At 35.3% G+C, this 122,783-nt stretch overlaps 4 protein-coding genes across 8 annotated transcripts in view; 2 read left to right on the plus strand and 2 right to left on the minus strand.

Moving 5' to 3' along the window:
• Nucleotides 1–4,173, plus strand: part of LOC144351328 (uncharacterized) — a 24,113-nt gene extending 19,940 nt beyond the window's left edge. For 4 of the 5 annotated variants that reach the window (XM_085494960.1, XM_085494958.1, XM_085494959.1 and 1 more), the window contains exon 3: nucleotides 1,281–4,173. In XM_085494960.1, coding sequence (XP_085351086.1) covers nucleotides 1,281–3,080 — 1,800 coding nt within the window. In that variant the 3' untranslated portion in view covers nucleotides 3,081–4,173. Of the gene's footprint in view, nucleotides 1–703; nucleotides 1,186–1,280 lie in introns of those variants that run through there. The other variant, XM_085494962.1, reaches the window with a different exon arrangement.
• Nucleotides 4,174–23,628: 19,455 nt separating this feature from the next.
• On the plus strand, nucleotides 23,629–33,540 carry LOC102810203 (protein LTO1 homolog). Its single transcript, XM_006816160.3, has 5 exons — nucleotides 23,629–23,724; nucleotides 24,739–24,915; nucleotides 32,637–32,751; nucleotides 32,855–32,977; nucleotides 33,404–33,540. The coding sequence occupies exons 1-4, from the start codon at nucleotides 23,642–23,644 to the stop codon at nucleotides 32,918–32,920; spliced, it is 441 nt and encodes a 146-aa protein (XP_006816223.3). The 5' UTR covers nucleotides 23,629–23,641; the 3' UTR covers nucleotides 32,921–32,977; nucleotides 33,404–33,540.
• A 3,334-nt stretch (nucleotides 33,541–36,874) lies between these two features.
• On the minus strand, nucleotides 36,875–98,269 carry LOC102810094 (uncharacterized). Its single transcript, XM_085495244.1, has 8 exons — nucleotides 97,483–98,269; nucleotides 58,296–58,496; nucleotides 48,296–48,481; nucleotides 45,638–46,195; nucleotides 45,360–45,520; nucleotides 44,774–44,921; nucleotides 43,073–43,209; nucleotides 36,875–42,518 (listed from the first exon to the last, which is right to left on the minus strand). The coding sequence occupies exons 1-8, from the start codon at nucleotides 97,532–97,534 to the stop codon at nucleotides 40,398–40,400; spliced, it is 3,564 nt and encodes a 1,187-aa protein (XP_085351370.1). The 5' UTR covers nucleotides 97,535–98,269; the 3' UTR covers nucleotides 36,875–40,397.
• Nucleotides 98,270–108,186: 9,917 nt separating this feature from the next.
• LOC100371057 (creatine kinase S-type, mitochondrial-like) lies at nucleotides 108,187–120,858 on the minus strand. The gene is made up of 7 exons (XM_006816158.3): nucleotides 120,616–120,858; nucleotides 117,336–117,551; nucleotides 115,411–115,595; nucleotides 112,110–112,233; nucleotides 110,499–110,633; nucleotides 110,177–110,302; nucleotides 108,187–108,303 (listed from the first exon to the last, which is right to left on the minus strand). Exons 1-7 carry the CDS (start codon nucleotides 120,775–120,777, stop codon nucleotides 108,187–108,189), a joined length of 1,065 nt encoding a protein of 354 aa, XP_006816221.2. The 5' UTR covers nucleotides 120,778–120,858.
• Nucleotides 120,859–122,783: the final 1,925 nt, after the last annotated feature.

Genomic DNA, 122,783 nt, shown 5'->3' on the forward strand with positions numbered 1-122,783 from the left:
CGGAAGTTCGTTGAAAAGAACGTGAAGAAGGGGATATTGCTGCCATCAGAAAGATAATGTTTTCTATTTTTGAGTGGGGTCGATCACGACTGTGTATGACCTCGAGGTCAGTGTTTCACTAAGGCATTGCAATATTCTTTAATTTTATTATAATAAATTGCCGAGCGTAATTGGCGTAATTTTGCGTTAATATGGGAATTAATCACATGCATATTTTGTTATATACTATTTACAACTGTTGCAAAAAAAAAATAAAGCTGACAGCCATCGCGGACCGATAAATATAATATATATAAAATGTTAGTAGGCAATCGTAGTCCTTAGTTTCGTCAATGGCCCTTCGGTAGTATTTGGATAGATAGTAATTTAGAAACTACTGGTGACGGGCTATTGTCCGAACTAATTATCAATGACTATGATTACTAACAGCCACTTTCTGTAAAATATTCAGAGTTAGTGATGTTTTATTATATTCGTGAGTAACTTGACAAGAAGTATTTTGGAACCGTCCTTCGCAGTCGTTGAAACGTGATCATTTGGACCTTGTCAAACAAATGGACACGGCTAAATCATTAAATCGGTCGAATAAGGCGCTAGAAGTTAACATTTAATAGCATATAAAAATAGTTGATCTCTCAGTGAACAAATGACACAGTTTCACTACACGAAACATGGCCTAACGAGGTAGAGACTTTCGTTTATTCAACCTAACTAGACGAACCTATGCTAGGAGTTTTATGCGCGTTTATTGGTCATTCAGGGCGACTTTTTCAAACCGCCTAGGAACGATGGTCAGTTTATCTCATTTGTGATGCAAATGTATTCAAAACATCATGTAACGCTTCATTGATTTACATGCCGAAACCGCATTGTCCGCAGATGGTTGACATTATTTACGAAGACGACATTTCACGGACGGGTTGATATATAGTTGACCACGATTGTGTTCACTGACCTAAATTCATTCACCGTCGTTTCTCGGTGTTGTTTTCTCACAGACCTCGGAAATAGCATGGACCCCAGGCTAAGACAAACATCGGTACATCGGTCGCTCCAGATGTAACAACTAATACAACTGCAGGTGTTCAAGTGACAAAGTGTCATGGTGGTGGTTTAAAAGAATATCAAATTTGTCACTGCGATCGGATGTAGATCGATTCAACTACTATGGAGGGCTCATGAATAGTGTGTATACACGATAAACTTTACAAAGAATAATTATGTATATACATCCGGGTATTTTCTATTAAATAATTACTCTTGTTTTTTTTCTCCTACAGCCGTACAGTGGTATTCCACTTGACCAGCTTTATAAGAGTCGCTACCATGATCAACTTATGAATGGAGGAGCCATCGCGACCAGTAGTAGTTGGGATACAGAACCACACGCGGCAAGACTGCCAAAGGGAGGACGCGTCATCGGCGACGCGATGAATGGAAGAAGAAAAACACTGGCGGAAAAGGCGTTTGAACACATGGACAAACTGAACTTTCCCAATAAACACTCCAATATGCGAAAAGTCCATGATGCAAACAGGAAAATTATTTCAGATGGAAAGAAAATAAACTCTGATTTTTCAGAAACTCCGGTTAGAAGGGACTCTGTGACAAAGTCTGAAAACTTCCGCGAACGAGCGAGAGGACGAAGAAATTCGTTGACGAGACCTTTAGGTGGCGTGCTTGACATTAAATCGCAATCGTTGAGAGAATCATTGATGATATCGTCGCGAGAGGGCGCTAGGGAGGCTCCGTATCGGCTCCCGAAAAAACAAGATATTACGCGAAATTTGGAAGTTGCTATCGCCCGCTCTAGGAGAAATAAGACTAATGTTGAGGGTAAGAATTTAAGACCTTTGAAAATACCTACTGGACAAAGCAACTGGGACAAATCAGATTCACCAGTTGTACATCTTAAGTACAAACACGACAGCAAGGGTAAAGGATTGAATCTCGGACTCAGATTCAGCGATAAAGTTACGGAAATAAGTCCTGTTCCATTCACTCCGCCTCCGATTAAAATCCCTACGGATAGAGTAGACTCTGCAAGTTCAGGAGTTGGTAGTTATTCGGCCCACAGTACGTCGTACGACGACACGGTGCCATTGTCCCCACCCATTTCCCGGGTGAGTTCGGGATTCGGGACTTACAGGACTGAGGAAAACGAAGATTGTGATCAACACGCGCAAAAGAGCAATGAAGATCGGTTGTCAAGGGAACATACAGCTGATGTCCTGTGGTTTCAGAGACATGGACACACTAAATCAGCGTGGCTGAGAAAAAGGATGCGGGACGAGGCTGCAAAACGTAAGAGGGAGGCAGAGGTGCTTAGACAGCGACAATTAGATAAAATGGTTGACGATGAAGATGAAGAAAATATGGCAAATCCAAATTACGGAATGCATGATGCCCCGCCCACGAAACACGCCCACATGGAAGCATATAGACAGGCGTATATTAAAGCACTGGCCGTTGCCAGGAGTAGAGCGTTACCTCAGGAACCATGGTTACTAGGGACACGGACCAGCCGCTCATTCACTTTTTCGTACTTTGCTCACGTGCCGACATGTTCGTGCGGCCAGTGTCATTTGAAAAACAAAGAGGCCAATCCAGTAAAGAGGGGGCAGGAAATGAAAGCTATTTTTGGAAATGTGAAAATGATGGACTATTTTAAACCTCCTCGTGTAGTTAGATCGAAGAGACGGTTCAACAAAAAGAAGCGAGACGTCGAAAAAACGTTGATGGGCTCACTCACAGAGGAAAGCGAAGCGGCGACAAAAGACGGTCAAGAAAAGAAAAGGCTTATATTACCTCCCATCAACGGTGCTACCAGTGACCAGTGTCACCGTGACAACGAACACGCCGACGATGGAAGTGATGAAGACAACTCCAACAACGTCGATGATCCGAACGGCATTCCTGGAGAGGAAAACGAGGACACGATTTCGGACAAAGAAGATAAGCTATCATCAAGAGGCACGTTAAGTGACGACGAAGAAGGCGTCATGGCCTCTAAGAATGACACTTCTAAAAAGTCCGAAGAGACTTCGGGCTACGATTCAGAGTCGTCAGGAGAAACGTAGCGTTATTGCGCCCTCTATAGTTTAATCCGTCCATGGTGGCTAACGTGTATGAAGTGGTGTATGATAATTGGTTGGAATGGTACACAATTTGACGTCAGAATATAAAACAAAGAAAAGATATAATGACGCACAAAATAATTGTTCCATCTACCCTGAAAATAAACAAGAACATGTGACTTCGCTTACGGATTTGCAAATGTATTTACATTTCCGAAAATGGTTTAACAATATCCTTTCGTTGAGTGCTGTATACTAGACTAGAATGCCATTTTACTTTACAGGACACATTTACAATATGGCGTGTTAATTTGCGGAAGTGACGTGTAACTCGGGGAAGTGAAAACCGTCGGATACCACAAATCACTGAGAATTGTATAGGTTGAAGTGCATATGGTATTTACTCGCAAGGCAAAACATAGTGAATTATCTGTTGCCTTGGTGACTATTTGTTGCATTACTCAGAAAAAAACAGCATTTTTTCATTACTTACAAGTGGGTTGAATAGCGCCCATTTCGTGATATTGGAAATAAATAAATAGAGCAGACTTTACTGTACTACATGTATAATGGAGTCGATAGCGAAAACGGTATTTACTACAGTTATTTTTTTAAAGCAGAGCGGTTCACACGAAAGTCACATGACAAGAAAGATGAATGAGAAAAATTTGGGACGGTTAGGTCCCATTTTCATCATAAAACATGGCATATGACATCTTGTTCCGTTAGTCGTTTCGAGTTGAATTGGAATATCTCACCGTGTGGTCAATGTCATCGTCGAAGGTAAACGTAACCTTGTAATTGCAATTGTATTAAAGTGAAACCGCAACATCTACTCCCCAATTAGTTTCGGTCACGGGGTGTAGTACTTACATCAATATATATTTTGTAGAACCACTTCCGGTGAAATTCCCCCTATGCATTCATATGCAGTCATAGTATAAGTAGTTTCCTAAATTGCAGTGTTTTTCACCCCAGAAGAAATTATTATAAAATGTCAACCGCCGTCACATTTACGTTTAACTGAAAATAAATCGATGTGTACATATTATAAATATCTGCCGTATTTTTTAAATAAATAGATTATATATTGCAAGTCTAGTTCTGTTTTTCAAAGTGTGGTGCATTGCGACAGCTGAATACATTCTGTTACCACGAACGTTACGCCCGAATACTGTATTTTGTCCAAATGGGAACCAAAAAGGGTAAAATTATAGTCCATGCATTTGCATATTTTTACTCGGTACATCGGTCAGTACAAGGATTTCGACGAACTTAGATCCGTGAAGGAAATTTCAGGCTAATATTTATTCTTGAATCTCAGTCATGATATTGACGTGAGGAAACGTTTTGTTATTTTACATCGACGCTCTATTTTATTCACATTGCACCATGCTTGTATCAGGGGTAAATCCTCTTCTCTCGGGGTTCTCCACACTGTCAGGGGGGAAACTCGTCTCGTCTCTCTATCTCGTCCCCTTGAGGTACGGGATCGGGAAAATCACTTTAACTTTACAGTCAAATAAGACACACACAACGAAATACGTTTCAACTCTCGTCTTAGTCGATCTTTTGGAGCACTCTATAAGACACAGCGCCCTGGGGAAAAGTCCCCAAGACTCTCACAAGGCTGAACCAAGACTCGCCCAAGACTGGACTGCCTCAAGGCTCGCCCCTGGACTGGACTCTCGACTGCCCAGGACTGCATTCTCTCTCTACTGCGTCTATCGTGCTGTGTTCCCCAAGACCAACTCAAACTCTCTTTATTCATTTTCAAAACTCTAACCAATTACAAAACAGTAAAAGACTCTAGGGCGTAACCTTCAATCATAAAGCCAATCACACTAAGTACTGAATACGTCATATCTTTTGATTAATCGTTCACTACATTAATAACTACGGATATAAACTGTCAGAATGAGTAGTCTAAAAAGCGGCGGTTATCTGGTAATTAGTTCCAAATCACTGAGCCAAGTTCCGTCCAAAACTTCAAATAGACCTAAACGATGATAGACATAACACAGCAATTCGCTAATAATCAACTAATTAAGTTGGTTAACAGATACGCAAAAACAAATTCATGACACATCCCTTCACCCAAACTGAGATATGCCTCTTGGCATAACACGTTCATAAATCAAAGATACCGTCCTCTACTCATCGTCATACAGGTTAAATACAATACTAAGAAAAGGAATAAATCAAAAAGAGTAAAACACACTAATTAAGTACAATGATTATAAAGTCTATATACAATGGTTATAAAGTCACAAATATCAACGGTTATAAATCAAAAACAAGGGAAAGGCTACCAATCGACTCACTTTTCTCAAAACGGTTCGCTGAGGTAACCCGTCGCTTCACTTTCTCCGTTACTAAGGTTACAAACTCTATATCAAAAGGTCAAAAAAACTAAGGCGTGGCGGTGTAACCAAGCGATCAGCCAATCGCGGCCGTCGACAGCACGATCACGTGATTACCAGGGATGCGTCTCTCGGTTAAAGCATTGCAAAGCGGTAACTAATAAACAATGAATAAAAAGCTATTAATCAAACTCCTGTCATATACGGTTATAAACTTCAACTGAACTCACAAGTCGTTAATCTAAACAAAAGTCATACGGCGTGGAAACAGAATGCAAAGACAAAGCTATCATAACACATTACTTCTCTGGCAATAAAGACGGGGAAAAGACTAAACAATAGAAACTACTAAGTTACATATAATCCTGTCAATCATGAACAAAAGCTTGCGATATCAAACAATACGTATATAAGCGCACCATACTCCCATCTCAAAAAGATATTAAAAAACGTTACAAAGGTGCTCTCCACTCAAAAAGCGTCAGAAGTATTCCGGAAAACAACACGTAAACAAAAACAACTCTTAAAACGTCGATATCTCTGTACATCGACAAATCTCAAAACTCTGAAAAACTCATTGGGGCATTACTTTCCCCATCATAATCCGTACTCATAAACTCATTAAAACTCCATAAAACTCCACAAAACTCAAAACACTGTGTTGCAAATACTCGTCCACTGAAGCGCGCTTAAATCGTTATAAAGGACCTCGAACGTCACTAAATATCATTTCGAAACAAAGATCTGGGCGCTTACATACATACAATTCGACATCACAAAAAAAAACGGTAAAAACAATAGAAAAAACAGCAATACATTACATTACTGAGCAATAGTGTTAGGAATTGTGAAAAGAGTTCAACGTCCTGAGTTACAGTGCCGTTACAGTGTCCAACCAGCGGTTCTCTAAGCAATACACAGATAGCTAAAGTTAAAGTCTATAAGCGTCTCTTCTCTTGTCGCATTATTCCGGGGTCGTTCTTTCATCTTCTTGTCTTTAATGTCGCTCAATTCTTAATTATACAGTCCTATACAATATTCGTCCTTCCAAAGGGGTTCTGAAGTCTTCATCTCTTCAGCGTTGTACATCGGTGCCATACTGGTAAAGGCGTTAGTCGTCAAGCGCAGTTTCCGAGTCGTCTCTGCCATCGCTGCTAGTTCGGTTCACAAGAAAGACACACCTTCGCCATTTCACTTTTTTTCACAGGACGTCAATGTGCGTAAGACGCAATGCCCAGGGTTCTCACACCACGTATCAGGGGTAAATCCTCTTCTCTCGGGGTTCTCCACACTGTCAGGGGGGAAACTCGTCTCGTGTCTCTATCTCGTCCCCTTGAGGTGCGGGATCGGGAAAATCACTTTAACTTTACAGTCAAATAAGACACACACAACGAAATACGTTTCAACTCTCGTCTTAGTCGATCTTTTGGAGCACTCTATAAGACACAGCACCCTGGGGAAAAGTCCCCAAGACTCTCACAAGGCTGAACCAAGACTCGCCCAAGACTGGACTGCCTCAAGGCTCGCCCCTGGACTGGACTCTCGACTGCCCAGGACTGCTCTCTCTCTCTACTGCGTCTATCGTGCTGTGTTCCCCAAGACCAACTCAAACTCTCTTTATTCATTTTCAAAACTCTAACCAATTACAAAACAGTAAAAGACTCTAGGGCGTAACCTTCAATCATAAAGCCAATCACACTAAGTACTGAATACGTCATATCTTTTGATTAATCGTTCACTACATTAATAACTACGGATATAAACTGTCAGAATGAGTAGTCTAAAAAGCGGCGGTTATCTGGTAATTAGTTCCAAATCACTGAGCCAAGTTCCGTCCAAAACTTCAAATAGACCTAAACGATGACAGACATAACACAGCAATTCGCTAATAATCAACTAATTAAGTCGGTTAACAGATACGCAAAAACAAATTCATGACACTTGCTGAAGATTGCAAATGCGTAAATTCGAAGCCTCAATAATGTGTTCCGTGTCCAGCTATGTGAGAAGGTGATTGCTAATAAATTATTTGTCGAATTTCAGGAAACCAATTACGCAAAGTGACTAATCGATCTTTTGAGTGCCCTATCTATATCAGAAATATACTCAAAATATCACATTCCCATTTCAACCGAAAAATTTACTGGAAAGATAGAAGTTATGTAAATTGAGTACGTTGCTTAGCAACACTTTTAGATTGGTGCTTCATTTCGCACAATAAAATGGTTTTAGTGTAGCCATCCATCCTTATATGATGCTGGGGAGGTTAGGTCCATATGGATGGTAGCTACATAGTGCTATGAACACAATGCAAGTGAAACGTAACATTATAGAACGAACTTAGCAATAACTGGGTTTTTGCATATGCTTGTCTTGGGTCAGTTCGACCGTACTAGCAGAAAAGTATCTCATTGTCGTGCTAATATCAAATTTCTTATAATAGAAATTGGAGCTTGAAGCAAATTATTCAAAATATAATACATATTTTTTATTCCGAAAATACAAACAATTGCCAGTCATAATGATATTGTTGAGTTCAATTTTATTATAATTTCACGTTAAACTAAACATTGCATTCGTGGCGTGTTACTTCAGCACACCATGTGTATGTGACAATTCCTGACAATCGGATATGCCTGGATTGACGAGACAAAATGCGAAGTTACAGAGTATATAAAGCAAGTATCCTTGGTAGGATACTTTGCTAAGCACTTATATACAGAAAACACTAGACATTCATTCATTCATTCGACATTTTGTTTCTGACATGTTCAAACCCTTAGTCGTTATTCAAGAATGGTAACCAAACAAATGATGCCAGTCGGTTCCCATGTGACCCCGTATACTGTATTACCCTACACTTCTCTTCTATGTGTGCTATGTGATGATGTCAGTGTTACACCCGATAATGGAATTGGAATGCAGATGCAAATTGTTCCGACTCCCCTAACATTCACTATGACATTCAAGTTGTTACGTCAATTAAATGTCCACCATCACATTACGATGCAGCTACGAACTTTTTTAGGCTACAAACGATTATAGAGAACGCTGTTAAATGTCCGCATGCGACAGTCGTGTAAAACTGAGCTATGTCTTCTTTAGTGGTCTGAGGCTATGTCAGCTATCTAGAGTAAACCACATTATAACCATTTATCTTATTTGTATGTCTGTATAAAGCGATGCACATACGTGACTTAATGCTAAAGACCTTGTTTGGACCACGCGCTGAGATAACCTGGACAATACTGAAATGTACACATAAGCAGCAAACTGTCTGTATAAAGTTCATTACATAATACGAGCATGGCCGCACCGATTAAGCACGTCTACAGTTATACATACATTGATTGTTGTGTACGTGTATGATTATGAATTACCGCTTGGGGGAGTAAACTATTTTGGAGGAGACAGGGGAAATCAGAGAAAAGAACCATACATTTTGCCCACCGTGCCCATGGCAAGATATATGACGTCATCTTAGTGTCATAACAAGTTATAAAGGCATTCAATTGCTCACTTCATTTTCAATTGTTTCTTTTCAGACCTCCCTCGGTTGTGGGCTACCTCTGCTACCATCTGGGATCAACCTGAGGGCAGATTGATAATGCAAAATATCCAATCCATCATCAGTCTGTCTTAATTTCGCTATTAATGGAGTGATACCTACACGTTTATCTAATTCTGAATTAGGTATTCATGCCAAAATATACCAAGAATTCGTTTTGAAAGACTTCCATTCTTTGATTGGTGATTACAGTCACGGTGTAGTTGTTTTTGATGAACATATTCTACAATTTAGGAATCTGGAAAATCATTCAGGTAAATAAACTAGGGGTAGATTTAGAAAAGGAAACAAAGACAATTTACACAATTCCTTTATCGTCCCACAGAGTTTAATGTGCCACACGTTTCGCTTATATATACCACATAGACATTCATAGACATATATCAAATTCGAATAACCTAATAAGCTTGTATATATACATATATATATATATATATATATATATATATATATATATATATCCCCATCACATTATTATATAGTACTTATATTATCTATTGACGCCCTCTTCATCTATATTTTCATACATATTTTGTAATATAAATTTATTTCTTTTCAATAATTAATTTGTATGATTGTAATGGACCGGAAGCCATTATACAATTAATAATAAATCATATATAGTAGACATACTCATGCTGAGGAAAGGATAGATAATATTGCACTAATAGTGGAATCGTACCACGTATTCTGAATCGTGAGGAAACTAAAAAATATCTATAAATAGCTATGTTATAATGTTTTATAATAGAGCATGATTTGTGGAGAAGAGGTCGGCGGGGGGGAGGGGGTATTATATTACCAGAATGCATGAAGCGAACACTTAAGATGGTAGAAGTATTACGAGTACAATAATGTCACGTGTTGATAGCTGCCGAAATGAATAAAAAAATGTATTGCTGTGCAGCATACAGCATAAATATAGACAGTTTCATTCTATAGATACCATAGAAAACTCCATGGAAGATGTCGTGTAAGTTCATACTCAACCTGACGCATGCGCTGTGCAAAACTATTCGCTTCACTGTTAAAAATAGACGTTACGTTATTTAAGGCTGGTAACACATTTCCTGGTAAATTCTGCATCGGTGGGTACAGATTTTGCAATCTTTTCATGCGATTTAAATTTCGAACAGGCTGCTCCGAAACTGTGACTTGTTCAAGTTTTCCATTTAGAATCATATATTACGAAGACAGACATTCGCACCAAAATGTTTCAGTGCAGTTGTTACTACTTGGTGGCCAGGGTCTGCATGTTGCTATGGATTGTGCAATCGATGATTTATTTGAGCGTTGAATCCAAAGGTATGTATTAACATTATTAGTCACACCAGAACATGAAATTTGATCAATAATATTACTTGTGAATGCATAACATATAAACTCGTTAAGAGGAATTAACCTAAATTTGTATTTATATTTAAGTGTTGCCTGTAAGTTAATAGTACCGATAAACACACTCAGATATAACTATAATTTTTCTAAGGTCTATGGCTAAAGCGCGGTGGTCGTCGCGCAGCGCGTGTTCGAATATCATGTGAATAGACAAAGTATTTTACACGCGTTGTATACGTCGCTATGAGTCCCAGTATCGAACAGGACGCGGCACGACGACTGCCGCCCTTTAAATATAATGGCGTAGATAACAGATGAGTTCACTGTGTTTACATGCACACCACCTGATAATATCTAATCACCTTAGGAATGTACATATTTACGTAATGTGTTCACCCGTATTGGCAGGGCAGTATATGTTGATTTACATTGTGCAGGCTAGTAATACACCAGGGGTAAACTTTGTGACACTCATCAATAGAAATCAGCATCGAATTTGCATCTATAACTGGAACCTTGAGTAAAAAAAAAAAGTGTTCTACTGTGAGTAAAATAAAACTAACTATATTACGCAAGTCTCATATGTTCAGTGACGGTAACTTGTTATTTCCTGTTTTTACTTGCCTCCACAGGTGGCTTAGTCATAATAGTACTTTGGAGGTGTTAGCAATTATATGACAGAACGAAATTTTTTGTCGTTCGTTTTGCCGAATATAATGAACATAAACACTAGAACAAACACTAGAATTCTCATAGCACCCAGAATGGTTAACCTCTATTCAGTGGGGGTTTTAAATTGAAAGGTGAAATGTTTTAGTTAAACAGATAAACACTTTCTGATTTGAAATATTCAGCATAGTTGACACGACACGATGGACTAATGGTTGTCAACAATCACTGAGATGTATTGTTGGCCACTTTCTAAAATGATGACTAAACAATAATATTTTTGTGATAAATGTTTAAAATGTGATAAAAATAAAAGTTTCCGTTATATACTCCAAAGAGCGTTTTTTTTTTTGAAATCGCATAATATTTATATTATGCGGAGTTTACCGTTTCCAATTCTCGCAACCTTACCAACCAACGCATAAGTTCAATTTCTCTGTAAATCCATGACAATACGTCCTCGATACCATAGCCTTATTTCCGCTTCACAAGGACTCCGTAAAACTAACCTAGGTGCCGTAAGGAGGTGGCGGTTTTAAGATGTGCCACTACTGCTTGCTTTGTTACTATGGAGATGTATGGAGACCGCTGATAGAACTGAGATATATATATCAATATTTACAGATTGTCAGTCAGGATGGGAGAATTACGGAACATACTGTTATTATTTTAGTAACAGTAAAAAAGAATGGTTAGAGTCGAGGGATTGGTGTTTATCTAAAGATGGAGAACTAGCAAGCATCCACAGTGGAAGTGAAAATGTAAGACACGTTTACTTTAATTTTCATTGTCTTTTGTATTTGTGATTAAAGGGAGGTGGTCGTCGCACTGTGAATGAGCGACATTTATGTTGATAAACATCGATTTTCCCAAAATCCAATTCGCTCTTCTAATGGAAATCACGAGGGTTGATCTGGGTACAAGGTCGCTAATTACCACCGGTGACTCCTTCGATACTTTCACCAAAGAAATTACATTGTCACGCTTACTAACGTCTCAATTTGTACTCGTTGGTTGCACAAAAGTCAAAGTCGCCATCTTTGTTCAAATGAGTTCCATATCTCGCGCATGCGTGGCGCGACGACCATCGCCCTTTAACTCAAATCGTGATTCATCAAATGAGCTAATGCATCAAATAATCCTGTTAGCCTAACTCTCTTATATACTCGAACTTTGTGCATTGCCACGCATGAAATTTGTCACGGATGAAGAAAGTATAAGGCTCTATTAAAAAGTATAATGATTTGTATAATTTGGACCACATCTAGAAACAAAACAAACAAAAAATAGAAATCGCAATGATAGCTTTTTATGCGTAAAATGTGACGTTAAACTGTTCAAAGATGACTATAGCAGATTGTTATCTTTGTGTATCTGTGATAGGTATTTTTGATGGTTAAAAACCTTTCACTTAGGTAACCGGGATTCGGTCGTTTCCACGCTAGGCTAACAAAAGACACACACAAGCTTCGTTCATGTTCCCAAAACGATTCTCTGCCAAGTCCCTGGTTTTCACCCGAGACAGCATTAAATCCATCTTTATTTCTTGTCACCCCTTAACCAATTACAATCAGTATAAGAGACTCCAAGGCCTTGCCTTCCAACAAACAACCAATCACATGAAAGTTTTACACATCATAATCAATTAATTACTCGTCAAGCTGTCTAGAGAAAACATTTCTATACATTGTCAACGCCAACTAATATTGATGGGGTAATAATCTCGCACTAACATTCCACAAAGATACCACCTTATTTAAACTCGCAAACAACATTGGTTTAGAATTACAGCTACTGTCTTGTATCTTAAAAACTGCAGAGTCATAAGATGTTTTTGGTTGATTTCGACCAGCTCGCCATCTGGTCTTGTCATTATCATGGCAACCACTGTCAAACTGACTGAAATATAAATCATGATATATCGTTGAAAAAGTGTGTTCACCCATGGGTATTAGCAACAGAAATATATGAACAAGGACAATCAATCGATTCTGTAATGTAACTATTTCATATTTCTTTTCAGAAAACATGTTTTTGTGAGTGAAAACGACGACTTATCTGCTTACAGTTAATGATGATAGATAGAGCATGTTTCCACAGTGACAGGAACCATATTCTATCTTTGGAACATTTTTTTCTATTATACTGACACTTTGGAAGATAAATGCGCTCGCTCCCATCAATCGACCAGACCTGTTGAAACAGAAGCGCACTTTCAATAAGTTTCTCTCAAAGACGCAACTGTCACTGACAGTCGATTTGATCCCCCGTTTTTGAGTCCATGGTACACTTGCCCTTTTACTGTTCATCCCCAGGTTAATTTTTTTAATTGGGTTTACCGTTCATGAGTTTGATTTCGAAAAGATGATAACAGGATTAGTCGTATCAATGTATTTATGGTATTCATCATAATTTATTCAAACATATAAATATTCATAACAGTTTATGTCTTTTGCCTGTGTCTTTTTAAGATGGTCTGATACTTTTAAGGCCAATCATACAGAGAAATTGCTGTCATACAAAGTATACACTTTAAATGTCTTTTCGCTATATAATGAAAGGAAATATTGTAATCCAATCGAGTGATTCGCAGCTCAAATCTACTTGATGAGTGTTTCTTCATGCATTTCAGAAAATGTCTGCACTTCTTTCATAAAATGTGCGGAGCATCTTTGGCATAGCTCATAAAAAAGGAAGAAACGGGAAAGCACCACGGCTACCGGAAGAGTCAGTCTATCATTTTTCTTCGAGGGCTTCTCTGTGATGTTCATTGAACATCTTAATTGTAATTGCATGCTGAATACTACTATACTACATATTATTTTCCCGCCTATCATATTTCCGGTTTATTTATATGTCACGATAAATTATTATTTACTCAGTGATGTAAAATAATTGTCATTCACAAAACCAATGTTAGCATATAATGTGTTCACTTGATATTTGTGCACAGTCTTGGATAGAAAGTAGAATACAGGACACAACTTGGATTGGTTTTAATGATCTTTACAAGGAGGGCTTATTTCTTTGGAGTGATGGAACTGAGGTTGATTACGAGTAAGTGTCCTGATTCGTTCTACACCATCAGTTAAATTCAAGTCAATCCATCTTTGAAATTCTGGTTCGTCCAATAGTCCATTTTTTAACCAATTCCCAGGTTTCCAGAATAAATCAGCCAACAGGCTAGGATAATTGATTCCAAACAAACATTTGAACTTTAGTTCGTAGATCAATTTACTGTCAGCAAGTTTGCTATATTTATGAATGTTCATTGCGAAGATGCGCATCTCATATCTATCAATATTTCCTTAAAGTAATTGGGATAAAGGTGAACCAAACAATGCCAACGCTGCTGAACACTTTGTTGAAATGTACACTGACGGAGAATGGAATGATATCGTTGATGGGGACAGATATTTTATATGTAAAAGGTTTGATGGTAATAATTGTTTAATATCCGGTTGCTATAGTAACATATATCATATTTAAACTAAGTGAAATATTTATTTATTTGCTTTGTAAATGATTCTTCTTATCAGGATGTCTAAATAAGATATAATTTTATTCATAATTCGATGACGTAACTTGTGTGGTAAAGTCCCTTTTCTCTAGTGATGATTTTTCTAATTTCGCACAATTTGTATTATTACATTTGCTCCGTGAGTAGACCCCGCGACCATCTATCACTTTCCAACAGACACGTCGGCACTCCGGTATGAAGAGGTTACATTTACCTGCATGGCCACTGGCACACCAAAGGCTGTAACGTACCGATGGTATAAAGATGATATCAGACTCAGATCAGATGGAAATAAATACTATATTGATGATGGATTACTTCGTATAAAAGATATTGCACTGTCAGATGACGACGATTATCTGTGCGTCGCTGACAATGGCGTAGGAGAAGATGATGATGCAGTTGCACACCTTGATGTACAGTGTAAGAATTGTATATTTATTTATTTATTTATTTATTTATTTATTTATTTATTTATTTATTTATTTATTTATTTATTTATTTATTTATTTATTTATTTATTTATTATTTATTTATTTATTTATTTATTTATTTATTTATTTATTTATTTATTTATTTATTTATTTATTTATTTATTTATTTATATGTATGCGTTACTGTGTAATACATGCGATTGTTATAATACTGTAAAAACTATTTATTTTTACGGGCATTTGGTTTCACTATTTTAAAATATTGAAAATATTCTCTGGGTTTTACATTGTAAAAAAATTATCAGTAATTTAAAAACAACTTCTACTACTTTCTACGTATCGCCGGAAATAGCGAGATTAAACCCCGGTGAATAAGTGAAGCATTCACAGTAAATACTGCAAAATTCACACGCATAATTTCGTTCAGTAAATCAAACAAATTGTCACTTTGAACGAACTTGAAATTGCGTTAATATATGTCGTTTTAAGTAACATACTCATTACGGGCGGCTTCAAAAAAAGATTCAAGATGTAACAAATATTACCTTCATAAAAAAAATAAAAAAAAAAATAAAATAAAAATAATATACTAAATAACAGCGTCTGTAACTCTAACTTCTGTTAAAGACCCACCTGTGGCTGAAACAGATGGTATAGTGGCAGTTCGTGAAGGGCTGACGACCAATATTTTATGCAAAGTAACTGACGGCAACCCGCTACCTTGCAGTGATTCTGCTCGATGGAAAGGGCCCGAAGACACAGTATCCGATACAGATAACCCATTACAAATACATAATATTCAACGTAACCAAACTGGTATTTATTTATGTGAAGTAACCAATACATATTATAATGGTGACCAAGGTCAAGGGTCATCAGAATCCAATGTCATAGTTGAATGTAAGTTTTAAAGAGACTGCTAAAATCATTTTATCTTTGGAAATTGATTGTCCTCACCAGTACATCCGGGTACAACCACTCACTGGAGGACAGTGTATTAGACATGGTATTATTACGCTTAGGTACTCCATATTTCCAGCTATCACTAGTGATTTACTTTATCGATTCCATTTTTCCGAGCGATTATCCTGGTAATTGTGACCAACAAACTATTTTGCTGCGTATATTTTATGTTTTTTTTATTTTTTTTCATTTTCATAATTGAATATTTTGTTGGTCAAATCAAATATATCACCTATGTGTACTACTGTGAAATACTTTATTTTCCCCGAAGGAATGGTCCAGTGACAATAAAATCCAGCGAATATACCCTTTTCTTATATTTTACATTCAACTCGTCAAAAATCAGCGAAAATAAATTCATTGGCCTTTTAGCGTTGACGCGATGACACACTCGATATCAGGACACGCTGAATACACCTCTTGTAATAACGACTTATTCAAAATGTTCTTTCAAATTGATTCACCATGTTTTCAGGTTTTCGGGTTTTCGAAAAAATCACAGTACTATAGATAATATTTTTGTTTTGTATGCTATTGTGCAGAAGTACTTGGCTAAAAGGGGTGGTAAATTTTATTGTCTCTTCGTGGATTTTTCTAAAGCATTCGACAGGATAAACCATTCACTATTATTATATAAATGATTAACAATCGGTATCCATGGTAACATGTTTTGTATCTTGCGTTCTATGTATAGTAATGTTAAGTCTTGTGTCAAATCTGAATCGAATCTTTCAAGTTCCTTTGAATGCCCGATAGGGGTCAGACAAGGATGGATGTTGAGCCCTATTTTATTTAGTTTCTTTATTGAAGAATTAAATTTGATGTTGGTTAACTCGGGAAATTTGGGGATTCAACTAACACAGGACATTTATAATCTGTTCGCTTTACTTTATGCAGATGATGTAGCCATTTTTAGTGACTCAATTCCAAACCTGCAGAATTTGATTAATATTTTATCGCAATTTTGTAGTAAGTGGTGTATGAAAGTTAATTTACAAAAAACAAAAGTTATGGTTTTCCGCAAAGGCGGTCACGCTTCACGAAACGAGAAGTGGTTCCTTGAGGGATGCGAGTTAGAAGTTGTCTCCTATTATAAGTATTTAGGTCTCGTGCTTTCTTCCAGGAATATTTGGTCTAAAGCAGTTTCTACTTTAGCGGACCAGGCTGGGAAAACGCTTAGGATTCTTTCATCGGTATCTATTAAACTTAATGGGGTTCATTTTGACACTCATTTCAAATTATTTGATTCAATTATATCTCCTATTCTGTGTTACGGATCTGAAATATGGGGATTTCAATACTACGACGACTTCCAATCTTCGTTTCCACACTTAAACGTTGTATTAAGTATTGACTTAGACTCTTAGAACTCCCTCCGACGAGAATTCCCAGGCATGCCTATTCAATGTTGCGTAATCTCAATGACCTAGGTAGAAATAACTGGGTGACGGCAATTAAACACATTTTGTATTCATATGGCTTTGGGTATGTCTGGCTAGCTCAAGAAGTAGGTAGCAAGGACGTTTTTCTTTCTGAATTTGTACTGCGTGTCTCAGACACGCAGAAACAGCTTTGGAAAGCAAATGCGTCCTTGAAACCTAAATTACGTAATTACATTGAGTTCAAGAGTACCTTACAACCGGAGAAATATTTATCTTTAAATTGCAATCTGAAACTCGTCCGCATTTTTGCCTGTTTTCGTTGTGGGGTTTTACCACTTAGAATTGAAGAAGGTAGGCGCGAAGGTTTTTTTGCCCTCAACGGAAAGATTCTGTAAAGTATGTCGTGCTAATTTTGTTGAGGATGAATATCACTTTCTGTTGATTTGCCCAGCCTATAACACTTTAAGACGAGAGTTAATCCCCCAACATTTTTCATTCCAACCAACCATGGATAAATTCCAAAGGCTTGTTCAAGCAACAAATGGTGTTATTCTACGAAATGTTTGTGTGTTTGTGCACAGAGCATTTGAAGTTAGGAAACAATTGTTAACAAATTAATTATTATTTAATTCCATGTGATCATTAACCGAGAATATTATCATATTCTTCTTGTACCCGTTACATTTTAAGCATTGGTTTGATATGTTTGTATATGGGCCGGTGGCCTAGGAAAGCAATAAATACTTATTATTATTATTATTATTATTATTATTATTATTATTACCATGTTTTCAAAATGTAAAATCTAATCAACAACTGAATTCTTTAAAACCGATATATTATGTTATGCATAAGCCAACAAGTTCGCAACCAATCATATGAATCAGATATCTTGTGTGAAAACTTACAGATCCCCCAGATGTATATGTCCCGGATGAGTACTCTGTTATTGTTGGTAATGACGTCATTGTTAACTGCATGGTTGACGCTGTGCCTAACGCAGATATTAAGTGGATATCATTTAACGATCGGGAAAGTGAAGGAAAAACTCTGACTCTACAAAACGTACAAAAGTCACACGACGGTATTTACACATGTCATGCTACGAATACTTTCACGTCAGAACCCATAGGACCAGGAACCGGGGAGAACACTACCCATATCGACGTCCAATGTGAGTATGACCTCCTGATGACCTGTTATTGAATGTAATTCGTGATTTCAGTTTGTATTTGAAAAACAGCATGTTCTTAGTTAAAGCGGGGGGAGTCGTCGCCTGCGCATGCGCAGATGGCCATAGCGTGTCATTGTTTACAAAGAAGCGTCTACCCACGAGCCTTTGCGTTTTTAGCGTGTGTTGTTATCGTCGCATGGGACTCAATTCCCGCGCGTGCGCAAGTGACGAACCTCCTGCTTTAAATTGTGGTGATCGTCGCGTCGCGACGTACACAATGCGTGTAAAATACATTGTTTACTGGTACACTGCGGTGCGACCATCGTCATTTAAATACATATTTTCTGTTAGATGGACCCGAGGTGTCGGTGAAGGATAGGTTTACTGTGGCAGAAGGAGCTGCCGTGTCAATTGAGTGTATAGTTGACGCTAACCCCGCTGCTGACGTAGTGTGGACGAAAGGTGACATCATTATACAAGAAGGTAATCAACTCAATATCCCGGGAATCAGCAGACATCAGTCTGGTGAATATGTCTGTGTTGGTAGAAATACGTTACTTGATGGCGAAGAATACACAGACGAGGCAACCACATGGATTGATATTATGTGTATGTATATATGATATACATGTATATTGACGCGTCTTACAAACTACAGTATTATTATTCACAATATCTCTTCAGAAATTCACGCTTAACATCCTCTCTCATATTCTAATCTGCTCAATGCATTCATACATGTCACGTGTTAGTAGTTTCGTAATACTAGTAAATCTGAAACTGGGATCACTACGACTAAATATTTAAAACTTTGTGCATGAGCTAGGAGTTTGCCATTGTTATAGTGTTTTTTTCAATTATGTACATTCACTGAATGAACATAACACGTTGTAATATTATTTGATATATAACCAGAGGCGGTGGCACGAAATGTTGCATGAGTGAGCGAGATCTGATATCTAGACCCCCTGGAACGATATTTCCTGCATTTTGAGTGGCAAATTTTGCTAGCACAAAAAGTTTCAGCTTGATTTGGGGGGGGGGGGGAGGGGCGCCCCAACATGTTTTTTTCCGGGTGGGCGACCGCCATTCTGCCCCGGTGCCGCCGCCACTGATAGCAGTGTTTTTGCATAGACCTTAAAAATACATTTTCAAGGTTTATGCAAACTTAATAATTGAATTTTGGTGAGATGAAACAAAAATCCAGCTGCCTAAGTGATGTTTGTATCAGCGGAGTGATCCTCTATTCAGTAAATGTCCAACCACTCGTTTTAATGTACTACTAGAATTTGAATCAGTTTCATTGACATTAACAGGGGAGCCTGAGCCTGCCACTGATCTTACCGTTACTGACACAACCGAAACCACAGTGAGTATTTCTTGGACTGCGGGGTTTGATGGCGGAGCCTCTCAGCAGTTTTGTTTAGTGTATTCTGAGTTACCAACGAGTCAAACTCAACGAACACGCTGGACAGCACATACTGAACAAACCATCACAGGACTTTTTATTGCAACAGAATATGCCATTGAAGTGGTGAGTGAGAACTGGATTGGAAATGCAACTTCTGGATCGATAACGGAAACAACATTAGGTAAGCAACGAAAGAACTTATGATGTATACATGGAGTTAAAAAACGGTTGTTTTCATAGTATTTCTGCGTTTTGCCCAAAAAACTATATTATAGGATATATGTATTTGTGTCTTGTATAAACCAACAATCCGAATTATAAAAATAAAAAAAAAAATCAATTATAATTCTTCTACATTTTATAAATGAAATTCAAAATAATTAGTGATTACAAATGATAAGCATTTTTTCCCCATCGTTTTGCCAAATTTGATTTACTGTCTCAACACAAAAGATAAACAAAAACATCAGGGCAAATTTTGTTTACCATAACTGTAATGCAACCATGAGTTAATGACATTTCTTAACTTAAAATTAATCTCGTTCTTAGATACGAAATTTAAATGAACGTGTCAACTGCAAAATGAGATATGTCAGAGATTGTGTAAACACTTCTGATATTAAGGAAAAGTCGGCCTATTTTGTGTTTTGAAGATAACAGTGACTACATCATACAGTTATGTCGGTATTCATGAAGCCTAATTGGTAGATTAATGGCGCCCGTAGTGGAAACTATGATATTATTTATCTAGTTGTCTAATACATCCGAGTACCGTTGAACTGATCGGAATAGACCATTTTCCGTTCACTGCGAGAATCACGCGTTATGCGTGAAATCGAACGTAAAAACAGGACAAACAAAAGTCATAGCGTCGTAGTCGCGTCAAACATCGCGTGGGATTCGACAAACGCGAAAGTATTTCGGGGACATTTCCATGCTCAATAATGTGCTGTCCACATTTGATGATAGGCAATTTTGATTAAGTAAGGGTATTCGGAAGCAATATTCCTCTGTCGAAGATCGGCCGGTCAATGTAAGCTACGAAATAAAGAAATTCTAGTTCAAAATCAAATCGTTCGATTTTTGCGGCAGACGTTCGACGCGCGTCTTTCATGCATCTCGCGAGATCTCGCAATTGTACGGAAAATCACCTATTATTATTATTGCTTACACAGGGAATCCATTATCTATTCTTGTGGTGGTTTTACTCGTATTTATAGTGATTCTTGTCGGTGTCATTCTATTTGGGGCACTTTTCATCTTTAAACAGCGCAAAAGTACTGAATCGGCAAAAGGTAAGTAAACATATGTTTAATCACAGTCCCTCAAGAGGGACTGTGGTTTAATACTTGTCTTGACGTTCCAATTAATACCGATGATGTTTGTTAACGCAGCAATAAAATATATAAAACACACTTCTCATTTACAGATGACACGGAATTAACAAAAAGGTAAGTATTAGTCAAACAACTATCTTAAACTCGATTATATATATAACTGATATTCACTTGATTTCGCATTGCTCTAAGCTCTCCTGGTTCTATGGTTAATAATTCAATATTGTCATCAAAAGTACCATTAATTTAGTAAATGTTGTATTGACGTGCATATATATCTAGAATTAACAGACCCATTGAACAAGATGGAACACCTATCGACTCGTCTAATATATATACCATAGACTCATCTAATCTCTATATGGATCTCGTATTCAATAACTCACTGGCAAGCGACCAAGGTTTGTTCTAGTTCACTTTATTATATTGTATCTGCAGTAAAATGTGGTTCTTACGATGCTTTCAATGTATTTCTGATATTATAAATTGATGACAAGTAATGACAATGCAATGTGCATTTATATTTATTGCAAAATTGTTATTGACCGATTTGTTTATCATAATACTAGTCTACCATATAGAACGAATGGACAATGTGTGTGTTGTTGAATTGTCCTGAAGTTATAGAAACAAAATATAATAATATAATATTCACATTCAATCAGTCATTTTAGTGTGATGTTGTTAGTCACACTGTTAACCCGAGTCAGTTCGACGTGCCTTCGATATATATATATACGGCGGTAATAGAGGAATTAAAACACAACATTAAGCTTCTGATGAGTGGGGTACTTGTACGCTTCCAAACAGTTCTGTAGAGTATCTTATTCACGTAGTTGTGTCTTAATTTCTCTATTACCGTATATATATATATTTAAGTACTTCTCTTTGTGAATGTGTATATCGTGTAATAAACATATTACATATTAATTTCATATCCTGTCTCTCCTAGACTACACAGATCTACGGCCTGCATTGCATCGAAATGAGGTAAATAGAGTGTTCTCAACTATTCACATCAATCGACATATGTGCCTTATAAAATATTCACTTTGTAATATTTTTGTTTGCAGGAAGACACCGGCAGAACTGAAAATATTTACGTCAATTTAGAAATGTTGTAGATGTATTAATCCGCACATCGGACAACTTTTACACGTGGTTTACGTCAGAGTCGGTACCCAAATCGAGACATTTTGTTTGAAAATCTACAGTTGCTATTGAGAAACTAGCAATATATTTATATTGCTAGAATGTGTATTGCTGTACATCAACAAGCTTACTTGTATCTCAGATCAAATTGGCTACAAACGTGATCATGGAACAAAAAACATTCTGTTAATGAGGGCGCACAACACACACAGGTATCTGGTGATAGGCACATATTTTTAATTTCCGATCAACGTTTCTGGTCAGAATAAAGTATCATCAATAAATATCAACAGGAACATACTAATACTCTATATATGTTGTCAATGAAGGCGTACGACACATTTACCTCGTGTGAAGTTATGATTTCGCTTTACAACTTGATAAGAAAAAACGAAAATTTTTAATTATTTTATCCATGAGGGCGCACGCACAACGCAATGCCCTAATATCAAGATATATGTTTTATTATGATGAGCAAATATACAATCAAGATACAATTCGTATGTGTAATTAGCACCCACTGGATGAAATAAAAAAATCTGTAGTCACCTTATTCGCATCTGCTTTGTCGTGCGTGTTTATTCGGTAAAGTGTGTGAACGGTATCATCCACATGTTAGTGCTCTCCACACATTCTATATATTCTATTTTTTGTTAGTTATGTTTAAGTTTTGTTTTGGCCATACTTCATATCAACAGCCTTACTATGATGCATTTATGAGGTGTTTGTATCTTCAGTGTTTACTTCACACTTTGAAAAACTGAATCATCCGACCCCTAAACGTTACGTTACGTAAACAGACAACAGGAAACTTCGAATTTGTAAATACTTTACTCCAGCTGCCATGTCTGTTTTCTATGCTTGACTGCCGATGGATCTATTTTCGGTAGCGAAGCGGGTAAAAATGACAAAGGCAGCTAAAGTATGAATACTGGAAAATTCGAAAACAATGTAAAGCGAATCCGAACGATAACCCGACGTTACCCCGATTTCAAAATGATACATCGGACCAGGTCGTATTTTATGCATCCACCTGTAAAACTTGTTTTCTGGCGACGTCCTTTTCGTCAAGTTTTCGTCAAATGTGTCTATCTTCGGAAACACTCGGCACCGTAAAAGTGTACGTCCGGGATTTCCAAAACTTATAACACTATTTTTGTAATTGCTTTGAACACTGCGATTACTGCACTGAATTGTTTACGCCTTCTATGTCTGTGGATTCTATTGTTTTTATCCCACAATCCTCTCGGATTAAAATGGCTTCCTGTGATACACGAGAGTATGATGATCTCGATGAACTCGACATTGCGTTTGATGGCATTGTTTTGGCGGGAGAACGGTAAGTTGTAGCTATAAACGTTGCCAACACACTTTCAGAATTTGAAAAAAAAAAATAAAACTCGTGTTTTATTTCTGTCATAACACCATTTGTTGACAGTCCCGGAAGTAGCTGTATCTTGAGGGCTCATACCACTATTAGAACAACTCCGCAGACGACAATGTTTTGTTAGCGTTTGATTGAATTTCTCCTGAAAAAAAAAAGGTTACAAAGATCAAATATTGTTTTAATTTGTTGGTAATGGAATTCTGGTTAGAAAAATGGATGTTCGCCAGCTTAATTTCTACAAAATGGATCAAAAACAAAACACACAGGTTTGTCAGTCTTTCTAACCCAATAGTCTCAGAATCGAGAGTTGTCCTGTTGCACAGGTACCGGTGAAAAGACATACACACACATTTTATAACAAAATACACCAACATCATCAAAATAATTTACCATTCAGCTGTTCATGATGAATCGTGTATAGTAAGGCAAACGTGTCCCTGGATGTGCTCGAATAGAAAAAAATCTTTTTTTTTTAGAGGGCTGTGGTTTGACAAGATGCTAATGATGAATATAATAACTATTTATCTGTAAATAAGGTCTTCTCAGAAACCACAAGACGAATAAGACTGGGTACCTGACTTCTGTTCCACTGATTAGCCATTCTTTATTGGTGTCTGGAATTGCTGTTATATTTTGACTTCGCAGTCAGTAAGGGTTACATGTTTTCCCTACACACTGTGTCAGCTGTTAGTTGCCACAGCAATAAAAAAAAAAAAAACAGCAGTTGCAATAAATTTGCTTGGACAATAAGAAAAATATACAAGTCATTCCAGACATAAGATTTAAGAGAGTGAGTACAACAAGCGAGTCATTTGTCAGATATCTATGCTAACATGAGTTGTATTTGCTATGGAGAGCGATAATGTGAAGAAAAAACTATAAAAAAAAATACATTACACAGTAGTTCTACTCTGACATTCTAATGGTCAAGCCTTTTATGTTCCTGTTTCCTGTTGTCTACAACAGCTTCTATGATGAAGGCTACAGTGATGGGTATACAGCCGGAAAACAAAAAGGTTTACAAGAGGGAGAAAATCTAGGAAAAAATAAAGGAAATGAAATTGGTTCTGAAGTTGGATTTTATATGGGATTTATTTCAACATGGAAAAAGTTACTTGAAAAAGAGTCTGATAAGAATCCAAGGTAAAGTCATGATTTGAAATTTACTATATTATGTAGTGGCACTTCATCTATGGGTTTTCTTGCATCAGATTCAGTGTTCATATGTTTAATCAAAAATATTCGTGTATGGTTATGTTATTGTGTGTACGATTTAACAAGAGAAAATTGTACATTGAAAACAATGCACTCAAACGTGTTAAGAAAATGAATATTTTAATGAAGACAGATTATAAAGGTTGTATCAAATGAACCATTAGTGTGAAATCGCATTTTACACATAGATATAATTTACTTATTTTGGGTTGAATCAAATATTATTGGCTGTTAGCCAAGTTAATGGGCAAAATTAGACCCTTGTTACAGGAATATGGCTTGGTATATTTTTGACGCAATATCACAGAATGATTGTCAGAATACAGTTTATTGACATGGATACCATGAAACGGCTGTGTTTTCTTTCCCTTCAATTATCATCATTTGGTAGTTCTAATGTGAATTAAATTCAGTTTCATTGTTTAGCAGTTAAATGTCATTTGTCTGCCATGATTGGCAAGTCGAAATAAAAGTGTCTGCAATTTTATAAATTTAGGTGATTTGTGTCTTTCAAAATTGCAACTAGAAGTCCTGCGTCTAATGATTGAGATGCATCATGGGAGTACTACCATGTTGTGGGTTTTCATTTCCAAATTACCAATATCTTGAGATGCATCATGGGAGTACTGCCATGTTGTAGGCCTTCATTACTGAAGTACCAATATCTTATGATGCATCATGGGAGTACCACAATGTTGTAGGGCTTCATTACTAAATTACCAAAATCTTGAGGTGCATCATGGGAGTACTGTCTTGTTGTTGGGCTTCATTACTAAAGTAGTGATATCTTGAGGTGCATCATGGGAGTACTGCCATGTTGTAGGGCTTTATTACTAAAGTAGTGATATCTTGAGGTGCATCATGGGAGTATTACCATGTTGTAGGGCTTCATTACTAAATTACCAATATCTTGAGATGCATCATGGGAGTACTACCATGTTGTGGGGCTTCATTACTAAAGTACCAATAGCTGGAGGTGCATCATGGGAGTACTGCCATGTTGTAGGCCTTCATTACTGAAGTACCAACATCTTGAGATGCATCATTGGAGTACTGCCATGTTGTAGGCCTTCATTACTGAAGTACCAATACCTTGTGATGCATTATGGGAGTACTGCCATGTTGTAGGGTTTCATTACTAAATTACCAATATCTTGAGATGCATCATGGGAGTACTGCCATATTGTAGGCCTTCATTACTAAAGTACCAATATCTTGAGGTGCATCATGGGAGTACTGTCATGTTGTACGCCTTCATTACTGAAGTACCAATATCTTGAGGTGCATCATGGGAGTACTGCCATGATGTAGGGCTTCATTACTAAATTACCAATATCTTGAGATGCATCATGGGAGTACTGCCATGTTGTAGGATTTCATTACTAAAGTACCAAAAAGCTTGAGGTGCCTCATGGGAGTACTGCCATGTTGTAGGCCTTCTTTACTAAAGTACCAATATCTTGAGGTGCATCATGGGAGTACTGACATGATGTAGGGCTTCATTACTAAATTACCAATATCTTGAGATGCATCATGGGTGTACTGCCATGTTGTAGGGCTTCATTACTAAAGTACCAATAACTCCAGATGCATCATGGGAGTACTGCCATGTTGTAGGCCTTCATTACTGAAGTACCAACATCTTGAGATGCATCATGGGAGTACTGCCATGTTGTAGGATTTCATTACTAAAGTACCAAAAAGCTTGAGGTGCATCATGGGAGTACTGCCATGTTGTAGGCCTTCTTTACTAAAGTACCAATATCTTGAGGTGCATCATGGGAGTACTGACATGATGTAGGGCTTCATTACTAAATTACCAATATCTTGAGATGCATCATGGGTGTACTGCCATGTTGTAGGGCTTCATTACTAAAGTACCAATAATTCCAGATGCATCATGGGAGTACTGCCATGTTGTAGGCCTTCATTACTGAAGTACCAACATCTTGAGATGCATCATGGGAGTACTGCCATGTTGTAGTGCTTCATTACTAAATTAGCAACATCTTGAGATGCATCATTGGAGTACTGCCATGTTGTAGGCCTTCATTACTAAAGTAGTGATATCTTGAGATGCATCATGGGAGTACTGCCATGTTGTAGGCCTTCATTACTAAAGTAGTGATATCTTGAGATGCATCATGGGAGTACTGCCATGTTGTAGGCCTTCATTACTGAAGTACCAATATCTTGAGATGCATCATGGGAGTACTGCCATGTTGTAGGCCTTCATTACTAAATTACCAATATCTTGAGATGCATCATGGGAGTACTGTCATGTTGTAGGCCTTCATTACTAAAGTACCAAAAAGCTTGAGGTGCATCATGGGAGTACTGCCATATTGTAGGGCTTCATTACTAAAGTACCAAAAAGCTTGAGGTGCATAATGGGAGTACTGCCATGTTGTAGGGCTTCATTACTAAATTAGCAAAATCTTGAGATGCATCATGGGAGTACTGCCATGTTGTAGGCCTTCAATACTAAAGTAGTGATATCTTGAGATGCATCATTGGAGTGCTGCCATGTTGTGGGGCTTCATTACTAAAGTACCAAAAAGCTTGAGGTGCATCATGGGAGTACTGCCATGTTGTAGGACTTCATTACTAAATTAGCAATATCTTGAGATGCATCATGGGAGTACTGCCATGTTGTAGGCCTTCAATACTAAAGTAGTGATATCTTGAGATGCATCATAGGAGTACTGCCATGTTGTAGGGTTTCATTACTAAATTACCAATATCTTGAGATGCATCATGGGAGTACTGCCATATTGTAGGCCTTCATTACTAAAGTACCAATATCTTGAGATGCATCATGGAGTACTGCCATGTTGTAGACCTTCATTACTAAAGTACCAATATCTTGAGGTGCATCATGGGAGTACTGCCATGTTGTAGGCCTTCTTTACTAAAGTACCAATATCTTGAGGTGCATCATGCGAGTACTGCCATATTGTAGGGCTTCATTACTAAAGTACCAATATCTTGAGATGCATCATGGGAGTACTGCGATGTTGTAGGTCTTCTTTACTAAAGTACCAATATCTTGAGGTGCATCATGGAAGTACTGCCATATTGTAGGGCTTCATTACTAAAGTACCAATATCTTGAGATGCATCATGGGAGTACTGCCATGTTGTAGGCCTTCATTACTGAAGTACCAATATCTTGAGATTCATCATGGGAGTACTGCCATGTTGTAGGGTTTCATTACTAAATTACCAAAAAGCTTGAGGTGCATCATGGGAGTACTGCTATGTTGTAGGGCTTCATTACTAAAGTAGTGATATCTCGAGGTGCATCATGGGAGTACTGCCATGTTGTAGGCCTTCATTACTAAAGTAGTGATATCTCGAGGTGCATCATGGGAGTACTGCCATGTTGTAGGCCTTCATTACTAAAGTAGTGATATCTTGAGGTGCATCATGGGAGTACTGCCATGTTGTAGTGCTTCATTACTAAATTAGCAACATCTTGAGATGCATCATGGGAGTACTGCCATGTTGTAGGCCTTCATTACTAAAGTAGTGATATCTTGTGATGCATCATGGGAGTACTGCCATGTTGTAGAGCTTCATTACTAAATTAGCAAAATCTTGAGATGCATCATGGGAGTACTGCTATGTTGTAGGCCTTCAATACTAAAGTAGTGATATCTTGAGATGCATCATGGGAGTACTGCCATGTTGTAGTGCTTCATTACTAAATTAGCAACATCTTGAGATGCATCATGGGAGTACTGCCATGTTGTAGGCCTTTAGTACTGAAGTACCAACATCTTGAGATGCATCATTGGAGTACTGCCATGTTGTAGGCCTTCATTACTAAAGTAGTGATATCTTGTGATGCATCATGGGAGTACTGCCATGTTGTAGGGCTTCATTACTAAATTAGCAAAATCTTGAGATGCATCATGGGAGTACTGCTATGTTGTAGGCCTTCAATACTAAAGTAGTGATATCTTGAGATACATCATTGGAGTACTGCCATGTTGTGGGGCTTCATTACTGAAGTACCAATAGCTGGAGGTGCATCATGGGAGTACTGCCATGTTGTAGGCCTTCTTTACTAAAGTACCAATATCCTGAGATGCATCATAGAAGTACTGCCATATTGTAGGGCTTCATTACTAAAGTACCAAAAAGCTTGAGGTGCATCATGGGAGTACTGCGATGTTGTAGGTCTTCTTTACTAAAGTACCAATATCTTGAGGTGCATCATGGAAGTACTGCCATATTGTAGGGCTTCATTACTAAAGTACCAATATCTTGAGATTCATCATGGGAGTACTGCCATGTTGTAGGGTTTCATTACTAAATTACCAAAAAGCTTGAGGTGCATCATGGGTGTACTGCCATGTTGTAGGGCTTCATTACTAAAGTAGTGATATCTCGAGGTGCATCATGGGAGTACTGCCATGTTGTAGGCCTTCATTACTAAAGTACCAATATCTTGAGATTCATCATGGGAGTACTGCCATGTTGTAGGGTTTCATTACTAAATTACCAAAAAGCTTGAGGTGCATCATGGGTGTACTGCCATGTTGTAGGGCTTCATTACTAAAGTAGTGATATCTCGAGGTGCATCATGGGAGTACTGCCATGTTGTAGGCCTTCATTACTAAAGTAGTGATATCTCGAGGTGCATCATGGGAGTACTGCCATGTTGTAGGCCTTCATTACTAAAGTAGTGATATCTTGAGGTGCATCATGGGAGTACTGCCATGTTGTAGTGCTTCATTACTAAATTAGCAACATCTTGAGATGCATCATGGGAGTACTGCCATGTTGTAGGCCTTTAGTACTGAAGTACCAACATCTTGAGATGCATCATTGGAGTACTGCCATGTTGTAGGCCTTCATTACTAAAGTAGTGATATCTTGTGATGCATCATGGGAGTACTGCCATGTTGTAGGGCTTCATTACTAAATTAGCAAAATCTTGAGATGCATCATGGGAGTACTGCTATGTTGTAGGCCTTCAATACTAAAGTAGTGATATCTTGAGATACATCATTGGAGTACTGCCATGTTGTGGGGCTTCATTACTGAAGTACCAATAGCTGGAGGTGCATCATGGGAGTACTGCCATGTTGTAGGCCTTCTTTACTAAAGTACCAATATCCTGAGATGCATCATAGAAGTACTGCCATATTCTAGGGCTTCATTACTAAAGTACCAAAAAGCTTGAGGTGCATCATGGGAGTACTGCGATGTTGTAGGTCTTCTTTACTAAAGTACCAATATCTTGAGGTGCATCATGGAAGTACTGCCATATTGTAGGGCTTCATTACTAAAATACCAATATCTTGAGATTCATCATGGGAGTACTGCCATGTTGTAGGGTTTCATTACTAAATTACCAAAAAGCTTGAGGTGCATCATGGGTGTACTGCCATGTTGTAGGGCTTCATTACTAAAGTAGTGATATCTCGAGGTGCATCATGGGAGTACTGCCATGTTGTAGGCCTTCATTACTAAAGTAGTGATATCTCGAGGTGCATCATGGGAGTACTGCCATGTTGTAGGCCTTCATTACTAAAGTAGTGATATCTTGAGGTGCATCATGTGAGTACTGCCATGTTGTAGTGCTTCATTACTAAATTAGCAACATCTTGAGATGCATCATGGGAGTACTGCCATGTTGTAGGCCTTTAGTACTGAAGTACCAACATCTTGAGATGCATCATTGGAGTACTGCCATGTTGTAGGCCTTCATTACTAAAGTAGTGATATCTTGTGATGCATCATGGGAGTACTGCCATGTTGTAGGGCTTCATTACTAAATTAGCAAAATCTTGAGATGCATCATGGGAGTACTGCTATGTTGTAGGCCTTCAATACTAAAGTAGTGATATCTTGAGATGCATCATGGGAGTACTGCCATGTTGTAGTGCTTCATTACTAAATTAGCAACATCTTGAGATGCATCATGGGAGTACTGCCATGTTGTAGGCCTTTAGTACTGAAGTACCAACATCTTGAGATGCATCATTGGAGTACTGCCATGTTGTAGGCCTTCATTACTAAAGTAGTGATATTTTGTGATGCATCATGGGAGTACTGCCATGTTGTAGGGCTTCATTACTAAATTAGCAAAATCTTGAGATGCATCATGGGAGTACTGCTATGTTGTAGGCCTTCAATACTAAAGTAGTGATATCTTGAGATACATCATTGGAGTACTGCCATGTTGTGGGGCTTCATTACTGAAGTACCAATAGCTGGAGGTGCATCATGGGAGTACTGCCATGTTGTAGGCCTTCTTTACTAAAGTACCAATATCCTGAGATGCATCATAGGAGTACTGCCATATTGTAGGGCTTCATTACTAAAGTACCAAAAAGCTTGAGGTGCATCATGGGAGTATTGCCATGTTGTAGGGCTTCATTACTAAAGTACTAAAAAGCTTGAGGTGCATCATGGAAGTAGTGCCATGTTGTAGGGTTTCATTACTAAATTAGCAATAGCTTGAGATTCATCATGTGAGTACTGCCATGTTGTAGGCCTTCAATACTAAAGTAGTGATATCTTGAGATGCATCATGGGAGTACTGCCATGTTGTGGGGCTTCATTACTAAATTAGCAATATCTTGAGATGCATCATGGGAGTACTGCCATGTTGTAGGCCTTCAATACTAAAGTAGTGATACCTTGAGATGCATCATGGGAGTACTGCCATGTTGTAGGCCTTCATTACTAAAGTACCAAAAAGCTTAAGGTGCATCATGGGAGTACTGCCATGTTGTAGGGCTTCATTACTAAATTAGCAAAATCTTGAGATGCATCATGGGAGTACTGCCATGTTGTAGGCCTTTAATACTAAAGTAGTGATATCTTGAGATGCATCATTGGAGTGCTGCCTTGTTGTGGGGCTTCATTACTAAAGTACCAAAAAGCTTGAGGTGCATCATGGGAGTACTGCCATGTTGTTGGGCTTCATTACTAAATTAGCAATATCTTGAGATGCGTCATGTTAGTACTGCCATGTTGTCGGCCTTCAATGCTAAAGTAGTGATATCTTGAGATGCATCATAGGAGTACTGCCATGTTGTCGGCCTTCAATGCTAAAGTAGTGATATCTTGAGATGCATCATAGGAGTACTGCCATGTTGTAGGCCTTCATTACTAAATTACCAATATCTTGAGATGCATCATGGGAGTACTGTCATGTTGTGGGGCTTCATTACTAAAGTACCAAAAAGCTTGAGGTGCATCATGGGAGTACTACCATGTTGTGGGGCTTCATTACTAAAGTACCAATAGCTGGAGGTGCATCATGGGAGTACTGCCATGTTGTAGGCCTTCATTACTAAAGTACCAATATCTTGAGATGCATCATGGGAGTACTGCCCTGTTGTAGGGCTTCATTACTAAAGTAGTGATATCTTGAGATGCATCATGGGAGTACTGCCATGTTGTAGGCCTTCATTACTAAAGTAGTGATATCTTGTGATGCATCATGGGAGTACTGCCATGTTGTAGGGCTTCATTACTAAAGTACCAATATCTTGAGATGCATCATGGGAGTACTGCCATGTTGTAGGGCTTCATTACTAAAGTACCAATATCTTGAGATGCATCATGGGAGTACTGACATGTTGTAGGGCTTCACCTACATGCTAATATATCACATTTTGTTTTCAGAATATTAAAAGCAGTAGAATCTCTACAGGAAATGCTGCACAAATTTGACGTGCATAATGTTCATGGTGAAAATTTCTTCAGTGATTTGAATAAAATTAGAGCAAAATTTAAACAGGTAAGCTAGGTCAAAGTCTTTATAATTCCCACAAGTCTGGTTTTATATCTATTATTCATAAAGTAAAAATTTATGAGCAACACATATTTATTTCTATTTTTAGGTCTGCTCTTTACTCAATGTAACATTAGAATTTAGCGATGAGAAGAAATCTGTTTTATCATTTTAATGTAAATAATATGCAAATGAACTGTGATGTTGATGTGTGACAAGTAAGGGTTATTGGGTAAGTGAGATAGTTTAATATGGTAAATTTGCTATGAGAACCAATCATAGATTATATCATAGGCAATATCAGTCTATAAGACCAGCTTTGATTGGTCATGCTTACCATGAATGTAGCTGTGAGAACCAATCAGAAATTACCTTATCTGCAACATCAGTCTGTAAGACCAGCTTTGATTGGTCATGCTTATCATAAATGTAGCTCTGAGAACCAATCAGAAATCACCTTATCTGCAACGTCAGTCTGTAAGACCAGCTTCGATTGGTCATGCTTATCATAAATGTAGCTCGGAGAACCAATCAGAAATCACCTTATCTGCAACATCAGTCTGTAAGACCAGCTTTGATTGGTCATTGAAGATAACGAAAGACATTGCTATTTGACAAGAGATAGATTAATGATAACTTTTATTTTCATTATTTTCAGTCGATGTTGACCTTGTACATCTTTGGTGAAACAGTAGTTGTATCATACCATACTCTTTGTGAAAAGAGTCCTAAGCTCTGAAAACAGAGGGTGAACACTTGGTCTGGCACTCCCTTCCAAAAATTATTTAAATGACATTTTTTGTTCACAATGTTAGGTAGGGGAATATTGCCTAATTTTGGAAAATAGTACAATTTTGAATCAAGTTACATAAAGTCAGTTATTAGGCAATCACAATCCTGTGTCAATGGAGAAAAATTACTTCCATGCTGTGTCATACTGATACAATTCTTCTTGAATTCCCAATTATTGACAATGGTATTTTGCCAATGCAATGAGAAAGCTGTTGGCATTATTTTTGACCCCAAAAAAAAAATTAGGGGTTTGCATCTTTTGTAAAGTGACTGTTAAAGAAGTATTTAACATCTTTAAATGTAGTCAACAGCTTATGTCAAATCGTAGTTTACTCAATCAAACCCCAATTATGATATAACATTATAATTATTCAGAAAAGTGAAAATGATGATTAGTTACATAACTTGACACTATAATTGTATAATTTGGGTGTTTCATAAAGGGGGGATAAGTCAAACATGAGCCCCAAAATAGAAATCCCCCCAAAAGTGGGAGAATGGGAGCTTTAGTCAAGCCTGGGTGCCAAGTCTGTGGAGAGTGGAATATGGTATCAGAAGACCTCATTACTAGTAATGTTGGTGTTGGTGATTATATTGTACATGTCAGATTTCTAAACAGTTTTCAGTAGACCATTTTCCATTCACTGCGAGATGCCGTGTTATGTGTGAAATCGAACGTAAAAACAGGATAAACAAAGGTCATAGTAGCATCAAATCGCATCACATGGAATTCAACAACGCAAAAATATTCTTTTGGTATTTCCACACTTAATATTGTGCTGTACATTTTGACATTGAACTATTAAAGGCCCAATTCACTTGCCCCGGGCAAGTGTGAATTGGAGGTGTGGCTATTTTAATGCATGGTGTTAATCACTTGCGTAGCCTATGACGCATCCTGTTTCAGCGGTCCAACGTCACGTGACTTTGATTGACAGTAGTAATTATTCAAGATTAGTCGCGCATCCCTTTCCCCGGTTCATGTTTTTTACTTTTATCCGCCAAAATCTCAGCTCGTACACAATTTATTGTCATAAATATTACACACAGTCACTGCTGTGATATTCATAGTCACATGCATCCACTTTGGCACGACATAATCGACCTGTAAGTTCGAGAAAACACGTTTTTACTGGAGCTTGGCTGGAGCTGTTTACTACAGCGTGACAAGCAAGGAAATAATCCCTATTGTTTAGGAGCGTATTTATAGTATACCTGGGCCTTTAAAACAGTCAAATCATTTGATTTTTGCTGCATATGTTCGATCCATGACTTTCTCACATTACGCGAGATCTCGCAGTGAACCGAAAATCGCCTGTTGCTATGCATTCATCTTTCTGTTCTATATGCACTCGATAAAAAAAATTGTGTCATTTCTGGAAAATGCATTGAATAAAAATTGTCAATAAAAATATTTCTAATTCAAAAACCTGTTGTAACAAGTTTCTCAGTCTCTTTTGATTATACAGAGTTCACTGTAGTCTCTCCTTGATTTGAAAATTATTTTGAATAATGAAAGTGAAATAAACATAGTTAAACAATCTGCACCTTGTCATACAAGCGTCAGAATTTCTGTGACTACCGTTAAATTTGTAATAGAAGCCATACCCATTCTTTTTGAACATTTGAGACCCCAGAATTCACCATTTCTCCTATGTGTGTAGATGCTCTATTACATTGTCCAATTCTAATAGAAGCCGCAGCTTGTAATACAGATTTTACCATACACATGCCTAAAAGTCCTTCGTACTTGGTCATATTCTAGATAAAGTTGATGGCCATCAGTTTGTCAACAAGTGAATCAGAGCTTCACAATTAGAATCTCAAGGAAGGGAGAAGGAAGAAAAACTCCTAGTGCTTAGACAGGTTCCATAGCGTTGGGAAAATCCTTTGAAAGTCTTTGGATTTTTTTAGGTCTGGAAAGTCTTTGAGTTGTCTTTAAATTACAGGAAAAATAAAAAATAAATTGAAAACTCTTTAAATTTCTTCATAGTTATTAATTCATTTTAGAAAGATCCGTTTTCCCCAGGGAACTACCATATCCTCAGAACTTTGATGATGATGATGTTGGCCTGAATTAAGGGTCAAAATGTCTTTGAGAAAAATGTAAGAAAGTTTGGGAAAAGCCTTGGAAATCGTTTGGCTCCTGGTGCTATGGACCCTGTTAGATCATTTTTACTCGTTTTTCTCTATCAATTGTGCATGTTTTTTGTATTTTTCCTATCAAATCATCAAAATTTCTAATTGGTCGACCACATATTCTATATTATATATAGCACAACCATATTTTTTTGTTGGTATATCAACAGCGATAAGTCTTCTATAATACTGCATTCTCATTGTTCAACTGGTATCATATAACATGGCAGTGCTTGAGGGCAAATGCATGAAAATACAAACAAGATAGTGTGTGTGTGTGCGACGCAATATTTCCCACATTTGTATGGATAGCTCAACAAATCCTCAGTATTTTCATCTGAAAATTTACCTATGTGTTTTTGTTTGCATATCATCATGAACTTTTATGCGTAACTGAAAACAAGCATGCATGATATGCTAACCACGCAGTCTATTTCTATCTTTGTCTTTCAATTTTCGTTTCGACAGTCCATTACGCATTATAATTGAAATAAAGGACTTCAAGCTTGGATGGTGATGTTTACTTACGAGTTCGACTAGTCTCGCAAAGTATTGCCCACATCCTTGTCTGAGCGATGTTATGATGCAATAAAGGGCAGTCTTTCATTCGCCAAATTGCCACCAGTTATTAATTTTTAGCCCCAGAACCTGAATTGGTTTTCATAACACCTATAGATTATGGTACAGTCGTGGGGGTGGGGGTGGGGGTGGGGTGCATGACACGATTGGCTTAGATAAGAGAGTAACAAGATTTGACTTTACAGGATCATACATGTTGTACGTTGCGAATCCATGGAGAATGCAGAGGAACTTTGATATTTCAGTCTAGTACTATTGCTTAAAATAACTTCAATAACTTTTACCGATGACAAGTTGGTATGTATTTTGAGAAATCATTGTGCAGTGCAGTTTGAAATGAAACAATTTTGAATGCAATCAAATCACGCGTAGCACTCCAGCTAGGTACTAGTGGCATCAAACTGATTGTTGGTTGAATTTGATTTGCAGTAGACAATTTTACAGCCCGACAGCCTTCAAAATGTTCCACCCAGATTGGATGTCATCCTCTTGTGCCCCCCACCCCAGGAACAATACTATTGTAAACATAAACGCTCTGTATGGTGAACATACATGGTGAACAGTTTTTGTAAAGTGACTTTTACTAAATTCATCGGATGGACACGCAACACAGACAGAATCCAGTTCAATGTATTTCATAACATTTTTATTATTATTATAATAAGCTGGCAAATGCTTAGCAATTGCAAATACTCTCAATAAAATGATATACTTTAAAATAAAAACAGAAAAAAAAATTAGCAAAGATAGCAAGTTTTTTTTTCCAGATCAACGTTTATGAAACATTTAATGGAAATTAAATATACAATTGAAAGCGTAAAAATCATCCAATGACACAAGTATATTTCATATATATAATTAATTTAGCATCAAGGAACATTTCAATTTGCTTGGATTGACTGTATATGCACAAACTAGCTCATTGCCTTGCCGTACACAGCATACCAGCAATAGACACTGTATACTTCAATAGGAAACTCTGTCGTAAACAACTATTCATGTCGAGAATCTTTGGAGCAAATTTTATTCCAGTAAAATATATTGCTTTAATATGGTCAACAACTTGTATGGAATTTTGAAAAGAATTTTTATATCAAAGGTGACAATGATGGCAAATGTGTTAAGAGCCTCAATCAAGGTTTCACACTATCATTAGGTATTTTATATCTCACAAGTGAACCTGGAATGCAACTGTGAGAGTCGGGGGTGGGGGGGGGGGTCAAACAATGATAGTTGCTCTCTCACCTACATAAAAATAAAGACACACAAAATAAAATTCTAAAACTTTTTTTTATCAGGACTATTTTCCATAGATGTGAAAATTATAGTTGTTGGTAATGAGATAGCTGGCTTCATTTCTTAACATTTTAAAGGTGATTTCAAATAGAGCACTTTACAACAGTAATGGCTTTTTATTCTAATTGTACATTTTCCAGGACCATATGCAACAACACTAATACTATTACACTGCCTAGGTACAGGTTAACCCTACGAAATATGAACAAGTCTAAGTCTACACATGGTGTTCAACAAAGATTCTCCTAATTAAATTCATTGAAGCAATTTGGTTCAAATGTAGCTGTTCATAAGGGTTCTTATAGAAATAAGGTTGGATAAAAAATAAGGGTGTAATACAACTTTGTACCAGTACTGATACGATGAACAACACTCTATAGAACTATTAACTGATTGTCAAATTCAATGGAACAAGACACTACAAATCAGCCGAACCACAAACGTAGTATGCGTGAGTTACTATGCACACGAGGACGAACAGACTCCATGCAGTAAGTTCCATGCAGTGCAAGTTAAAGGTTCATGGAAATTTACAAAATATACTTTGTAAACAAAATTGTTTTTAAAACATTAGGTATGTAACAAAAATTCATCATTTCTCGTATGTGTAGATGCTCTAATAGAAGCAGCAACCCCTCTGTTGCATTGTACCATTTTAATAGAAGCCACAGTTTCGAATACAGATTTTACAGTAATCCAAATATTAATCGATTTTAAAAACGGTGCAATTCATTTTTTGGTGCTAATTTCAATTTGGACGAGCAGGTGCTTAACCAAGGTTGAATGAACCAATGTGATGAACACAATATAATGCAAACCAGAATCCCAAAAATTTTTCATTACTGTATAGTTGTAGAAATTCATGTTTGTCAATGCCAAGCAATCCCCTTTCAAAACACTTGAAATATACATTAATCTCTTCACCACCAGACTTTCTCAACCTAATTTTTCTGCACTTTTTTTCTTGTATTCTTTAATATTTTTGGAGCCAACAGACAAAATTTTAGTCAATTTTACTCAAAAAATTTGGCTGTTTGTCTCGATATTTTGAAGGTAAGTGCAGACTATAAACAAAACCATTTTGTGAATTTGTGATGAAAACAAGAAACTGGTGGTAAAAAGATTAAAAGCAAAATACAATATTATACACTTCTTTCTTTTGAAAACAATGATACGTGAAAATACAAAAGAAAATTTAACGAGTACTCTCGAAAATCAAACCCAGACTTAAAATTTCTGTCATTTCCATGGTTACTTTGAACCACAAGAAGAATATATTATTTTGTTTGTGCTAATCAGCATATTAAAACTTAATTACATCTAATATAGCAAGTATTAAATCTACAAGTTTTCATTACATCTACATCTTGTAACCTGTCTAAAGTAAAATAAAACTATAGGTAACTATAGGTACTATATACATAAACAATGGATGGCTTAGCCTTCAAAAGTAATTACCAGGTATTTCAAGTCCAATATTTTTTTTGGACATAAAGATTTTGTCAAATCAACATGATTTTTTTTGTATTTTTTTTTTTTTTTGCACATAATAGCTTTGTACTTTTTTCACCAAAATTCAACTTGCATTTCTAGTTTCTAATGTCGGCACAGTTCCAATCTATATCACACAATATAAAAAGCTGCTGCAATTCAAAATTTACACTTGCATCTATGTTGAAGAGTATTTTTATTACCGATAGGTCATATGTATTCTGTAAACATACTCAATTTGAAAACTGATAGATATTTTTTGTTTCTGCTAACACTCCAAACATATTTTAATATAATAAAATCATTTCATAAATGATTCAACATTAATATTAACATTATTTTGTGTTATTTTTTTCATATTAGCATTACTACTAATAGACACTGTTCACCATGACAACCTTCATTTTGCCTCTGTCTTTAACTTGTACTCTGTATATCATTCAATTAAAAAATAAAAATTAATTTATAATATTACTGCATGCATATTAATTGCAAGCAATCATGGTTGGTCTGTCCAATCAACTGACTATCAGTCTGTTCTCTCACATGTAAAGCAAAGCAGAATACACACTTCTACAGTTACACAATTCAGTCTGTGTAATACATTTCTATTTTTACTAAATATGCAAGCTCAAATTTCTGAAATTTCAAAAATATTTACGTCTTAAAACATGGTCATGAATATAACAGCTATGTTACATGAAAGCTCAAATCCATTTACCAGGGCTTAAAAAAAGATGTGCTTCTGAGAGACCAGTTATTCAAAAACAGAATTAGAAATATTCAGCGATGAAAATACTAAATCCCAAGTTATGACATGTTAATAAACATAAAAACAAATACATCACTGTCACTCATCACATGAGGGCGCTTTTGAAACCTACTGCAATTTTTACATAAGATTATAATTAAGGATTGTGAATTAAATAAGCTCTATCCCATTAATGTAGATCAAAACATAACTTGTAGACCACTAAATATATTATTTTTTTATTTACAATGTCAGCATATTAGGATTTTGTCACCAAACTGACCTTTCGCAAGTTAAGAGAGTTGAGATCATTTCAATAAAACTCAGAAAATCTATTCCCCTTATACTAAAGGGTTAATATTTGACACACAATCTTCACTGAACAGGATCACAACAACCACAAATATATTTTGTGTTAAATAAAATTTGTATATTCAATATTGAGAAGGGAGTCATAAATGAAACTGCTTTCATGTCAACTTTTTTGCACGCAACTCAATTTTCAAACACTTTGGCACTAATCTTAAAAAACTTTACAAACAATTACAAGTTTCCAGAATGCCATATTATTATCACTCATGTTATTGATCACATGACCATACTGTTAAAGACAAGAGACTCTGAATGACACATCATCACTTCTTTCAATGGTATTTGGCGGTGGTTTTACGACTGTTTCCTGGATATCGTTCAGCTGATACTGCCCGTCTGCCATGGTTATCATATGACTACTAGAAATAACTGGAGACTTAATAACGCCGTTGGGTATTTTTTCACAATTTTGTGAATTCACTTTATTTTCGAGAGCTGTGTTGTTGTTTGTACTATTATTCGGTGGTGAGGTCACATTTTGTGCTTGTCCAATAAGAGTGACTTTGTTATTAGGACACTGTACTGAGTTACCATTCTGATGTAAGGAGCTTTCTGATTGGCTACTTCCAATCGGTGGTGTATTCGGTATATGTACTTTGTTGAGATCAGTGCTTGATAAGGATAACGTATTCATGCAATCAATGTCAACACTGACTGCTTTCCTTCTGTCTTTCCCTTTTCCATTCTCCCTGAAATTTATATCACTTTTACTGTCCTCGTGTAATGAAAACCTGCCTGCTAAAAGTTTATAGGGAGTGCCCCGTCTTTTATTTTTCTTGTCCACCTTACTTGGCGAATGTGAACCTTCCAAAGAATTTTGAGATAACTGTGTTACAGCAGTTGGTCGAGGAACAACAGCTGGGGTTTGTTTTCGATCGTCACCATCGGACTGTGTGCTCACCAACTCATATCCATCTTTTCGCAATCGTCCACTCGGCTGATGTTGTTGGACAGCTGCAGTAGCTAACCTCTCTGGCTGTTGAGTGATTTCAACTTTTGTTGATGCCTGTTTAACAACTTTGTTGCTACTGTTTCCCCTGCCTTTTGATGTTCGGTCATTGTGCGCAACTGTCGCCTGGTGGCAGTGTGGGTCACTTGCCTCCATTTTGGCAATTCCTGTTTGGACGCCACTTTTTGAACTACGACCGGGAACATACATAGCCACAAGTTTTTTTTTCATCCCATTCAAGCCAGCACTCAGAGCTAAAGATGTTGGTCGCTTGACACGGTCATCGTGGTAACTCAATGTGGGATTATCTGGGAGTGTTAGTGGAGAATTACTACGTTGTTGGGGGACATTCTCTGCCTGTCTATTAAGTTCTTCAAATTCATTGACATTCAGGGGGTTGATCAAGCGCCCACCAATGTTCATTCCAGGCTGCAGCTGAGCTGGTCGGCTATCGACTGAATGATGGCGTCTTTGCGCAATTAACTGTTCTCGGTGTCGGTTTGTGTCTACCTTAAACTTTCCTTGACTACCAGTACGTGCTCGTGCCTGATTAACTGTCATCTGACCCCAAGGTGGGTTACCATGGTAATTGTGTCCAGTATTCTGTTGTTTGGGTCGTACACTTGTGTGCGAATTAGAAAGGTTATCGGTCATAAGATCTCTTGCCAAGCTAGGTCTCATCTCTGACAACATAAGCGGTCTACTGGGTGATGTGGATGGCTCACTGTGTGCCGAATATTCTAGGCAGGGTCCATAGCCACCGCTAAACTTCAAATCTGTAGTTGCTCCTTGAACGTCTTCATCCGAGTGGTGTAAGTTTTTGGGGTCAACGGACTGAGCACAACTGAATTCACCAAGGTTAATATCAGAGGTCGCTGAAAGACTTGTACTTATGGTATCAGGGGACAGATGATTGCTATGGCGATCCAAGCCTAGACCACTTAACACGTTCTTTTCGGCAGTAGAACTTGTTGATGTTGAGTGATCTGCAAGCAAGGCTCGACGCTGTGACATTGCTCGTTCCACATTGGCATTTCGGTCTAAGAGTGCTTCCTCTCTGTGAACAGTTCTTGGCACTTCTTGCAAATGCTGTGTACGACCCATTGTACGGTCGGTACTTGTGAAGTTACTATTATGATCCATAACATCTGTCATGCTGACAACTCCAACGCCGCCAACAACACCCCGTTGATTCTGATTTGTGTTTCCAGTATGATCAGTCAGTGTTTGCGTTGTACCAGTACCACCAGTGGAGGTAGCGTTCACAGTTGGGCTAACAGAATGATTTTTGTCCCACAAATTCATCAGGTCCATCATCCTTTCTTCAACGCACAGCGCTGTCAATCGGGCCTCAGCGTCCTGATCCCAGCAGTCTTCCATTGTTTCTTTCAGTGAACGAATAGCCTGCAAAAAAAAAAAGGTGTCAATAAAATTATGAAATCAACTTTATAAATGATGTTCTGTAAATATGCAAGTTGACTTCGCTGAAATTCATCACTTAACATTGTAATTAAAAGTTCAACATCTGCAATTATTTAGTATCCTGATGCCACACAAAAAAAAATTGTGTAGAATTAAATTTTGGACTCATTTGCATATATTGAGAGGGCATTATTAGCATGGGTTGTTATCATCTATTGGGACTCAATTTAAGAATTTGTTATATATATAGACAATATACAAAGTTATCGACGTTATGTATATAATTGAACAAGTTGGAATGCATTTAGGATTATAAAGACTACAGTTCTGGTCAGCACATTGTAATTGGCCACTCTTAGTCATATGACCAACAGTGGTACAAGCCTGTTTAATTATGCTGCGCAAATACAAACAGGATATATTTTCATGTATTGTCCATGAAAAATTAGCTCTTTCAAGCAAAGACACAAATAAAGCTAGTCTTGACAAATTAAAATGAAATAAAATTACACCCATCATCTTAAACTAGGACTTACATGATGGTTCTTTTTCCATGCATCTGGAAATGCTGGACGTCTTTTCTCTCGGGATACAAACACTTGTACATCTTCAAATGATGGGTGGCTACCAATTTCAGACATGAAAGGGAGTTCATATTCTGGTACAGGACCACCTAGAAATGCAGGATTTCAGAAGACAAGAATGCATTTATTCTATTTACAGTCACAATATTCAACAAACACAAGTTTTTGCATACTTCCCAGCAATGATACGAACAAAAATGTATATTTTTTCATCCAAAATGTAAAAAATCACAACTGACAAATTCTGCAGCATTGAAATTTTTTTAAGTGATTCTTCAGACAGGGAGTGAGTGACTTGAAATAGTGTTTGTTAGGGTTACAAGAGCTTATTAAGAACTGACGCAACTACAGAATGTTCAGCATGTCAAATGCATAAATGAACAAGCCATGCATGGCACAATCCCAGTTAGATATCAAACTTAAGAGATAAATACAGTTCAAACATAAACATGTCAGAGATATGGATCCAGAAGCTTATGAAATGACTGACATTCAATCATCTTCTATCTGATCGCCAAACGGGTACTTGTCCATATTGAGAGATATGGCTCTGAAACAGCATTAATTAAATTAAAATGGCCACTGGTCAGCCATTTTGAATACATCTGTAAATCTATAACATGATGTAAAATGAATATACTGTGGAATACTTTATTTTCGCTGGAATTAATTTTCGCTGAAAAGGCTTTTGGGGCGTTTTGCTTGGATTTTATTTTCACTGATTTTTCATGAGTTTAATGTGAAATATAGGAAAAAAAGTATATTCGCTGGATTTTATTTTCACGGAATCGTCCCTTCAGCGAAAATAGCGAAAATAAATTCCAAGCGAAAATAAAATATTCTACAGTATTAAATTTGAACATAATCAGTCAAATCATGTAACTTTTCAGTGATTTGTTGTGAATTTACTTGTGACGATTACTAGCAAATTGTAAACTTTGCAGAGAGCAGAATGATTTTGTTGCATCTGTAGTAGATGCCAGCAGTTTTTCGTATACACTTTTCTTCTGAAAATTTGGACAAAAATATCCAACTTTTTTGAGTAAAAACCGAAAATTTACTCAAATTTTGTTTGATGGTTCCAAAATTAGGGTTCATTTCCAGAAATATTGAAGAATATAAGAAAAAAGTGCAGAAAAATTTGGGCGAGAAAATCTAGTGGTGAAAAGGTTAGTGTCACAGTCTCTGTGAAGTGTATTTTGGAATTATTTACATTTTATATAACACAATAGATGACATATGTACTCATAGCAGAAAAGGCATCAAGGGATGACTATAGCACTGTAGGTTAGACCAAACAAAACTTGATTTGATAGAATGTTTAGAAAACTAATCATCACTTTTTTATCACAAAAGTAAGGCAAAGCATGCACAAAGGCAGTATGTTGACTGGTGAATGCTGTTACGGTATTCTAGTGAAAACCTTATTAATTATAATTTTCTGTAACAGCCCTAAATGCCAGATAATATACCATTTCAGGAGATTTGCATGATTCAATTACTACCACGCACCACATAATTGCTAGCAATAGAAAGTGTTTCAATGTGATATGTGATACGATCCAAATAAGTTTCAAACATGTGTTTACAGGTGTCATATTTCTATAGTTTTCGGTTGTGGGTTATGAATGTTGACAAATGTGATTAACTAACCTGGGAAAAGATCATAGCATCTAGTGGCTATTTCCCACAACACAAGTCCCATTGCATACACATCAACTTGTTTCAATGCTACCTCACAATCACGTAAATTGACCGCTCCATCCAGGACCTCGGGTGACATGTACCGTATCGTTCCAACCTGTAAACAGAATCATTCAGTGATTATTATTCATTGCAATCTACACGTCTGCTGGGGAGTTTGATCTGTCACTTAATTTAGTATATTTTTGACATGTTTATAATGTTTTAATTTTTAGCTGTAATCCTGAGCTGGTAACCATATTTATATTCATGGCCAACTTGATGCGTTGGAATGTCATGAAATGAAAACTGAAACGGCTTTCAGCATTGTACACCAATCAAAATGTTAGCTATTTAAATTTCATTGTCACTATGTTAACCATTGTCATGGCATCACTGTAGCCAAGGTAACAATAACTACTAGGATTGAAGCAAAAACTCAAAGTGCTAGACATTAATCACAAATTCCACCTCTCCCACATTTTGGAAATAATATCACAAATACATTATAATGTTGGTGACATAAAACTTTGTGTATGTCGTCATAGTTACTTACATCACTGATAGTAGCCGTATCTTCCTCCCCTGGTCTGGTAAAACGTTGTCCGGATACCTTCATCGCAAATCCAAAATCAGACAAGATGCAAGAACCGTCAGGTTTTACCAAAATATTACGACTGTTGAAATCTCGATGGACAATCGCCGGTTTCCACTCCCCTGAAAACAAAATAAGCGTAAGTACAAACACAAAAAATACTACAATGATAAATCAGTAGCTTTTTGGGGACATTCACTGTTAATATGTATTCAATGTCTATGTCATGCAAGTCTTACCATTTTTCTGTATATCTGTATGCAAATAAGCCAAACCAGCTGCCATAGTTTGACCAAGATAGCACATGGCCATCCAATCAAAGCTTGTATTCCGGAGATAATTTTGTAATGATCCATGTGGCATGTATTGTAAAACAATTAAGTACTCTCGCATGCCGTCACCAACATACTGTTCTTCGGCACCGATCATACGAAGAAGATGATTGTGATCCATGAATGGGAGTGAGTAAATTTCACGTTCGTTCAGGAAGTATTGTCTATAAGGAGCTTGAAAAACTTTAACTGCGACTGGTGATTCATTCAGTGATCCCTTCCAAACGTTACTGAATCGTCCAGTGCCGACTTTGTTCATGAGTTTAAGATTATCCACATCAAACGACGGTGAAGATGACCGGGTATCATCAATGGATCCATTTGACATGTTCATTTTCCGCGACCCAAGACATAGACGATACGCAAGATAAACAACGACAGTAACTATAGCGACAGCACAAACCGATGCCAAGGCAATGATGATTGTTTCCTCTCTATAATTTATTCTTTTGTCTACGATGTAATCTGAAAGAAAGATGATATAATTTCAATTATAAAAAAAAAGCAGGCAAATATGCAACAGCCCCCTCTATGGACAGGTTTCTTATTAAACATCTACATGAATGTGAATGAAAATTGCAACCATCCAGAATATTTGATCCCACTCGTTGTTGTGGAAAACATAATTTTTATCACATTTTGGATGTTTTTTATGAATTTAACTTTGAAGTATTTGTTAATTTTGAAACAAATTGACAATTTTCCACCAATTTTACAGGGTTTGAACAACATTTCCGGGGGGGAAAAAAGATTATATTTACTGGACTATGCAATATTTACTCCAACTCATTGGTGTCAGATATGTGTTGATTTGGTACTGGTACTTTTGTTCTTGGCTGTTCAAGAATACGTCAGACATTTAATAATGATTGAGAACTCTCCAATCAATATCAGATAATTGCAAACTCTCTGATAATTATTATATTTTGAACCAATAGCAGACAGCCAAGGAAAGTTATTAAATAAGAGACTGAGAATTCTCTAATAATTATTGAACTTTGGACTAAAAGCAGATAGCCAAGTAAAGTTATCAAATAGAAGACTATTACCATGGAAACAAACTTGGGTGCCTTCTATAGTTATCAATTCTTTGCCTATTTCAAAATATAAGGAATTTAACCCTGCTTTTAAATTTTTTAAAATTAAACCATTATATTATATGAAAAAACTACTATAGGTATGAAGAATTTATGGCAGATAAATGCAAGCATATTATAGGATATAAATACATTTCCTGAAATACATTAAACCTTTTCACGACCAGATATTCTCGACCAAATTTTTCTGCACTTTTTTTTTAATATTCTTCAATATACGGTATCTGGAAATAAACCCTAATTTTGGAGCCAACAGACAAAATATATTCGGAAATGAACCCTAATTTTGGAGCCAACAGACAAAATTTTAGTCAATTTTCAGTTTTTGCTCAAAACATTTGACTATTTTTATTCCAATGTTCTGAAAGAAAACGCAGACTATAAATTTGACTATTTTGTGTATTTGTAATGAAAAGAGGGAATTGGTGGTGAAAGGGTTAATATCTGATAAATGTAGACCCTGTTATTTGGGCAGACAGGACTTCTATATACAGCTTAAGCACATCAAAATCCACAATGCAGATATAAGAGTTGCTGTGTTTGAATAAAATGTCCGCACACATTTGATACTAGTAATATATATATTTTAGGAAGGAAAACTCTGACTACAAACTAAACACTGAAACGAAATATAACATTGTACTGTGGAGAAGTTATTGAATTAACTGATTGGATTGTTGAAAGCAATGTTTAGATCTCCCATTTTTAAATGACAGTCTATTTGATGTATTTAAAAAAAAAAAAAAATTAACATCAGCCTTTAAACAACATTTTTCCTCAGTATAGCTGGAATACATTATTAGACAAATTTTATTTCGCTTCCGGTAAATTTGAGTTCCTAGAAATCATGATCTGTTGTGATCCCTGTTAAAGGCCACAAGGATAGAATAATATAACAACCGACTTTTAAAATTGTCGAAGATATTGATGACCTGACATAGATCAGAGAATGTTTTGGAGATATTAATAATTTAAAGAAAGCGTCCTTGTATGAGATCCCACTGCTTGACCTTTGTCTATATCTTGTTTCCTGGAAACAAGATACATAATCTATGGATTTCAAAATTGTAAAATATCAATTGATATTGAGAATAGGTAGTAGTACAGATTTATTTTTTGTTTTGTCAAAATCCCCACAAAGTTCTTCATTCCTCGAATTATTTTTATAGAACAATTTATTTTTTTTGTTTTGTCAAAATGCAAAAGCCCCACAAAATTCTAAATTCCTAATATTGGAAATCCTGTTAAATTCACAAAAAAATCTCTGATAGTCATCTTAATTAAAAATATAAATTATTTAAATTTAAATCCAATAAATACACTACATGTATATATAAGAAGATCTATTTTCATTTTGACATCAAAATTACATGGATATCATGTCAAACAATATGACAGTAATCTTAATTTGAAAGTGCACCAATTAGAGATACAATCATCAGTCACATGACAGTCACATGATACTCACCTTGAGTTGGAAGGATACTATCTGGGGATACCGTGGCAGGTACATAAACAGAAGACACATTCATATTGCACAAGTCCCCCTCGCAGCAACAAAATTGTACTGTTTCGTTGCTCACTTTGTTCACCGTTGCAACGCAATCAGATCCGCCAATACATGGTTTAGTTCCGCTTGTGTAAGGCCAACAACCTGAAAAAATAATTTTAGAATTATGATGTGAAAAAAATATCTCTTCCACAATGGAATCTGGTGTGTTGGGGTTACATTTTGAATATTTTATAATGGGGAGTGTTACTAAATCTAATAGCTGACAATTATAAATCTATTTGTGGGTTTCATATGAGATTGGTATTTTGTTGATTACATCACCAATTTGTCGGCTCATTTGACACACGGTCACTGGATACACACATAAATATATACCAAGAGATGACATGACTTATCTCAAACAAAAATACACATGTAAAGTAATGGTATCTAAATCAGGGCATTGGTTGCAACCACATATGCTCAAATTTAGAATACAGGGTCCATAGCACCAAGAGCCAAATGATTTCCAAGAATTTTCCAGACCTTTTCCCAAATTTTCTTGCATTTTTCCAACGACATTATAATCCTTAATTCAGGCCAACATCATCACCAAAGCTTATCAAAGTTCTGAGGATATGGTAGAATGAAAATGAAATAATTTAAAGACTTCTCAAAGATTTTGTTATTTTTTCTGTAATTTAAACACAACTGGAAGACTTTCCATACCTCAAAAAATCCAAAGACTTTCAAAGGATTTTTCCAACGCTATGGACCCTGGAGTAAAACTGAACACTGAATGTAGCAAAGTGTGTGAAAACATAGTATGAACCAATGTGAAATGCACACAAATACCATGGATAATAGCAGATTGTAAGGCATTCTCAAACCAATGGTATGAATATTTACTTAAATTAGTGACAAATAGTTCCATGAGATGCACTTCTATAAATCATAACATAATTATTACTTAGATGATGAAGCATTTAATAAATGTAATTTTTTGTTTATGTACGTTTCTAATAAGAGATCAAAGAAAGCTTAGAAAGAACTCCCATGTGCTGAGAGTATTGGAGACACATTAAATATAATTCGAAATTACTTAGCTGAAAACTAATTATGCAAATCAGAAAATTAATATGACCAGATTTGAGTGTAAAACTAATGAGGTCTGCGCAATGTAACAGAAAATCTATGTCTCCAAGTTTAATTGAAATGTGATTAGAACCAAAAAATTATGAATTATTATGCTTATTAGGGAATTAATATGAACAGATTTTTACCCCAAACTAATTAGGTTTGTACATTGTCCTAGAGCATCTTTGTACTAAGTTTCATTGAAATGGAATAATTAGCACCGTGAAAACTCCAAAATTTCGACCCCTCTAAAAATTTGACCGCCTATTTATTTGCCGGGTTTCGGTGTTTTATTCACCTCCAAATTTTCGACTCCACTAAAAATTGCCGACTCATTCTTATTCGAAAATTGCGACCAGTTTTAGTTTTCCCCCAAACGAAAAAAAAAACGATGTGAGCGTTCAAACGGGACCTTCCTCAAAGGCATGAATCCGGGTTTCTGATTGACTGAGAGATTTTTATTTTATTGGTAACGAAAATATATTCTAAATAAACGAAGTTTCAAATAAAAACGAACACAAAAATCTCGGCATGCTGCGTTTCTGAATTGTTGATTATTACTGTACTCAGTAGTGATTATAATAATGTACACAAAATAAATTTGTTGAATGGTTATGAAATACAAATAAAAGTCAACTTAGTTTCATCGTAAGCGAATGATTCCGATCTCGTATAAACGTTTGATGCTGTAGGATATCCGCCATGTTCTCTTAGGTCAAATAGGTCAAATCGCTAATTAACCAATCAAAAAGCTGGATGATGCGAAAACGGCATGATTTTTTTTAAATAAAAAAATTAGTTGTTTTTAAAAAATAAACTGGTCATCTGAAGAATAATTTAACATTGTTCACAGTGATAACAGCTCATTCTCGAAAGGAAGCTTACCCGCTCACGCTAGTCACGATAAAAATCATACACGTGTACTCTTGAATAGACAGACGTCAATGACTACGGTAAAACTTAGACTCTATTTTAGCCGGCAGGATTGATTGAAATGTCCGAAAAATGACGCCAAAATACACCTTAAAAGTCCCATTTTATTTTCTTAAATCCCATTATATTTTTTAATCCAAGGGCGAATTTACGGCAGAATTTGGTCCCTCAAATCACCGGTACGGTGCTCAAATAAGGGACACGTGAGCTTTGATTCTAACCGGATACATTGCACTGGGTCGGGGAGATCGTTTGCTAAACTTCCATGTATCTTTTGTCCAATGGGTACCTGTACTTCGAACATTCGCAAGTTTTCCTAGGTAGTGCGAGACAGCTTTGTCTTTTGACCTATTAGTTTTGTGCTGACCTCTTCTCCGCGTCTTGATGTTTTGTTTTGCTTGTCATAATACTCACTGATTGATGACTTTGTTTAGATTTTGAGTTACAACTCGGCCACGACCTTTGCTTTTACCGTGAAACATGAGGAAGTTTACGTCAATTGACGGACATTGCATTTTTTAAAAACTAATGAAGCACACTGTCTATCATCCCCATTTTTTTTTGCTGATTTCTATTCTGAAAAATTCGACCGTCCGAAAATGCACCTTAATTTTGACTCTAAAAACACGTCACATTTCTAACACAAATTATTTAAAACCAGTCGAAATTTTGGAGTTTTTACGGTACTTTAGATATCAGTGTGAAAGATTAAAATTGGTTAATTACGCAAATTAGGTAATTAATATGTACAGATTTTAACCCACAATTATTCAGGTCTGTCTATTGTCCTACAGCATCCATGTACATTCATTGATATGTGATGTATAGTACCTGAGATATCAGTGTGAAAGTTGGTTAATTATGCAAATTAGGTGATTAATATGCACAAATATTTACCGGAAACTAATTGGGTTTGCATAATTCTAGATTCATTGAAATATGATGATTAGTACTTTAGATATCAGTAGAAAAGCTGAAAATTAATTATGCAAATTAGGTAATTAATATGCACAATTATTTACCCTAAAACTAATCAGGTCTCTGCATAGTCCTAAAGGATCTATGTACCAAGTTTCATTGAAATGCGATGATTAGTACTTGAGATACATGTGGAAAAGCTGAAAATTAACTAATTATGCAAATTAGGTGATTAATATGCACAAATATTTATCGAAAACAATCAATCTCTGCATAGTCCTTGAGTATGTAAGTACCAAGTTTCATTGAAATGTAATGCTAACTACTTATATCAAATGCTGAAAATTAATTAATTATGCAAATTAGGTAATTAATATGTACTGATATTACCATAAAAACTATCAGGTCTGTGCAGTGTCGTATGACATCTATGTACCAAGTTTCATTGAAATGTGATGATTAGTACTTGAGATATCAGTGGAAAAACCGAAAATTGACTAATCATTATGCAAATTAGGTAATTAGTATCCACGGATTATTACCAAAAACTAATCAAAACCTAGCATTAGTTCAGAGCATCTATGTACCAAGTTTCATCAAAATCCAATGAGTGGTTGTTTAGATATCAGTGGAACAGTCATGGAACCACTAAAAAATAGCTAATTATCATGCAAATTAGGTAATTAATATGCACGGATTTTTACCAAAAATTAATCAAATCTGCGCATATGTTCAGAGCATCTATGTACCAAGTTTCATCAAAATCCAATGAGTGGTTCTTTAGATATCAGTGGAACAGTCATAGAACAGCTAAAAATTAGCTAATTATCATGCAAATTAGGTAATTAACGAGCATGGATTTTTACCAAAACCTAATCAAATCTGCGCATTGGCCCAGAGCATCTATGCACCAAGTTTCATCAAAAACCGATGTATGGTTCTTGAGATAGCAGTGGAACAGTCGGACACACATACACACATACACACATACACACATACACACATACACACATACAGACACACTAACTGCAAAGACTCCCATTTTGTGCTTCGCACATGGGAGTCAAAAATACAGTATATAGCAATTTCACACATGTGTATTTTTTCTACAGCAAGCTTGACAAATTTTACCCACCCCAAACAAACACTACCAGAGATTGTTATTATTTGATATATATACATGTGAACAAACTTAAAACAATTTCCAAAAACAAATTCATGTACCCATAATCCTTCAGTTCACAAAGTAATTAATCACTGTTCAATGTGCAATAAAGAGAAGTACCATAAGGATACATTCATAACGAGTATTAATTTAATGATTAAGCATAAAATAGTGGAGTTTTTGGTTTACATGCCAATTTACAATTGTGTATTTTTCTTTCAGTGAGCCTGACAGATTTTACCCAAAATAAAACAACCATTGATTTCAGCCTGCTGTTATTATGAACAAAATAAACACCTCGCCCCCCACAAAAGGTTTGGAAAATTCATGTACCCACAATCCTTCAGCTCACAGATCCTGGTACAATGTACAATACAGAAAAGTAGTTAAATTCAGGATATACATTTATTACTGGTAGCCATGGTGATACTAAGTACTGCTTCCTGAAATTAGGGAATTGAATACAAATGGGGAGAATACATGTATGAAGCACATCTTGATCAGGATAACTTTCTGAGCAAAATACTTCAAACATGTTTCCATGGAAATGCTGACTTGGTGCTCGCCAACTTGTATTAGAAATTAGCTAAGCCATCAGCTTTTGTCAACATTCGAAAAAATAGATTCATAAACTAAACTTTACTAGATTTCCGCAATGATTTTGATTAAGATCTGTGACCAACGAGAAATTATGTTCATTTGGCTCATAATTAACACAAAAAAATAGTAAAATACATTAAAATGTGACACCAAATTTGGATGGAAAAAAAAACATGCACTAAAGTAATTAATACAAAACTGAGCTAATTAAACAGCTAGTTTGGTACTCAAATGTTTTCTTTACACTTACAAATTGCTATTCACAAAAAATGAGAAATACATGTCGATCACATACAACCTTATAAATTTATGTGTTGCATTTCTAAGTATCTTTGAAATATTCATGAAAATCAGCATCATAAATGAAAAAAAAAATTCCACTTTAGCCAAAATATCAGATTGCATAATGCGTTTTTGAGATGGAAATGCTAGTCATTATTACCAGAGTGGTTTGATATGACACACTATTAACGCACAAAGATTTGCTGTGACATAACTAGTAGTGGTGATTTACTGACATGTTATTGACATAAGATAAAAACCTACGTTGATAAAGTGCTCTTGAAAAACATCTTACTATAGTTACAGAATTTGGAATTTTGTAAAAAGAAATTCAAATTTAATAAACTAAATAAATGTAAAATTGGAGAGAAATGGGAGCCACAACATTTTAGCTTGTGCCTTAAGTCACCTATATAGTCACATATAATTTTTTTTTTCTTGAGGATCGACTCATCCAGCAGTCAACAAGCTGACTCACCTTGATTTGGAGAGATTACATTTTGATTAATTTTTACCACCAGACTCTCTCGCTCAAATTTTTCTGCACTTTTTTTTTCTTGTATACTTCAATATTTATGAAAATGAACCCTAGTTTTGGATCCAATAGACAAAAATTTGAGTCAATTTTCTGTTTTTGGCTATTTTTGTCCCATCTTCTGAATCATATATTTGTACATTTCTGCCCAAATTTTTCTGCACTTTTTTTTTTTCATATTCTTCAATTTTTTTTTAAATGAACCATAATTTTGAAGCCCAACAGACAAAATATTATTAAATTTTCAGTTTTTACTCAGAAAATTTGGCTATTTTTGTCCAAATCTTCAGAAGAAAAGTGCAGACTATAAACAGGACTATTTTGTGAATTTGTGATGAAAAGAGGGAACAGGTGGTGAAAAGACACACTAACACAATCTGATTGTGTTAACATTAACCTGATATTAATTAACTACGTTTAATGTTTTAATGTTAGCTAGGTGTAAAAAGTGAAAAAATTCTGGGGATCTAAAACTGCTAATTTCTTTGAATCCATGTACTGGGAAAATTACAACAAAAATCGTCAATGATTTTTTCATACATCATACATCCATACTATATACGATTTACAGCAGCTTTCACACGTTTACAACACAAAAGTCATGGAGACAACCAACTACTAAAAAAAGACCTCTCTTTCTCTTATTCTGTACTTGATGAAAACATCACGATGACTCACTTCCTGTAACTGCAAATGACAGGGAATTTTTTCAATCTCTGGGACACAATATCAATGATTTTAACAGATTCCCCACCTGCCAGCCTTTTTAAAAAAAATAATATTCATAAATATGAATAATTTCAGGTCAATGCATTTTTGAAAGAAATCATTCATTTACCTCAATCTCTTCTTAGTGGGTGGGGGGGGGGGGGGGGGGCTTGACAAAAAACATAGGAATACATTTCATTCATAATATTCTCATTTCCATGTACTGACATGATAGAATGTTAATATTATAAAACCACATTACAGTTAATTGAGACAACACTAAAGTAACTATGACAACCATGATATTATTTGTGTGTTAAAAAATTTGAATTTTATGTAAGCAAACTGTTTTTATAACACTTGTTTGTATACATCACCAGTTTTTTTATGTGTAAAATATGAAACAACGCTCAATTCCTAGTAATGGAAGTCACCATAGTATCATTGAAATTCAAGGGGAAGTCAAAGCAAACAACATAATGCTTCCTAAAAAAAGAGCTCCACAAATGTAGGAGAATGCAATTTACAGTTTTTTTATATCACTTTTCATTTTCAAGATATTTAACTTTTCATCAGTATTATGTAGTCAGCCATCTTGATTATCCAGCAAAGGATTGTGGGTGAAGTATTGACTTTCAATGAAGTTATGGTTGCTAGGTTGTGGGAGTTGGCTCAGTAGAAATAGTTTCACAGTTTCCATGCGTAATAATTTAGCTCTTTAGCATACAGTGGCTGAGGGGAAGATTGGTAACTAGGTGATCTTGTACAGTATATGCGAGTCAGTTTGGCAATACACACAGTACATATATTAAATGTGCGTTAGTTCGCAATACACATACATGTACATACATTACATATTCTTTTTGATTAACATACACTATCCTACGTATTAACCCTGTCATGTATCCAAAGTTTTTTTTGAACTAAAAACATCAATATCTCAGCTTTCATAATACTTCAGGAACAGTTACAGTAAATAAAGAGTGATAGCAATGAGACAACATTCAAATGATCAATGAATCATCCATCTATAATCATAGTTGTACAAGAGGGGTTTCCCAAGCTGTGTCTTAAGGACATCACGTAATAAGTTATATTATTGACACAAACAATGCAGTCACCTCTCAATATACTGTAAAAAGGGTTAATTATTCACTGGTTTTAATTTTGCTTATTTCGCTGACCTGAAAACGTGCTAAATAAAAACCCAGTGAACATGTAAAATTTAGCATAGAACACATTATCTAAATGACAAAACCATGAAATTAAAACCTACTGAATATGCCTGAAATGCTACATCAGTGAAATTTAAAACCAGTGAAAATTAATCATTTTACAGTAATAGTCCTTAATGTGTCGTTATTAGGGGATATAATGAATCACCCTATCACTGAAAAATGGTTTTTGATCACAGAGACTGCAGCTATTATCAGCATTCTCAATTTTTGATACTCGTATCAAACTAGAGTGTTTTGTATCTCATATCTTGTTTTAAAATGCAAAATAATTAAAGTCAATCAATTGGTTGGTTGGTCCAGAATTAGCAGTCAAATTAGTGGAAATTTCAAAAAATTAACAATTATGGAAGAATGTTAATTACTGTAAAATGCTATACTAATTACTGTATACTTATTAAATTCATTGAAATTTAGATGCTACTGAAAAGAAAGGGAGCAAATGTGGCACTGAGCAAATTGTGTGAAAATGAGACTAAAAGGGAACAGACTGTAAAAACAGACATTTGTAATACTTAATATTTTATAAACTGTTACAATTTACTCTATTAATAGCATACGTGCTAATATGTGCATCACAGCTTGTGTTAATTGTCAAATAAGTCATATTTAACTGATTCAGTATAAAAATATGATTTGGGGCTCATGGGGGCACCAAATCAAATCAAATTTTCAGTACCAAGGGGTACTGCGAATTCTACTGTTTGCAGCATGCACATAATTTATGCAAGTCAACACAGAGTGAGTCATCTAATTGCATCAGTGGTGCGAAGCTAACAACCTTACTACATTCTCTTATATCTGTGAATCTGCCTGAGTCAGCATTGGAGTTCACAACCTTCCTAATATAGGAATCTCAATGGCTTTTTCATTAGCTGTTTGATATCAAATGGAATATATACTGTAAAGGGGTTAATTATTCACTGGGTTTTAATTTTGCTTATTTCGCTGACTGGAAAATTGACATGATCAAAGCACCGAAGTCTCGCGCAGATGAGAAACAAGGTTATAAATGGAATAAAATTTTATTTTATTTCTTCTCTCTGATCAATGATCTCACTTACAATTCTTTGAGAATCACACAAATCTAATGGAAAAAAGAATTAATTTTATGTTGTTTGGCCCAAGCTGTAAAACAACTACTTTAGATAAAATATGGGTTATGGTAACCAGACATTACATCATAACTTAAGTATAATCACCAATGTTGCCATGGTAACTACAACAGCCTAAAGAAATAAATCACTAATTATGTCTAGTTTTATAGGGTTCAATAAAAGGGTAAAACTATTAGGTATTAAGCTGAAATGAAATCATCAACCTGACCGGATTAACCATTTGCATATACTGCATGTTGTAGATGTCTGTTCTTAAAATTAAATTTTAAAGTTAAGTTCTTCTTTTCAAATAAAAGAAATACAGAACAACAGGTAGTATAAAGATGGCCAAAGACCAAATAACCAAGAAGTTAACAACTAGACTTGCATACAGTCTCTTGTTCATTTTTTTGATGTTTTTTCAATTCAAAAAAATATTATGTGAGTGTAGGAATGGCAAAAGCCCAGGTAACCACAGAACAAACAAATGTTCCACCAATCAAGGCCAGGATCAAATTTGGAGTTAAATTTTCATAAACAAACCACACTTGCATTTCTTTATATTTTTTGAGAAATTTTTATGATGGCATGACAGGACTGTGTGGCCATCTCTCTATCAAATGACAATTTAATGCGCTATCCTAGCGTCAACAAGGCTTGGTCGAACACAAGCACCTGCGGACCTTAACCAAGGTTCCCCCAAAGTCGCATTCATTAGTGAATGAATCTCGGCCACTGGAATTGGCCTACCCATTGAGTCTGTGGCACACTCACCCAGGGTAGGGGTCGACTCTTTTGATGTTCAGCCTAAGGTAGGATTTGAACTTGGGTCTATTGATCATGAGGCTGATGCAACAACCAATATGCTACCAGTGCACCTTTTCTGCTTGCACTACAAACTTTTAATGTACATCCAAGGACCATAGTTATATTTCTACTAGTGACTCATAACAGAGCAAGTACAGAAAATGATACAATCTGAAGGCTGTCTACATCAGTGGCACAGAGGTTCGTTTCGCCATTCAAGGCCATCTTGAATAAATGTAAACTTGTATGTATGCATGATCTGCCAATCAAATCCTGTGATGTCATTGAAGTGCTCATTAATCTTAGTAGCAAGGAAACCTTTGCATGGGACATAAGTCTCTAGTTTGTTTCACTGTAACCCAGCTATTACCATTCTATACCCTCGCATAATATTTTATTGAAAAAACAAGAGACTGTATCTAAGTCTACACAACAACTTATGATAAAGTAACAAAGTCTCAAAATTGGCACAATGGCCAATGACCCAATAACCAAGCCAATCAAAGTACAATTTGAATCAATTTCAACATCATGTGACTAAAGCTATCCAATCACTCACCTTGAAGAATGATATTTTTGTTTTCCTGAGAGTGTTCTTTCCAGGCAGTAAAGCAATATGGTGGGTCTTCCGTTTCAGTGCATGTTATCGTAGTATTGGTCACCATGTCTAGAATACCAAAATCTGCATGAATTTCAAGCGTACTATCGTCGTTTTCATTTCTGTAATAAGCACATGTGATTGGTTCCCCAGATACTGCACCTGAAATATCCAGAAAATTATAAATAAATTAATAAATTAATAACAACAAGTAAATCTAAACATAAAGAAATGCACTCAATGATCAACTGACATCATGATATAAACCTGCATACTATGCTAGGGTATGGAAATCATGAAATTTATACATTCAGTGAAAAGTTTGATTGCAGAATAATGTGCCCACTTTAAACAGGACTAATTTTTTTAAGAATCCGGGGTTAAAATGGATTCCCCCACAATCTAGTTGGGTAAACTTGTTGACGTCTGGGAAGGAATAAAAATTTCATGTATGGGTGAAAAATATTGTAACCTCTGATTTTCTCGTTTTCACACTTGCTCTGTTTACAAAAAGTGAAATTCATTTTACAAAATGTACCAAATCACATACATGTATTACTGTAAAATGACTAATTTTCACTGGGTTTAAATTTCGCTGATTTACCATTTAGATAATGTTTTAATTTTATTAATAGCGCATTTTCCAGTCAGCGAAATAAGCAAAATTAAAACCCAGTGAATAATTAACCCCTTTACAGTATTATTAATAGCAAGAGGTTTTTCAAGATCACTCATTCCCTATCAAAGTGTGATTTTCAGTTGCGTCAATAACACGCCAGTGAATTAGCACAACTACATGTAGTTGCGTCACAGCACATCTTTGTGCGTCAACGGCGCGTCATATCTGCTTAGAGACCACACTATTGCGGAAACAGAAACAGGCAAGATTACCAGAATACAACACTATTGTGAGCCATGCAATAACCACAGGGCACAAAAAGAAGGAACGCAAAGTTGTCATGCAACACATGCTAGAATTTCATACAATCAGGGACCGATATATCAAACAAAACACTGCGTAACGACGGTGAATAAATACGTTAGTACTAGAAATGTGCATGTGTCACTCAGTATTTCATGATTAATGGAATCTAAAACCACTACAAACAACAATTAGTATATAAATGATAATCACAAAAAAGATCATTTAAATTTAAAAAAAACACCATTTTGTGAAACGTTTAAATACTGTTACATTATTATAATGTTTACATATACATTTTAAAATTCAGTACAAATTGCAATAATTCATTTTGAGTTAAACGGGCTGAAGTGTCATAAATACGGTCACAAGTTGACCTTTACGATCAACGACATCTGTTCCAGACTCCCAGTAGTGACTGCGAAAAAATTTGATTACTCGCAAACACACATGCTTTGTTGCACAGCGACAGACATAGAGGCGACACTTTGCTAAATATTTATATATATACAGTGACAGCTGAGACCATGATTACCTATAATCTACTAGATTTACGCGTATTCTTAGTACTACAATAGTGGGCTAGGCTAATATTATTTTAAAGATGGGTGTTTGTTTTTTACTCATTACGCATGTTTTACTACAGCAAGAAAAACAAATAAATTTAACGGAAATAAAATGCAAAATGTACATGCAGTTCACATGAGAATAAAAACTTGAAAATATCTAAATTTCATTCAAGTAATAGCACTGGTTATAAAGAATCGCTATGGTATGGTCACTACAGCGTATTTTACATGACGTGACTATGTTGCGCGTAGAGGGGCCCATAATGAACGCAATGTGATGTGATGCAATGAAAGTAGGGTTCATCTGCTTCAATTGAAAGATCTAATGTGATTTGGTGGGATGAACAACTACAGTGTACAGTAATAGGTGAAAAATCAAATGTGATTGGACGTACAGTACAACTATGAGTGAAAGAGAGGAACAATTTACCATTCCAATTGTGAAATCAAATTTAATTTTTTTTTCATTTTCGGCTCCTGTTCATTTGGCGGGTTCACCAAACAAGGGATAATAAATGTCTGGCCTTAGCTTGCTTTTAGAAATATCACATATCAAAATTGTAATCTGCCTTGGATATGTCTCAAAATTGATAAAACTGACCAGCGGAAATAATGAAAACACCAGAAACGGTATAAAAGTAATACGAGTTAAACTAATCACCAGTCAGGCTTAAACAGGACACATTTGCTGCTATTTCAGGGTTCGAAATACTCTGGTGCACACTGCACTATGCACATAGATTATTAGCTAGTGCAAGTAAACTCAAAATATAATGTGCACGCTGTGCATGTAGAAATTAACAAATTTTCTCATTATATTCATTATATTCCTAAATTAAGTTCAACCAACATTGTAAGACAACTAAAAAAATCAATCATCAATCGATAAACCGTAAATTTTATTTAAACATTAAGAGTGGTGCCTTTCACAACAAGTTAGTGCAGGTAAATTTCAAATTCAACATGCACACTGTGCATGCAGGGAAAAAAGTTCTATTTCAATCCCTGTATTTCTGGTGTATTTATTATCCCCGCTGGTCAGTTTTATAAAATTTTACACCATTGAAGTTTTTTATATTTGAATGTAACTTTGGTAAGCATATCTCAGTAACTATAGTAACATGTGTATTAAAATACTATAAAGAATAAGTTGAAATTATTCAAAGTTAAAATTTTTTTTTTTTTTTTAAAGGCAACCAACCAGCTTGGAAGTTAAGTTATGCCGAGACTGTAATGTACCCTCAATATGGTATAATCTCCACAAGTAGACTTCTCCATTACATATATATCATAGATATTTATCTGACACACAGTAGCCAGGCAATTCAAACAACCATTTTTCATGAGGGATTTTCAGTAAGACATATCAACAAATTGGAATTCAAAGCTGGCAAGCGGCCAAAGTAACACAGGCTATTTTATAGGTTTACATTCATCTCTGTCACAACATAAATAGCAGCCAGCCTGCAAGTATTGAATATTTATTTTATTGTTACTGTATTATTAAACTTATATGTCACACATACTGGTATTTTTGTTTATACTTATTCACTGAAACCAATTAAAACAAATCTTCAAAACACACTTAAAATTGAGTCAGAGAAAACAATGACATCACTACTGAAACATTTTGTTGTCATTTTAAGTATTAAAGTAATCTAATGTTCACATACAGAGATGCATCATGGGATGCAATAATGCAAATAGTGCTGCAGTTATTAAAACTACAAGAAATTCCTTCAGATCTCTTCACAAATTTTATGTCAATTTGGCACATAGCGAATTGCTATTGGATTTGAATACAGTCAGGTTATTTTAGATTTGATGACAAGCAGAGTTTGTTGATTAACTTACATCACTGTAAAATCATGAACAAATAAAACAATTGTTATGTTGTGGACTTTTCATATAATGTATAAATTCATCAAAATTACTTTAAATTGACCAAATTAGTGTTCTAATATCAATACATAATAACTTCCTGTTCCCTACTGACAGATTACCTGCATAAATGTCTGATGTGTGAATATCAGTTTGGAAATAAAATGTCACTCAACAACCCAATTTTCTTTTCCTAATACTTCTGAGACTCACTGTATTAAAGTATCAACAGCTTGTATTTTATCTGCATGGAAGTTAACCAGGTCACATGACAGAATCCTAATCAAGTATGTAAATTATTAATACTGTCCGGCAAAATGTAGGTCACTTTCCACAACATGGAACCCTACAAATTGATCTTGTATTTACCAGAGTTTATGAAGTGACTTCATTACTGCTGCTGCTGATGATGATGATGAGTGTTTTTTTGACAAAAATATTGTGAATCACTTACTGGTAAATACATACATAATTAAAGATAGCAAGTTACGTTCTGTGCTATGCCAGCTTAGAACATCATCCCACAACCTTCGGGTTGAATCTGATCGTAAATTAAACATACAGAGGAATATGAGAATCTGTAAATTATGTAATTCAGGGTGTGTTGAGGATAAATACCATTTTTGCCTTGTATGCCCACGTTATGAAATTCTTAGAAAAAAATATTTACCTATATTTCATCAGTCAGATCAGACTGAATGTCTTAGTTAATGCAGTTTGACAATTTATCTGTACTATTTATCAAAATTTATATTCTATGCTTCTAAACATAGAGAAAATCTACTTAACCAGTTGTGACTAGTAGATTCAACAATTATTAAAAGGAATCCCTTTTATCTATTTTTTTCTATTTTTGATTCATTGTACAATAGGCCTGAGGCCATTGTACTGAATTCATAAATACACACATGGGAAACTTTTAGATATGTACACGTACAGACCAGAATCCAATCATTTATTATGCCAGAATGCTGTCTGTAATCTATAGGTAGCAGCTGCTTTATAACTTACTGACTTGCATTCAAAGCAAAATACTGTATTTTCTTCATCAGTATGATAGTGCAGGCAACTACATAAAATACAGAGGTGTTTCTAGGGTCAAAATAAGTAATATTTTCATGATTCAATGTGATACAAATCCTCAATTTGGAAAACGCTCATAACAATGGACATGAGGGAGGAAGGGATTGAGGGAGGGTTATTCTTTGGAAAACACTAACAATGGACATGAGGGAGGAAAGGATTGAGGGAGGGTTATTCTTTGGAAAACGCTCATAACAATGGACATGAGGGAGGAAGGGATTGAGGGAGGGTTATTCTTTGGAAAACGCTAACAATGGACATGAGGGAGGAAAGGATTGAGGGAGGGTTATTCTTTGGAAAACGCTCATAACAATGGACATGAGGGAGGGAGGGATTGAGGGAGGGTTATTCTTTAAGATAAAGCTGTGTAGCTGTGTAGTGTACAGTATCAACAAAATGTTGTGATATAATACAATATTATTCATTTATAATTATCAATAATTTTAACTTCATCTTGGGCACAAAAGTAACAAAAATTAGAACAAAACTAAATAAAAAACAAAAAGTTAATAATAAAATAAGTAGCATAATGCATGAGAATTGATGATTCAACCGTATTAAAGTTGACAAGTTTTCAATGAAAGAATAGCCAAGAATTGACAAGCATTTCTATAGATGTGTTTGGAAGCAAGTTTTGAGAGCAGTTTGATGATTCAAAGGCAATGGTGTAAATCCTGAATGTGAAATGCCATAGGGATTCCCATGATGCATCAGCCTACTTCAGAGCATTGTACTCATCTTATTTGTGTTTTTTAGTTGTACAGACGAGTAGATTTCTGACATCAATAACTCACACACAGCTATACTGAATTCAATAAATACAAAAATTAATTAACTGAGTATTATGACAAAACTTAGAGCACAGGTGCATGCTGGGATAGATACATCTACATGTGCAACTTAAGCCACTGTTTAAAGGCTAAAAGCGTATTTAAATGGATATGCGTGTGGGCGAAACTCCGCGGCAATGGAAGTTCAATCAGTGGAGAGCCTCAACTCGGAAACACAAGAACATGGTGTCAATAACATCCACTCACCACTTGTCTGCAAATGAATACGTGTGTATAGATTTCCTGTCACCACAGTAAAAACACATTGCTGACAATAATAAATCTTAAAACACAAAAGTCAATTTCTACAAAATAACATGGCTTGAACTTCACAGACATCAAAAGCATTTGCCTTGGTGTCTTATGTTCATGAGGTATTAAAGGCCTTTTTTTTCAATTTTGGAATATTGGTACCTTCAACTCCTAACTTCAGGCCCTGGTATAATAACAATTTTGAAATCAAGGCAGAATAATAACAATGTTCAAATCAAGACAGAATAATAATTTTCAAATCAAGACAAAATAATAACAAATATCAAATCAAGACAGAATAATAATTTTCAAATCAAGACAGAATAATAATAATTTTCAAATCAAGACAGAATAATAATAATTTTCAAATCAAGACAGAATAATAATAATTTTCAAATCAAGACAGAATAATAATAATTTTCAAATCAAGACAGAATAATTACAATTTTCAAATCAAGACAGAATAATAATAATTATCAAATCAAGACAGAATAATAATTATCAAATCATGACAGAATAATAATAATTATCAAATCATGACAGAATAATTACAATTTTCAAATCAAGACAGAATAATAATAATTTTCAAATCAAGACAGAATAATTACAATTTTCAAATCAAGACAGAATAATAATAATTTTTAAATCAAGACAGAATAATTACAATTTTCAAATCAAGACACACACACACATGTATAACAAATGAGAAATTATCTTAATTTAGTAAAAAATAAATCAAACAATTAAAGAAAAATATACAAAATGTTGAAAAATTATAAAGATTGAATAATTATAAGAATGACAGACTTTGAAAGTACAATTATTGTAACTGTATATCTTCTAAAACCACTCAAGCAATTCAAACATGTAAACAACTACAAGGCATCAAAGTTGTTCATCTGCTTGCTTTGCCATCTACAGAGATGATTTGTTGTGTCTTCTCTATGCTGTATCTCAACCAACTATGAACAATTACTAATCATATCAGAATACAATTATCTCAAGTGGAAATGTTTTGAAAATTTCAACGACTAATGCAAATTTCTTTTGTAATACTGTAAAAAGACTAATTTTCACTGGGTTTAAATTTCGCTGATTTACCATTTCAGGCATATTCAGTGGGTTTTAAATTCACAGTTTTAATTTAGCGCATTTTCCAGCCAGCGAAATAAGCGATATTAAAACCCAGTGAATAATTAACCCCTTTACAGTATATTATTTAGGTATTTTTATAGTAAAGTAATTCCATGCCTCCCAAGGAAGTTCTCCCAACTACGTTACAAGAATGTGCAAATTAATAACAATTATTATTACCGGTATAATACATTTACTAGGCCTTTATGAATGTCTCCAACAAGAACATAACATTCAGACACAGAGAGATTCCCTGCACATTTATCTTCCTAACAATAATAAACATCAATTCATTTTGACTTAATTTTTTTAATGCATATGTAATTATTTTATAGTTTGTCATTTCTTTAATTGTAAGGTGTTTTGGAAATTACATTTGGCTAAGGGAGGCTAACTAGGATAAATAACATTTTAGAATAGAATAGAATAGAATAGAATACGATTCGATACAATACAATAGGAACATGCTTAAATCATGAAATTCTACAATTTACAATAATCTCTTTTTTTTTTAAACTCTTCTACAATCGGAAATACAGAATAACTGTTTAATAGTAACAATTTGAGTGGGAAGATACTTATAATACTTTTACCCACATACAGGATACAAAATAAAGACCTACCGCGATGTTGAAGAGAAAACACCATCACCATAAGAATCATCAGAACCACTGTCCAGAACACAACCAGGAGATAAAAACGACTTGGAAGCACAGGTTTTGAGGAAGTAGAATGCATTATGAAAACAGGTAGCGTTACTGGCATCTACAATATACTCGTAACTTGAATGAAGAAACACACTTGAAGACAGCCACAAAGTGTCGGAGAATTACAAAGCAATTAACGTAGAAGACATTTTCATCGATTTTTAAACAAATTTTGGTCTTATTAGAATCCAAAAAATGATAAGATGAGATATTAGCAGCAATCCAGCTGGAAACAGATAAGCAATTACGCCATATGGAACAAGGCAGTAAAAGTTGGTGCTCAAATCCGAAATATTACAATCTCATCAAGAATCAACGGCTCGATCTCAGTCATCAGAAGGTGAAACAGCAACTCGTTAATGATCGGTGAGTGGTCAACTGACAGCAACCATGAGTCATATTGAATTAATGAATAAATCACACACTAACAAGTGAATCACTATACTTGCACGATGATTCCGACATTCAACGCACTAACCAATCACGATCTCTTATGCTACTGTAAACCACATCAGGTTTTAATGCTAATCAAATGAGCACTTCAACGCCTGCCCTTTGATGCTTTAGCTATCCCATGATGCAGTTCTCTCCACATGGATAGATTGAAAGCACAAGAATATCAAAGAGGAAATGAATTCCCAGTAAACACAAAAGACATCGTTTCCATTTTGATATGTGGCCTCCGATTTCATCCTTGCTCTATCACCAGGTTTCCGTATTCAATCATTTTTTTCTTTTTCAAACATACAGGAATTAAGTTTCCATTCAGACGAGCTACAAACTACAAAATGTATTTCCAGATTTCTAAGACTTGATTTTTGAAAGTATACCTTGAGGAAATTCCATTATCAAAGGCAGGGGTGGTAGAATTGGTTTTTGGAGGGGAGTTTCAACTACAAGTACAAACAGCATTTCCAAAATAATCTAAATCCTAATTCCTTGTTTAAGTCGTAGTAAAAAAAATAGCACCAAAATCACTGTTCAGTATGCTCAAATTTCATAGAAGTGTAAAGTGTATTTGACATTGCTTTGAAATTTTATAATTTTTCACATACTATTTCGTAATGTTATTTTTCAGTACACACATAAAAGACAAAATATTAAGCAACCTTAAGCAACCAGAGAACATATTACTCGCGTAATTGCCATTACCACGGAAACGAAGTGATGCTGATCTACCTAAATTTTATCTCTCAATTACAGTGAAGATGATGAATTGGACATTACAATTCCCTGTGGCATAGGTTAATTTTTGTCAATTGCTTACCACTAATGGTCCTTGTCTATATATATTTTGAGATATCACATGCAAATATGGAATATAATATAAAAGCATTCTAAAAAGATAGAAGAAAAAGCTCATGAATTGATAATTTCTTGGAAATAAATGCACTAGCTTGAAATATTACATCCTGAAAAAGAGGAATCTTAAGAATCCTATTCAGTAAGAGAATAAAATTTAATGAGAATATTGCATTTATTAAATACATATTGAAATAGATCATTAATTGGGCCATTATTTTTTGAGAAGACAGATGTTTTAAAGAAAAATTAAAATTGTATTTTTAGAGTCAGAGGTTCAATTACTATAGTGGCTTTTGGTAGTAACATTAAATGTCAATGGAGGCAATTTCAAAAATGTAAAAAATTGAAAATTAATTCAGAAAGACGACAAAAAGAAGAAACAAGGTGGATTTAAAACGTCTGATGTCATTTCCTGTCATGTGATCGAAGAATATAAACACGCTGATGGCTGATATAGCTCTGTTGTAAAGATTGTAGTGAGTTAAAAGTTATTCACTAAAATGAAACATATTGTCACGAAAAGAAAAAATCTGTTAGAAGTCCACCCAAGGTGTCTTCATATAAAATATCAAAGCAATTTGTGTTAAAGAAGTCAAAAATAGAATTTTTTTACCAAAAATGACAAAAATGTTCAGTAAAATTAGAGTATTGAAGGTATCAAGAGACAAGATATCAACATGAAATGAACAAATCAGAAAATCAGTAATATGAAGTCGACAGTGGACCTAAATATACATGTACGGTTTCAGCAAAATCAAGCAATCCAACTATGGTTGGTTTTATTATTGGGGGTCTATTGGAACTGAATCTCCAATTGCAACAGGATAATCCCAAACCTGTAATTATTGTATGATCGATCTTTGTTACAATATCACTTGATTCTAACCACTGACGCAAGTCTGTTTACGATAATGGATACATTATGAACAGTACAGGGTGTTATTCTTATATTCTCCATTAACAAATGTGCATAATTTGAGGAAAATTGATCGTCAGGGTCGGAGAAAATCACAAAATTTTGTAGCAGTGAAAATTTCCCCGGCATTATATCGACGAGTCACAGCGACTTCCGTTCAATTTAGTCATTAGCCACGATCAATTCACATCAAATATATAAAGGTTTATTGGTTTCCGAGTAAAATTAACGAAGATACCAGGTATGGTACTTTGATTAGCGCACCGTGACATTATGCAAAACACAAAGTGTAACTACCATTTTGTTTTATAAAAGTGCATTAGGTTAATATAGGTGGAAGTAGGTTACGAGGGAAAAAAGAAAATATTAAACCGTCTTTTTAATTTCCTACTCTCCCCTAACAAGATTCAAAAAATAACTTACTAAATTCTAAAAATCGGCCTTGATCGCCTTTGGCATAAAGTAATTTAGAAGGAATAAAACTACAGTTTTTTGATGCAAATAAAAAATTCGCTCGGTGCCCATGCTTATTTATCAACACTTTGGGAAAACCAAGTCAACTTTTATCTGTTGTCATATTTTTTCTTCACATTTTTATAAAGAATCTTATGAAGACTTTCAGCAAATAGGAAATTATATTCATTTAATCCAAAATTATTGAAAAATTTTATAGAACACAAGACAAAATGATGCATCTCAGCAGAAAAAAATTGGGTTGATATTCATTATATTTTATGTTAAAAAACAGAATTCTGGACAGTATGCAAAAAATAATATTTTTGAGGGAAGAATCAAATCCTTTTAATTGAAACAAATCTGAATATCTTTTAAACACATTCTGAAACAAATAAGAATTGGAAACTACATTTTTTTTTTCAAAATTTTTTTAGATTCTGCATGTATGTACATGGAGTTTGGAAGTTCAGTGTTCAATAGTTGAGCCAATGCAAAGCTAATACAAGATTGTACCTGATTGGCTATCTAAAACTAACACCTACATGTAACAGTCAGACCAATCAGAGAGCAGCTTATTTGTTGACAGGTATTTTCGACGAATCAGATTCAGCCTTGTATATATGCTAGGAGTAAACTGCAATACTCTAGTGCGTGTTCAGTAGATTTATTGAAAGCTTTTAATACTCTGCATACACAGTATAGCACAGGAAATATATTTCTCTCTGTAATATACCATTTATTATAAGTTATTAACCTTAATACATTAACAGCGGAAACATTTTAGATGGTACAGAAAAAAAGTGGTCATAAAAACTGCATCTCAACGATTTCCCTCGCAAAAATATGTGCGTTGTTATCGTTGATCGAGACTCTAGGTGATGACTCCTCCGCTTTGAATTTATTAATCCCTAACACATTGGATATCGCAAATTAATCTCTTTACTAGGGTCAAACTCAGAAAGTTAGCCCATTGAGTTTATTGGATATTCAAAATATTGAATGCTGGTAGGGTAAGTATGACTGAGTGTAGTAAAATTGACTCCATACATTACATGTATGTACAGAATGCAGTGCTATGGGTGATCAACATCCACCTCTACAACGATACATGTACAATCCAAATTATTCCTTACCCTTATCCTGTATTTTTCCCTTATCCTCACATGAACCTATCCCGTTTTTTATTTATTTTGGGTTAGGAAGTAAGAACAGGAACATAATATTATTTATGAAAATAAATTATATCATACATGCACAATTTCAGTTTATGATTTAAAGCAGTTAGGTAAACATATTTATTAAAGGTACTTTTTCCAATTTTATTCAAGTCATATGGTGCCCTCAAATAAAGAATATTTCCTTAAACAGAAAACAACAATTTCTGTTACAAGAGACTCGTAAAATAAAGTAAACTGGACATGTTTAACGAGCATCCATGTATATTTTGAAACAATAATTCTTTACTAACATTGCATTCCCCACGTGCAACAATTGTATTCATAATGTCACCTTCAGTATCGCAAGGACGGCCTACTGGCATATAAATATATTATGATAATGAGAATATGCCTTGGGGAGGGGGTTTACTATGATATATGGTTTACCAATATCTTTAACGTCCTTCAGGCAAAACAGAGTCAGTCACACACTCTGAGTCATCGTAATACTCAGCAAATGGTCCTAGTTTAATGAGCAAGGCGACTTGAGCTATGATTTCCTTTAATGCTGTCTCAATGATTAAAGAAACTAGCAGTCAAAATTGCTTATTTTCAGAACTTTTTTTTCTCATCATATAGACATAGCTCACAAATTATGATTAGAATTTGATATTATTTACTAGCCTTTTAAGTAGTAAATATGGGCACTGAACCTATTATAAAAAAAGGGAAAAAAAAACATTTTTTTTTTTGCATAAAAAGTAGTTCGATGAACATAACATTTTATCTAGATTTTGTAAAAAAACAGGATAAAATAAAGCCGTATGGTAAAAGTCTGGTGATAAGGTTTAATGGCAGCAAACAACCTGAAGAGCAGTATAATAGTGTGTTTTTTTTGAAAAAGATAAAGTGAGAAAGAGACGAGTGGCAAGCCATACATGTACATGTACAGTCATGCTTCAGACTACAGTTACTGCAAATACTGTTTTTTCTGTGTTTGACCAGCATTCACTAAGAAAGTGAATGAGTCATCACAGATTATAGCAAATGTCTGCCACTAGGGGGCAGTGTATAAATTGAACTCTTTGAACTTCATAGACTAATATTCAAAAATATTTTTTCACAATGTGCAAAGTAATAGTACAATTATGTCAATATAGGCAGAGATAAAGAGAAAGTGATTTTTTTTTACTCTATCTATGGTAGTTCTACACTACATTTTGTAAGCAAAGGTTATCTAACTAGAAATTTGAAAACCTAGCGGCTGGCAATTCATTAGTGAGGGAAGAGTAGGAAATCAAACTCGCGGTTTACCACGGTCATTACCGCGGTGGTGGTGGGTGCTCGCCGGTCGACCGCATTTTATGCAAATTTATGCATAGATTCCATGACCCCGGTTTACCGCGGTCAAGTGCGGTAGGCTCGCATGGCAATTTACACCCTATTGTTAAGACTATGAATGGACACAATAGACTGGGAAACTAAAGGTTACTTGCCGCCAAGTTCAAATAATAAAATCGAGTGGTACCAGAAGATTGGAAAAATCGTCTATATTAGTTCGCAGAAGAACACTATTTTATTTTCACGAGTCTTGGTATAACATCGCAAAGCAACCCAGAATAATGTAGACCCCACATAATGTAAAATATTATCACATTATTTTGAATTTACATCATGTATAGTCTCAGGATTTATTTTAAAAGATTAATGTTTCGCATATACCAATATAATCGGGCGAAGTACAAATTCCGAGTGTAAAACACTCGATGAGAGGCCACAGTTTACGTTACCTCGAGACCATGCACTAAGTAGGAAAAGCAACCCGAAGTCGAAGAGGGATACACACTTGGTGCTACAATATATACTACAACAACTGGGTGATCAGCGAAAAAAATAGCGCACTTCTTGGCGAAACTGACTAATCTAATAAACCTTGGCCCAAGTTTAACCCCAAGTCACGCGCTGAACAAGTGGGTTGTTACCTTGGTGACCATTCGCGCTCCGCGCGTTGACCTTTTTATTATACACATCCCATTACGCAAATTTTTACTGGCTCTGCGTTGCCGACGTAAAAATTGTTACCGTTCTGGTTGTGAATATTTCACCATTGCCGACTTGATAATGCGTTGCCTTCGTAATAATTACGCAAACTTATTTTCCATTGTTTACGTACTGGCTGTGAATATTTCAACTTTGCCGACTTGATAATGCGTTGCCTTTGCAATAATTACGCAAACTTATTTTTTATACCCCTGTCGACCCCTCGAGTCACACTGCTGCTATCACACTTTCTATTTCAGTAATTGACGGTCTATAGGTATTAAGTTGTCACCTCCAACTGATTGAGCGGGCAATTAAATACGCGATAATACCAGACTTAGTTTTTCTACTTTAAAACTGACGGCAAAACACAATACAATCGTCCGGAGCCATCGAACTACGCGACTTAGTCGAAACCGCGACTTACTGCCTCAGAGACGGGGCCACTGAATAACCGTTGTTGATAATGATATTCTAAACAAACACGCACACACAAAACATTAAAGCCAGAAAAGTCAAGTCAAGAAACAACATTTCAAATAATAATAATTATGGTTTGACATCTATATCATTTTGAAATAAACTAAATTTCATGTAAATAAAATCCATGCGTTACAATTTACTGTAATTTCAAACTTGGGGCAGCGTACTTTGAACGCAGAGTATTCGATCGCTTTCATTTCCAGTGAAAACAAAACAAAACAACGTCAGGTGCTTTTGAACTACGTGCGGTTGGCACAGTAACGGGCAATGACCTCAGCGGTTCACACGCAATGAAGTTCTAATCAAGCCAGCTAGCTTTATCGTACGGTATCATAAACTCAATAATTATTCATTCAAAATGCCTTTCACACTCACGAGTACCATGGAACACGAACATGTAACAGAAAAATAACGTCTTTTGTTTAAAAAAGATTCTGTCAACCAAGAATACATGCGCAAGGCAAGATTTATGAAACGAAACAGAAAATAATCATGTCATTGTCAGTGCAATGCAGACAGCCTGACCTGTTTTGATTAGTTCGCCCGTTTCTCGTTTGCTGGCCATTTTTTCTGGAGTGTGACACAAATGGTGAACATGATACTGCCAAATCAATCAAGAACCAGGATACGGCTTGGATACGCTGAAACTTTGTAAATCGTCCTCTTTTCAATTGTAAACTTTATTCCAGTGTTACGCTAAATACATGTACTAAATACTAAACAAGCGCGCATATCGTATTCATTTACAGCATCGGATTTTAAAACAATGACTCGTGGAATCACAAAGAAACTGTTAAGTACGTATTTCACACATTACCGAGGACCGCGGTAGAGACCGGTACAGCGGTAGAGACCCCTAATTATAAGCAGTCCGCGGCTCTCCCCGGCGTTCTGCGGTACACCGCGGTAATGACCGCGGTGCACCGCCCGTTTGATTTCCTACTCTTCCCTAGTGACAAAACTGTCAGCAGGTTAGGGGGTCTTGAAGTAAGGACTCCTTAGCCAACTATTTATAACCAGTACAGGTTTGTCACAAAATTTGGGGGATAATGTCAATATTTATAAACTGTTATCCCACTAGCTACACATAGAAAGTAAACAAACAGTTGTCATATGATTCAAATCAATAGCTTCCTGGTAAACAAACTCAAGTACTCAAATCAATTAGTTCAATATGAAGTACCCAAAAAACAAATATTTGAAACCTTTGTGGTAATTACCCATCATGCAATATTCCTTCACAAACTGACATTTTGAGAAAATGTTGCACGCATACTGCTGAATTTATTGTTATTGGGAAAATAGCCGTGTAGCCGTGAACATTACATGCTCAAGACTGGGAGTTCACAGTGACTTTTGTGAAATGGAGCCCCTACATGAACTATTCTGGCTGTAACTGAATATACTAAAAAATAAATATCTATCATGTTTAGGAATATGAAATCAATGAAATATTATTTGCAGTCCAAGGGGGTTAGGAATATGATTTTTTACATCTACAAAGGGGGTTAGGAATATGATTTTTTACATCTACAAAGGGGGTTAGGAATATGATTTTTTACATCTACAAAGGGGGTTAGGAATACGATTTTTTACATCTACAAGGGGATTAAGAATATGATTTTTTACATCTACAAGGGGGTTAGGAATATGATTGTTTTACATCTACTGTAAACGTTTAGCAATGTTCACAATTTGACGAATTAATAATGGCAAAATTTTGCAAAAATCGCTGTGATTATGTAATTTTTACGACCGACTTACAAAATATGTATTTCTTCTCCCATGAAATTAAATTGTTATACAGTAATTACTAATGTCATTTTTATAGTCTTCTTAACGTAATACCCAGAGAAACTTTGTAGTAAGATGGAATATTTCAACAATATATTTGCCGTCCTCTACAGAACGCAACAATCTAACAACACAAATGTGAACGTAATTCAGTGTCAAGCAGGATTTCTGTGAAATTTAATTAATGGTGAACGTTTTGTTTTCAATCAAAAATTTAATCAATGGTAACAATTTTTTTTTTTTTAAATCCTAAATTTGCTCCATTAATACTGAAACACGACAATACTACACATGGAGCAAATGCGGTTATTAAAAGAACACCTGTTATACCCAGAGTACCCTACATGTACTTCAAATCTTTTAACCATGTGGGCAATAGACAACCATAGCCAAAGACCATATATACAGCAAACAAACACATTGACTTAACTACTTTATCCAACACTCCCCTACAGGTCAACGGTCACCTCACAGACAGTCTGGCCATTGTTTTTTAATGGGATATGTTCACAATGCGAGCAGGGACACATATCATATTATTGACTTTCAGGTTTAATTCTGGTGCACTGACCATGAGTCGAATGAATGGGCTTGTATTTCCCAGCCATGACAATGTCTACACTACTAGACATGATGTACAGGACTCATTGACAAGTTAGCTACGGATGTATGGATGTTGTGGCAGAGCTCTCGCTAAGAGCACTAGTTAAGAACACCAACACAATATAAGTTTAACTGACCCTTTTAAAAAAACACGACTTTGTCCACTCCATGCATCAGAGTATGCACACACAATAAATCACAGTACTGCAAGTGTTCTATCAGTTCCACCACAAATTACTGATTTTATTAAAATAAAAAATAGCTTAGATGGTTGAAAAAATATATACTATACCCTCTACATAAGAAATGGAGGCATACACATACAAAAAAAAATCCATTAAAATATGACAGGGGGGCAAAAAGTCTACCCTGGCTGGTGTAAATGACACACCTTGAAGTGATTGCAAAATACATACAAACATACAAATGTAGGATACACCATTTACCATAAAATAAAATACAATTTCAAAATTGCTAAACACTTTTATTATTCAGTCACAATTTCAACAGTATCAATTCAATTTATTAAATGAAAAAAACACAAAAAAAAACACTGCTTACTAATTTGGAAATAAATTCTTTGACAGACTCGTATGTTACAATGTATGTATGGCATGACTGCCATTACTAGACAAGTTGACTTATAACTGAACTTCGACTGCTCACGGATTAATCAATATTTACAACGTCAATGTCAATTAAACTTTTTTTGAGTACCATATTTTTTCACGCCGATATTTTAGTGTAACATTTCACCTGTTTTATGTATTTTTCTATAAATTCATAATTTTACACCAAATGGACTTAAAATTTTTGTAAAAATGTAGAAAATATAACAGCTGTATGCTTTTTATTAGCATATACAAGTTTCCATGGTATTCCTATATTATATCTGTCATTCAATACAAATGTTGAAACTTCTGACACCATCTGGATTTTGACAAACTGTTGTAAAAAGACTGTATGACAGAATGAACTAGAAAGAAACATTTACTCTCCTCTCTTCACAAACTTGGCACACTCTAAACTGCTACACATTCATCACTATTTGATTTTTTAACCTTTTCACCACCAGTTCCCTGTTTTCACCACAAATTCACAAAATAGTCCCGTTTATAGTCTGCATTTTCCTTCAGAAGATTGGGAATTGCGACAAAAACGGCCATATATTTTGAGTAAAAATTGACTCAAAATTTTGTCTGTTAGCTCCAAAATTTGGGTTCATTTCCAGAAATATTGAAGAAGATAAGAAAGAAATGCAGACAAAACAGGGGCAAGAAAGTCTGGTGGTGAAAAGGATTCAGTTGTCTCAAAATAATTTTAGGACATTTTTAATTATCAGACATATTTTCGGTATAAAATAGTATTTTTTCTAGAAACAACGTAGACCTTTTGTCTGAAATGATTGAACAAATTTAAAATTTAGTAAATTTTGAAGAAACAAGTCATTGTCAATGACACGTCCCCATTCCGTTCATATTTGAGTGACATATACATTCAAAGCAGATCATGACCGAAATGCACCTGCATATGTACAACACATTGTGCTAAATCTGAACAAAATCCATCCATGCATGACTGAGATCCGGTTCTGTAATTGTGAAAATACGTGATTTTGATGCATTTTCGGCCTTAAAATGGCCATCATTCCGCTATTGTTAAGCAGATCATGAAACAAAGGCACATATCTATTTGTGACATGATGTACCATGTGTGTGTGAAGTTTGAACTTGATCAATCCAGACATGTCTTGGATACGGATCCACAACTGAATTCTTTAACAAAATGGCCGCCAGTCAGCCATTTCGAACTTGATCCGAAAAAAAAAAAGACGTGCATCAAGGTCCTATTATGTTTAATGTATGTACCAAATTTGAACAAAATCCATCCATGCATAACTGAGATACGGGTCCGGAATGGTGAAAATGTGCGATTTCAATGCATTTTCGGCCTTAAAGCGGCCGCCATTTGGCTATCGTTAATGAGATCATGAAACAAATGCACATACATATTTGTGACATGATGTACCTTGTGTGTGTCAAGTTTGAACTCGATCAATCCAAGCATGTCTCGGATACGGATCCAGAACTGAATTCTTTAAAACAAAATGGCCGCCAGTCGGCTATTTCAAACTTGATCCGAAAAAAAAAAATGACGTGCATCAAGGTCCTATTATGTTTAATGTATGTACCAAATTTGAATGAAATCCGTCCATGCATAACTGAGATCCGGGTCCGGAATGGTGAAAATGTGCGATTTCAATGCATTTTCGGCCTTAAAGCGGCCGCCATTTGGCTATCGTTAATGAGATCATGAAACAAATGCACATACATATTTGTGACATGATGTACCTTGTGTGTGTGAAGTTTGAACTTGATCAATCCAGACATGTCTCGGATACGGATCCAGAACTGAATTCTTTAAAACAAAATGGCCGCCAGTCGGCCATTTCGAACCCGATCCAAAAAAAAAAAATGACGTGCATCAAGGTCCTATTATGTTTAATGTATGTACCAAATTTGAACAAAATCCGTCCATGCATAACTGAGATCCGGGTCCGGAATGGTGAAAATGTGCGATTTTGATGCATTTTCGGCCTTAAAATGGCCGCTATTCGGCTATCGTTAATCGGATCATGAAAAAAATGCATGTGCATATGTCCCATATAATGTGTGATGTATGAGTGAAGTTTGAACTTAATCGGTCCATGCATGTTCGAGATACAGGTGATCACGGACGCACGGACGCACACAGGGCAAAACATAAGTCCCCGTTTTCGGACTGCGTCCGAACGGGGACTAAAAAACCCAGTAAATTTCTGATGAATAAATAGTCCAAACACGCTGCTTGAAAGGGTGTGCAGTATACTGATTAATATGAATCATTAATAAGACCCACATACTCGTAATATAAAAAGCAGATTTTTAATTTTTCATGATAAACTGGTGTCAAAACAAATTAAGATTATCTTAGGTAGAATAATGTGGGTAGTCCAACCAATGATTTTATTACTCCAGAGTTCACAGACATTACAAGACATATAATAATCATAATAAGAAGTACCATAGAATCTGTATTAGAAGCTGCATCCCTTATAGAAGTCTCGCCCATCATTTTTGAATAATTGAGAACCAAAATTTTATCATTTCTCATATGTGTAGATGTTCTAACAGAAGCCGCATCCCCTCTGTTGCATTGTACCATTTTAATAGAAGCCACGGTTTCTAATACAGATTTTACAGTTATGTATATTACCCGGTATAGTGCTTGTGCTCTGAAATAAAGATTTTGATTTAAAGGGTCATTTAAATCAACAACTCTTCTTCATTAGAGCAGGCAGAGTGATCATGCGACCAGATACAATTATAGTTTATACATTTTTACCCACAGGGAACTGCGTGTGTAGTGCTAGTGTTCCTAATACAGATTTTGATTTACAGGCAGTCTGAACCACAGGTAGAGAGATTGCATGTACTGAATGTACCATACAAGATTATAGTTTTATAATCTCTACCTGCAAGATATTGCAAGATATTGGAAAATATTGATTTTTTTTTACAGTTACATGTAGATGTAACAATTACTCATGTATGAAAATAAATATTATAAAATAATCATAACAATTTTGTTTGCAATTTCAACAATTATATTTAAACAGTCTTCCCTATTTGTGATGCAATACATACACTGACAACAATATTCTCCCTGTGTGCAAAATAATGTTTTAAAATCTACCAATTTTCTACCCATTTAAAGCAACACAAGCCAGCTGCAAACGACATGTTAATCAAATTATATACAAGTATTCTTCCTAATCACTCCTACCTCTGAACTTAATGGTCTTTCCCCAAAGGCCTCACACCTTTAGGGGCAAATAAGACTGAATAGACACAGTAGTACACTCATTACAGGAGCTGCCATTTATTAAAACATTGTAGAAGGGGCAGACAAAACTATGATTTAGTAGTCTAGAAGCCACAGGAGACCAAGGACATGGTCTGACCCTTCCACAGATAAGCCAAGTGATATATGTGTGTCATGTTAGCAAAGCATGCTGGGACTGGATGTCAAAATATAAACACCTATTTACACCTAAAACTGTACACACCCAAACACACCTCTACAAACCAAACACACCTCTACAAACCAAACACACCTCTACAAACCAAACACACCTCTACAAACCAAACACACCTCTATAAACTGAACACACCTCTTTAAACCAAACACACCTCTATAAACTAAACACACCTCTAAAAACCAAACACACCTCTATAAACCAAACACACCTCTATAAACCAAACACACCTCTATAAACCAAACACACCTCTATAAACCAAACACACCTCTATAAACCAAACACACCTCTATAAACTAAACACACCTCTAAAAACCAAACACACCTCTATAAACCAAACACACCTCTATAAACCAAACACACCTCTATAAATTGAACACAGCTAATGCCCAATCCAAAGTGGCAAGTATTAGTGAATAAATCTGAGCCAGACGTCCTCACTGAAACTGTAGGTGGGGATGACTTGATCCCTTTTTTGATTCTAGATGAAGTTTAATTCAAGAAATGAAATGTAAAAACTATTAGAATAACGGTGATCAGCAAAGACCACAGTTAAACTTTCTTACTATTTTCGCAATAACAATCAAAATTCTCAGCAAAGTTTTCTAGACTTGTCTATAAGTTCTCTTTTTACATTTTGGACATTTGCCAAGTACAAGAGGTTATGACCGCTGCTTATACATGTGTATGCGCGTATAGTTGAATGCGATACACCGATGATTTCAAATGTTTAGGTTTCGAACACGTTCTGACGGGATAATTGCAAGTATTTTCATTGGTACGTAGACAGGACAACTAAGTGCAATGTTTGTGGTGGCATGTCACCAACTCACACCAAATTTATCATTACAATGAGGAACAAGACAAGTTAAAAGTGTAGACAATGATATGCCATAAATTTGTAGCATATCCCAGCTATTAACAAAGCCTTTTTAAGTGATAACCAACAATCACGTGAGCACAGTAATGTTCCTACTATATATTGATGCCAAATATAGCATATATTTTATTTTTTTTTAATAATTTTCTGTTAATGTTGGACCAGTATTTGCTTTCAGGTTTTCAAAATTGGTTTAAATGATATAGAATATGCAGGTTTATTTTGCCAAAGTTCAGTTTAACATATTAATATTAAAATTAAAATTAAAATAGTATCAGTGGTGGTACTAATATAAATGTGATATTTAATCCCCTTAAAGTACTAAAAATGACCTTTGTGGCCCCAAGAGATGTACATCAGGGTTAAAATGTAAGCATATAGATGAAAAACAGCAACTAGAAAGATGCAAAATTATGTTTTGTTTTTTACAATATTGATCAAATAAAAATTCATTTCTATTTAGTATTTGCACACCATTATCACATGCAAATGCACCATGTTACATATCACTAAGTGTGAAATACTGTGGAATACTTTATTTTCGCTGGAATTAATTTTCGCTGAACAGGCTTTTTGGGCGTTTTGCTTGGAATTTATTTTCACTGATTTTTCATGAGTTTAATGTGGAATATAGGAAAAAAAGTATATTCGCTGGATTTTATTTTCACGGAATCATCCCTTCAGCGAAAATAGCGAAAATAAATTCCAAGCGAAAATAAAGTATTCTACAGTAATGGGGGCAGACTGGAAGAGTGAGCAGTTCGTATTTGTTTGCACTGCGTCGTATATACATTCTTATTTTTATAGACTGTGCAGTAGGTTTTCCCTGCAGCACCTTGCATGCAATTTTTTTTCTCTTGCGTCCAGTTTGCAATTTTTTTTTCTCTTGCGTCCAGTTTGCAATTTTTTTTATGACAAATCTTCCCCATCACTTCAAGTGGTCGATCCCTTACTTGGTACCCATTAATCATTTTGGTACGGTATTACATCAAGTAATATACCGCTGATTACATATAAAATACAAATTATAAAATATAAATTTTTCAATAAAAAAAAAAATAGAAATTTCTCTATTTGGAACTAACATTAGTAATAATAAGTAATATAGAAATATATAGCATATCAGTTTACAAGTAGAATATCAAGATATGCATTAAACTTCATGTGTTTCCTGTTGCTAGGCAAATATGAGGGTTTTTTTAAGTAAAACTAAAAGGCTTACATTTACATTTACTCCAAGTAGGTTCTATATGCCAAGATTCAAATTGAAACACATTATTCTATCCAACGACTTCAAATTATTCCAATTGTAGTCATTTTTTTTTTCTAAATAGATACATGTATTAATGCTTTTTTCTAAATTTTGAAATAAAGAATTTCATAAATTCATTATACGTTATAAAAAAAATTCTTCAATTTTGTTTGCTCAATATCATGTGCTTTGAAAATGAGAAAATTAATATGTCACTGTTGTGGTTGGCTACAGTTTTGATAAAATGGCAGCAATTCTAAATTAAAAGTTGATAACATTTGTGATACTTGTGATGCAGCGAGTGACATGAAGTGCAAATAAATGAAAAAATAACATAAATATGAATCATTCAACTTTAAAATTGGACTCAATTTACAATTCCACAATCAAATGTTAGAATACAGTTGCTAGTCCAACAATGTGCTGTGGTTTTCTTGCAGTTTTCTGTTCTATATAAAGTTTGCACGGTGTTATTGACAAAAGATGCATTGTATATAATAAGAAGCAGCTCTTCTTGCGGGAATATTTAATCAAAGATGTACACATTAAGCACGTAAGTACATTGTCTGACTGAATATTTATTAGAGGTTGATACATTGTAAGAACAACATGTTGGTTGTCAGGGTTTTGAGATGAGCTGCTACGACGCTATTAGTCAGAATGCTGTTCGAATTATGTGCATAGAAAACCATGGAAAAGTGAATTGTCAGCCAGGTGTACATCATGCGATGAAGCATGCATTTACAACAAACGTATTTGTGTTTAGAACTACAGTATTTGCTCTATTATAGAAGCACATCTCTAAATTGAGCACATAAAAACGAACAATTGCATTAATTGTACACTGGATCATTCAAATACGAGTTACTATGACAACAAACACCTGTGTAATTTACATAAGTGCAGGTTTTTTTCTAAACCGAGGAACAGGGGCATAGCGCCCTGATACTCTCGGCTGGTGCCCTCTTACCAAATTGACGATTGAACTCGAAGTCATAAATATATTTCTTGAGCCGCACACTACCGTGCTGCCGTATAACATGAAATCCTTCTCAAATATATTTTTCTCTGTGAAAACATCTATGTGTCGGGACACCAAATACATAAATATTTCAATGGCAATAGATACACCATTAAAACGACGCAGAAACTCTCCGATATGGTGTTTCCAGGTCGATCGCCTGTGTGTGCTACCTCTTGTTCATTTTTTCTAATAAAACCCCTGTAAGTGTATATGCTACTTATAGATATAATATTAACAGTAATTTGCTTTTAAAACATAATTTATTATACGACTATTAGAAAGTATGAGTCATTGATTTCATCTCTACAAACCATTAGGTCACTGCTCAAACATACATACAGCGACATTTAGGTTGAAAATTTTACGGCATGGAATGATGGCTGAATAAAAAAAAAATATTTATCAGATGGTACATGCATACGTTATTTGTACCTGATTTATTATTATATGAACACGGAAACCATACATTAATATTGGAAATACTGCCATTATGAAGGTCATTAATTACCTTTAACAGCACAAACGCACTCAGTGATGGCCACTACATTAATCAACTACAATATATAATCCTGCACTCCAGTGAAATATCACAACCCTACTCAGTGTATCGCACGACATTAATCAAGCATAATCCTTTTATGTTTTATCATCAATTATTCAGAAGTCTACAAATGAATAATGGACGCTTTTTTCCTTAAAAATTTAAAAGCTTTGCATTTTAGAGTTCAGCTCAAGTTTAAATGCAATAGACAGACAGCTACATCAGGTCTCTTAGCAACCCTTTTGATGTCAATGACCTTTTGACACTGATTTTCCCAGTTGACATTAACCATGAAAATAAGATGGAAGATGTCACTATCACTATTTTCAATTCATATAACTTTTTCAATAGCCAATCACAGCTGCATACCAGATGACTTTATGTGTATTTGAAGAAATGTTGTGATTGTACCTACATGTATATTCAACCCAAGAAATTGTTAAAGACATCTATGAAATTAACACTGACATGGTCAAAACACAAAAACTGACGTACATAAAGTAACCTACATGAGTGATTTATCAAAGCCAAGTTAGATTGAAATCAGTCAAGGCATGCATAGAAACATTGATTAATTTTTGGGACATAAATGATCACCAGTCGGCCATTTTGAAACAAATCAGAAAATAAACATGCAATCAGTAACTCATCATTTGTGATGCTCAAATTTGAATGAAATCAGCAATCCACAGAAGCAGTTGATGACATTGTCAAATTTGTGATATTATTGTGATTATTTGACCATTTTGAATCAAATCACAAAACGAAATAATCTATAACAGTAACCAGCCAAGAGTTTGAAAATGAAATCAGCAAATTGTTGATAACATGTCAAAATGGTGATTTTTAATGTATTTTTTTTAAATGAATGCTCAGATAAATAAAAAAACAATTTTATGTGCATATTCCACAATAAAGTGTCTTTGTACCAACTTTAAATTAATGGCTAAGACATGTCCGAGAAAAATAAGACACACGTTTGGGCAAGTCTGCCTTTTGGATTTGACCAACAAGGACTAAAAAAAATGGTCATAATATTATAGTAAAGAAATATATGAGAGGGGTTAGAGTTGTTTCCTGAAACTGTCATCGCAAACTGGGAATTATGAATATTGAATGTCCTACTTACAGTTCTACACAGCCAGGACTTATGACCTCTTTATCTGACCTAGATAACAGCCAGTAACTCTTGGCGCCATGTCTCATCAACTGAATTAAGCTATCCAGTACAAAACTGTGACATATGGTAATAATTTAAACTCAGCTGAATTCACTAGATGTTTTTTTTCCTGCTATGTTCTCTCTCTGCCATTAGTAAATGAATTTTTTTTTCACAATTATCAAAACTCTGAGATGATATAATAAAAATAACTTTCAATTGCTACTTATTGTTCTCACCAAATAATCCAGACAACACACAGTCCATTTTTTTCATCTGCGAGTTACTGCTCTGTAAAACACCTATCCCCACTCTCTTAATAGATTAGACCTCACACCCCTACAAAAAATGGAACATCCCGGACTCTCTCCTTGTTACTGACAGATGACTATTTAATGATCCATATAGAACCCAGACTGGCCAAGAAACAGAAGAATATTATATTACCATTTGATGACTTCAAACTAAGGAAGTCTTTGAAGTTTGAAGGTATACAACACTGATAATAACAAATAAATATAAAAGCCTGATCCAGACAGTGGGTGGGGCAGTCTGGAAACGCAAGGTCACACACCAATCAACCTACATCACCAGACCTTGATCCTGGAGTTCAGGCCATAAATCATATTCAATAGTGTTTTATGGACCATTAAATCTTGCAGAGCAGCATTATATTGGTAACACATTGCTAGGTTTACATGGCAACATCTTACCTAAGCAAACTATTTCTCCTCCCACCGATTAAGAGGAGGTTATCTCTTGTGTGTTAATGGTGGTGTGGTCAAATTATAGTTCCGACTGGGTGCCTGGTTCTTTAGAGCAACCTGGAACAGCAGTCTTTACTGGGAATTTTCAATTAAACGGTCAGGCAATGCCGGAGTTCAATTGCGAGGTTTTATTAGAGCCCAACTCTGCTCAAGTCGGCTTGAGTTGAATATATTTATATGGTAATTTTTGTTGGCTGAAGTCAGTTCTGATAAAATGTAGTTATGTAAGCAAGATACATGGGAACTGTAGATGCAATATATTTTGTACCTTGGCACCTTAATTACACAATGGGGGAGAGGGACTGATGGGAAGGAAGAGGTCAATCAATCAAACACAGAAAATCTCCAAACCTCAAACAAGTCACTGCTATACATTATAACAGCTGTTTGTTTGCATTCTTTATAAATAACCCTATATTTTTCAAAAAATAAGCATATTTGAACAAATTTCCAAACTTGTATGAAAACAGTAGTATAATAAATGTCTGATTAGACACCAAGATATATTATTTCATCCCAAAAATTGATTTTTTTTTCAAACGTCCATTGGAAAACATTGGCTTCTTACAGAGAGAATTTGATCAAATAAGGCGAGTGATGGGGCACAAGACTTGTACATAGCTCTAGGTGGTACAAAATAATACCCATATCAAATTACTGACTGACTGTACATGTGTTCATTTCTATTCAATACTAAATAGTAGACATAGAAATATAGCCATTAAATTACACATTTGAAAAACCCAGGTGACTGGGTTTAGTAATTTACATAATACTCTAACTACTCAAATTTGACATTAGCTAGCTTAAAATTTTGTCATTTAGTAAGTAAATGATTTCCACCTCATGAATATAGAGTGTTCTTTAACTAATGAGTTTTCAATGACAAAATGGCAGCCATTTTAAATTGTATAATGTAAGTTATGATACATACAAATGTTACTGCATTATACCAGTCATCATTGAAATACAGTAAAACATAATCAGTGTTGCTGCTTATAATCAGCTTATATTTCAGACATTTTTTTAAAATTTATAAAAACCAAGAGTTCAGATTGTTTGTTTTTTTAGAATTTATAATAACTTACAGTTCTGACCATTTTTTAGAATTTATAATATCCAACAGTTCAGACCGTTTTTTTAGAATTTATAATAACCAACAGTTGAGACCGTTTTTTAGAATTTATAAAAACCAACAGTTCTGACTCTTTTTTAGAATTTATAATAAACAGTTTGTGAAAAAGCTATTTTAACACAAATTTTTAAATATTATATATTCATGTATCAGTCTGGACAGCAGTCATCTGCATTTATTATTCAACGGTTTTCACAAATATATATAATTCAGTTTGCTATAAGCTTATCTAATTTTCAAAATTAATAACACCTGAACTCTACTATTACCATGACAACCACAATTCATTGCCCAACAAATATGCCAAAAATACCTTTGTACTTTGTGTTTAACCCTTCAATTAACCACCATAGTGTTTCCACTTGAAACATTCCAGTGCTAAATATGGGCTAACTAAAAAAATTTACCAATTTTTGAAATAAAAATGTATTTTGTGAAAAGTAACAAGAGTTAATAAACTTTTTGCGTTCACAGATTTTCAGACTGGGTGAATTTAATCTTTTTGTTATCCCAGGTGTCATGGAAACCATCAAAGAGAACAATATAAAACAGGAAACAGTTTGTGAAAGCCCTATTTTAACACCAAATTTTAAACATTATAAAACCGAAAATCATGAACTTTTTGTATGCTGTCAGAATATTTCATACAAAACATACTCAATACTAAAGTTGACTTCTAGGTCTGAAGTAAATTACTGTTGAAATCTAAATCACCATCAAACATTTACCAGTAGTAGAAGATAGGATAATAAATGAAGGAAATGTTTAAAATAACTGCCCTTCGACACATTTATGTACTAGATGAAATAAACACAGGTACTGTTTCATACCAAGCCAGCAACTAACACTACTTGGTACCTTTCCCCAAATAGCATTTATAATTGAATGAATATTGTTGGCGAGCTTTTGCCTTCCCAATGCGTCCTTTGTACGCTATAACCAGGATACGTGTCGTGTAGTACCCATTTTTATTTTCAACCGCAGGTCGAATTCAAATTCTGTACGTATCGATCATGAGTTTGGTACAACAATCCTGACATTACTGGTGTCAAGTGCTGAACATAAACAACTTGTATTTAACGACTCACAAAGTAAAACACCATCTCCCTTAAAAATACAAATTTGCTACCACATGTACCTTGAAAAGGGTTATTATTCAGCTAAATTACTAACTATGTACATGTATGTCAATGTCAGGAAATTCTTATATCGATTTAAAACGTTACTCTGAACAAATCTCTCTCACTACAATATGAAGTGGTACAAACTGTTCTTTTCTTTTTGCAGAACACCATTTAACATTTTTTTTTAATATGAAAATTGAAATTTTCACGACATAAATTTTTTTTACAAGAATCCTAAGAATGTTGCCATCTTTGTCGACATCATAAGCACTTTCAACTTCAATGATGATGTCATGTGGACAAACATATATGACTTTGACAGAAACATTCTCTAGGAACGCTGTCCATTTTGACCAGGAAATTACTAATACTGATCTGATCTGATCAGGACAGATGTTGCAGACATGCTCCTTAAATTGACTTGTGTATTGGCATAGTCTCATGAAGTATTGGATGTGCAAATAGTTTCCATAATGAACACCGACAGTCCATCTCCTCAATAAAAACTGCCCCCTTCCCTGCACGAGTCTCTCTGACACAACATTCTCTCCACAAAAGCAAACACCCCCTTAAAACAATGCCAACAGTCTTCTGCCTCCACACAATGCAAACAGTACCCCTCTACAAAATGCAAACAGCCCCCTTCAAACAATTGCAAACAGTCCCCCTTCAAACAATTGCAAACAGTCCCCCTCCACACAATGCAAACAGTCCTCCTCCATAAAGCGCAAACATTAAACATTTAATCTCTTTTTTTCCCTGAAAAGTAAATTTGGAAACTCAGAATCTTCCCTCATCCAATCCTCAAGTTAAAATACAGTGATCCATAGACATTAAAATATATTTAGGTCTATGAGTGATCCAACATTGGCAATTCAAAATAACAAGTACTGGTAATCCTTTTTGTCTGTCCATACTACTTGTATGGATGATAGTGAAGCCACTCAAACATTGACAATGACAATCTAAATAGTGTACATAAAGCTACCCCCTCAAGTAGATCCTTTATTCAAAATACACACTGCCCAATGACCAACACTAATAAAGTGTATCTAACCGTATGAATTGGACTACCACATACTGTAAAAAAAAAATACTTTATTTCCGCCGGGATTTATTTTTTGCTATTTTCGCTGAAGGAATGATTCAATGAAAATAAAATCCAGCTAATATACCTTTTTTCCTATATTTTACATTCAACTCGTCAGAAATCAGTGAAAATAAATTCTATACAAAAATTAATTACAGCAAAAATAAAGTATTTTACAGTAATCAACGTATAACTGAACTGGATTATAATGAGGTCTCTATCATACACCTTATTTTGTTTTCGCTGATAACAGCAAATCTGTAAATTACAATGCTATTTACATGTAAAAAATTTGAATATAATTTCACTTTATTAATTAAATCCAAATGACAACAAGGTAATGTTGGAGTCTTAAAGCTCTATTATTTTAATAATTGCTAGTTAACATTTTCAGTTACCGGGTAACAATAAAAACCTTCATGTCAGTGGATGCGTAGACGTTAAAATCATTATGCAAGAAGGTCGGCCATTTTATTTTTACATTTCTATGACGCATTTACACTCAGACATTTACCCAAGAGAAATTTCACCAATCTAAAAAAAAATGAATTATTTTTATACAGATTAACTGACCAAGAAAAGAAGAATGGTTAAATGAACATATTATTGAAAATTTTAGGTCACTTTCAACATTTTATGGCAAGCCAAAATATATACGAGTACAAAAGAATGACGCATGGTGATGTTCTAGTTTTTATGACGTTACTACAAAATATATTTTGATTATTCAAAAAAAAATATTAATTAACAACAGACAAGAATGATGGAATTGTAGTATCAGTTGACTGATAAATTTGAAATGACCAATATCTTGAAAATCATCTTTCATAAAGTGAACACAATATTTTTAATATTTTAATAATCATCACTATGTAGGCCAAAATTTCAAAAACTACTGCATATACGGGTACTACCAGTAGGTTAGATGGAATGTTATATGGATTATTTCTATGGTTTTCCAATTATGGTCAAATGCAATGAACCCACTGAGGTCAAACGAAAAAAACACAAACAAAATATTAGCTTCAATACTGTTGAGATCTGAAGTTACATGTACAAATGGATGGCTGATTCAGGTTTCCTCAAATAATTAACATATAATAATATTTTGTAGATACATATTTGCTCAGTGTAAATACACTGAAATAAAAGAATGCTTATAAATAACTCTTGTGAGGCAAAGACCAGAATTCAGAGGCATACAATGTACTGTAAAATACTTTATTTTAGCTGGAATTATTTTTTGCCCAAAGGCTTTTTTAGGTGTTTTGTATGTTTTATTTTCACTGATTTGAAAAATGTTCAATGTGATCTATAGGAAAAAAGGTGCATTCGCTGGATTTTATTTTCACTGAATCAACCCTTCAGCTTAAATAGCAAAAATATGTATTCTACAGTATGATGTCAGATATTGACAATATTCCAAATTATGAATAATTAACTTTTGAAATAATTGCAAAAAAACGTTATTAATTATGTCGAATTAATCACATAAAATAGTAAAAGAGATGTAAAAACAAGTCATTGTTAAGTTCTCTTTGTGCTCGTCATATTCAAGCGGAGGGGTTGTCGCGAGCGTGTCCTTGAAACTGGAGTTCCAAGTGGCGTATACAACAGATTTTTTATTTACATCAAAACACGTGTTCCGTGTAGTAGTAATATGGCCAAAAATAAAAACAGCCGTTATTCGGCCATCTTTGATCTGAATATGAAACACACTGATATGTATGATGTATGTGCCAAATATGAATAAAAATGGTACATAAATTGTGGAAATATAGTAGTAAGGCCAAAAAGTCAGATGGCTGTCAATCGGCCATCCTTGACCAGATTTTGAAACAAATTTTCATGGACATGCATCCTAACATGTATAAAGTACATGTATGTGCCAAATTTGAATGAAAACTGACAGAGCACGTCCAAGATACCGCATAAAAAAAAAATGCCCGCCCGTCAACCTACTAAAATAAATCGTCATGGACATGTATCCTAACATGTATAATCTATGTAGCAAGTTTGAATGACAACTGACAAAGCATGTCCAAAATACAACATTTTCAAAAAAAAGATGGCTGCCAGTCGGCCATTTTGAATCGAATCACTAAACCACTGTATGTGCATATATCCCACAAAAAGTATTAGGCACATGCAAAGAATGAACGGAATCGGTACACAGGATTCTGAAATATATCTCTGGACATACTGACGCACGCACGGACGGACGGACGAACAGACAGATGGACTGACAGACTCAGGAACTCATGGACGGTCGGGGACATGTATCCTAACATGTATGATCTATGTACTAAAGTTGAATGAAAACTGACAAAGCATGTTCAAAATACGACATTTTCAAAAAACAAGATGGCTGCCAGTCGGCCATCTTTGATCCAATTATGAAATATATCGTCATGGACATGTATCCTAACGTGTATAATCTATGTACCAAGTTTGAATGAAAACTGACAAAGCATGTCCAAAATACAACATTTTCAAAAAACAAGATGGCTGCCAGTCGGCCATTTTAAATTGAATCGCTAAACCACTGAATGTGCATATGTCCCACATAAAGTACAAGCACATGCAAAGAATGAACGGAATCGGTCCAAGGGATTCTGAGATATGACTCCGGACAGATGCACAGATGCACGGAGGCCGAATTATAAGTCCCCGTTTTCGGACTTCGTCCGAACGGGAACTAATAAAGTTACCATCAACTAAATATGCAAATTAGCTCATTTATATGCAAGCTGAAGCTGTTTGATTTGTTTGAAAAGCACAAACAGAAATGACCAAATAAAAGGCATTACACATGACCCATATTGGTTACACAGAAAAGTAAGACATGAAAATTGCAGCAGATTCTGGTTTCTCAGCACTTGCATAATATATAGCACTCCTGGACAAGTCTTTATAAAAACCAATCTTGCATTTTAAAGTTTTTGATTTGCTGCAAGAAACTAGTACATGTATACCCCCGGTAATAATTATGTATAATAAAGGCTACAACAAAGCAGGTGCTACAATATATTAATTAAAAATATCATGTTCAATATCACCTACTGTCGAAAATGTCAATATTTTCCATCAAATAATTTTTAATAATGCAGTGAAAAGAAGAATATATGTTTATTTAAATTTTTATCACAAAAATAAAATGATTTGAAACTGGGAAACTTTCTTTGTCCACACCTTCCATACGTATCAGTCATTGAGATTGACAATACTGAGGTGTTGCATTTTATTTATAAACTATTCATGTATCAGTCTGGACAGCAGTCATCTGCATTTATTATTCAACGGTTTTCACAAATATATTTAATTCAGTTTGCTATAAGCTTATCTAATTTTCAAAATTGATAACACCTGAACTCTACTATTACCATGACAACCACAATTCATTGCCTAACAAATATGCCAAATATACCTTTGTTGTGTTTAACCCTTCAATTAACCACCATAATGTAAGAACTCTAGTATTTCAGTGCTAAATATGAGCTAAACTGACCAAATTGCCTGTACAAGTCTTTATAAACAATTTTTTAAATAAAAATTTATTTTCTGAGAAATAACAAGAGTTAATAACACAGATTTTCAGACTGGGCAAATTTAATCTTTTTGTCATCACCAGGTGTCATGGAAACCATCAAAGAGAACAATATGAAACAGGAAACAGCTTTCGTTTTTTATTATCTTAAAAACAAACACAACCAATAATTTTGTTTTCAATTCAATTGATAGCAATACACTATAAAACACCTATTTAACTTGGTCACAGGTATCACCTTGTTTGCACCACCTTGCTTCCAGGAAAGCTGTCACCATCAAAAACAAATATGTAAATTGTAAAAATCAATACACGAGAAAATCATGCATTATTTCTGATTATAATATGAGGTTATTACGAGGATACTGCAAAGTATGCACGAAGACAAGACAGTACAACAGCGATATCGACCGACGCACATTGGAGGTCGATGCGACCACATACTGTCTGAGTGCATACTCGTAATAACCTTATTTTAATTAATATACATCTTTTCTTCCCAATGATACATCATAGGAATGCCAAAATTCAAAAAGTTTAGAAAAGAATCAGCAAACTTCTTCGTGTGGGGTACAGTCAAACCTTGGGGGCAGCCATGTTTGTTTTTATTATTAGAGGATGCTTATCTATGTAATCGTTCCATATTTGGAATTCACATTCCTAATATGGTAGGATGACAATACCCAGTGCAATATTGCAAACTTACGGCACACTGTAATTTATGACGTTACGATTACAGACTTATAATAATATGATTTATACAAATATTTGATAATTAAAGAATAAAGAACATCACACTGCCTATCAATACAAGGTACATGTTTAAATCACATACCACTATCAGGTTTTTATGATGTCATACAACTGTAGCTTTATATTATCACATGTAAATTCATTTCTACAAATACGTTGTACAATGTAGCACCCAAATTTAACAAAATTTGTTCAATGGTGGTAATTCATAACAAAAATAATGAATCCTTGACAGTGCGATATTGGATTCAAAGAAGGGTCTAGGCACTGCTTGAGCATCGCCTTACACAGTATCATGCCATATACATGTATACACGTACCCTACTCCTTACTCAATATGGCTGTAAGCTGAGAACTAACTTCTCAAGGTAGAGTGAACAAAGTGAGTAGTGGTCACCAAATCCGAGAGAAGAATCATGCACTGGAGAAGGAACACATGTAACTAAGATGTTTATTACTCAACTGGATATTTCAACTCTGTAATATTATACTTCGTTTAGTAATTCAGACTTCCCACCATATTGCATAAAAATGAATAGTGCCTGGGCTAAATCATTTGCCGAGGGACGGCCGATTAGGTATGTGCACTCTCTAACTTGCAGCACATGAATCTAATAGCTTAGGCAATCAAACAACAAAATTACTTTGCGCTAAATGACATTCAAGGTCTTTTCTTTTTCATAGCATAAATACGGTTTTCATCCCTGCTTATTACGACACCCTCCAAATCGAATAATTTCAGTTCCCTTCAAGGGTAAACAATGGTTAAGTCCCGTAGCTTTATGCTACGATTTTAAACATTTTTTTATGCTTCACTTGTTTGCTTTCCATTACATTTTGGTGGTCATAACTGTCATCCCTGGAATCTTCCTGGTAATCTTTTGGAAATTCAAAAACTACATGTTTTGCAAATGGCCAACGTAATTAGCATAACAATGTTTTGACATTTGTCGCCATGTTTATTTCATGATTCATGTCCCAAATCTTTGTTCAAAGGGCACCTCTAATAAATGAATCTAACCGCTGGGCTGAATTAATGACATAACCAAAAAAACATAGACAATTGGGTGAAAATCAGTCATTTTTGACCTCAACACTTTTCACTTAGAAACGCTTCCCTGATTTCCAAGGAAACAGGTCATTTTTGTCGGACGGTTTCTTTTGTTTCAAGTTCGTTGTTAGCTTCCGAACAATCTGATATTTATGCTGGAGAACACAGAAGTCCTGGATACGATAAACTAGAGAGATAAAATAATATACCAATTTGGTCATAAGAATACTGCCAAGCACACTACACTGTGAATAAGTAAAAAAATTAATACTATGAACACCATGGTATACATGAAAATGTAAATATAAAATAAATGTCAGTAAATACAATATTTGTTTTTAAAAATCCTACAGCTCCCATGGACCCCTGCCTGTTGTGAACTTTAAAACTCATTTATTAGGATTACCACATGAAGGTACATAGATAGAGTAAAATGCTATGCCATGGAAAATAATGCTTTCTTTTGTCCATGTTATATGGTAAATATTTGGAATGTATATGTATTAAAATATGCAATCAAAGTGCACATATTAACAATTAGTCAAAATACAGTGAAACTATATCTAATTGGTGGTAGGAATTTCCAAGCTAGTTTATAAAATTGTGAACAAATATTTTCGTGAATAACACTGAACACGAAAGACGCCAACCACAATCTCTCTACATTCCTCATTTAGTGTATAACATTTATGCATATAATTACATATCTTATATACTTTGTATGCATGTTAATGTATTAATATTTAAATGCTGATCATTCCATAAGTTATAAACTCACATTTCAGTAAGTCTACTTTTAATCAAATTATGCATTACACTACGGCAACATCCTTACTGCAATTAACCTCTGAGTATGCCATGTTTTGTCATTTAAAAACAAAACATTAACAATTATAAACTATCTTTATATATTTGTCATCCATTTCATTTTCACTTTTCAACCCACCAATTGAAATATGGATGCAGTTTTCTCAGATTGGATTACACACTACTGTATATCCCATTGCTGTTGTTGTTTTGCAGTTAACCATGCAATGTATAAGTGGCATTTCTATTCATATTAGTATTACCGGGTAACATACATTGTATACATGTATTTAGAATAAATAGCACAGGTCTTATTTAGGAACTCCTGCCAGATAAACTGCATACATCATGCATAAAGAACAATTTAACAGCTCCTAAGGATGGTATTCCTACTGGTATATTAACACCAGTTGTTCATGACACACAAAACACTAATTCTCAACTCCAATGAATGCACCAGTTGCTATGATTAAGCCCTACACTTTACGAAAGCCACTTACCACTGAAGCCGCTAATCGCTAAACTACTAGTAATATCACAAAATGTTGAAAAATTTAATATATACATGTAGCACGAGATGGAGAAAATCAACAGTGTGGTAGGAGCAAACAACATGTGAAAACATATTAAGTAGCTTTCTAGATGAAAATACCATGCATTTCTTAATGTGAATAAATTATGGAGGGTTTGTTGTTTAAACAATCCCTACACATGTGGGGAAAAATTGAATAGGGCTGAGTCAAGCACAATCTTGTTTTTGTATGCTTGTGCTTTCGTTTCAGGTACTGGCCAGTTGTATGATATCACCGCTGCATGTGGTACCAAGAGACGAATGAGAATGTGATGTTTCAATAACGAACATCACACGGTTTTATATATATGAGGATATTCAAGGCTAATACCAGAGAAATAAATGTGATATTATGAGAACTGATATTTCTCAAAGTGCATATTAATTGCTACTACAAATCTCAAAGTTTTGATTGGTTGACCACAATTACATAATTGATAACAGAATTTGAATGGGTGAGATAAATTAACCATGGCTCAGGTTACAGTGTATATAAGTTAGAATAATGCAATTTCAATATGCACAACTTTGAATAATGCATGCAAATATCTTTGATAATGAAAATGTTAAGAGATAACATAAAACTGCAACCATGAGAAACGTCGAAGTCCAAGTGTTACGGTTGGTACGTTTTATGGTAGCCATTTTGAGATTTTACTTCAAATGATGCCATTGATTGCAAGTAAAAAATATTACTCCACAAATATGATAAAAATGTATCGTACATAGAGATCTACATCAATAAAGGAAGTAGTATTAGAAAGAGAATCAGCATGGGAGAAAGTGAATCTAAAACACGCACTGAGTCAGCCATTACTGTTTGATAATCACAGTCTGACTCACCATTTAAAAGGACAGGTCAAACAAGATTTATTGACTAGTAGGAGGTGCTTTCACCAGTCTTGTCATAGTTAACGTAAAAATGAAATCACAAAATCGCAGCTGCTATAACATTGAATACATGAATGGCAAACAAACACAGGGTCAAGGAGAAAAAAATCTATCATCTAGAATCAGATGTAGCTCAATACTGTCATTGGTAAGCTTCTTACCAGTTCCTGTTCATTCTCATACATATAAGGAATGAACTAATGGCAAAAAATACAGCATGAGTTATTGATATTTTTTTTTCAGATACATGTATATCTGCGTCTGCAACCATTTATTTCCTCATTAAAATGTAGCATTAAATAATTATTAACAAAATTATGTGATATGCTAATTATATATCATACTAAAAGTTGTAATATAGTCATATGAAAGTATACAATAGAGACTAAGCAAACATATCATAGCCACTATGCAAATATATTACACCTGATATGCAAATTAATGCAAATCGGTATTTAGCAGCCCAGATCTGTGGAACAATTTTTACTGTACGACTTGAAGCAGTAATTTATTGTGGTGATGCACATGTTAATGGTACCAGCTTATTTTGTTGACATTATTCACATCTAGATTTCATACACTCCTTATAAGTGATTAATTTATTACCCTCTACTGAAGAAAGTTGGATGCTTAACATAAAAAATAAAAATTATATTTATAATGGGAATTATTATATTATAGTTGTCTGTTCGTCTTTTAACAAGGGACAGGAGCTGGTTGTATTGGGGGTAATGGACAGAAACGGATTTGATTGCATACGAGACAAAAGACAAGAACATACTGACAAGGGACTGAAACGGATTTTATTTGGGGCAAGGGACAGAAACCAATTGTATTGGGGGTAAGGGACAGAAACTGATTTGATGGTATGGAAGGGGCAAAGGACAAGAACATGCTGTATGGCACCAATAGACAGGAACTGATTCTAATGGGGGAGGCAAGAGACATGAACCAACAGTATTGGGGGGTAAGGGACATGAACAGATTGTATGAACAAAAATTTACCTGTAGTCCAATGAAACTGATAATACATCCTGCATTAATAATCCCAAACCAGATTTAATTAAACATGTACCAACTTTTTTGACATTTATTTTCCAGAAATATTTTTTGTAAAATAATGATTTTTCCAAATCATACAGGTAACAGTTGGTTGGTATAAAAGGTCAGATCAAGCAGTAAGTTGGCACAACAGTGGCCCCCAAAGCCAACACTTATCAAGACAAGATGAAACAACATTCATGGTTGGCCTAGTTATATCATTTTGAAATAGATACCTTAAATAGACAGTAAAAAACCAGACAAGATTTTTTACGAATTCAACAATCATTTTAAATTCCTAATTATAACTAACATGCTAACTGTTTAAACTGTGGTTCTTGTGCATCAGTACTCATAAAAACCATACACCATTTTAAATTTTATATATTTACGAAAATTGAGCATAGATGTGCAGTGTCGCATTCGTGTACTTAGTATTTGAAAATGTTAGAAAATATTTAATAAATGTAGGATTTATAATAATGCAGACCCAAAACCAAAACCACTGTAGACACAACATAGTTAAGCACAAATAAAATCAATAAATAAACAGATGTCAAATTATTTAATAGTACATGCATAACAAAATACTAAATAAACAAAGTATATTAGACGGGAACATATGAAAAAAAACCGGAAACTGAGTTTGCAGAACATGTACATTTCTCACAGAACAACAGATGGACATATAGTTCAAAAAATAAAATAATGTCAAACTTCTACTAAACTCAGATACGTGGCAATCTACTCTTCTAAGTGTAGTACAGAAACAATTTTTTATTACCATAATACTTCCTAGAATTATTTATCTCCAATAATTTAATTTAATCAGATTGTTAGTTTTGTTTTAAACCCCATACTCGGCGTAGTTCGATGACAACGCTTCCGATAATTCTAAATACTAGTATTAACGCCACCGTCTAGACAGGGCCATTGTGCATTTCCAATGTGTGCCGCTTGTTCTCATTTAAATATAAAGGCGTTTGACAGTCTGAATCTTTCGGTGACCAGAATTCCCCCCATTTACCATACAACCACAAGCAACATCTACCATTGCGTTAACACAGAAATAAAATAAAACGGGTAGAATAAAGTTGATTCAGAGCAGGGACGTTTTGCGTTTATCAGCAAAATTCGACTTTAAAATCCAGACGGAGAATCGCTCGAGTCACCTTTACTTCGACCTTTTGACCCCATTCAACTTATGGTTTGACAATTTCGTCTGTCAGTCCCGTTTTATGTGACAATGGGGTTTGGCAACGAATAAAAGTGGAAATCAAGGATAAAAAAACACATCAACCTTACCGAATCCTCCCAGCAACAGAATACATCCAAGAAATTTGCGTATAATCCACATCTTAACGACGTTGACGTTGTTTTTACGATTGATCGACCAGACTTCAGAGTAGCCTTGAACAAAAACACGCCGTTTAAGTCAGGGTCAGGGCAACGGCAATGTTGCCACAATAGTGCCGTTGATCACTGCGACCAACACACAGCCTCAAATATCGGAATGCATTGAAAATGGAGATAACGTAGGTGTAATAAAACCGATGTCGACTCAGTCCAGCAGGATATTTATACGCGGTTGCCGTTGGCTAGCAGACTAACATTATTCGCAATCCAGTCACGAACGATGTGAACATTTACGATACTGATTACACAACGTGAAACACTGCCTATCACCGTTAGGTAATATATTTGATGTTTAGGTCGACTTTGTTCCACAAGTCCACACAACGGTAGTTTATGAAGTGAATTGGTGGGGAAAAAACAATTTATACTGGTCTCGTCTGTTTACGATTGTTAGGCCAGATATATTTCTGCTCCGAGGCACATGGCTCCAGTGGACGGGTAACATACAAACATGGACACATCCGCAGCAAAAATAATCCTAAAAAACCTCCATTCGAGTCCAGAGACGTGTCCAATTGCTTACATGCAGAAAACCCTAGAGTCCAAGAGCGGTTTTCCTGGAAACAGTTCCGATTCAATGATGTGAATGTCGAAGAAATGGCGTCCCGACAGTTTTTACGTCGGAAGAATACGACTGTCTCGAACAACCTGCAGGTCAGAGTTCAAATAGCGACCGAAACCATTACAGTGAAAGGGGTGAGAAATTATAATCACGGTTGACGTTTACAATTCAATTCCCATGAAACTGTTCTGGAATTAATGAGTGGAGACAAAAACAAATTAATTAGTATTCATGCGAAACTAAATAACAAACGCATTCGCACCTAGCGCTTAACAACTGCAAATTATCACATACTTGAAAAAAAAGCTCTATTCAATCTACACTGTACCCCACTGTACGCATCTGTTTTGTTTTCGTCACGCAGATTGAATAATTGAAAGTGAGGGGTGGAAATCAACAACTCTTGGCCTTAACAAACTAAGGTATTTTATACTGTTATTGTAATGATATAATATGACTGTATTGTAATCGTATTAAACAGTTTTCACATATCAAGAGTCACTGTGGTTCATTGCACCTCTGACGTCGCAACCCTGTCAGTCCGTCTCCGAGTACACCTGACCTTACCCTGGGATGCAAGTGTGATCACGGAGTGTGTGTTTGAGTTCAAAGTCACGTGAACACATATGAAAGAATTAATAAGAGATTTATGCGATGTTTTCCAATGCAATTGTGCTTATAATTTCCCCCAACAATACATTTTATACGGGAGGGATGTTGTCCCATGACACGTTTATGAGGCCCGAACAGCGATATTATTGGTCATTTTGAAGTGTTATTTTCATCAATTAAAGCGCGGTGGTCGTCGCGCAGCGCGTGTTCGAATTTTATGTAAATAAACAATGTATTTTACAGGCGTTGTATACGTTGCCATGAGTCCCATATCGAACAGAACGCGGCACGACGACTGCCGCCCTTTAAACTTTATGCAATGCTGAATGTAGTAAGGACCTTTCCAACATTCAGCTTTTTTTGTACGTCGGATCAATGGTGGCACAAGCATATATTGCCAGCAACGTCGGATTTACGAGTTGTTCACGATTTACTAGTAATAGACAACTTTCCCGGAAGTCGGAGATGCGGCGTATTGCATGCGCGCTCATACCTTTTCGAGGTGTGACGTAAAATTGCACGTGTGATATTGCGCTTCTGTGTGTGCCAACCGACTCGGACGTCTAGCCTGATAGGGGCGCGTGTATTGCGCCCTCCGCGGTGCTCCAAACCCAACACACAGTAGGATCAGATGCCGTTCGGCTGGCGTGGTAGCTGCAGTTCTGTAGCTCGCTTGGTTTCGCTGTCGGTTATTTTGTTCGTCGGCGCCACTCACGTCTACCTGTCAGGCTAACCGATTTCCTTCTATAGAATATTAACACACTGACATATTTTCCGCCATTACAGAGCAGGCGTACATTGCATTTCTGCATCCCAGTCTCACTACTTCCGGGAAAGTGGTCTAAGGAGGGCTGCGAAAAACATTAGGCATTTCATAAAATAAGCAAATTAAAATGAGTAATATTTTAGCTGTCGTCCATAAATAACTCCAATTAGTCTTCCTGGGACTTCCAGCTGCTTACAACGCTCATTTATGTCAATGCGCCGACCCTTGCCAACCGCCTGACCTGTAACATCATAAACAGTAGCCCTGCGTACAGTGCAGTGTGTACGAGGACGCGTTCGGTTGATGGATGTCCCCACCACAGCCCTGCGTACCTCCATAGACAAAGTCCGGGAGCGCACCGTAATTGGTGCGCAAGTTAAAAATAAGTAGTTTCCCAGCCGAAATCGGTTGAAATGACGATAGTTATCCGAAACAACCATTACAAAGTTATCTAAAACTGAAATGTCTTTAAAAAGCGACTAGTAAAGACGGACAAAATGTAAACGCGTTGGTACCGGAGGAATTATCCACCAAACGCCGCCATTTTTAATTTCATTCACGCAAGAGAATGTGTTTGTTTTTAGGGCAAAGTAGCCGATTCCATCCACAATTGGACTCCGAACTGGGAGTTCTGGATATATCTGGTGATCGATCATCATTTTTGGTACCTGGGCATGTTATTTCATTAAAAAATTTATATTTTTCAAAGTCCCGGACTTTGTCTATGGAGGTACGCAGGGCTGCGGTGGGGACATCTATCAACCGAACGCGTCCCCGTACACACAGCACTGTACGCAGGGCTACATAAACAGGTAACAGTGTTATAAAGATAGCAGGGTCAACTTATGCCCAGAAACTAATTCAAACCCCTGTTTTAGCTGTCTAAACAGCTGGCAAATTATCCAATGTTTTTATTAGTTTTAATGACGATTTAAAATGCAATTTAATTATTGCCCATTACCGAAGCAATGTACGACCTTGCTGGTCCCGTATTTTGTCACGTCACTCGTGGCGGGGGTCCCGGGGGAGGTTATACCGAGTTCGGGAAAACATGCGATTCGGCTGATGTACATATTGGGAATCGTGACTGATTTCGCACGAACGTCAGCCAAAAATCTGGCAGCGGTCACTCGTAACCAACTCGGAAATCATGATTGGGGGGGGGGGGGTTGCCCTGCTGCGATTAGGCCTGGACAATACCTAGTGATTATATACCGGCCACTGATTAGATGGAGTACCAGACTGAGTACAATTTTTATGGGAGAATATAAGAAACTGCCGCTATCAAAACACGCGTGTTTGATTTCCACTTTACACGCCTTTCTGGTCCCAGTCCAACACATCAAGAAAGTATTTATATAAATTTATGATAATTTAATTGCAATATAACCACGATTGGACCCTAAATAAAAGTTCATCTCGAATTATACGGAGTTGCTTGCTTGAGCGCTAAGCATACTGAGGTTGTTGTCTGCAAATGCCCGAACTATTTGCGGTGTTACATCGGCTGTGATGACGTCATGTAATCCATGACTGATTGAAAACAGTCAGCTGCCTGGTCATAGTATATCGGCTTATTATCCAACAGCATACGCGAGTCTCCGGGTTATTGCAAAGTACGAGCGAACTGCAACATGACAATTCCGGCAAAACGTTTGCAGAGTGTTGACATGATAAATGTGACATCAGCGTCGCGGACTGATGAATTTAATTTCACATGTATTATATAGAAAGGTTGGTAACATATACTATCATATGAAATGATGCATATGATTGGGTTCGTCACGCACCAATAAACCACGTGATCTCAAATAGTCTCCACGAAAACAGACCAAATTAAACATATGACCACAATCCCCAAATCAATTAGCTTGAGAGAAAGAAGTTTTCACTGAGTTCGATTTCAGCGGATTTCATTTACATGTAGATTACCTCGGTTTTAAATTGCCGATTTTGTGAAGGAAATATTACATTCTGTGGTTAGCATTGGATATTCAATAGGTTTCAATTTCAAGCCCATTTAGCTATTAGCGAAATATGAATGAAAGTGAAACCTAGCAAATAATTAATATTTTACTGTGTTATGCAGCTGTGTTCGTTGCACTGAGACAGCTGTTCAGCTCAGCCTATATTGTAAAATTAACAATAAGATTTCGAACATTGGTTTCCTTGGATATGTTTGTTGGGTCTCCACTTACATCAGGTTCGGTTTATTAGGGTTTCCACTTACATCAGGTTCGGTTTGTGGGTCTCCACTTACATCAGGTTCGGTTTATCGAGGTCTCCACTCGTATTGGGTTCAGTTTTATATGCAGGGTCTCCACTTACATCAGGTTCGGTTTATACAGGTCTCCACTTATATCAGGCTCGGTTTATATGGGTCTCCACTCATATTGGGTTCAGTTTTATATGCAGGGTCTCCACTTACTAGTACATCAGGTTCGGTTTATTCAGGTCCCCACTTTTATCAGGTTCGGTTTGTGGGTCTCCACTTACATCAGGTTCGGTTTATACAGGTCCCCACTTACATCAGGTTCGCTTTGTGGGTCTCCACACATCATGTTTGGTTTATATGGGTCTCCACTTACACCAGGTCGGTTTATAGAGGTTTCCCTTTACATTCGGCTCGGTTTATATGGGTCTCTACTTACATTCGGCTCGGTTTATATAGGTCTCCACTTACATCAGGTTCGTTTTATATGTGTCTCCACTCATATTGGGTTCAGTTTTATATGCAGGATTTTCACTTACATCAGGTTTGGTTTATACGGGTCTCCACTTACATCAGGTTCGGTTTGTATGGGTTTCTACTTATATCAGGTTTGGTTTATAGAGGTCTCCACTTACATACACCTGGTTTGGTTTAAACCCGGATTGCATTATTTAAACTAAAAATTCGTTATACAAAAATGCGACATGAATTGATATGATATGATTTCTAGGTTTTCTGTCGTAGTGTTCATGACATTTTTAACCAAATTTACTTTTATACTTTTCCGAATGTACTTGGAGTTCCTTGTAAATTGTTTTGCTATCTCATATAGAAAACAAACAAAAAATGCTCCAAATCACCCTAAAATAAAAACATTTTATTGTTTTGATGACTAATTTGCATATAAAGGTATAATCGTATAGTTCAATGAGAAATATAGGTGAGAAGACAAATGTATATATGGGTCTCATCCTTAATTTCTACTATACATTATTACTTAATCGTGTGTACATGTATTTGTCGTCGTTTTCAATAACTCTGCCATATTTATTATGCAAATTTGGGTAGTTAATGATAGGACGATTGTTTATGAATACGGACTGAATCGAGTATTGAACTCGAGGGCGATTAGATAATAGTATAAAAATACAACACAAATTAATTACAATTTCTATCTTTTGTGACGTTTTCACACAGTTGCTGTCAGCATTCGCCAAGAATATTATTGAAATGCAATACATGAATATGTAATTAAATGGTAACCCATTTAAAATCCGAGGAAACCGAAAATTTTTGAAGAAAAAAATCATGATGTGCGCTGAAATCAAAGAAAAATATTCCGCAGGCTCAGCTCCCTCCCCCATATTTCAATTGGGTCGCCCATAAAGCTACGTCATTTGCTCGTGTTCGTGTCAGACAATATATAATCAGAGCTTTAAAATGTTCCATAACAACTGACGCTGATTGTCACTGGAATTCATGCACGCACAGATGAATAATTAACAAAGAGGGCGTACCGAAGTCCCGCCCAATTTCCCACTTCTAAAATTAACCAGACGATATACACAGTACGCCTCATTTATTTAGCTGTAAACACGTGTTTGTATCCCATATGAGAATAGCAAACATTCTATCAGGGAACAAATTACTTACGTATGATGTGTTTTAGAATACAAGCACAAATGAAACCCTAGATAAACCAGTCTAAGACTGGCCCAATCGTGCCAATGTGTTGCATGTAGAACCAAAACATGTTATATCTTCTTATGAGAAAAATAAATTCATTTGGATTGGTTGCCTAGTTTGCCTGCCGTCTTTAATAATTTTTGGCACAACAGGCCCTAAATTCATTTATTCATTCAATTCATTTGTTCAAAATTTTTGTTTTGACTCGTTGATCTGAAATGCTGTATGTATGGGCAATTAGTTGTGACCAGATGACATGTGATTTTACGAAAAAATACTTTATTTTTTATTTGTTTGTTAACTTTATCATTAAATAATAAAAATACATAGTAAAGATAAAATATATAAAGTTAAATTAAATTCACGCCGTACAATAGGTTTTGATGAATCAGTGAAAGTAAAATTCATACAAATCGTACAAATAAAACATGGTACGTAGCGAAGATTTGTTTGTGATTCATGAATGTATAATTTATAATATCACCGATGTATGGTATTAGTGAGGGCATATTATATAATTGATTAAATAAAAATGTTAAAATACATGTATATTAAAATCATAAATACAATCATCCAATGTTCACATACCATTCATTTTCTGAATCAATGACTTCGAATACGTCCATCAACATCTACCAAATAAATCGACACGACACATATAATAATGTATGAAATAAGAGTTTTGAAATGATGACGTCACAGGGTGTCACGTGACGTGTGGATTGTTTAACTTTGTCCGGGGTGAAAATCACGGGGCCACAGGAAGGGTGCGTGGATTATATTCATTGCATTTGGAAAATGTCTAGTCTACAAAAAGAGCAGGAAAGACGAGGGGTGGGAGATTCATTACATAAAGGTACATGATTCACAAAATAAATATAATTTAAAAAAATTAATAACCACGACATATCGTGTCGTGTGACAAACATATTTTGTCCAGTGGGAAGACAGATGAAGTATCACTTAAATCAGTATCTCCATGACAACCAACCAAATTTAAAGAATACATGACTCATTTTCTCGTCTATATATATATATATGTTTTTATAACTGAACTTTACCGAATGAATTACGCACAGATAGGTACATATTGTAGTACTGTGTACTGTGAAACATTTTCTTTATCTTTAGATTTAATTTGAAAAAAACAAACATCAATATACAAGCGACAGTAAACCGGTGCCCTATAGATTGACTATTTTGGTTACACCAAGTTTTAATCTTCGGACCAATCATATGAACGATCTTAGCAAAATTTTATGAAATTCGCATGTTCAGTTGAAAGGTGTGTGAGCCATATTTACCATTGAAGCATCGATCCTAATACAATTTCGTTATTTGCAAACACGAGGTGTCGCAATGACCACAGCTTTTTATTAATTAAAGTATTGCTCGATTTTTCAGTATAAAGAGTTAAAGGACGGTGGTCGTCGCGCCGCGTCCTGTTTGATATGGTACTCATAGCGACGTATACAACGCATGTAAAATACATTGTTACATTTACATGAAATTCGAACACGCGCTGCGCGACGACCACTGCGCTTTAAAATGAAATGCAATAACGCATTGGCGAATCATGTACGACAGGAAGATCTACTTCTACTCAACGGAAATCTCAATTTGCGTTCAGTTACAAAACATTTTGGCCCATTTGACATTTTGATCTTAAACTGTATTCAGAATGATAAAATAATGTTCGCATTATTTTTACACAAACAAAGCGCATGTGCTACCCGAAAACGGGATTGTCCAGAATTCATCAACATAATATTGACGTAATGAGCATGCGCAATGAACGATTGTGAAAAACAGCATAAAGTGAAATGTTGCACTGACACAAAGCTTTCAGATGTTTCTTCGTTTTTCAGTGGTTTAGTGTAATTAGAGGCTTGCAAAAAAGCAAATGTTTCTGGCCAATTTGTTTTCTAAAATCAATGCACGTTGTTTAAATTGCTTTTATTTTAACATTACAATGGAATAAGCGTTTTGAATTTTCAAAGTATAATGTTCCCGCTTACTGTCTCCATACATTCATGGAGAAAAGGATGAAGGAATACGAAATCGTGCGATCGGACGAAAAACTGTGGTGTATACAATTTCAAACAGACTCAATGATCAGAAACATAACTATTTTTCATCTGGACTGATATCTGGCAGCTTTATTATTTATACTCGTGTACTCATCTTTAGAAAATTGCAGGGACCCGGCGCATCGGCTCCAGCTTTAGGTATAACACTTCTCAAGTTATTACATTAGTCTACAGAATGTACAGTGCGACTTGTAAGTCTTCTTAGTCACCAAATCTCATCTGGCCTGACATGTAGACCCTCGCCGACAGAACGGCATCATACCTTTCTTTATTGGGTTTGGAGCACCGCGGAGGGCGCAACTCAACAGGCTAAATATCATTTTAGCTTACCACACTAGATGGCGCTCTTTCAAATTCCTTACGTCAACACAATCCAACAAATTAATTTTGTGTCATCTATACATTTCTAAGCCATTTTTGAAAACTTGAAACTCATTCGAGCATTTTATAAAATTTGTAAATAAGACAATGACTTTCCTTTTTAAGTACTGATATTTTGAATGTGTATCGGGATATTATAACGACAATAAGTGACTGTGCTGTCACAGCTTTTAGCACTGAAGGCTCCTTGAGCTGCATTGATTCAGTTCATTTTTGTAGGTCATGGCCATCAATTTACCATTTCAGAGTCTATTATAGTATGTTGTTATTTTTTGTTTTGTACACAATTATTCCAAGATAACAGGCTATTGAGTGTAATATCCCTTAGTCTATGCTTCTTTTTGTACAAGTGCTTGTACCAGTTCTACACTTTGAACTGAATTTCTTGGATTGCAAAACAAGTTAACATGTGCGAGCCTCCATGTTGTCTTGGATTGGAGCGGAAGATAATTGTCTGTGTACAACATATGGTCCTAATTGGACAGAATTAATTTTGAGATAAATAAGCAAAAAATAGACAAATTGGCTGCCAGTCAACTATCGCAGTTTAGATTGCTATACAAACTAAAACACAATTGTCTGTGAATCAAGTATAGACACTATAATATACCTTGTACCTAATGCCTGGCCAGTAACACTATGGGAAGTGCGACCTCACATCGGGGCAATAATTTCCCATATCATGCCAGGCTTTCATCAATCAAAACAAAACGCGCCATTCAAATTTATGTTGTGTGCTTGAAGTCATGCTGTGGTAAAATTGTAAAAACATCAACAAGGTATATGATAAAACCTTTAGGCAATGCAAACTGTGCAAAAAAGAATGAAAATTGCTGATTTTTAGCAAACAAAATGGCTGTCATTTTACTATCTTGGATTGGGTCGCAACAAAAATCAACTTGAAATGTGAAATAACAAATTGTCTCCATACTGAATAAACTATGTTATAAGGTATAAGCAAAAAATGATCAAAAACAAGTATTTTTGATGTACAAAATGGCAGCTAGTTTGATTTTACAATTGAGTAACTCAACATTTTAACGATAACTCAACATTTTAGAGAAAAGTTTGTTACATGTAAATGGCCTTTCAATTTTAATCTACGGTACTTTGCATTTTTAGAAGTACCAGATTGCAGTTCCAGATATTGAACTATCATAACACTGTCATCCAGTAAAAATTGACTGAAATGTGATCAGTTGCATCATGAAATTATTATTACAAAGACATGAATGTATGATTCAATGTTTTATTAATTATTTCATGCATGCTAACTCTAATGAAACCATAGTAATCTAGAAATACATCTTCAAACATGTAATAAATATTGATAAATTATTAAAATACTTGCAGTAGAACAAAACAAAAGTAAGTTAAATACTGAGCTGAAATGAATAGAAGGTATAATGTTAGGATGTACAAACAATGCTCATGTAAACAGCACCCAGCCAGCTGAAAAATTGATTTTTTTGGACATTTGAATTCTAGTTATTTATCTATATAGGCCGTCGCACAGTGGCATCATATGTTTACATTTTTGCCAACCAGCATGCAAATGTGTTATTACAAATGTTACTTGCTGACACAGACTTGTGATCTGTTGTGATGAAATTGCCCATAAGTTGTTTTATTAGCAGGAACACATGAATATTTAATAACAGCAGTGAACACCATTATTTTATCTTTGAGTGCAAACAACTGGTTCTTCCCAACCAGTCACTGCACATGTGTACCCTCGCAGAATGGAAACAAGTGTGACAGCCTATAGGCCAGGCGACTAGGCACACTATCCTGTGTTTAGTAATCATTTGTACAATAAATATGATTCTGGCTCAGTATAACATAAATACAAAATACATTTAAAAATTGGAAATAGACAGTCTTTAAAGTGTTCACTGAATGACAGGAAACAATTTAATAAATACTCATAAATAACACACACATATATATATACATACTTTTATAAATCTATTATGATTTAGGGTTAAAATGTCAGCAAAAACACTGCTACAAAAGTCATCAAAAGCAATTCCTATAGAGCCTTGACAAATCGTCAGATATTTTTATACAGTTTTTCTTCACTTTTTATATAGATAGAGAATACATAAGAGAATGTTATTTATATACCTTCAAAAAACAAAAGACATACAATAAATGAGCCAGTAAACAATGCATTGATTGGCATTTTAAAATTACTTTTTAGTAATAAAAATCACCTAATATGGTTCAATATTTTTAACTAACTATCTTCAGGATATTATCCACTGTAAAGCTTTCATCAGAATTAGTACCGTGATATAGGTTTAGGTATCATGCTGTCAATTCGCTTTCCTTTTTCTAGTTGTTTTTCCAATTTAATCAGCAAATCAACTCCGTCAATAACACGCTGTACCAGTTGAACCTGCATTAACAAATTACAAATAATTGTGAGTCACTGCTACCAAAATGTTTTACCCAACTGTTTTGTGAAGCAACCAAGTTAAAAAAAATGGTGATAATAAGCACATTGTTATGTCATGACAAATGATAATGTGGTTTATCCATTTTTGAATACACTGCAGCTGGAGAACGATAAGTAATGGTTTTCTTTGGCACCAAACAAATTGGCAACAAGGGTTGTATTGTTGTAAGTTACTACATGTGTATTGATATACATGATTACATCTGTGCATAATGTTTCAGTTCTAGTTCAATCCTTTGTACATGAACTGTTTGTAAGGGGATCAAGGCAAATTGTGGGAAAGGGAATTGTGTTGGGGGAAAAAACTGTCAAGTGTCACATAACTGGAAGAAGATCCATCACTACAAAAGATACCAGGTAAGTGATCTTTTTGTATGTTGTAGGGGTTAATAAAGCACTGCTAATTCTGTCCCTCTCCCTTCTCCTTGAAAGAATTAGCTATAGCCTAGGGACATTACGATTTACAGTTACTAAGTGCGCAAGACACAAACATTAAAAGAAACATGAAAATCAGAACAGCTAAGCAAAGCAAGCTGATTGATTTCTTCAGTAGGAAATTAGACTATTAAAAACTGCTGCTGAACATGAACTTTACTGTACAAATCCTCAAACATTTAATTTTCGATATTAATCATTATTGTGCAATGATTTTTGTGAAATGATTTTGATTTACAAAAAACAATTTAAAATTGAATAAAAATCAACATTTTTATTTGTACTAAAGTGTTTGGATACTGTGTAAAGTAGTGTGATAGTGTGTGTGAAATGGAGTTGCGCGATCTGTCTTAATACATTGATTCAATGCCTAATTAATATTCATGAATAAATTAGAGAACCTGTCTTATAAAGGCCAAAAATCCCCTGGGTGGCCACTTTAGACAGGTTTGACTGTATGCTAATTTAGGAGTTATATCCTTCTTTTCTTGCCCATGAAAAACACATGGCAGATATAATTTCTTATTGAGTGTTAGCATATGGCCAGAAACTATATTTAATTTAACCTTTTCACCATTAGACTTTCTCATTTTCTGCACTTTTTTCATATATTCTTTCATATTTCTGGAAATGAGCCTTAATATCAGACATAGGATATTTTGTCCCAATCTTCTGAAGGAAAGAGCAGCCTGTAAATGGGACTATGCTATGGATTTGTAATGAAAAGAGGGAAGTTAACTAATCAATAAGTTTGTCCTGTGAAAAAGTGAGAGCAGACTGTATTACTGTTAAGCTATTTAAAGCAAGGCGTTCATGATTGTTTTCATTTAACTCTTAATTGTTCTTTGCATTTAACACAATTAAATCAAGCATTTTAATTTGATTGTAAAATATCAACTGTTTGAGATGCCTATTTCATAACTAAATGATGGCCTTCAGCTTTTGCCTAAATTAGAACGAATGACACATTAATTAGAATACACATAGCAACCAGTGAGCTCTCTAAGCTGATATGACACACATTTATGCTAATTCAGTGGCTTGTCATTGACACAACAGAAACATACACTAATATTGAAAAACTTCCTACTATAGTTACAGAATTTGTAATTCTTATTTTTTTGTAGAAATGAAGAAATTAGGGGCCACATTGACATCATCTACACAGTCACATACAATTTTATTTTTGTGTGTGGAAATTTCAGTCCTGTTAAAGAGCACACTCAAGGTAACTATGACATTTGGAACAGTGGACACAATCCGAAAGAATGGAGCACTATATAAGGGGAAGAATCAAGTCACATATTCTAGAAAGAAATGAATGAATGAATAATGGAATCAGCAGGTGGTCTTATTTAATAAATTATTATGGATTTACCTCAGACTGGCCAAGTCGATCCATGTTTGAGATGTCAAAGGTATCACCCTCAGCTGCAGTATCAACACCACCAGTACCTCGTTTCTGAAGACGCAGATTGTCCAAGATTTCGTCAAGACGAGGGTGCTATAATCATAGTTAAATTAAACAAACAAAACTTGAGAAATTGTATTATCATAAGTTATATCATACGATAATAACCAAGTAAATGTGTTGACTAGTTTCATACATTATATCCTTGTAATAACATAATCTGTATTTATAAAACTTCAAAATCTCTACTTACAGAACTAAATTATTAATGACTGGAAACAGGTCTTACCTTTGACAGTTTTGGTATTCTAACATGAACACCTGCACGTAATCCTGTACCTAAGTTAGATGGACAGGTTAAAATATAGCCAAGATGTTCATTCCACATGAATTCCCATCCTTTATCTTGAATAGCTTGTTCAACCTAAGTGGTAACAGATGTAACAAAAATGAGCCATTGAGAATGTCAGCATTTATATTTACTACATTCCTAAGGGCTACATGTACTATTTGTATGCTGTGACTTAAATGTCTCGGACTGCAAGTCAAGAATATGTTACATATTTTTGTCATTGACAGCACAATTCTTGTGTGCAGCAGGACACTCAAATTGCGGTTCAGAAATGCATTTCATGACACCATATTGCAAAAAATAATACCCATAGAACAATATTTGATCAGAAACATTTTTGTTTGTAAGTAAGCCTCTAAAAATATGAATACCCTGTGAATTACCATATCACATTTTTTTGACCAGTGTAAATTTCAAACTAGTCAGCCATATTAGATAGGGTCTGGTTGAAATTCAAATGGTATCCTTGTAAAATAATACATTGCCTGTCTATGTACCAATAAACTTAAAGTTAGTGATTGTATTCTCAAGTTATGAGAAAGAATTACAGCAAGTCTCAGAAGTATTGGGGCAGCAAATTTGCAAACTCGCTAGCAAATTGGCTAACTGCTTTGGTTTTGACTAAAAGGTTGGCTTACGAATCTCGCCAGCGCTGCCTTGCGGTCACGCCCACTTAAGACGAATCTATGTAACAGTATAGGACGATCATCATAGTTTAGGAGCTAATCAGCGACAGTCTTACAGTTGGATGGCGATTTCGCTTTCAGATATACCAGGGAAAGTGTTCTATGCTCTTTGTGTCCACACAAAAACGACGAATGAGGTCGATTTTTTCAGCGGTTGGGTTAATGTTACCCCAACGGATCGTTTGAGTGTGAAAGTTCGTTATTTTTCAAGTTCTCTGATTTGTAGGAAACTGTTTCTCAACTTGTTTATTTAGTTTCAAGCAGTGTTCAAGAAGGCTAACCTCATATAATAAATATCGATGGATTAATCACATTTATAATATTATCACGCCAGCTGACTGTGGCCATTTTTGAGCTATTTTCGGAAATCATTCAGGGGAATCCAGACATGTACCATGCTGAGGATGCGTAAAAACATTCTATGTCCCCTAATGCAATATAGACAAACCGGCGCCAGCGAGATTCGAAAGCCAACCTGTATAGTCAAAACCCAAGCTAGCGAGTTTGCAAATTGGCTGCCCCAATACTTCTGAGACTTGCTGTAAGTATTTTTTACATAAAATGTTCCTCAGTATGCCAACAAGTGTTACCAATATTAAACAGAATCAGCAGCACAACATGAAGAAAATGTTTTTGTAGGTCAAATACGGCTGCCAGTTGGCCATTAATAAACAAAAAAGTCTGGAGCATGAACTGAAAAAATGGGATGTGCCCAGTTGGGGCTAACAATTAGAAAACTTCAAAATTAAATGTAAAATTATTTTCAAATAACAATGAACACATTTATTTTGTTATAAGGTGATAAAATGAATCATAAATGTACATGCAGGGGATTTTAGAGGATTTTTTATGTTAGTCTCACCTTGTTGATGCCATCACAGAAACGCTGGAATACACGTCTCATATTACCACTTTTTTCCATTGAAATGATACGAGTATGATCTTCTTCATTGACCCAAACCAGGAAATTCTTCTTGTCATTATGCCTGCAGTCAAACATGCATAGAATATACATTACTAGTATATGGAGTTAATGTGAGGATAAGCCAAAGTATCAACAAAGACAGTAAATCGGATATCGGCCGATGGGTTGGGGAGGTCATGCTTGTGATAACCCTAATATTATACATCTTTGCAAATATAGGATATAGGAAGCCCAAAACTGAGCAAAATGATGAAAGTTGTTGGACTTTTTTCACTATGATTCATATTTGGAATGCGATTGGATGCAGATACCCCATGCAATACCACACCATTATGACATGCTTATGGTAACTTATGGTTTTACAAGTAACAGATGTATAATAATATGATACAAATGCAGAGCTACCAACTTTGGAAAATCAGAAGTAGTACTCAGCAACTATCATATTTTTTTAAATTGCAGTGTTTTACCTATATAAAGACCTGATCATGTGTTATCGCAGCGCTAATACAGGTGGGTTAACGTAAATCTTGTCTCAAAACAATACATCAAACTGTACGGGTTATTTGCATTGATTTAATAAATAAATGAAAAAGAAACAAGGAAATTTGAATTGTTGCAAAATTAAATTTTAAGATAATATCCAAACGATCATCAAAGTTACGACGTGACATAACCTACTTTGTGATGTTATACACAGATTTTACCATTAATTTCTCTTACTCAGTCATGATGCCATTCAAAAAATGTTACTTCTTTGTTTGATATGAAATAAAAGTAAAATTTTATCGGGAGCGGTTATTTTTGATCACTCAATCGCTTCGGTAAAAAACGTTGTCCTGCCACGATGTTTGTGACGCATTGGTTGACCGACATGTGTCCTTTGACCAGATGGATCAAGAATGCCATTAACCAATCAGAATGCTGAATGGTATTGCAGGTAGAACCAGAATTTTTCTGAATGGTAGTGATCATAGTAAGGAAAGCGATGTCATAGTAAGATGTGTTGGCATTGATTTCAGTTGAAAACTGCATGATGGTTTTCGAAAGAGGTGATTAGCAATTTTTAAAAGGCAAATAAACATACTTTTTACCTGACCTGACAGGTCAAATCGATAATTAACCAATGAAAATGATGGATGATGCCAACGTGTTCACATTTAAATATGTTAATGTTATTGAACCCAGAGATTTTTAAGAGATTTGCCGATGTTGTTGTATGATCATCTTTTGGCTTGGATTTTGATGGGAAAATAAAAGATAAACTGAGAATTTAAAAAATAATTTAACATTATTTACAGCGATAACAACTCATTGTCAAAACGAAGCTAACCCATTCACGCTAGTCTGTAGTAGTCACAATAGACATCAATACTCTTGAATAGGCGTCAATGACTAAGGCGAAACTTTTAGGCATCAGAAAAGATTAAAATAACACCTTAAAAAACTGCCAAAAAATCGCCCTGGGCGGTTTCTTGGTCCCAATTAATTTTTTTAATAACCCGAACTGCCGTTTAACCTCTCTGGGCGAATTTACGGCAGAATTCAGTATTATAAATCATCTGAATTATCAAGCAAATATCTTAAAATCAAGATCAGAAACCTCTAATTTGTATAGCTTATTTAGTTATGAATAAAACAAGTCATTGAAAATGACACAGTCCTCGTTAAATTTTTGAAAGTTCTCTTTGTCTTGTCATATTAAAGCGGAGGAGTTGTCGCGTGTCCTTGAAATTCTGCCATCTTTGATCTGATTATGAAACACACTGATATGTATGATGTATGTGCCAAATATGAATGAAAATGGTACATAAATTGTGGAAATATAAGGCCAAAAAGTCAGATGGCTGTCAATCTGCCATCCTTGACCAGATTTTGAAACAAATTGTCATGGACATGCATCCTAACATGTATAAAGTACATGTATGTGCCAAATTTGAATGAAAACTGACAGAGCACGTCCAAGATACCGCATAAAAAAACCCAAAACAAGATGTCTGCCAGTCGACCATCTTTGATCCAATTGCGAAATAAATCGTCATGGACATGTATCCTAACATGTATAATCTATGTACCAAGTTTGAATGACAACTGACAAAGCATGTCCAAAATACAACATTTTCAAAAAATAAGATGGCTGCCAGTCGTCCATTTTGAATCAAATCGCTAAACCACTGTATGTGCATATGTCTCACATAAGGTACTAGGCACATGCAAAGAATGAACGGAATCAGTCCACAGGATTCTGAAATATGACTCTGGACAGACTGACGCACGGACGGACGGACACATGGAAGGACTGACAGACTCAGGAACTCACGAACAGTCGGGGACATGTATCCTAACATGTATGATCTATGTACTAAATTTGAATGAAAACTGACAAAGCATGTCCAAAATACAGCATTTTCAAAAAACAAGATGGCTGCCAGTCGGCTATCTTTGATCCAATTGTGAAATAAATCGTCATGGACATGTATCCTAACATGTATAATCTATGTACCAAGTTTGAATAAAAACTGACAAGCATGTCCAAAATACAACATTTTCAAAAAACAAGATGGCTGCCAGTCGGCCATTTTGAATCGAATCGCTAAACCACTGCATGTGCATATGTCCCACATAAAGTACTAGGCACATGCAAAGAATGAACAGAATCGGTCCAAGGGATTCTGAGATACGACTACGGACGGACGCACGGACGGACGGAGATCGAATTACAAGTCCCTGTTTTCGGACTTCGTCCAAACGGGGACTAATAAAAAAGGTAGAATATATTAAAAGAAGAGTTAAAGGACAGTATCGCTATTATGAAAATTTGAATTGTTATCTTATCAAAAATTACAAATAATTTCGGTATCATTTGGCTAAATCGTACCTCGGTACCATTGTACTTTTTTGATAGACTGATTTTCTTGGCCTTGGTGCCCTTCAAAAAATACTGATTTTCCCTATGCTATTCCTATACGACAAAACAATTTTTAAATATGTTGAAAATACCTTGAAATTGTTTTTTTTTATAAATTTAAGCCCTGGGGTTGAGTTCCCCCATTTAAAACTGTTTGCACTTTACATTTTTTGTTTTGGAATACTGAAATACAATGTTAAAATTAATTTGTAATATCTAACTTTAAAAACTATTTGATGAGCAATATTTGGGGAATGAAATCAATGTAAGTGGGTTTGAAATGATGCATGTAACATTTTTGCAACAATAAATGACTGCAGTCACACTCACCAGATACCACGACCATCAGGCCAATCACGTGCCATACCAGCACATGTCAATAATGGAGATACTGGTTTATCAAATAAGAAGTGATCATCAATAAGTTGTTGTTGTTGCTGCTCAGTCATGTTACCAAGTGGATAATATTGTCCCTTGAATTCACCACTGAGACTGTTCAATGCATCAGTAGAAACCTTAAATGCAAAGTTTTGATTTAATGCAGAACAAGAACTATACATACATGTATATATCAAATATTATACCATAGTCAAGACCAGCAAATTTGATACTGTCATCACTAACCATGATTTTTAACTATTATATAGATTCTCATAAACCGCACGTAGGCACATACAAATGTACAATGTTGTATTCAAAAATGAATTTAAAAAAAAGAAAAAATAAGTGCTCAATAATTAAATCGGCATCGAATAAAAGGATTCATTCTGTGAGCTAAGTAAAGTTGGCCATTGAGGGCACTATTTAATCTGTAATATTTTTGATTATTCCTACTGACTTTTTTTGATAATGCAGATATGTATTTAAACCATTTTCAGTAATTTAACTTATTAGCTATTATGAAATTTGACAAAAAGGGCGCACAATGAGTGACTAGAAGTAATTTGCATATTTCCCATGAAACTTAGCACTGAGAAATCATTTTGGGTTAGTAACATCATTGGATTCGTCTGAAGAGCATCTCGTCCTTTCCCCTCTCTGACCACTGAACCATTCAGCCCGGATTTGGTTTGCGAGTCCAGCTCATTTCAACTGTGTAGAAAGTGTTAACTCCTTACAAGCCAAACTGTGCGGAGTTTGTTAGATTTGATCAACTGACGGATTTTTAAGTTCCTGTAATTTACAGTGTCGCTCTCCAGTGTAATCTTGGTAAATAAACTCAGTACGGGAATTTGTTGTACCAGCTAATTATACCTCTGTCGTCCATACTTATTTATCCCTTGGTCACAATTCAATAACAGTAAATTTCAATATTGAAATCAGACTATTTTTTGAACACATCATTGTCTGCTCTTTATTGTGTTCGATTGACATTACATGCAAGATTTGTTCTCACATATAATATTCCGAAAAGAAATCAAAACTAATAATGAAAAATTTCAATTTATAATGAAAATAAGAGACAAAACCTCAATTAAGCATGTTGCACAATTTATCTTCATGGCATTCCAACATTGCACAAAAAACATGTGATTTGAACTTATTATATTTTATTTACTTTTTTAAATTCTTCTTACTAACTTGTTTTATTTTATTTTTCTGTATTGATTAATGCAATATATTGCTATATATTGAAAGAAATGTATATTTCTAAAGATGCAATAAACAATTATTACTATTATTGAGACATTCAATCCAGTATGCACACTTTAAGTTCTGTGACTGGGTCCCCTGATCATTTTATTATGTTCAAAGGGGTTGATTTTCCAAGCAAATGTGAGAAAATGTGCCTGTATGAGAATAAATTTCAAGAATGATGATTTAAATTACTAGTATGCAGATTCTAGAGCCTTGATATTGAAACTATACTGTGGACATATTTTCTGCTTATAATAGCAGCAAAGTCACTGGTATTATGCTACAAAACAAAAACAATGCCAACCCAGAATAGATTAAAAAGCACACCTTGTGCAACACATATCGGCTTGGCTATGGTCTTAAAACAATTGCATGATCATTGAACATTTCGGAAGAGAATGCTAATGTACCAAAAGTGCTCCATTTTCAAACTAGTTTCCTTTCATATTTCCCTTCACATATGCAGATGTTATCTGAAGAGCTTGCTTGCTCTTACAACAAAACATCAAAACGAAGGTATTAAAAGTGAAATTTGATCTGGAGCAAAGCAATATTAATTTAGTAACAGGAAAACGAACAACATGATTGTGGTTATAACTAATGATAAATTTACTCACTTTTTCTACTTCCCGACGTTCAGCACGATTACATGCAGGCGGCAAGCTTAATCCACGGATACAACGACCAGTACGTACTCTTGATGACAACACATATTTCTCATCAAACATTCCACCCCTGATTTTAGAAGCATCCATGTCAGTTGGGTGGATAGCATGTTTTGGATATCCATTAAAACGCTCATCAATTATTGGATCAAACAGATCAGCAAATACCTGTAAAACAATTCACCTAACATTAAAGCACTACAGCTGACATGCAGCACAGGTTCGAATTCCATGTAAACAAACAACGTATTTTACACACGTTGTATGTGTATGAGTCCCATATCGAACACAACACGATGCTGCGACTGCGCAGTGCTTTAAATACTCTGTACAATTAGATTAATCATACTTGGTTTAGCACCCGCTGGTGTTAAAACTGCACATCATATTTTACACTTGTTTGTCTGAAATAAATCTGTTTATATACTGCATGGTTTTTTCTAGAGAAAAACTGCAAGAGGGAGCACTGCAATTCAGCGCCGCCACCAAGTGGGGGAGATAGGGTTCTCCTTACCAGGATAATTCTAAGTTATAATAGAGCATTCTATGGCTTCCTTGGGGCCAAAATTACTATCAGACAGGTCACAGGTGAAGACTGTGGCCACATGTGATCCCTTGTCTATCAGAATTTTATGGTTGCCAGAGGATCTGCTCCCCAGGGTAAGGTGGCGCATGGCCATGGCATGAGGGCAGTGTGCCCCTGTTCCCTTGTTTAAAAAAATCCCTGTACTGTACGTGGTTGTTTTAGCCAACCACTCATTAATTCACCTGGCAATAAGTGATTTTCCGTACAATTGCGAGATCTCGCGAGATGCATGAAAGAGGCGCGTCGAACGTCTGCCGCAAAAATCGAACGATTTGATTTTGAACTAGAATTTCTTTATTTCGTAGCTTACATTGACCGGCTGATCTTCGACAGAGGAATATTGCTTCCGAATACCCTTACTTAATCGAAATTGCCTATCATCAAATGTGGACAGCACATTATTGAGCATGGAAATGTCCCCGAAATACTTTCGCGTTTGTCGAATCCCACGCGATGTTTGACGCGACTACGACGCTATGACCTTTGTTTGTCCTGTTTTTACGTTCGATTTCACGGATAACGCGTGATTCTCGCAGTGAACGGAAAATGGTCTATTGAATGAATGAATGAATGAATGAAATTTATTTCACCAAAAAAAACAAAAAATAAAACAACGGTAAAGGTAGAAGTTGCACAGGTAGTAAATACATATAAATAAATAAATAAATAAATAATTAAATAAATAAACAAATAAATAAATAAATAACATATTCTACTTAGATAACTTTTCTATTTTTTGGTGGGGATTACAGATATAGTTCATCAGAACTAGTCAAGTCCGTAACCCCTGTATATATAATTTCATAGTTTAATCACACAAATCTCCAAATAAAGAAAGAAAGAGAAAAAATATTACAAATCAAATTTTTAAGAGATAGTTTTTTAATTTTGCTTTAAATATATGTCTCTTAGTGATGGTTTTAAATGCATCAGGCAAAGAGTTCCAATGTTTTGTTGCAGAGTATTTAAAACTGTGTTGGTTGAGTGTAAGATTCAGCTTTGGAGTATAGTAGTTCAAGCTACATGCTAAACGGGTTTGATAATTATGGGACAAAGGATCCAAATAGTTGTAAATATCATGTACAAAATATTTATTGCTGAGATCAAAGACAAATAAACTGGTTTGTAACTTGCAGAATGAAAAAATATCTAGTATTCTTAGTTTTTTGAAAAGAGGAGCAGCATGGGAATACGAATCAGAGAAAGTGATGAGGCGTACTATTTTTTTCTGTAAGAGATATATTGGTTGCAGTAGAGTAGCATATGTATTTCCCCAGATTTCCAGGCAATATGTAATATGTGGTAGAATTAAAGAATTGTATAAGAGAATTAGGATATTCCTAGGTACAAAATGACGTAGTTGTGAAATTAATCCAATTTTTGGTGGATAACTTTGCAAATTTTATCAATGTGGGCTTTCCATGACATATTCTGGTCAATGGAGACGCCAAGGTAATTGACAACATATACGCCCTCTATCGGTGACCCGTTAATTTCCAGGCTGCCCTCAGTAGTGACCGATCGTTGTGGTGTTTTAATTATCATGTAATTTGTTTTTTCAGAATTAATAGTAAGTTTGTTAGCACTGCACCATTCACGAACCCTTTGAAAATCATTATCAATTTCTGAGAGATTGATTTTATTGTTTTGAATAAATTTAAATAGGTTAGTATCATCTGCAAAGAGTCGAAAATGAAAGGAATTGGTAGAGTTGGCTATATCATTAATATATATTAAAAATAAGATTGGGCCTAGAATCGACCCTTGCGGAACCCCGCAGGTAATAGGTCGTGGCAAAGATGAAGTGTTTTCAATACATACAAATTGTTGGCGATTACAAAAGTAGTTTTTAAACCATAATAGAGGAAGACCTCTAATACCATAATGTTCTAGTTTGTAGCACAGTATTTCATGATTAATGGTGTCAAAGGCTTTTTTGAGATCGATAAAAATACCAAAGGTGATATGGCCGAGGTCCAGTTTGTCAGCTATGTCGGACACCAAGTCAGCCAAGGCAAGTTTTGTACTGCGTTTTTTACGGAAGCCAAATTGAGTATCAATGAGTATGGATTTTTTCTCAAGATATGTAATTAATTGCTTATTAACGATTGATTCGCATACTTTGCTAAATATAGGTAGAATGGATATTGGGCGGTAGTTGTTGACATCATTTGTGGAACCTTTTTTATAAATGGGAATGACCTTCGCTATTTTAAGAGCATTAGGAAATATACCTTGGCGAATTGAACAATTGATAATGTGGGCAAGGGGGTGAGAAATGATATGGCTAGCATGCTTGACAATTTTAGGGGGGACACCATCATGTCCTACTGATTTTCCAGGATCTAGGGCAGTGATTTCATTGAATATATCGCTCTCATTTACAGGACGAAAATAAAAAGAGTCACGATAATTGCCAGTTAAATATTCAGTAAAGTCACCCGGGGCAGTAATGTTATCCCCGAGTTTTGATCCGATATTGGTGAAAAAATGGTTAAACTCTTCAACAATATCTGTTGTTTCTGTCAGGATTTTTTCACAGGGCAACTGACTAAATGAATTTAAAGTACGTGGTGATGTTTTAGTTGATTTATTTAAAATATTATTTTATTTATTAGTTCCAATATACAGTACTTTGATTCATACCTCATAGCTTTCTTCATCTCCTGCTACTGCACCAACTGTCATGATGAATGGATGTCCTGGGTTATCAACACCAGTTTGAATACACTGATCTAAGGTCCAACCATTGGGAGTAGCTTTGTCATACAACTTAGCATAAATTGCTGGTGTTAAACATTTAGCCATATGGTTATTATGTTTGCGCAGATCAGGGTAGTTAGATGATGCAGGAAACAAAGTGTTCCTTCTAGCTGCATCTACACTATTTTTCTGAGTAATGTAGATGACACCAGCTGTACCTGCTGTGGCTGCAGCAATGGCTAATACTGTCTTCTTTGGTACTTTACGCATCATGCGGTTAATGAAAGCCATGGTTAAAACAATGCTGTTACCAGTATATATGCTGAAAGAAAAAAACACTGAAACTCAAATTTCATTTGCTATTATTTTGAAAATTAAAAAAAAAAGCCTCACAAAAAAATACTTGTCAATTTGTTGTCATGTTATTATGAGCAATGTGCCATTTAAGCTAACATAACACTGACATTCAAAGATTTGCTGTGAAAAACTCACTAGCTTGATGCAGAAAATCATACATTAATTAATATCGTAATTCACATACAATTTTATTTTTTTCTTGAAGACTGACCTCCCAAGGTAGAAGCATACTCGAAATGAAAATTTTCCAATAAATTGTACCCCAGGGCAATATAAGATATATACCCCCCCCCCCCCAAACAAATTGGGGGTCACCAGTTTTTGAGAAAATGATGGTTATTTTTTACTGAATAGTGGCCATTTTGGCAGTATTGTAACGCTTTTACCATAGGTTCCAATGGCAGGGAAATTATGTAGTATCATAAATTATTGTAGGTTGGTGACATAGGCTGAAAAAATCATATATTGTAAATCGACTTAGGATCTCTACAGATAATTTTTATTATTATTTTATATATTTTTAAAATCATCAGTTTTTGTAGATTTGTCTTAGGAGTTTTGATTTCTGCTGCAATTCAGTCATTTCAGTTTGAATAAAGTTACAAGTACTGATACATGATATCAATTACAGAAAGCAGAATAAAATAGAATTTTAAACATAATTTTATTTTTGATGTAATGATATAAAAGCTTTTCTGTTTTGTGTTATTTTCGAGTGGTGGCAGTATATCAAGCGCCGGATCAAGCGCCTGCCGAGTACCCTGTATATTGCGCACGAAAACTATATTTTCGTAGATTTCAACTTTTACTGAAGCTCAAGTCAATTACGTACGATATGTAAGGTATTTCAGAGAGGAAAATATATATTTTTTTTTAATAAAAGTGAAATTATTTCAGTTTTCGACTCGGAAACCGAACGTGGCGTTTCAAGCCATATTTCCTGGGCTCTTTTGCAGTTACAGGCCACGCTGGTAAAAAAAAATATTGACTAAATTTATTTATTCGTCGATTTTTTTGCTCTAGTTGATAGTGTTCGACTTTTTATTACCAACGAATTGTAATGTGAACGATTCTATTTTCCTTTAGCTAAACATTAAAAAGCTGTGTGTATGTAGTGGAAAATAGTTGACGGAACTTCCTAAAATTCACAAATTTACAGAATATCGTAATAACCAACTTTAAGACAAACCAGAATGTCAAGTAGTCAAAAAAGTTAAAAACAGTGATTACCAAATATTTAGTGTGTGTTTTAATTCTTTTGAACTGTTAAAACCCCGAATAAAACTGGTTCAATGTCGACCGCGAGTACAGTCCGCCAGCTCAGCTGAATAGAGCTGAAAGTTGGCAACAATACGCACACATTAAATCAGAAATATGGCTGGAGAAATATGTCGCATATTAGCATCATAATGTTAATAACGGTTAAAACAACCAGCCAATACAACATTTCAAATAAAAAAATACTCACCAGCACACTTTAAAATACAGCCCACCAGACGACAATACACGTACAATGTCGCAGTCGCGCGCTGTCGAATATTGCTAAAATCAAAATATTACTACGCGTCAGCAAAACGTCTTACTAGTCGTTGATCGTCGTCGTCGCTAATCATTGTACACGTCTTTGCGAAAACCTTGTTTAATTAGCCAAATTATAATTTTGTGAAAAAGAGCGAATACACTTTATTATAGTCGGTTAAAATACGCACTTTTGCTTTGAGAACTACTTTCTCTGCCAGGCATTGTTACGTACG

The sequence above is a fragment of the Saccoglossus kowalevskii genome, chromosome 21 (assembly GCF_978046115.1).
Source record: "Saccoglossus kowalevskii chromosome 21, keSacKowa6.1, whole genome shotgun sequence".
Lineage (NCBI taxonomy): Eukaryota > Metazoa > Hemichordata > Enteropneusta > Harrimaniidae > Saccoglossus > Saccoglossus kowalevskii.

Coding starts and splice junctions, on each gene's coding strand:
- LOC102810203 (XM_006816160.3), top strand. CDS start 23,642: ATGGCTTCCTGTGATACACGAGAGTATGATGATCTCGATGAACTCGAC. Junction 23,725..24,738: donor ATTGTTTTGGCGGGAGAACG/GTAAGTTGTAGC, acceptor TGTCTACAACAG/CTTCTATGATGAAGGCTACA. Junction 24,916..32,636: donor GAGTCTGATAAGAATCCAAG/GTAAAGTCATGA, acceptor TTTTGTTTTCAG/AATATTAAAAGCAGTAGAAT.
- LOC102810094 (XM_085495244.1), bottom strand. CDS start 97,534: ATGTGGATTATACGCAAATTTCTTGGATGTATTCTGTTGCTGGGAGGA. Junction 46,196..48,295: donor TAGTATCCTTCCAACTCAAG/GTGAGTATCATG, acceptor TCTTTCTTTCAG/ATTACATCGTAGACAAAAGA. Junction 43,210..44,773: donor ATGCTATGATCTTTTCCCAG/GTTAGTTAATCA, acceptor CTGCATTTCTAG/GTGGTCCTGTACCAGAATAT.
- LOC100371057 (XM_006816158.3), bottom strand. CDS start 120,777: ATGGCTAAATGTTTAACACCAGCAATTTATGCTAAGTTGTATGACAAA. Junction 112,234..115,410: donor CCTGATGGTCGTGGTATCTG/GTGAGTGTGACT, acceptor GTTTGACTGCAG/GCATAATGACAAGAAGAATT. Junction 110,634..112,109: donor TCTGTGATGGCATCAACAAG/GTGAGACTAACA, acceptor GTTACCACTTAG/GTTGAACAAGCTATTCAAGA.